The sequence below is a fragment of the Triturus cristatus genome, chromosome 4_1 (genome assembly GCF_964204655.1).
Source record: "Triturus cristatus chromosome 4_1, aTriCri1.1, whole genome shotgun sequence".
Taxonomy (NCBI): domain Eukaryota; kingdom Metazoa; phylum Chordata; class Amphibia; order Caudata; family Salamandridae; genus Triturus; species Triturus cristatus.
This window is the reverse complement of record NC_140585.1, coordinates 342,205,974-342,350,152: the sequence shown is the minus strand read 5'-3', so window position 1 is coordinate 342,350,152 and position 144,179 is coordinate 342,205,974. Positions and strand designations below refer to the sequence as shown.

At 44.4% G+C, this 144,179-nt stretch overlaps 1 protein-coding gene across 1 annotated transcript; it reads right to left on the bottom strand.

Annotated features, from left to right (window-relative positions):
* Positions 1 to 90,324: 90,324 nt before the first annotated feature.
* KLHL42 (kelch like family member 42) lies at positions 90,325 to 125,716 on the bottom strand. Its single transcript, XM_085652328.1, has 3 exons — positions 124,592 to 125,716; positions 107,811 to 108,004; positions 90,325 to 90,845 (listed from the first exon to the last, which is right to left on the bottom strand). Exons 1-3 carry the CDS (start codon positions 125,458 to 125,460, stop codon positions 90,400 to 90,402), a joined length of 1,509 nt encoding a protein of 502 aa, XP_085508454.1. The 5' UTR covers positions 125,461 to 125,716; the 3' UTR covers positions 90,325 to 90,399.
* Between the last annotated feature and the right edge of the window lie 18,463 nt (positions 125,717 to 144,179).

Below are 144,179 nucleotides of genomic sequence, written 5' to 3'. Positions count from 1 at the left end.
CCAAACCACATTCACTGGATGATGTCATCAGTGATGTCATCAGTGATGTCATTTGAGATGTCATCAGTGATGTCACTTTTTTTTTTTTTTTTCTTCTCTTCTCTCTCTCCATCTATCTATAACATCATATGATCTATAATCCTCAATTCAATTAGGTACTAGCAATGTAATTCATTAATTCGACCTCTACATACCAGGTCTTTATGTTCCATTTATTTATTTCTGTGGTTTGTCTATATCGTATCAAGTCTTTTTCAGTCAATCTATTCAAATTTCTTTGTTAAAATGTTATATGAATTCTCAATAAAATATTATAAAAAAAAAAAAAAAGACCATGTCATGAATGATGTAATATGTGACATCATCAGCAGTGGATTGCGGGCGCGCGAGATGTAGTTAGTACAACTAACTATATCGGAGGAATTTCAATGGTTTTGTTCGAGTGAAATATCCAGCTAACTATAACACCCCTAAAAGCTATTGTATTTTCAGTGAATTTCTAAGGTTTTTTAAATGCTAATTCCTAACTATGTCAGGTCTGAAACCTATGGTTTTTTCTGTGAATTTCAAAGGTTTTTTAAATGCTAATTCCTAACTATATCAGGCCTGAAACCTATGGTTTTTTTCAGTGAATTTCAAAGGCGTTGTAAATGGCAATTTTTAATGTATTAATTGTTATACTGATTTTTTTGATACTGATTTACTACATTTTTTAAACTGTTTATTTTTAGATATTTTATTTTTTTAATTACAATATACATTACAATACAACATATACTTTCTCAGAATGAATTACTTTAGTTTAAATACTTTGCAACTAGGCAATAGACTTTTAAGTACAGTAGTTACAGTTGTTGCAATGGGCAACACAATTTCAAACACAAAGCAACATTGAGCTCAATGTCAATTTCTAGTCAAATGCAATTAGTTACTTTTTGGATTACTTTTCTAACCACAGGACTGGATCCTAGATTCAGTCCTTGGACATCTCCTGTAAACAGTTGAGTAAAAGCATTTTGGTTACAGTAGTGATTTTTAAGGATTATTATTGTATTTTAAAAGTTGACACTTAGAAAAATTTTCACATAGAATCACCAATGTTATCCTATGGCAGAAAATTCACTTAGCAGGTAAGTAGTGTTATCGTTACTTTTTCTTACTCAGTGGTGGATACTGGATCCAGCACAGGTGAATCTCCTGTAAACAGTTGAAAGAATGTGTTTAAGTGATACAGACGATTTTTTAGGAATATTTTTAGTTTGTGAAAATAGACAGAAACTTTTCTGCTGAAAACCACACAATGGATTCCTATGGAAGGAAATACAAGTTACTGGTAAGTATGCTTAGAATTACTTTTCAGGGTCAGTGCTGGGCTAAAAGATGCAGCACTGGGTTCTCTCCTGATAACAGGTGAGTAAATCAGAATTCGTAGTTCAGCTGATTTTAGAGGAATATTTGTACAATGGTAAAGGAAGGGTGTGGGGCCTGAGGTGACGTGTGCAAACACGCCCTGTGGCGCGTTTTAAGTTGGGGAATTAACTCCTCTTCAATCCTGCGGTCCCCTGGGGGCCAACTAGCCCACCAGGTACCTCCAGTATGCGCCAGGGAGCTGCGTTGCAGAGAGGTGTTCAGAGGCCATGCCCCTTTTTAGAACACTCTGCAACGCAGCTCCGTGGCGCTTACTGGAGGATAAGCATTTGTGTTTTTCAAGTGTTTGCAGACAGATAACTGTGCTGTTTTGGTAGAATTAGAAACCAGTCATTGTTTATGAATTTGTGAAATAAGTTATGTTATTTTTCTATACTAAAATGTAGTACTTCTTCTAGATGAAGAAATGTGTTTTGGTATAGTGCAATGGATAGTGTTGTTTGTCTAGAATCACACAGTGAGTATGTGTGCATTTGGGAACCACTGTGAGAGAAGCATTTGGTAACATTGTGTATTTTCTGACAGATAACTTCTTTAAAACCTGTCATGTTGTCAAGTTTTAGAAGCATTAGAAGCCAGTCTTTGCTTATGCGTTGATTAAATGAGTTAGGCTTTGACACAAAAGTGCAGTCCTGAAATATGTAGATTGTGTGCAGTTCCCTTACCACTTCCACAGTAGTGAATGATTTTTGGTAAACTCCTAGGTATAGTGGTTGTTGTCTAGAATCACACTGTGAGTCTGTGTGCATTTGGGAACCACTGTGAGAGAAGCATTTGGTAACATCATGTATTTGCTGACAGATAACTCTTTTAAAACCGGTCATGTTGTCAAGTTTTAGTAGCATTAGAAGGCAGTCTTTGGTTATGCATTGATAAAATGATTCATGCTTTGACACTAAAGTGCAGTACTGAAATATGTAGTTTGTGTGCAGTCCCCTTACCCCTTCCACAGTAGTGAATGAGTTTTGGTAAGCTGCTAGGGATAGTGTTGCTTGTCTAGAATCACACTGTGAGTCTGTGTGCATTTGGGAACCACTGTGAGAGAAGCAATTGGTAACGTTGTGTATTTGCTGACAGATAATTGTTTTAAAACCTGTCATGTTGTCAAGTTTTAGTAGAATTTGAAGCCAGTTTTTGCTTATGCTTTTATTAAATGAGTCAGGCTTTGACACAAAAGTGCAGTCCTAAAATATGTAGATTGTGTGCAGTTCCCTTATCAGTTCCACAGTAGTGAATGATTTTTGGTATACTCCTAGGTATAGTGGTTGTTGTCTAGAAAAGCACTGTGAGTCTGTGTGCATTTGGGAACCACTGTGAGAGAAGCTTTTGGTAAAATCGTGTATTTTGTAGCAGATAACTCTTTTAAAACCTGTCATGTTGTCAAGTTTTAGTAGCATTAGAAGCCAGTCTTTGCTTGTGCTTTGATTAAATGAGTCATGCTTTGACACTAATGTGCAGTACTTAAATATGTAGATTGTGTGCAGTACCATTACCTCTTCTAGACTAGTGAATGCGTTTGGGTAAACTGCTAGGGATAGTGTTGCTTGTCTAAAATCACACTGTGAGTCTGTGTACTTTGGGTAAGGATTGTGAGAGAAGCATTTGGTAACATAGTGTATTTGATGACAGATAACTGTTTTAAAATCGGTCATGTTGTCAAGTTTTAGTAGCTTTAGAAGCTATTCTTTGCTTATGCATTGATAAAATGAGTCAGGGTTTGACACTAAAGTGCAATACCATGTACTATTCTCTTCACTGTGCCAGAACTGAAAATTTAAAAGTTTTACCCAGGCACTAACCTAGCAGTAGTCTGATGATTTATTCAGTTTCCAAGTACTCATGTTATGAACCATACATTACCACATAGATTGCTTCAAATGTCTATGCAGTATGCATGCAGTCTTCTAACATACTATACACTTGTCTTTCACATTTTCAATTACCTAGTCAGTATCCATACACTTCCAGGAAACACCCTGTAACTCCCTTTGTAGTCCTCTAGTGACCCATTCAGCACCATGTACTAATCCATTCACTGTGCCAAAACCCAAACACTTATAAATTCACCAATATACTATCTTTGCAGTACTCTAATCATTCAGCCAGTGCCTAAGTATTCATGCACTGAGCCAGGCCTTAGCACATGGACTGCTTCAAACCCCTATCCACTATGTATGCAGTCTTCTAACCACCTAGACACTTGTCTTTAACACTTTCAATTCCCTAGTCAGTATCCATACAGTGCAGAAAGCACCCGGTCACTCCCTTTGCACTCCTCTAGTGACCCATTCAGTACCCAAGTACTAATCCATTCCCTGTGCGAAAAGCCTACCACTTATAAATTCACCTAGGCACTCTCCTTGCTGTACTCTAATCATTCAGTCAGTACCCAAGTACTCATGCAGTGAGCCAGGCCTTACCACATGGACTGCTTTAAATGCCTATCCAGTATGGATGCAGTCCTCTAATCACCTACATAGTTGTCTTTCACACCTTCAATTCCCTAGTTAGTATTCATACACTTCTAGCAAACACCCTGTCACTCACCCAGTGTGTCTCCTTATAGTACTGTAATCATTTAGTCAGTTAGCATGTAGTCTTTTAGTGAGGTAGGCTTTAGGGCATGAACTGCTTCAAAGTAGTATGCACTATGCATGTAGTGTTTTAACGATCGTCACACTTGTGGTTCAGGGCTATAGTTTCTTAGTCAGTTTTTATATAAAATGTGTTTGTACAGTAATGGAATAGTATAAATTTGAAAGTTATTAATATACGTTTATTTGTGATTTCTTTTTACAGACACAGAACAAGAGTGTTTATCATCTGTTTGCACTCTTCTCGTGCAAGATTGTTTGGATGAAGGGTCCTTAGGTGTTTCATCATACTTGCCATGCCGCACGAGTATTTTTTGTTAGGATCCCCTCGTAACAGAACTCTTTTGCAAATCTTGCGTGTGACGAAGGTGGCATTGGTCTTTGTTTGCCCCTCGAGAAAAGTAGAACATTTCCACACCACTGAAGGAAAACGTTGTGGGCGTGGTGCATCCTCCAAAAATTCATCCTTAGATTCGGTGAATATTTTAAAGTGACAACATTTACAGTTTTTGTAAGTTAAACTTATAAAATTTTGTTAGCTGTATGCATTTTATATATCTGTGATTTGTATCTTGCTTTTTTTTTTGAGAATAGCATGTTGTTTTTTTTTTTTAACAATCTTTGAGATTATTTTTTTTTTGCCCGCTGTTAAGTGATGAGTACGATTGAAATCACTATTTTTAGTGAACTTTAATATATTCTGAGAACAGCAAAAAAGGCAAAAAAATTACTTTGTGGAAATTATGCTGTGTTGTAAAAAATGTATTATTACATGTTATAATTTTTTTTTCCTTTTCTTTCACAGATTCAAATTTTAAAATAAGCAATTTTTATGAATTTAGATTGGAATGAAAATGTGAAAAAATGTGTACCATTTTTTATTCCTATTACTGTGAAGGTAAGTTTAACTAAGTCTCAATAGGCAGAATGAGGAGGTCTGCAAGAAGCTACAAAGTTGAAACATGTTTCTAAAAACACTCTGTTTATACCTATGTAGTTTTGAAATCTGACCATAATCAGATATCATGTGACCTGCAAAAAAAGAGATTTGAGGGGTTCATAATATTTCCTAGTTTAGCTATTGAAGGACTGCAATTATTTCAATCATTTTTCTTTGAACATCTTTGCAGACACAACTCTGTGCTTACCTTCTATCATTCGCAAGGAATTTTAAAAACGGAAATATGTCACTTTTTGTAACATAGCTATTGCGCAAGACACTCTTTCATATTTACAAAGAGAGGAAAAGGCACTCTGTGCACTTTTTATACTCCATGTAAATACAACCTCATTATGCACACCACTTTGCGTTGAAAGGGTGTTCTATAAGTGTTGTTGTACATGATTGCACTGAATACTCATAGAACAAGACACATGTCTAGATTTATCAGAAATAATGAATCTCAATATGTGTGTGAATGCTGCACCATTCTAAAATTGGTGTAGGAAAGCACAACAAGGAGAATTGTTTTCATTTCTCCACATTTTTATATCTTCAATGCATGCTGAAATGTTCAGCATACATTGAAGGAGAAAAATGCATTTTCTCATTGTTTTTTTGCAGGAAGGTGTGTCTTCCTGCAGAAAAACAAACAGCACATGACACAGATTTCCTTGCACTATGGTGCAAGGGTGCCTGTGTCACCACATGGCTGCAGTTTAAGCAGCTGTGCAGAGAGAAGCATAGATTTGCAACATATTTATGTACATATGTTGCATCCCTGTGCTTCGGAAGTACTACAGCACACTGTAGTTAAAGAGGCTACTGTGTGATGCTGCAGCACTTCCTCATTGTTCTGCACCTATACATTCACCATACGCTACTAATGCATTCATTCAGTCAATTACATACTACACATACATTCATCTAAACTTTCACACACTAACAAAGAAATTTAGCTCTTTTTTTAAACCAGGAAAGTTAGTTCTTACAAGAACTTTTTTTTTTCTTCTTTTATATTTTTTTGGGGGGTTTTCTAACAATTTTGTGAGTTTTTTTGGTTTTTCTACAAAACAAGAGAAACCAAACAATGAACTTCAGGGAACAATAAAAAGAAGAAAAAAAAAACCTAGCAAATGTGACTTTCTTGCCGGCGGCAAATCAGATCGATCGACTGCTCATCATAGCACAAAGTCACATTGCACTTAGTGCAGAGCACTTTTAAAAATTGAAAATGAGGACGGATGTCCAAGGTTTCTCATCAGTCGGCACTCTTCTCGTGCAAGATTGTTTGGATGAAGGGTCCTCATGTGCTTCATCATACTTGCCGTGCCGCACGAGTATTTCTTGTTAGGATCCCCTCGCGACAGGACTCTTTTGCAAATCTTGCACGTGACCACACCACTGAAGAAAAACATTCTTTGGGTGGTGCCTCATCCAAAAATTCATCCTCAGAAATATGAGGCGATGCAGGTGATGCCTGCTGCCCTGAAGCCATTTTTGGTTGAAAAAAGTTAGAGCTAATTGTAAACTTAGTCTAAAAAATCTTCTTCTCTCCAAAGAGATGGTCCTCTAAAGAAGGTCAAAGAAGACTGATTGAAATGGGTGGGGTCTTTCAATAGTTAGAAGAGGAAGTGTAATGAACCAATCAAATCTCTTTTTTTGCAGGTCACATGGGATCCGCGCATAGTGCGCTTACGCAGCACGCACCCAGCGCGCATCCGCGAAATTGAATTTAAAAAAATTATAGGATTAGATGTAAAAATATATTACTTTTAAGACTAGTTTAGAGTTTGTCTTCAATTAATATTCACATGAAATACATAAATATGTTTTTTTAAATGTTAAATACTTCGTGGGATCCGCGCACCTACCGCGTCGCAGATGACGCATCGCGAAAGCTCGTAAACGTCGCGTTACGTACATCGAACGTGTCGCGTATAGGCTGGGAGTTGCGTACCAGTCGCATTGGAATCGCGCACTAACCACGTACCCAACGCATACCATGTGCGGATGCTATCGCGTAGGGATCGAGAACGGTGCGCATAGGGTGCGCGGATCCAAAAACATTGAAAAATATATATAAAATAAAGTTTTGAACATCTAGTTAAAAAAATATTTTGAAAAATATGTTTGAAAAATCCATTAAGTTCAAATAATATTTTTTAATTTTTAAAAGAATTAATTGAAAAAATAAGTTTAAAAAATGGTGATAAAAAAGTATTTAAAAAAAAATGTAATTAATGAAATTGACACACTAAATTTGAAAAATATACAAATCCAATCAAAATCATTAAACATGATATCTTCAGAGATAAGTTATAGATAGGAATTAGCATTTAAAAAACCTTAGAAATTCACTGAAAAAACCATAGGTTTCAGGGGTGTTATAGTTAGCTGGACATTTCCCTCGTACAAAACCCTAGAAATTCCCCTGTTATAGTTAGTTCAGCTAACTATAACTCGTGCCCCCGCAATGCACTGCTGATGACGTCACATATTACATCACTCATGACATGGTCAGTGACATCACTGATGTCATCACTGATGACATCTCAAATGACATCACTGATGACATCACTGATGACATCATCCAGGTGATAAATTTCTGCATCTTCTCACACCCTAATTTAACCGTTGATACACCAACTCAAAATTTCAGACGTACATTCTCAAAACCATAGCTACACCAATACCAATAACTACATACCCACTCATTAACTCTTAGGTCTACATACACCTCCACTCACTCACCTGTACAGTCACTCATACTTACAGTCACTCCATACAAGACTATCATATGCATTTATACACCTACATAGACACTCACACACCACCAATCATCCATAGAGGTACTCTCACACCTAGTCAGTCATGCAAATAATTAATCACACTCCCATTTACTCACCTATGCAGTTATATACACTCAAGTTCACTTACTCATAAAAATAGTACCAAATTCTTACGCTCTTATACAATCATTGATACAAGCACACACTCATCCATACAGCCACTCTCACAATCACACACATATACCCACTTATATACTCTAAGACGCATATATACTGCCTTTCACATATGCAGTTATTCACACATGTACCACTGAGATATACATTTAATCCCCAACACACCCATACATACACTCACTCAACCATACAGTTCATCACAGATGCACTCTTAAAACCATGCACCCATAAATTCACCCACTCACACATCTATGCACAGAGTCACACACACCCTACCCACACAAACACTCAGGCACCCATCCAGATACTCAGACAACCAATCAATAACCCATATAGACACTCATATAGCTATTCACAAAACCATGCAGCCACTTATACACCAACAGACAGACACATACAGACATTCACACAGTTTAGTCACTAGTCTGCAGTAAGATAAATTTAATGACTCACTTATAGAGTCAGTTACGCACCTAGAAAATCATCCATTCACACTTGTACAGCCACTCATTCTTCCACAGGCCTTTCACTATAAATATATAAAACATATTTAAACTTTACAGAAACACACAGTCACTGGATGATGTCATCAGTGATGTCATTTGAGATGTCATCAGTGATGTCATCAGTAATGTCACTGACCATGTCATGAGTCATGTAATATGTGATGTCATCAGCAGTGCATTGCGGGGGCGCGAGTTATAGTTAGCTGAACTAACTTATAACAGGGGAATTTCTATGGTTTTGTACGAGGGAAATGTCCAGCTAACTATAACACCCCTGAAACCTATGGTTTTTTCAGTGAATTTCTAAGGTTTTTTAAATGCCAATTCCTAACTATAACGCCCCTGAAACCTTTGTTTTTTTCAGTGAATATATATATATATATATATATGACGGGGATTTCGCCTGGAGAACTCCTGAACACTTGCAATCTCGAGGGAAAGCAGGAACAGACGAGAACCGACCCAAGTTGCAAGTGAGTAAATTATTTTATTTCGTTCACAGCAATGCCTGCATGACGCGTTTCAGCCTACCAGAGGCCTTGATCACATGACGCCATGGGAGTTGCGATCCCGCTTTTTAAAGTGCTTAGTGCTAATTAGAAGAATGACACAATTGGCTAGTTCAAACTTTGCACATTAGACATGGAAAAAATACTTAGTGGTGGTCACCAGCGGTAAAGGGCAACATTGTAATAGCACACACATTAGTTAGTTAAAATCCTAATAAAACAGATTTCATACATTAAAATGTGTATTAATTATAACCAGATGTAAAACAACACGGAAAGATTTTTTTCTCTTTAAAAAATACATTCACATTTTTCTAAAAAATTATTATTGCTTTCCTACGTGTGCAAAACAGGCATAAATTGTGCAAAATTAGCAGTTTAAAGATCTAACCCCAGTGGGTATAGTCTAACAATTTTAAGTTGGACCTACAATGCCACTGTTACGCATTTTTATGGGCTAAAGAATACTTTACGGCCTCAACTATTTACAGTATAAATACATTATGGAAGCCTATCCCAAAAAGAAGAATGGGTTGCAAAAGGTGCCTATAGATGTTGCCCAGCTGTATCTAGATTGTCAGTCCAAACTTGGACAACTACCTAGATATGTCTTAGTGCAAAGAACTCATACAATGTCATATGCATAGTGCAAAAAGTGTCAAGAATGTGTCATAAAAATTGTTAAAACCAATAGATGGTGAAGGAGGTGTGACCAACACACAATACAGATAAACATACGGGAAGTCATGTAATGAACCCAATTAAAGGCAAGTGTAAAACTCTTCGCTAGAATTAACGCCCTGTGGCGTCTTAGTATCTAATTCTAAGATGTATCTAGTTTCGAGTGCACGCAACAATGCTTCTCTATTGCCTCCACGTCTCAAAGGGAGTACTGCATCAATGACAAAGAACTTTAAAAGTTCGCTTTTGTTGTCATGTAGTTCTTTGAAATGGCGTGCAACCGGATAGGAAGCATCACTTCCATTGATTGCCCGTATGTGCTGGAGTATTCGTTTGTGGGCCTGCAACTTGGTGCTGCCAACATATTGCAGGCCACATGGACACTCCAGCACATACACAGCAAAATCGGTCTTGCAAGAAAGTAGTTTAGTAATAGGGCTAGAGATGTCACAGAACCGAATTGAAAACTGCGTTCTACTGACACCATGTCTACATGCTTTACAGCTAGAACATCTCTTAAAGCCCTTACTTGACTGTAACCATGTTTTATTGGAGCCTATCTCAGGGCTGGACTTGACCAAAGCGTCGCTCATCGAGCGAGCTTTCCTGAACGTGATTTCCAGACTCCCTGCCACTAGATCCCCAATGACAGGGTCATTGCAAACCAAGCTCCAATTTTTCCTTAAGATTTTTCTGTGTGCTTGGTGTTGACGATTATACGTCAAAATCAACCTGACTGGCTCTTTGGTTTGGACCGATGTAGCTGGTGATGCTTTGTTGATCAGAACCTCATCTCTAGACAAACAATTAGCCTTATGAATTGCACTATCAATTATAGAGGTAGAGTAACCCCTGGCTAAAAATCTCAATTTGGTCATTTCCTGTGCTCTGAGACAATCCAACTCCGTGCTACAAATGTGCCTGATGCGCAGCATCTCCCCGTAGGGAATGCTACGAATGAGGTGCACTGGATGATGGCTTGAGGCATGGAGCACGGTGTTGCCTGCAGTGGGTTTCCTAAAAAGGCGTGTCATGAGTTTGCCATAATCGACAAAGATTTCTACATCTAAAAAGAACACTTTGTCTTGACTTATATCAGAGGTGAAACTGAGATTTAATGTATTGAAATTAATCACCTCAATAAAGTCAAGGGCCTGTTGTTTTGTGCCTTGCCATATCATAAAAATATCGTCTATATAACGATACCAAGGAATTACATGTTTTGCAAATATGTCATGGTGCTGACCATAGAGGACCTGCTCCTCCCAGCGGCCCATGTGGAGACAGGCATAGCTGGGAGAAAAACAGGCCCCCATGGCAACACCTCTGACCTGCTGGAAATACTGATTGCCAAACATGAAAAAGTTGTTATGCAGGCAAAAGGAAATCATAGCTAGCAACATTTTGTTATGGTTGGACATATGAATAGGTCTGGTGCCCAGATAGTGTTTGACTGCTTTCACACCATCAGGATGGTGAATGCTGGTATAAAGAGATGTTACATCCAGCGTTATCAGCCAAAATGAAGGGTCCCAAGTCAACCCTGCTATTTTCCTTAGGAAATCACCTGTGTCGTGCACATAAGATGGCAAAGCCTTAACATGCTCCTGTAAAAAGGCATCAATATACACAGAAGTATTTTCACATAACCCACTGCGTGCCGATATGATTGGCCTACCTGGAGGCTTCTCAATGTTCTTATGGATTTTGGGAATAAAATAAATAACAGGAATTACTGGAAAGTCATTCTTGAGGAATTTCAGTTCATCTTGACTCAGTAATCCTGTACTCCTCCAGGCAACAAGATGGGAATACAATTCAGTCCGTGCTATTTTCACTGATGCTGCATCACAACGCCTATAGCATTGGGAATCATTAAGCTGGTTGTAGGCTTCCTCCATGTAAAGATCCCTGGGCCATAGCACTACGTTGCCGCCCTTGTCTGATTGGCGGACAATGATGTTATCGTTGGCCTGTAGTTTACTAACAAGTTGAAAGTAGCAGCTGTTCTGTGCTGTATGTTTGAAGTTCTCACGCAGGGTAGATGAATACAGTTTTTTAATCCCTGAGATAGACAGTACGTGAAAAATGTCAATGTTATCATGCAGCATTAAGGGAGTGAACGTAGATTTGGGTTAGAATTTGGTATAGCCGGGCATATTCAAAACTAGATGTTCTTCTGTGATATCAGAGCTGGAGCCTTCATTGTGCAGTTGCTGAAGGTCTTGCATTAAATCCAGATAATTGACAATCAATCCTTGTTGCATGCCCACAACAGGTGTGGGAATAGGTCTCAAAGCATTTTGATTGAGCAAAAAATATTTCTGCAGCTTCAATTTGCGGATAAATTTATACAAATCAATCCGTGTTTTAGAGTAGTTGAAATTGCTAGCAGGACTAAACGTGAGACCAAGATGTAAGATGTTAGTCTCTGCTGGACTTAACTGAATGCTGGTGAGATTTAAAACTGAAGAGGATCCAGTGGACTCAATGTCCTCATACAGTACATTGGTTACTTGTTCCATCTTTTGTTGCTTTTCCTTTTTGGCTTGGCGTTTGAGGCCTGCTTGTCGGCGTAATCTGCGCTTTTGATTGTGTCTTTTGCGTTGCTGGGATTTGGCCTCCGAGTCCTCGGTCTTAGGGTTTTGCGTCGATCTTGCCGCAAACAGTCCACCTCTTGTGCCAGAGAGAACCGGGTAAACCCCAATTGCGTCGCATTCCTGTTAAGCTCTGTATCAGAATCACTGTCAGGTAATGAACTGAGGTCCGATACTGAGGATGCTAATTGAGGTGTTTGTTTAGCATTAGGATTCATAACGGAGGGGAGCTGCGCTGCTGGTACTCTAGAAGCTTTGATGGCGTCAAATTTCCTTGCGAAAGTAAAGATACGACCCTGCTGGTAATCAATCTTATCCGGCTGAAATTTGAATGCCTTGCGCTTTTTTATGACTTCCTCCTCTTTACGCAAACGCATAATCATATCTTCCCTGAGTTTAGTGCAGTCGACCGAAGTTGCCAATGCCTGAATTTCTTTATTCACATCATCAATTCTGACCTGCAACGCTGCGCGATCACTTTCCGCATATTTCACTAAGATGGCTACCAACTTGCGTGACGATTCCAGGTTGCATTCAGCCCATTCATTGAGCATATTAGGGTCCGGTTGCTCGTAGCTGGGAGCCAGCATGATTCTAAGTCCACGGGGTATATGCCCCACCTCGAGATAGCGGCTCAGGGAGCGATGCTCCCACCATTTGGACTGCTCGGCTTTCATTAGCTTTTCCAAACTTTTAAAAAGGTCACGGGGGTTGGGCGTCCCGTTGGATGTAGTAACTGCTTGTGTGTTCGTCGATGATTCACCGGCCGGTGAATCATCAAACAGGTCAATAGCCGCCTCCTCCCTGCTCCTCATGGCATCAGCAGACATAGCGCTGTCTATATATATATATATATATATATATATATATATATATATATATATATATATATATCGTCCTTGGTATGATTTCCCCTGACTTTTTGCCTTCAAACCTCCTGTCTTTCCTAACTAGGTTTTTGCTGGCCTTAGGATTCAACACACTTAACCACTGCTAACCTGGGCTAAAGTGTTTGTGCTTTTTCCCTAAAAGTTTTAAACATTGGCTTGTCCACAGTTGACATATTTAATTTACTCATAAGTCCCTAGTAATGTGCACTACCTGTGCCCAGGGCCTGTCAATTAAATATTACTAGTGGGCCTGCAGCACTGATTATGCCAACTACTTAAGTAGCCCTATAAACATATCTCAGGCCTGCATGTAGTGCCCGTGTGTGCAGTTTTAAACTGTCATGTCAACCTGGCATGTTAAACCTCTTGCCAGGCCTAAACCTCCATTTTTAATACTTATGTCACCCCTAGGGTAGGCCCTGGACTGCCCATTGGGCAGAGTGCAGCATATTTAAAAAGCAGGACATGTACTTTTAAGTTTTACATGTCATCAGGAGATGTAGGCCTTGCAGAAGTGAAAAACGAATGTAAGAGTTTTTGCCCTCTGCAAAGCCTATATCTCTCGTATGATAACATTGGAGCTACATTATTACATTTTATAAGCATCCTAATTTGAAATCCTAGCTTATGAAGAAGTTGGATTTTAAATTGCAATTCTGAAAATGCCAGTTTTCGAAAGTTGGCATTTTCTTGCCTTAGCTCATTGGTGCTTACAGCCTGTCTCTAATCACATGACTAGGTGTAGCTGGTATTTGGGCTTTGTGTATTTCACCTTGACAGCCACACACAATGGGACCTTAAGTGTGACTGAGTGGGCTATCCGGAAAGGATGTGAAGAAGGAACTGGACCCAGCCTCACTACACCTGAATAGGCTGTGTCCTGTTCCAACACAAAGGGCTGCCTATACCTTGCAGTTAGTCTGGAGCTAGAGCTAGCAGGGCATCTGTGCACTTCAAAGGCTTGTCCTTGAAGTCTCCCCCCCCACTTTAAAGGCACTACTGGGTATAAATACTGTAGAGCAGACACCATCACTTCAGTACACTTCTGGACCTGTGGGCACTCAACTAGGAAAAAAGGACTGCAGTGCTACTGAAATGACTGCGACTCTGCTGAACTGCTACTCTGATGGACTCCTGCTTTGCTGTGCTGGCATGCTGACTGCTGACCTCTTGCCTGTGTGAGAAGGACTGGACCTGCATCACTTGAACCCAGAAACCAGAGTGACTCCAAGAGCTAGTTGGCTGGCCTCCTGATCTAAAGCCTCAGGGACATAACAGGTTTTCAACCATCGTGGACTCTGACATCTGTAAATCTACCTTACCAAGTGGTGCAACCCCAGTCCTGGACCCTTGGAAGTGGGCCTAAGGTGCTTACCAGCACAATCAACGCATCTTCTCTGCTATGTGACGCATTTTCTAGCTGAACTGACACATCTCCAATGTCCTGACTGGTGCATCCTTGAGCATAACCAACGCATCATTGCTGTTGCGTGGATTGGTCCTGGCGCAGAAGGTCTGCGCATTGCCCTTGCAGTCTTCGGAAATGATGCATGGCCAATGGAGCTGCGCATCTGCAACCCAGGTCGTCGCATCTCTCATCGACAGAAGCTCGACGAAGACTGCCTCTGCAACGCAGACTGGTGGCTCATTGGAACCAACGCATGGCATTGGCTGCCTGTTGCATTCTCAAAGCCTGAAATTCACATCACAAGCTCCATTGACGAGATCCTCGATGACGATGCAACATGACCTCTCCTCACAGCCTCGCTGCATCTCAGAACCGATGCATCGCTCCGGCTGCGCAACATTTCTTTACATCGGATCCAACCAACACTCGGCAACCAGGATTTTAGGTACTTTGTTCAGAAGGCTTAACCTGGTCCCTGTAGTCCGCCCATGTAGTCCGCCCACATTCCATTGCAGTCGGCCTGAACTTGTCCCGGTCCAGTGCAACCAGATATCCCTTGTTGGCACTTTGTGCTTTTTGGCTCAAGTGAATCCTAAAACTTTTGGTCTTGTTTTATTTATTCAACTATAATCTTGTTTTCTAAACCTAGTGTGGTGTTTTCACTGTCTTTACTGTTTGAAGTTTTGCGCAAATACTTTACACAGTGCCTTTAAGTTTAGCCAGAGGGTAGTCACACGTTTATTTAGGGTTTGCCTGCCTCTCATCCTGACTAGGATTGTGGTAGCTTCTTGACCAGGGTACATGCACCAGTCAACCAACAAAGACCTAGTAACCATAGTAAGATTGTTTTCTGGCTTGCTAATAAGTTTCGGGGTGAAAAAAAGGGAGGTACCAATGCACAATTTTCCCATGCAATTTTCCAAAACAAAATATTGAACTGCGATACAGCAAAAACAGTGGAACGGAATTCCACCTAATTAGGCAGCAAGCTAGATCTTTGTCCAGAAAGCGTGTTTTTTGTGATTTGATGTGAATTGGATCAGTAGTTTTTGAAAAAGTAAAGTTCAAAAACCTTGCATATCTGGACGGCTGGGCTCGCTAGAGTCTCGCAATCGCGCAACTTAAAAAAAATTATTCGATTGAACGAGGTGACTTTTTTTCTCTATCAACCACCTCACTTCTGCATGAGAGAAGGCTCCCGTGGGAGCTTGCACTCTGATTGGTTGGCTGCAACAAGAAAAGAAATGTTTTGGCGTCCATTTCAGGACTCGAAGACTTGGTTCCCTGTTCTGAATTTTTTGCCCCCTGGTCCTTGTGAGAGAAGGCTCCCAGAGGGATCTCTCCAGGGCAAAAATGTTTTTAATGTTTTTGTGTGATCCTGTAGGATCTCGGTAAAAAGAAACTAAAATTGGCCACCGTAATAGTTTTTAGGTCTCACCTACACAACGCGCATGCGCTGCATAGGAGACCGTTAGCCGTCGTTCTGCTCTTTTTCGAAGCACATACTCATGCTTGTGGCGGCATCCACCTTGCGGGAGTGAGCAGGAGCGCGCCACAAGCACGAGTATGTGCTTCGAAAAAGAGCACACTGCGCGCGCGCACGCACCACTCCCGGGCTCACGTTCTGCTCCCCCTGTCTCTCACACGCATTCTTTGGGTTTCTTTTTTTTAACTTTCAGCTCGTTTTCACACGCACATTCCTTGTTTTGTTTTTTACTTTCAGCGCGTTTTCACACCTTGATCTTTTTTTAACTGCACAACACTTTGTATAATTTCATCGTGTTTTTTCTTCCGTCCTATTTTAACTTTTTGCAAGTGCAACTGCTACAGCGGGAACGGAATGGGAAGTTTAAAACAACATTCTCGTCTCAGTTAGAAACTTCCCACCCTGTTGATTAAAGAACATCCATCAATATATACAAGTTGATGAAAGCCACATATACAGCTCCTACCAATGATAACGATCTTTACCAGGAGGCAACATTTCACTTTATTGTACCACTGCGGACTCCCATTCAAACACATCTACAAACTATTCAAACGTTTCACACCACTCCAGACTTCGTGGCGCTTCATTCGGTCTTCTTCCGAAAACAAGCTGTGAACACATTTCAAACATATTCAACTGAAAAGGTACCATATGCCACAGCAACGCTAACTATCTCAATTAGAAGGCTAACTTTCATGTATTGTAGGATAGCTGTTTCCTTTCACAGCAGATTCTTAAACCATTTAAAGCTGTTGGGCCACTCCAGACTTTGTGGCACACCCTTTTGTTTTTTGTTTTTTATATAATTCAATGCCCTTGCTATTCTTCATTTTACATTTTGCTTATACAAACATTTACAGGTAAAAATGCAAATGCAAAATGCCTATATCACTATTTTGCTTGCATAGCAAACATGTCCTCATCATGAAAAGCATGAACGGAAGTGTCTGTTATATTTACTTACAGTGCATGCGTTTTAGCCTTCACTACTCGAAATGTTATGATTTATTTTGGGAGGTTGCTGTATTGCACCACTAATAATATGCAGACAGGTTGTGTCGTGATTTAATATAGGTACAACTTTAGAATGTCGCTATATTTTACCGTTAGCATTAGGCAGTGAAAATGTAGCTAAAGGGTGACATCTGCTGACTGGTTCGAGGCTTGGATCGGCTTTACATCGTGTGGGTATATAGGCAAATTATTTAATCACCCTCTGCCTGCTAGCAGAATTTTTCTTTTATCTCTCTGTAACGTAACTCGTGCTCATTCATATAAACAGCTGCAGTGCGTTTGGGCACAGTTCGCGCTCTTTAAAACTCCCAAAAAATGTAACATTTCCTTTGGAAAATTGCTTACATTCACTATGGAAAAATGTTAATTAAATTAATGCGTACATAGGGAAATCACATACAAAACAGAATTATCCATATAGCAAATAGGCTTTTTGCTACTTTCCTTCACAGAATTATAGCTAAAACAGTTACTAATAGGAGTGTAAGGGGTCCCTTTAAGCATATCACCCATTGGGGCCTCCTCACATTTTCTGATGCTTCCTACTGTTGTCACATTACCAGCCCCTGTCCTACAGTAATACACATGCTAGCCCCACACGCTACTCTGCAGCATCAGACCAGTGAAAGCCGTACTGTGCTTCCTCGTATACATCATGCTAGGGTCATAGGCAAACTTCCCATTTTTAAGAGGCGACATTGGCTGCCATTAATACTAGGCACAGTACGGCAACCATGTGCTAGCACAAGCCATAATAGCCATACATTCAATCCAGACGTCACATGCATCTGAATAACCATCTTTCTATATTGTGCACATTCCTTATGTACCGAGCCTGACGCTTGCTTCAGCTTCAGTTTAGCCACTAAAAATATGTCATTCATCCTGTTCACTGCCATGGAGCAGCTTTGCATGTTTGGCTGCCCTTAGCTACTGACATGTTCCAATATTCCCTAGCCCATTTAGTGTAACAGTTAACTTTTTCTGTACCTCTATCTGTTTGATGCCTCTACTTTTCTGGTTTTCCACATTTTATTCATTCAATCCTCTGTCTCCTTCACGCACTTGGCTCAGTTGTCAGCCGAAGGCCTACACGCCTCAGCTCTTTCTGTTCTGCAAACCAGAAGGCAGACGAAACCCAAAAAAGAGTTAACATTTAGGGGCATATTATCAAGAAACGGCGTTACAATTATCGCCGCTTTAGCGGCAGAAAACTGCCGCTAAAGCGGCGATAATGGGCTTGATAATATGCCCTTGAGAATTCCAATAGAAGCCCATGTTTTGGTGTCAACATGGGCTTCTATTGGAATTCTCTGCGGCATATTATCACGCCCATTTTTCTGCCGCTAAAGCGGCGATAATGTTAACGCCGTACTTGATAATATGCCCCTTAATGCCTTATCAGCCAATTGGCTCAGTGCAACACCCACCACACCTCTAGCTGCCATAGTAGAGGGTTTAGGCATAGCCAATAGGTCTCGCCTTTGGGACCTTATAAGTGTTTAGTTATCCAGCACAATATCTTTGGTGCAACAACATCAACTGTTGCATGGCTAAACACTTATAAGGTCCCAAAGGCGAGACCTATTGGCTATGCCAATGCTTGTTTTAATTATCTCTAGGATGAACAAGGACCCAGGAGTCTGCACTTAGATTTTTGGGGGGGATGGAGTTGGCGGTGTGCATCCTCCATCCTCAAACCTTCCTTAGGCCATGAGAAACGAATACCACAGACCCACTTTATTTTATATTGGGAGGGTGGCATGCAGTCCCCCTTCCTGACTCTTATTAGGCCCTGGGGATCTCACCTCTGGGGCTGTTTAAAAAAAAATGGGTGGGGGAGCAAACGGCTCCTCTTCCTGAAACTTTGTTAGGCCCCAGGGACCCCATCCCAGAGGGTCAATAGATTAATTAAGGAGAAGGGAGCATGAGGCCCCCCTTGCAGAGCTTGCATAAGGCCCGGGGTCCCCACCCATGAGGCCAATGTATGTTTTTGGGGAGTGAGCATACGTGAAAATCCGCTCTGGGTATCCCATACCCCAGAGCTCGATCCCAGTGGCCCAGTGACCCCATTCGTGGGGGACACTGTGGGTCCCTGCACAAGAGAGTGCAGGCAGGGAATACAAATCAATTCTCTGCCTGCATTCTCCCAGGCAGAAAACCCACATTGCTCTTGTCCAGGCAGAAGCAGTAATAAATGCTGCACCTGACCGGGTGGGAGCAGAACTGGGGTGGCGGAGTGAGCTAAAGAATGATGATGGATTAAACCCAGATCAGTTGACTGGGGGTGAGTGCTTGCAATGTTCAACACTCCGTCCATCATCCCCTTTGGATTTGCTTTGTTCGCGCGAAGTTGGCAGGGTATGCCCAGACGTGGGTCCCTTGCTCACTTTGCCACTGGATTCAAGCTAGCCTGGCTGATGACGGCTGATTAGCCAGAAACCGGTCCCAGAATGCTAGTTTCCGGTCCAGGGAAGACATGGCTTGGAAGTTTGGGCTGGACTGGTCCCATGAGGCACAGGGTCAGACTGATTTGCATATGGCCATTTCGGAACTGGGGTGGCGGAGTGAGCTAAAGAATGATGATGGATTAAACCCAGATCAGTTGACTGGGGGTGAGTGCTTGCAATGTTCATCACTCCGTCCATCATCCCCTTTGGTTTTGCTTTAGCAAAATAATGAAGACAGCTCAGGCCAGCACACAGTAGGATGCTTGTTGGATCCCCAAACGAGGGGATGTTGTGGGTGCCCTGGGTGGGCACCGGAGTATATACACCTACATACACATTAAAATAGGAGTTTGTGGGTTTAACCTCCTCCAGAACAGAAAAAATATATATATATATTTTTTTTAAAGGGGGTAACATTTACCCCCGTTAAAACACAAAATTAAACAAATTATTAATGGCATCAATAAATGAAGTTATTTATATAAAAAAGGGGCTGGGGCTTTCTCCCAAAAGAAAAAAAACATTTTAAAAAGGGTGGTTGTGGAAGTTTAACCCCCATAAAAACATAACTCTACAATTTTAAAATTAAATTTAAATGTAAATAAATGTAAAGATTCAATTTAACTTTAATCTAAATATATTGATCAAAAAATAAAGCACTTACCTTTAAACTTGGCAAGTAAAATTACTCTCAATGTAAAAACTCCTGAAATAAAGGCACTCCCAATTTACTTATTGCAATGAAATGACTTCCGAAGTCAAGACCACCTATGTAACAAATGCTAATCCTTTTTACGGTTATGTTATTTGTGTGCCTTCAGATACACAATGAATAACTTAAAAGCCTTTTTACTTCTCCCGGTGAACTTTAATTTAATTTTAAGTAAAGCAAACACCAGTCACATTGTTGGACGCTTTTATTCAATTCAGTTTTCGACTTAAGGCTGCGAAATTATGTTTCAGAGTTACTTTTAGCCACACCCAGAATCTTTGGTTATTTCTAAATTGTTTGTAGGCTGTCTCTCAAAGTTCTTGTTTTTCTGAGCAAGACCACTGATTCATGTGGCCCTATACCCGCATGACTCGGCGGGTTGATGCTCGCAGCCAATATATGTAGTCATCTTAAAATCACAAAGTCGTTTCTTGGACAGCCAGACTCAGACCTCCATCCTTCTGAAATAGGTAAATTGAGAACAATTAAACTGGGCAACAATAACATATTTTATTCAAAGTTATTATACTGGGGGGCCACTTATCACACAGGTGCTGCATAGTCAATGAGACCTGAGAGAGCTGCAGCCATGGTGACCCTTCCTGCTGTTTTCTTCTTAGCCTGGGAGGCCACAGGCTCAGCAGCCCAGAAATGCTTTAGTTTGAACTGGGCAGTAAGTTTCTAGCAATAAACCAATTCTGCTTAATTTATTTACTCCAGTAGGTGATCACTCTGTATATTGGCTGAGTAATGCGTGCACCAGTTAGGCTGTCACCTGGTGTATTTATGTGTGTGTTGTACGCTCATTTGCATAGCACACACTGAGTTTCTATGTTAAATGCAGAGGGGACAGATAGAGAACAAACTGTACAAACTCATGGGTGGGGGATGGGGCGTTGGTCGAGCCAGTCAAATGGCAGGCACATTTGCACTGCAAGTTAGCGGGCCAGGGAATGGTTTGTTGCATGTCAGGTTCGCAGGTCCTCGGCAGAGGTAAGACACCAGGTCAATGTGGATGGGATAAAGTAAGTCAGGTGGCAGGGCCTGGTAAAGCCAGCTAAGTGCCGGGTCAGTGGGAATGAGGTAGAGGCACTCATATGGCAGACCAGAAGGATTGGGGCAGATCGAGTCGCAAACCAGATCTGGTGGGCTAGTGCAGTAAGTAGCATGGCAAGCCAGTGGGGCAGAGGATAAGTCAATTACATGTAAGGTTGGCAGAGATAGGGCTCAGACATGTCAAGCCCCGGTCAGTGGGGGTGAGGTACGACTACATAATGTATCCTTCCGTGTTAAAAATGACATTTTACTATACAGGCTATATTGACTATACCGACCACCTTTACCGACAGCTGTCATCAGGAGTTCACTGACTGTGTGCCAACACTTTGCTGCACACAGTGTGCAACCGGGTGGCCTCTTTGCCTCTGCAACCCCTGCACTGATAGTATAACAAGGGAGCAGAGGCAAAGAGTTTCCCTCATTTGCATGGGGCCACGCCCCTTGCAAAAGAAGGCACACCCTCTAAGGTAGCACTGTATGTAATTTGGCCCCTGGTGCACTGGGGGGCGTGGGGCTGCCTTCAGATCTGGATTCCAAAGCCAGGGAGAGTCGATAATGTTGCAGGGGCTGCTTTGGAGGAAAAATGCTCCTGGAAACTATGCCAAACAAGGACAGATTAAAAAATGTCATCAGTTTTTTCATCGATTTGCATGCAAAACCTATGACTTTTTCCAACATATTTGGTAAATGGTTCTACTAAATAAAGTATTGGGTTCAATTTAATTTAAAAGATTCTTTGTGGAGATCCCCAAGACACTTCTAAAGAGGCTTTCAAAGTGCAGTATGGGCTATCATACCACTCTTCAGTATTACTTGTGGCTCCCAGTCCAGCCCTGCATTATTTTTCCTTGTATGATAAGTATATATTATTATTGTTATATTCGGTAAATATTGCATTTTAGAACATCTTTCATTTGTTTTAAGTGTAAATTTATTTTTTTAAATTGAAAATACTTTGATAATGCGTCATGACTTAATATAGGTCCACTGAACTCAAAACAATACAACGCTCTTGAGTCAGCTCTCCATACTATGTGATGTGATTAACAGCAAGCAAAACCTAAATTTAAAAAACAGAAGCTGTTCTACCACGTAGATTCCACAAGAGGGCACCAGAGCACAAATAAACAGTATATTTAGCACTTGTGCTCAGAAGAAAGATAGGCTAAGAAAGACAGACTAACAAAGACAAAAGATGTGTTTAACTGGGAATTGCTGAAACCATTACACAAGCATTGACAGAACGAATGGGTCTGTTTTTTAATTTATGTTTGAAGAATTTCATATAAAGGTGTGGACGGAAAAGACAGCAACATACACAGATTGATATAAGTTGACATTGTAATAGAAGCAGCACAACATACGTTATGCAATGTTTTATTGTTATTTGCTATACTACATGATGGAGACACATTGTCAAAACCAATAGGCCTGTCTTTCATGTGCCAACGTTAAAACCTGATGTGCTGGCTTTAAAGACGTTGTTTTGGACGCCGGGATAGAATTGAGATATCTACAGTGGGTGAAGAGTGGGATGCACATGGCATGGAAACAGTTACACATCTACAAGCTGAATATGATATGCACCTATCCCAGCTCTACGTGCAGCAAAAACATATGCTGTCAACAAGCATCAGGCCTGACAAAAGCACTATGGTAGATTCTCGTCCAGAGAGGGTGCTGTGGTCCTCAGACATGCCTTGAAGGCAGTAGCTTTGATGGACGTCACCCTTACGGTTAACACCCAAGGTCACCTACTAGAGCTTAATTTCGGATGCTAGCAAGATATTGGTGCGGCCGAGGACAATATCTGGGTGGAAGCCCTTGGGGATCCTAGAAAGGCATCAGTGAAGCGAGCATCAGGTTGGCCCAACTTAAAACCCCCCAGAGAAGATGCTACCCCAGGGTACAACTGTGCAAACTTGGATTGGTGGGAGGTGAACTTTGCTTTGGGGGATGCGGACACAGAGGTTCCTTTCCACATACAGTGACTAAAAAGGTTGCTGGTAGGAAGTCTGCCATGAACTCGAAGCAACTGTAGGGCTGAAATGCCAGCTTTGACCATACCGTTTGGGACATGGGATGAAAGGGATTTGTCTAGTTACTAGAGGCTTTCTGTGAACCAAGGCTTAGAGTGGCCAAGAGGCAGTAGCGGCTGCTACTGATCAGAAGTGTTGGGGCGGGGGCAGAAGGGGCGGGGCTGGAAGGAAATAGGAAAAAAAACACTTACCTGGACTGGCCTGATGCCGCCACTCCTCAATCCTCTTCTTCCTGTCTCTGCTGACAGCAGGAAGCAGCAGGAAGCACCCGGGCTCCCAGGCTCCCCATAGCCAATCACAACGCTGCAATGAAGCGTTGTGATTGGTCTGAGCGCCATGGTTCAGCATAAGACGGGGATTGCGAGGCTTTGCATGTTCCTCACCAGGCTGTGTAAAGCAAGCCAAGTGGGAAAGATGCAAAGTACACAGGAGGGCCAGCCAAGCAGTCATGTGCACTTAAGGAGTGCAAACCACCCCTCTCCCTGCTCTGGCCTGCCGGTCCTGAGAGACACTGACCTCAATAGGAATAGGAAAATGATAATAACGATATGTTATTGTTCCTTTCGAGCAGTGGTGTGACTCTCCTCCGCCTTAGCAGAGGAGCCGCCAAGAGGGGCATCGGCAGGAAGGGATGGAGATCCATCTCACCCATCATGGCGAACGCGATATGGATTGGTGCATGGCTGTTAGGAAGGTGGTTACAAAGGACGAGGTTGCCTCAAAACATAATGAAGTGGTCAAAAGAAATTGGAATTGGCTAGAGCAGGCTTATCAAACGAGCAGCTCGTGAGCTACTGGCAGCTCTCCAGCTACGTGTACGTAGCTCTCCCGTGTGCAGCCCAGTCTACTGAATTCTGAATTAGAAGCTTTTGCTTGGTTGAACTAATATATGCAAAATAAAATTGAGAGTTTGTATTCAAGACGAAAATGTGGCTCGTTTCAGAACTCATAAGCTCATGTTTGGAGAAAAATGGCTACATTTCTAAAACATATTTAAAGCTGATATTTGAGCGCTAAATCATTTGGCACTGTCCAGCTATATTATTAATACCATAACCTTGGTGCCAGGACATTGGGTTATGCATTATCCATTTAAATGCATTTGGAAAAGACAAAAAAAAATTTTTTCACACTGCCTGTGGTCACTAATGTAATCTTGTCTGGTGCAACCACCAGTCCAACACTAATACTATTAGTGCCTCCTTATCGATCTTAGTTTAGTTTATTGTTCAGTTAAATAAAAAAAAACTTACAATATGTAACCTTTGCACACTTTTCATACATAATATCACAGTTGGACAGCTTTATAAAAGCACAATTAAAGTAAGAGAGCTTCCCGTGATAAAAAACACTTCATTCATCAAGTTAAAAAATGAAGCCAACTAGGAGACCTACTAGTGAAGCGCATTCACAAGTAAACATGATCCACCTACTATGTCCGCTTTGCCCAAAGTGCCTTATCATTTTATCAATGTATGGAAGGTGTGGGCAAGTACTCTGTCAACAATAAATTATTGTAGTCCAAAGAAATTATTTTCTGAAGTCCAAGAAATTTCTTCCAAAAAGATTCTTTTATTCTTTCAAATTATTTTCAAGTTGGTGCTCCAACACATTCTTAGAAGTCCAAACACAATCTTAGTTACATATAAACACAGCCAACGCGTTTCGTCCCCCTTGGGACCTCATCAGGGCTGCAAGAATAAAAAAGAAATTATCACTAATGAGTAAATCATAAGTCTCTATAACCCAATTCCTGCTTACAGTCAAATTAATGTTATCAAGTACATCTATAACCTATACATCCTGCCTATATGACAATCTTAAATTTGAAGAATTTACCTCTACATCCTGCCTAAATGACAATCTTATTTTTGAAGAATTTACCCCAAACCATAATCACATAATATTGACATGTTAATTTGTCATGCTGAGATTTAGATCACACAAAATGATGTGATAGAAGATTCAGAACACATCATTGAAATCATTGCTCATGTACTTTATTACAATTCTCTATCCAATTTTGATTATAATAATCTCTCATTGTCGTTTCAATATATTGTGTGAAGTTGGCACGTGGCATTAAGTGTATAAACAGTCTCTTGGAAGCAATAACACAGAAGAAAGCGATAACCGAGACTGCTGAAGGGAAGTCTTGTTATTTATATGATGATGATGATGGGAGGCAGATACTACTTGCTCGAAGTACTGCATTCTTGCTGGCATTCCACAGAGGAGGCTGATATCACAGACTTACTGCCATGTTAATGATCTCAAGTTTTACACAGAAAAAGCCAACAAAAAACTTCCAAAACGTATGGTATTTGTAGTAAATTATGTATGTACGAGTGCATGTGCATTTGTTAATTTAAAGTGTAACGAGTAGATGAGGTAGTGTGAGAAAAAAGATCCACCCCTCTTAATCCCCTGGGAGTTTTCCCTTTTTCTACTACGTTTTCATGGATTGATTCAGTGAGCGAGTATCACTACCTGAGCCTCACTCACGATAAACTATTCAGAAGGACTGAGAGTGGTAGCGGTCAGTGTCTGACATTTAAAACAAGGACCGTTTCTGCACGGCATGGACTGACTATACCTGCGCATGCGTGTGGGCTGAACTAAAGGGACTACCGTCCAGCTCTGCCCGATATCTGCGCATGGTTTGCCACGCAGAAGGGACCCTTCAGGGATTGGTGCTGACTTATGGACACCTTATAATGTGTTTGGGCACTAGCAGTGTGAGCATGTACATCTGCAGTGCTACACTGAAGTATGCAGCGTGCTCTGCAGGGGTATAATCCACATTCATTTCCACGTATCTGAACTCCTTGTGGCACTTCAACATTTGTCATCCTTCTCGGACTAGGCTCCTAATTAGATTCTGGCTTTTGGCTCATCCTACTAGGCAGTGCTTTAAATGGGTCGGTACTCACCGGTACGGAGTACCGGCACTTCTTATTTTTATCACCCTGAGTACCGTCACTTCTCTACGGCCGTGGAGAGTACCGGTACTCATGGAGGGTAGGTGCATTGGCCTCTAGTGTTGGTAGCGTGTCTCTTTGTTCAGCCAAATCACTTTTAACGCCCTGAGCTGAGCCCCCGCTGAACTATTCAGCGGGGGCTCATTTGCATGATATCCAGTGGTCGAAGTGGGCGGGAACAGAAGGGAACGGCGTGCCCCTACTTATTTAATTTAACAAAGTTAGTTCCCCTACTTCTTCATTTCAAAAATGCGTCCCAGGACGACAGGAATGCTCTGAGTTTTAAAAAAAACTACAGGATCATCCAGGCCGGTGTGCTGCATAGCGAAGAAGGCCTCTGCATTTGCCAGGACCCCCTCCCCCTTCCCCACTGTATCTGTGGGCAGGGACCTGCCCAGCAACACTGTAGGAGCCGTGGTGCACTAGAGGAGCAATCAATCGGCACAAAAACCCGGCTACCTCTGATGGGCCCGGCTGTGCAGTGATTTACACCTCATTTAGTGAGGAGGCCACCCACCTGCCCCCACTGTGACCAATACAATGGACACATTAGGACACATTGACGGGCCCGCCCTTGACCTCATCTGCCCTTTATTTTCCAGCTCACCCAGACTGACAATACCACACGGAAAGGAAGAGGACTTCATGTGGAATTAGTGGCAGACTGTGCTCAAACCTTGGCGCTTTTTAAAAATAAATGTGGAAAATGTTTAATGTCTTATCTGCTGTTTTCCGTATTATATTTTATAAAATGTGTACTGCTTCTCTGTCTATGTTCAGGGATGTGGTCTTTTTGAAAATACTGTTTACCCTTTTCTAAGGATATAACATAAAAGCAGCCCGAGGTGTCCATTTCTGTGACACCCGAGCATCAGAGCCCCTTGTGAAGCCCATCCAGGGTCTGACTGTGAAAACAAATAAGCCCTGGCTCCGAGGCCGGGCTGGTGTACTGGGCATCGGAAGGGAGGCTGGTTTTATTACTGGAGGCTGCAAAACCGACCCCCAGTAAGAAAACCCGCAGGACTGTCCAGCACAATGACTCACTTCTCACTCTCAAAAACGCAAAAATCACTGCAGGATTCCTTGTAAGCCCAGCAGATTTCAGGCAACAATAAAAGAGTCAAGATTGATATCTCTGGTGGTTGATCTTCCTGTTGGAGAGTATTGTCTATTGCCAGTTTTGACCCATCCATTGTAGCGCAGAGGGTTAAAATGCCTGCTGCAAAGAACCTGTACCATACAAATCACAGAACTGTATTTAATGGGTAAAGCTCAGTGGGTTACTGCTTTTGTCACAGAGAGCTGCATGCAAACTGCATGGTGAGGTTTTGGAAGTTATGTTTTTTCCCCAGTCATTCATTATCCTAATACTGCTAAAATTGTTTGTTTGGGAAGAAATACACTCTTATTAGAAAATCCAACTACTGTGTTACATTTTGAACCCTCGGGTTGTGTTCCAGATCTTAAAAAAATGCCAACCAGAATTGATGTAGCCCCTTTTGTCTTGTAAACATTTTGTAAACATTGAAATACACATGTATGATTAATTGTCTCTGTATGTGTGCATGATGTAAAGTGCTCCAAGTCCCTCACTGGTATGAGAGGCACTATAAAACAATTTAAATACATGTGAGAGAGGGGCAGTGGAGAGATGAGGGGCTCTGTTGGAGGGTGATAGTGAGGGAATCCTTGAAGGGCCCCAACAAGATTGTCGTATCCTGGTGCACCGTAAGGTCATCATTTACTGTTCTCTAAAAGCTAATACAATGGAATACATAATACAATGTGTTGTAGAATGCACCATTTATGTAATTTTATCCAACATTTTCTAGGGGAAGAGAACACCCTCTCCCCGTGTCCCTTTTGCAGTCATCAGGCTTGCTTGCTGCGTTCGCATGCATCACACTGTGCAGGGGATGGACACAAATTTGCCAGGGCTGCTTTGGGTTCCCAGTTTGGCCCTGTCTGGCAAAAGTGCCCCATTTAGCAAATGAGATATCTAAACAAGCATTGGCAAAGCCAATAGGTCTTGCCTTTGGGACCTCTTAGGTTTGTGATTTTGTTTTAGCAATGCATTACAGCCCAGCTAATGTACGATTGTGTCACCACAACAAATAAAGTTGGATGTATCCTTCACTTCCCGAATGAAAATATAATTTTGCCTTTTACTCTCAAGAGGTCTCTCAAGTTTTTTGTGGGTAGGAGAGTTAGCAAGCCAGACAGTTCAAAAGGTATCGTTAGCAGGACACTTGAATACATAATGTCGATGTTTGAGCAGCTAGCTGGCTTACATGAATGTGGAGGAGCCCTGTGGGTTTGTGTGAGTCAGATCAGATTTTCCTCAAGAATCCCTTAATCTTCTGAGCCCTGCTTATGCCCTTCCTTGCTGTCCACGAGTACACCAAAGGCACACCTGTGTACACTAAGAGCACAGTTTTCATGTCCTCAACGTTTGAGGCAAAAAACACTCATTGATTTCTAAACAAGGAGTGTATCCATGTCATTCCTGCTTATATTTCGCACGCTTTACATAATCTTCCTGTGCCTATGAGTGTTTGCTTTTTCCAGGATGTTGTTACTTTTTTCAGGCAGTGCGTAATTTGAATTGAGTCACAGCCAGGTGTTTATAATGGGGCAGAATTGGGTTGTAGCTGAAGGCAGTGCAAGTTTCTCTCAGTGGGACAGAAGGGTGCTCAGGGAGGATAGGATGTGGCACTACGGCCAGAGCTACAAAATCTGGAACTGGGGAATCGGGCTTCATGACCAGTCCACCAAGCCACTCTCCCGAGGGAGCACATTCCCCTACTAGACCTTAGAAGGCCATACTAGACCTGGTCTCTAAGCACCAGCAAGTGGACCCTACCGGTAGCCAGTATGGGTTAACCTTGAAGGCCTGTCCATCACAATCCATACTGAAGTTCACCTACAGTCTTGCGGGTAGGCCTACGAAGCAGCACACCCTAGAACAGCAGTGACTCTGTCACTGAGGTCACAGGACCCTTGAGGCCAGTCCACACATATGTGCCTCCATTGGCCTTGTTCCAGCAGTATTAATGCAACTCACCAGGGATTGGCAATGCAGGATTTGCATGCACACCAGACTAAGGGGCATGTTTACAAGGTCCTTGCGTCATGCTTGCACCACGGAACGTGGTAAATGCACGTCACAAATCTGCAAGTCATATTTATGAAGCCACGCAAAGCCACTTTGCATGGCTTTGAATGGTTTCATAAATATGGAGTAATGCAACACAGCGCAAATTGCTGCTTTGCCTTACTCTGCACAAGGGAGGCGTTGCAGTGGGTGTTCCCACTCAACTCTCACGTTTTTATGCATTCCCAGATTTACAAGAACTTGTAAACCTGGGACTGATTCAAAATCTTACGCCTCCCCAAGGGAGGCACAACAAGGAGAAAAATCTTTATTTCTCCCCGTTTTCCTCTTTCTAGATCTGCAGCACTCATACAAAGAGGAAAAAGCCTCTCAGGTTTGCTTTTGTGCACAAAAACAATGCTGCATGTAACGGAGGTACCCTTGCACCATAGTGCAAGGGTGCCTGCGTTGGCGCTAGGCTGACGGAACGGCACCAGCACACTTGGAAAGGGCAGGAATGCACCGTATTGGATAAAGACGGTGCATTTCTGCCCTTTCCCTGTGACGCAGGGCAGCACAGCAAAGTAACTTGATGCGTTGCACCAACATTCCCGTAAATATGTCCCTAAGTTCTCAAACTTCACGGTGTCTCTTTGCTTCAAGCAGCAAGCACTTTTAACATGTGCTGCCTGCTTTTGGGCCGCTGCAATTACGCAGTAATGAAGGGCAAAATTATGTTGCAGTGTTGACTAAATTATGCAGCAAAGAAAGACTGCAGCTTAATGTGGTACATTTTCTGACACTTTGTTATTTTGAAATTTTTACACATACAAACAGTCTCTGCAAAGCTTTCGCCTCATTAATAGCAGCCCTGAGAACGTGACTAGTCAACCTTTGTAAAGGGCCCTCCACTTCACAGCAACACAAGTCACGTTGTTTTGATCCATTTGAGATACAAACAAATTTTTAGGTAAAACCATCAGCTTATGAAGCAGATGGTGCTTTATATGGCAAACACGACAGTTATAATTATGTGGAAAACATTTGCAAACTAGGATATTTTGCCATTCATGTTTGAACTTCTCTCATGCAGTCTCTGGTGGGTGGTATTCCTAGACACCTACAGTGCTCATGGAGAGACAAAGGAGGAAGGTGCCTAGTAGTGATTGCAGAGGATAGTAGCCTGTAGGGGAGAAAATAACTGATTGAAATAATCTGAGGACCACTACCTATTTTTGACTCTACCAATGTTTGAGTCTCATAATTTCAGAATTGATGCATTTGCAATTCTGATTGCTATCTAACTACTCATAAAATAGTTGTATCTCATTCATCTGATACTGCTAAAAGCATCTGCAAAACCAACAGGTCTGGGTTGTTTTAGAGTGCTAGGTCTAGATACAATAACAGGAAACTAAGAGGCATCTAATGCTGGCTTCATGACATGTTGCGTGAAGCATGTAAAAACACATGAATACAAATTTGCATTGACCATGGGGCACAGAATGATGTCATCAACAGTGCTCCCCAACACATGGGGCTTCCTGTCATCGAATCTAAAGCCAAATGTTATATTCAGAAATGGTTAGAAAAAGGGAGGAGAAGTGCTAATGAAAGAAACTGCATGGCTCGGACACAAATGGCTTATGATTCCACCTATATGCGTATTTGGGACATTCTGTGATTGAATACGTATCCCACATTGTAAATGTATTTTAATGTCAATAACTCATCTATTAAACCTCAAATAAATGTGGATCTATTGGTTGCATTAAATAACATTATAAGCTGTAACTCGTCTGTGAAATGCCAAACATACTAAAAATTGGGATGTTTTGCTCATTCTAGCCACACCTCTGACTCCGCCCACTGACCCAATCCTCGGAATATTCCCGCCCCCTGATGCTCCGCCCACAGTTCCCCTACTTTTTTTTCCCCACTTCGACCACTGATGATATCCCAGTGTTCGCCGTCATGCTGTGTTGCAAGGAATCGAGGCAACCGAGTGACAGCAGAAAGAGAAAAGCCATGGGAGGTTAAAAGGGCTTTAGTCCCACCTGATTCTTTTGTGTGAGTGTCTGCTTCTGTGGGTCTGTTTGCCTGCTTGTGTGTGTGTGTTTTTGTGAGAAATATTACAAAATGAGGAAAGGTTAAAATATCAGTTTGAATTTCATTTTGTATAAGGAATTAACCTGATTTGTTTATAAAAAGACATTTCTGGGTGTGTGTATTGCAGCTAGTATATAAGCCGATAAACTTCGCAGGTCTGGCATTAAGCCCCGCCCCTAGCCCCGCCCACTCGCCACATTTAAATGAGTACCTACACTATATTTTCCCCATTTAAAGCACTGCTACTAGGCCAGGTTAATTACTCTGCCTCCGAGATAGAGAACCAAAGGCCTCCCTACAGAATAGGGCCCTTTGCCAGTAATTAGGTCTGCTCCAGGGTGAAGAAAGGATGGGGACGGAATCTGCATGTAAAAATTCCTTAACACACTACATGTGGCCTCGGAGGGCTCAACTCCACAGAAACAAAGGACAGTGGCCAGACCTCCGGAGCCAGACACAGGAGGAGCTGCACTTAGATGGTTTGTAGGGAAGGAACAACGGCAGCTGCAGAGGTTAGCATCAGGGCTTAGGCTCTCAAGAAGGTCTTTCAACTTAACACTTGATGGTGCCAACTTGGAAATTCCCAAAATGCTGTGCAGCGGAGTTGGGGTAAAGGTGAAGTGACGATGTGTCTCCATAGGATTGTACAGAGCTGCCTCTTTCTGGAGCATTCCACTCCCACTTACAAACAGCTGCACAAGGGGGAGACATTTGAGAATGGTTTGGACCTGAAGGAAGTGAGGCCGGAGGAAGAGATGCAGAGATGGACTCCAGGACTTTTGTCCAAGCAAGGGAGGTGAGGTGTCTTGTGTTGTACTTACACTTCCTGCTGCTCAGCCAGTATGCATGAGTATGTGTGTATGGAATGTTGGAATGCGTGATGACTGTGTAGAATGTTGGTGTGCCTGGTGGACTGGAGGAATGACAGTTGGAGGAGTAGGCTGAGTAGCAAAGATGCAGCTCCTGGTGGGATCTTGAGATCCTGAACTTGTAACTACCATCTCAAATGAACTTGTAACTTACCAATAAACTTCTACTTGAACTTACCTCGTGACTACAATCCATCCTTTCTACATTGGCGACGATCTGGAAGAAACCCTGCGTGACAAGACTACTGAAGGTGAAGATACTGATATTTTTATCGAACTGTATGGATTGAAGAAACTACTCGAAGAAAAGAAACTTAAAAATCAAGGAAAAGAACGCCCTCGTAAATCCCACCAGTGTCCTTCACCATCTGGACAGCCTACCCAGGGCGCTTTACATTCCTTATGGCTTTATACTTCAAAAGAAACGGATACATCGCTGATCAGTAGACATCAAGGTCTGGCATATTTTTATTGTTGGCTACATTATTGGACTTTCAGAATCATTTGGAGACAGTGGTAAAGAGCACAAGATGTATGGCAATGTTTTGATCAACTGTTTTTCAACAGAAGACACGGTTGTGAGGAGTATTTAAAGTGACGCTTTGGGTGAGGCGAGATCTGCACAGCGAGCACTTTGTTTAAGGCGTGATTAACGCGACGCTTTGGATGAGGCGAGATCCACACTGCGAGCACTTTGTGTAAGGAGTCTTTGGTGCGGTGCTTTGGGTGAGGCGACAACTGCACTGTATGGTATTATTTTGTTTTTATCTTTGTTTCCTGTACCGAAGGCATGAGGTTATGGACAGATGGAGGTAAGCCCAATTTTTGAATTTCATTGTGGGCCCCAGCCGTTTCCCCTACATGTGACAGTTCATCGACCAGTTTAAATCACTACATCGCGCGCTCGCCTTGTGTGGACACTGCGCGTGCAGCCTTACCGCGTTCCTGTGTCCACCGAAGTTGCGGTACTTCCTCTATGACGTGTGATAGTTGCCAGAGCTCCAATGCATTACGCACTGTAGCACGGAGGTGCCGGGAGCCATCCTGCACGGCGTCACCGGTGCGTGCCGCCATCTTTAGTTTGGCGTGCTTCATCCTGTCTAGAAAACTCCAGCACAAAGCGTGATACATGCCAACCACGTTTGCTCTTCTGAGCGTGTCAATAAAGTTATATATTGACTGTTGACTTCACTCGACACCGAGGAATCATCTTTGGGGATTGCTGTCAGCGTCATAGTCATGCTCCGCTGCTCCTCGTTTTCATTCAAGATTAGTACTTGTGTGCTGTGCTCTCGTTAGGCTGTCCACGTTCAATCCAGCATATTGACAGTCTTTGTGAACACTGATGTTTTGAAGTCAAGCCACGCTACTCACCGGAAATGTCTAGATGAGGCGAATTGGACTTAAATCAGCGTGGGACAGTTCGTGCCTTTTCGGGTGAGAGAGTTCGCTCACCGGCGTTTGTTCTTCCTTTCTTATAGATTGTCATCTGCCATGAGTTTTGAACTACGATTTAATATGCTTGTAATGGCTTATGTTTTGTTTTAATGACATTCTAAGGTGTTTGACAAGTGTGTGTAAGGGGAGGTGTACTTCAGTTTCATCTTATTTAGTACACCAGGTAATCTGTTATTTACACTGTGTTTTGTTCTATCTTTACTCATATTTTAATTGAGTTGTTGCATATGTGGTATGCATTTAGTGTGAGCTTTATTTGTTAATGTTTTGGCCGATCTAGTTATCTTCAGGGCACTATGCTTAGATGTTTCCTGTAGGGTAGTTGTGTATTAGAGCTGGTCTCTATATACTTGTTTTTATCTTTCGGTGTGGGTGGTGCGCACACCCTTTACACTGATTTCACCTTTTACAGCATGTGTGCCTAATTTTTGTGAAGATTGTTTGCCTAGTAGTGTGGGTCGTTTCCCCTTTTTACACTTGCATTACCCGTATAATTTCTAGCGGTGTGGGTTACTTTTCCTTTACACCTATATTTTTGTTTTGTTTTCCCTGCATACTTGTGCAGTTGGTGGTTTAGTCAAGTATTGTAACATGTAGTGCGCAATGGGCAGTGTACCCTTTTCTTAAATTTTTAATGCGCATTGGGCTGTGTTTCCCATACATTATATATTTTGGAGCGCAATGGGCAGTGTATCCTTTTCTAAAATTTATGGTGCACAATGGGCCGTGTTCCCTATATATATTTTGTCTGTTTTTTTGTTGCGCAATGGGCAGTGTACCCTATAATTGTTTATTTTGTATGCATTTAAGTAAATGCATTGAGTTTTCCATAGTGTTCCTTATATGGTTGTGGCGTGTAGAACAGTGTGATTGGTTTGGAATTTACACTCCGCGGGTGTCCTCCATTCTCCAAGTCCTACACTTTGTCCTCTTTAGTGCGTGGTGTGTTGAAATGGGTGACTAGTTTGGGTTATATTCTTTATTGGTATCAACTCTTCTCCCAACCCTGCACAGTATTTCCATGCTATAATTGTATTTAATACAGTTGTTTGGAGGATATAACCTTCCTCCTTTTCTTATTTTTTTTTTCCATCTGAAATTCTTATTTTCATGTGAATTGCTAATAGGTTTTCTCTCTTTATCTCATATTTATATTTGCAGTTTCTCGTTATTCCAACTTCTGAATTTTCTTCTTTATGTTTCCAAGGGAAGGGGATGTGCTATGTTATGTTCGTATTTTCTCATTTGCACTCTTTTCCTTGCTGTATACTTTCACTCACTCTTCCATTCTCTGTTCTTCTGCAATACGTACCTATTTTCTTGCAGCTTCAATGTTCTTCCTCATCTTGCATCCTTTCTTCACCTAAAATATTCTCTTGGATGCAATGTTTTAACAAGCCCTCTGCATATGGGTGCTACCCTCTTAAAAGCTTGTTCTATTTGTTTTAGTTCGTTGATTTCTCAAGGGAAGAGGATATGTTGTACTTACACTTCCTGCTGCTCAGCCAGTATGCATGAGTATGTGTGTATGGAATGTTGGAATGCGTGATGACTGTGTAGAATGTTGGTGTGCCTGGTGGACTGGAGGAATGACAGTTGGAGTAGGCTGAGCAGCAAAGATGCAGCTCCTGGTGGGATCTTGAGATCCTGAACTTGTAACTACCATCTCAAATGAACTTGTAACTTACCAATAAACTTCTACTTGAACTTACCTCGTGACTACAATCCATCCTTTCTACATCTTGCAGAGGAACAAACAGGAGACAGGAGTCGGTGCTGGGTCCCGAAGTTCTCAGGTCCACCACGATGTAGGAGAGGGTGGGGGTACCACAGAAGGTAACTCACTGTCAAGCGGGCCTCCGCCCCAAAGCCTGCATATTGGTCTGAGCAAGGTCGCTGGGGAGGAACAGTGAGTCATGGGTCACCCATGTATGGTGCTCAGCTAAATGCGTAGCAGCACCTGGAAGCGGCCCGAAGTCTAGTGGGCGCGGCCTTAGCTGTCAAGCAGGAAATCCATGGCAGGCCAGACGGGCCACGCTGGTCTCAACAAATGTTCTGTGTCACCAGGCCTCTGTAGGGGGACGATGATGCCACCTGGGCCCAGGCAGCACCTGGCAGAATTCAAACGAGTGAGAAATTTCAACCATGCCGACTCTGCACTGAAGGGCCTTGGCAATCTGTTGATAACTTCTCCCAGGTCCAATCGTCACGGGCATCAGAAGCCAGGGGATCTCGCACTTGCTTGCGAGAGTTTCCATGTGTGGCGCGGTACCCCCTCAGGCAGGGGAGACTGTACTGACCCCAAGTTTCGTCGATGGGAGTCTGGGGGAGCAGTGCTGGATGGGAGACTCGGGAGGGTGCGGCCATCTTGGTCAGCAACTAGTTCCACCTCCACCTCCACCTCACCCACCTTTCTACTGAATATCTACAGGAGAATGTGTCAAATGACGGACTCTTTCATGCCTCCCCCCCCCCCCTCAGGGGTGCAATAAAGTGGAGGGGACTCAACGGTGAAACAAAATATTTTTTGATAAATAATTATTCATCTTTTTCACCTAGTCTGGAATATATTTAAATATTGTAGGGTTTTTTTCTCTGTTACATACAAAAGCAGAAAGGCACATCCTCGAATCCATTAAATGCAACACTGCCACAAGTACTTAAAGACGGAGATAAATTCTCACCTTTTTTTTTATTTTTTATAAAGAAACCTTTATTATACAATAAAATACATACAAGGGCCTACAACCACTAAGGCCGGCCGCTACAGAGCCCGAAGGCCCGCAATGCAACGCCACACATTCAAATGAACCAGAGGCGAAGCTCCCGGCAGTCCGAGAGCACATGCAACAGGCCGTGGCTATAGGCCGAGAGCAATCAAAAAAAAAACCCAGTTTCATTTTTTGTTAAATACAAAACACACTCAAGGCAATGAGAGTCCGAAATAATAACGTGCGCTACCCAGGACATGGGACAACGGACAGTGTCTAAAGCAATTCTTGACAGGAAGTGGTAGCGGGGGGCAACGGGGAGACAAAGCATGGAACACACCTCACACAATCCCGCAGAATGTGTGGCTAGGGGGACAAAGCAATATCGACCTCTAACGGCAGAGGCGGGATGCAAATATGTCCACGATATAAATTCCATGGACCCCAAACCATAGTCCATTTCCCAGGCTTGCCTCTCACCACATACACCGTCTTTTCCCTAAACATACACCAGTCCATATTCTCCTTCCATACCGCGACCGTGGGCGGCCTCGGGGAACCCCACAGCTGTGCAATGTTACGCTTAGCCACCATGTACCCCAAAGTCACCCACTGCGTCTGTGCCACATTATAGTCATTCGGTTCCCAGACATTCAACAAACACCTCCTAGCCTCTGGCAACAGAGCAACGTGCGTGACCTCCTCCATTACAGCGTGAATACCGTTCCAAAATCGCACAACCTCCAAACATTCCCATAGGATATGAAGATAGGTACCCGACAGGCCACATCCACGCTTACACATTCCATCCATCGAGTAACCCATACGTAGCAAACCGGGCCCCGTGACATACACTCTGTGGAGGATCTTCAGCTGTACGAAACGTAAGCGGGCTGGGATCGCCACCTCTTTCGGGGAGGCCACCGCCGTTACCCAGTCCTCATCGTCCAGTTTCAAGCCGTCGCCCGTCCATGCCTCCCGCAGACGGATGAGCAAGTCCGCGCGATCATTAATAAGTTTTTTGTAGATCAGAGAAATAGTGCTGTCGGGCACATAGCCATCTAACACTCTATCCTCCAGCGGGGAATATTCGGGGATAGCAGCAACGTCCGGAAAGACCGAACACAGCGCATGGTATACTTGTGCATACCGGAAGTACTCTCTATCAGTTAATTTGTATTCAGTTTTAAGCATTTCAAACGTTTTAAAAGACCCCTTCGCCCAAAGGTCACCCACCTTACATATACCAATCATATCCCATTTCTCAAAGCCTTTCGTTTTCCACAAACAACCCAGCCGCTCGGAGGCATACAACGGCGTCGCCCGAGTCAAGCGACCCCTCCACCCCATCGCAGCACTCGCCGCATGCCACACACGCACCGCAACCTGCGTGGGTCCTGTCAACCGTGCATCCGGGGTCACTGAATACAGCGCCCTATTATAATCCCCACCCGGGAGTAGTAATTTATCCATCTCGAAGGCCGGATTCAAGGCGGGACCGTATATCCCGTGGTTCACCGCCGCCAATTGAGATGCCCAATAGTATCTTTTAATATCGGGAAGGGCGACCCCCCCATCATACCAAGGGAGTGTCAACTTGGCGAGAGCGATCCGCGGCCGCCCGTCCCAAAACAGTTGGCGCTGAAGACCCTCCACCTCACGGAAATAACGGGCTGGCACGACGTCGAGAGTATTTTGCAAAGCGTACAAGAAGCGAGATGGCGACATCATTTTAAACAATGCCGCCCGTCCGAGCGGCGAGAGCGGAAGTCGTCGCCACCTCGGGACGTCGGCCTTCAATCGCTGGAGGGGAGGGAGAAGGTTCCGCTCATAGCGGACTGCGGGATCCAGAGAGATAAAGATCCCCAAATAGTTGAACCCCAGTGTAGCAATCTGGATAGGGCAATCCCGCGTCAGAAGGGGGGCCTCCCCCGCGAGGACGTAAACACATGACTTGGCCCAATTGATAACCAGGCCAGAGTTGCGACCAAAGGAATTCAATACGTCCACCAATACAATTAGTGACTGTCGGGGAGAGGTAAGATACAGAAGGATATCATCCGCGTAAAGGGAGACACGGTCCTCAAACTCCGGCGTCCATCTAATGCCCCGCAGCGACGGCTCCCAACGCAACCAGGCGGCGAGAGGCTCCAAAGAAAGTACAAAGAGAAGGGGTGATAACGGACAACCCTGCCGCGTACCTCTCCCCAGTGCGAGGGGAGCCGACACCCTACCATTCACCACAACCTGAGCCAGTGGGTCAGCATATAGTAATTTTACCCAACCAATAAACTCAGGGCCGAACCCGAATTTCGCCAACACGGCCCAAATATACGGCCACTCCAAAGTGTCAAACGCCATAGTAGCGTCTAAAGATGCCAGGATGGCCGGCTCACGTATGAACTCCGCTCTAGCAAGCACGCCGTGCAACCGCCTCAAATTCAGGGCGGTATTCCGATGGGGTATAAAACCGGACTGATCCTGATGTATCAAGTCGCCCACGACCCGGGCCAGCCGATTAGCCAATACCTTGGCAAGAATTTTGGGTTCTGCATTCAACAGCGAAATGGGCCTAAAGGAGGCGCAGCGAACTCGCGGCTTCCCCTCTTTATTTATCACAACTATGGTGGCGAGACGTTGGTCAGGGGGGATGAAGCCCGTCGCACGTGCCGCGAAAAACATGTCCCGAAGATACGGCGCCATCTTATCGGGACGCAACTTATATAGTTCAATGGGAAGACCATTAGGACCCACAGCCTTACCAGACGCGATCGAGCGAGTGGCCAAAGCGATCTCATCTGACGACAACTTCGCCTCCATCAATATTGCATCAGCCTCCGATAGGGTTGGCAATGCAATGTCTCTAAGCAACAGCTGAGAATCCTCCTCCGAACGCACAGAAACCGGAGAGTATACCCCGCGGAAATAATCCGCGAAGCAGTCAACAATCTCCACAGGGTCAGTCACACGCACTCCATCCATTCTCTCCACGACGGGCACCACCCTGCTCGCTCTCTCCTTCTTATCCAACCAAGCAATCAACTTTCCGGCCTTATCCCCCACATCATACAATCGTCCTTGCTGCTCTCTACTCATCTCTTTAGCGGCATCCGTGACTAGCGCTCTATAATCTGATTGTTTGAGGCCGAGAACGTGCAATTTCTCATCAGTAACACCCCGCTCCAAGTCCTCCTCCATTTCAGCTATTTCAGTTTCCAGGCGAACCACCTCTGCTCTCCCGCACCTCTTAGCATGGGAGATAAGTGACAAGGCCTGCCCCCTGATCACCACCTTGTAACCCTCCCATAGGGACACAGCCGACGACACCGACCCCACATTATCATTGAAGTAGTGATCGGTGGACTTGACCAGTTCCGCGCGGATCTTAGGGTTACGTAAATACCAGGGGTTAATGGGCGCTACTCTCCCCTCTGCCCCGGGGACAACCTTCAGTTGCAACCATATAGGGGAATGGTCAGAAATACCTCGGGCCAAATGACGCACCTCCCCAATCATCCCAGCCTGGACCGCCGGCATAAGCATATATTCAAGTCTCGAGAGACTTCCATGGGCCCCCGAGTGAAAGGTGTATTGCGCCTGTCCCGGGTGCATCAACCTCCAGCAATCTACAAGTCCCAAAGTGTCCAGAAAGCCACCCAACCAGGCCTGGGCCCTAGGGAGATCCCTGGGGGGGGCGACGGTCCTCCAACCCGGATACAACAGCGTTAAAGTCACCCCCCAACACCAGAAGCCCCCCAGGGAGTCCCAGGACCACACGTCCCAAATCAGCAAATGTAGCCGTCTGTAACCCCGGAGGCACATAAACAGCAACGAGCGAAACAGTCCTACCCTCCCATCTCCCCACCAGTTCCACATAGCGCCCCCTATCATCGTGAAGCACCTCGTCCACCTCCAATGGGAGAGAGGTCCGAACCAAAATACCCACTCCCCTGGAGCCAGAAGTGAAACCAGAGTGAGCAGCAAGGCGATAGCCCCTCCTATTTAGGGCATGGAAGGAGTTCCCAATCAGATGTGTCTCCTGCAGGAAAACAATATCGGGCGAAATCCGTTTCAAAAACTGCAACACTACCCCGCGCTTGATCCTGTCCCCCAATCCATTCACATTCCACGAGAGGATTCCCAATCCCCTACCCCCCATCCCACTCCCGTGCATGATACCCACATCCCGGAGAGCACAACCCGGACAAGTCAGCAGAAAACTTCACATTGCCTTGCAAAACAAACGAACAGTCCCCAACACCCCCCCACCCCCAAAATCCCCCAACCACAACTCCCCCCTCCCTGCACCCCTGCATGAGCCCAAACAGCCCCCCCAACTCGCAGTGTGCCTGTCGCCCTAACATATACCACAAATAGAACCCCAGAAGGAGGAAAAGGCCCCAATAAGCTCCCCACAACCTCCAGCATTTGAAGGGCATAGTGTCTTAAACTAGAGTCCAGTTGAGCCAAGGTACAAGATGTCACCAGTCCAGTCCATCCCCAGGAAGCAAGTTCTAGTCCTGCTGCACCAAACCCTCTACGCTCTCCGCCATCTGACCGTCCCGATCCTGTCCCCGAGGCAGGGCAATTCTCACCTTTTTAATGCCTGAATATAGCAATCATCGTGTGAATGGGTATTTGGGGCATTCCTACTAATTTTTGATCCATTTGAGTTAGAAACATTTTTGGTTGAAACCAGAGCATATTGATTAGATGATGGATTATGTTGCAAATGTGACACATAATTAAATGCAATATTTATAACCGCTGATAAAAGCAATACATCAAATATCCCATGCTTGTAAAACTGAATTTAGTTCCAAGCAAACGCCAGGCAATAAAATGTAAGTTCTAACCATTTGTTACATGGCTACAAAAATGTTATGCTGTACATTTTGCCTTTCTCCCACTGATTCTGGATAGACTGGTGTTAGATTTCACCTTAAATGAAATTAATATTCTTAGGGTGTATTTCTCGCTGGAGTCATTCCTTATCTCGCTGTAGGCTATTTTCATTTCCTACTTCCTGACTGTGCTGTTGAATCCCAGATAAACACACACACCAGACTCTGATCGGAAGTAAAGTCGCAAAATATACATTTTTTTTCAAATCACTATTTCTATAAATTATAATTTTGCATAAAGGCAGCATGGTTAGTCTTGACGCCTTTTCTGTAGGCAGGTTCTTGGGACTGTAAAGTGTCCACTGTTTTTCAGGATGCTCTAAGTATGGGGGAAACACTGTTTTGGTTGAATACGTACAGGGGGAATCAACGTCTAAGGTCATTTCCTTACATAGATTTCTGAAAACGACAGCTTGCACAATGTGAAACCCTGTCCACAATTAAAACGATCTTTTAAACCTCTTTTTAACCATCTCTTTGCCGCTTTTAGTGTGTGACAATAGGAGCCTCCCTCCCCGCAGGATCAAGTAGATCTTTTCAATCTTGGTTAAATATAAGCCCGGTGTTCATTTTATGTCTTCATTATGTTATCTGTGTGAACATACATTTTATTTATTATTTTCTTTGCTTGCTCACCCGCTTTAAAAGTAATTGCGCCCCTTCTTTGACATACAGTACTCTACGTCCATTACTGTCTCGGAGTACGTGTCAGCAAGGTGCCAGCACCTTGCATTTAAGACACAAGTATAGACTCACAGGTTTTAATGCCATGCCAGCCCTGATGAATTAGCACTGGTGACCGGTATTGTTGTGCATACTTGTGACCATGCATGGTATTTTACCTAGGCTTAAACTATGTATGTTGCAAACTACCATCACGCATAGTACTGCATTTTTATGTTGTGTGTTCTCCTTTTCCAGATACCGAGTCAAGCAGTGGGTCGGTAGGTACTGTTTGCCCACAACATTCACAGCACACTTTAGGGTGTGTGCTGATAATTCACACACATAGCTACCTCCACATTTGTAACCACGTCACTGGTTTTGCACACCTTTTGCTCCTGATGAAAGCCTTACGACTGACATAAAAGTCTGAAACATGTTGACCAGTCCTTCAGGGATATAGAAGTACAATAAATTCTTCTGTATATCCCAAGTTTACTTTTAAATCATGTCCTAAGACCCTTACATTAAAGTCTCTTATTAGGGCATATCTTCGAGACATTTTGAATCTCACCACTTTCTGAGCATCCTCAGAGCACTTACATCACCACCAAAAAACCGCTCCGCTGTAACCAGGCGTCGTAGCACACCTGGGTTTCAATCGGCAACTCAGCTGGTACCCCAATGATAAAGCATGTCACCAACTAGGTTGGTGAGTGAGATGTCCTCTAAAAAATCCATCAGATTTTTGCTCTCTGCTACAAGTTAGGTGAGTCCACTTCAGTGGTACCGCTTTCTGCAGGTCCCTCCAAGTTGTTTTGCTTATTACTTTGGGGAAGAGGACGTACCCTCAGCAACCCCGAGTTCCTCGCTCTCCTATTGTTTTCTTATATATGTACACACATACAAAGTTATAAACAAAGGTAAATATTATAATAATACATAGAAATGTATCTATATTTATTCAAATTAAATACACAAAAAATATTATTATAAAATAGATATAGCAGTGCATACATTAAAAAAAAAAAATAATAATATAAATAACGTGCAACATATTTTTTTTTTTTACAAATACAAACTTGATCAAAGTAGTACATTTACATTTTTTCAAAACATTTTTACTGTGTTTTCCCACGCTTTTTCACCATGTTTTAGGAATAGATTTCCTCTTTGGGACTTTATGTAGGTGGTTTGTCTTCCTGATGCCATTATGTTTATGTATGAAAAAGATGAGAGAAAAAGAGTTTTTGTTTTCTATGTTTTTAATGCAATTTTAATCTGCAAGGAAAATAATATTATTTTGACTTTTTGGACTATGAACATTTTTAAAGACATGTTTTTAAGTGTAATCCAGTTTTCCTGTGCTTTTGCAGTTTGCTATTTTTTATTGATAATAACCTGTAGAAAAAAAGTGGTCACTTGTGATTTGGTTATCCATTTATTATTTAAAGAAATTGTTGTACAATAATTTGTTTGATTTTGTTTTTCCAGGCATGAGATTTTCTAGTAAGGTTTTTGTTGATTCCAGTGAAAAACAAAATAGGCATTTACAATAGTTACAGCAGTTTGGCTCACCTTAGTTAGGTTCCTTTGTTTGCTTCTATGTCGATTTGCTGGTGTTGATTTTCTCTTAAACTGTTTTCACTGCTTTAGGGTTCTTCTTTCTGTGTGATGTTGGATTGCTCTGAAAGGAAAAGTGGATTTTTAACAATTGTTTTTTTTTATTTTTGTTTTAAAATAACAAATCTTTCGGTTAGTTTTGGTTACAACATTTTGATTTTTAACCTGTTTACCTGTGAAAGGGTTTCTGGTTTTTGAAGAACTGGTTGTGTGGATGGTTTGCAGTCCAGTTGATGCCTTTGATTCTGTTGATTTTTAAATGTATTTAAATTAACATGTGTTAATATAGTATAAGGATTGAGAGTTTAACTTGGTATTGATTACATTTATTTGAACAAGAAGTCAGCAACACCTTTTCAAAGCTAACTACATTAGTAATTTTGTCATCCACCACTGATCAACACCTCCCCTGAGGCAAACACCCTGCGGCGTTAGAACAGTTATTTTGCCCCCGCACCCCCCAATCACTGACCAACCCCTTTCCTGAGGCAAGTACCCTGCAGAGCTACAATAGTAATTTTGCCCCCCCACCACTGACCAACACTTTCTCTGTGTCAAGCATCCTGCGGAGTTAGAATAGTAATTTTGTCACCCAACACTGACCAACACCTTCCCTGAGGCAAACATCCAGCTTAGAATAGCAATTTTGCCCCCCAACACTGACCAACACCTTCCTTGAGGCAAACACCCGGCGGAGTTAGAATAGTAATCCCCCCCCCCCTAACACTGACCAACACCTTCCCCGGCAAACTTGAGGCAAACGTCCTGTACAGTTAGACTAGTTATTTTGCCCTATAATACTTATTACCATCTTTCACAAGATATAATATTTATTTGCAAATCTACATTTTTTTTTGTTAAAAAAATACCATAGAGTACACTTACAGATGGATTTCTTCAGAGATGTAATTCAAAATGAATAGCTGTATGCCTCTGTTTAAAGTCTGTGAATGTATTAAACAAATAATATTGAAATGTTTGTTGGGGAGTTTTTGTTAAGCTTAATATTAAATTTGATTTATGTTAAACGTTCACTTACTTTTGACAGTAGATGAGATTGGTTTTGCTCTATCTGTATGTCGAAGATCTGTTAATTTAATATATTAGAAAATTTAATTTTATGTTTGCCAAACAATTGTTTTGGACGTAAATGTCTTTCGTTTAAAACTTAAACCTATACTTACTTCAGTCAATAGAGGGCAGTGTCGGACAATGAAGCTCTCACAATTCTTCTCCTACTCCAGATGCATATGGTTACCCCGGAGGTCAGTGTACCACTGACCACAAAATGGAGGTCAGCTAAATGTATACGTTTGGTGCCAACTAAAATTGAAAATAAAATATGTAATGGTATTCGTTGTATTAGTATGCGTTGTAATGGTTGGCGGTGTAATGGCACTTTTTATACTAACATGCGTTGTAATTGCTTACCATGTGAAAATATGACCTGTAATGGTAGTCGCGTTGTAAAATCCATGTTGTAAAAGTATGCGTTGTAAAAGTATGCGTTGTAATGGTATGTTTTGTAACGTCATATATTTGGTCAAGACTTATTTGCATATGGCTTTGTCCAAACTGAGGTGGCATGGTGACCATAAGAATGATGGGTTGGGATGCTACCCCGAGCAATCACCAGTGGTTAAACAAATTGCAAGCATTCCTCCCATCACCTTTTGTGTGTTTCAGATAAAACATTAATTACAAGCTTTGCTTTGCAGGACGTGGTCAGTGCAGCTGGGAGAATAGTACGGGTTGGCAGGGATGTGACCCTTCATTTTGCTGGTGTTCTCTTCACATTTGCTAGTAGCATTTCCACAATACTCTGGAGTTTATATTTTCATCAGATGTTTATTGATGCGTAGAATTTGCTGACCAAAAGGAAAACAGGTTTTAGTGGGGGGTGTTATTAACATAAAGAGAACAAGTTATTGCAAAGCATTGCAAATATTTTCGAAATAACCACCTTCCACCTCTTCCCCCCTCAAGTGACTGGAGTGGTATTGTAGATAGCTTTGTCAACTCAACTGAATTCCAAAGAATTCTTTACACCTACACCCTATGATTTGCTGTCTTATTTTGCATGGGCTAACATCAAAGATAGTCGAGACCTAAGTAAGAAGACCAGCATTACCAAAGCCAGTAGATCTTGTCTTTGAATGGCATTAGCAGACCTTTTGGCTTTGTGGATGCTGCGCCAAATCACCAAGAAGAAAAGAAAGCCAATTGCCGATCAACAACAAAAATAAAAGCCACTAGAATTAATGATGTATACATATGCATGTATCACCACCTGTGTACATGTATACGATATACTAATTTTATACAACTTTTAATGCAATATTCCAAGATGGACAATGGGTGCAGGGCCTGGATGGGCAAGATGGGAGATGCGACTTGATAGTGCTCCTGCTGATTCCCTAATAAACATCCTGAAACATCCATTAACCTAGACCTGCTGAATCCCCCCCCCCCCCCAACCTGACTGCCTGCGGTCCCTGGGAGTCCCCCTCTACTCCGAGAGGGGTGATGGGGCTTCACCACGGAGGGGCGGTTGGCAGTGAGGGCCCAGCAACTGGTTATAGGCTGGCACCTGTTTGTGGGTCTGCCACTGGCTGCTGGTTGCATTGCGTGTGGAGATGCCGTAGTGCTTGACACAGCCTGTGTGCCCCCGTGACTGTGAAACTGCAGGTGAGTGACTGAAGAAGTGAGAGGAGCATGGATAGCCCTGACTGAGTGGTCTTTCTGGACTTCTAATAGCTCTGGCCATGAGACAGCCTACTAGTGTGTGCCAGAGAGGAGGCTGGAGCGGCTGGTGAGAGGCATGGCCAGCTGTGGAGGAGAGATGCCTCCGCACGTGCTGGTGTACCAGAGCTGTAAGCCAGCCCGGGCCTGGTGAGGAGCCATCCGTGTGTGCCCCTGGGGCCTGGGAGATACTGAGTGGACCCTCAGTGGAAGACCCTGTGAGTGGAAGCGTGGAGATGGCATCTCTGCGGCAGTGGGTGCCAGTGAGTCCAGGTTCACAGGGGCCCTGGATCACAATGAGGGCCTGGGTGGAGTCTGCTGTGGGGTTTGTGCACCTGGAAGTGTGCTGCCCCACTGTGCTTGTGTCCCGAGGGCCCGACTAAGGCGGGGGGTCACTGTTTTCCACCTCACCCCTCCCACGCACACTACAGCACAGCAGACTGCTTGTGCAGTCTGATTCCTGGTGGCTGGCAGGTCCATAGGGGTTTCCCAGCCTCCATCTTCTTAGCAACTTGATCTTTGCTCACTGGGGGACATGTGGAGCGTACAAAAGCCATGGCCAAACAGGGGAGATTCTACAAGTTCACAAAGCCTATGCTGCACATCATTATTCCGCAGTACAAGGTGACTGTTGACGCTCCGGGAGTAGTCGGTGACACACCAGGCCAGATGGATGCCATGCTCCTGCCAATTGAAAACTCCAGGAAATCCTTTAAGACTCAAATAGGGGCAGTGGGATTGGAGGTCATTCTCCTCTGCCAAGATCTCCTAAATGTGGTTGAGAGCATCGTGAAAGAAGAGGACCACCTGAACACGCTGGAGACTTCAGTCAAAGACTTGAGTGGCAGGGTGCACAGGCTGAACTTTTTGAACCTGAAACTACGTCACCGAGCCGAGGACGCTTAGGGAAGATCACGGCAAAACTATCTTCGGTTAGTGGGCTTCCCAGATGGCGCAGCGGGCACAGATGCTGCCATCTTCCAGGAAAGTTGGATCAAGGAGACATTCAAGGATATAACTCTGTTCCCCCCCCCACATCCTGATCGAACCGGCGCTGGTCCCCCACCTGCTACCAGGTGAATTGCTCCACATATGATTGTATGCATCCTGAACTATAGGGACAGGGACCTAATTCTTTGCACAGCCCGAGTGGCCCTGGGGCTGCTCTATGCTTCCTCCAAAATGTTGATCTTCCCGGACTATACTAAACTGGAGCAGCACAGGACATTTGACTCCGTGAAGCAGAAACTGTGTGCAATGGTCATCAGCTTTATGTTACTTTTCCCGACAAAACTGAAAGTGCTCTTGAATAACACTTTCCTACTTCATTGAGAACTCGGAGCAGGCCTGGGCATGGGTTTGGGAGCGGCCTCTCCTGCCCTTTATTCATACAGATGTGTTGGGGTACCCTGGAGATGAGACTTACAGAACCCAAACCGCACTTGACGTAACAGGAGTCAGAGATGTCAAATGACAAGCCGAAGGGACCACGACCTCAGACTGCTGAGGGGGGAGTCGCACACTCATGAGGGCGGCTCGGACTTTGACATTACTATGGCGAGTGACTGTGCCCATGCAGGTAGTGTCCAAGGATATGAGATGCACAAGACGGCCGGTGGCAGAAGACATCTACGTGCCTATTACAGTACTGTTCTGATTTACTATTACTATTTCTTTCACTGATGTTTACTTTGCAGGTCCAGAGACCCTAATGGGGGTGAAGAAAGAGGCTATTAAACCTCTCGAGGCATCCATGTCTCCCTGGATATTTCTCACCAGTGTTTTTTGTAGTTTCCTTAGTCCCTATTTATAATTTGGTTATAATTTCTCCTAATGCTGTTTGGGCAGGTGACAGATGCCTCTTTGGGTGGTTAAGAATTGGGTTGTTGGACAACTGTTCTGGCCCTTGTTGTTGTTTGTTAATTGGTTTCCCATGTGTCGGGGTGGTGGTCTGAGGAGGGGGTCCCGCGGATCTCGGGTAACTAAATCAACATGGCTCCAGCCATGGACTCCGAATGCCTGTGGGGCTACAAAGTGATATCATGGAATGTCAATGGTGTTAATGACAAGATAAAGCAGGGGGCTGTGATGCTTTATATCAAGAGACTGCAGCCAATGATTGTGATGCTGCAGGAGCTTTATCTGTGGGGAACCAAATGCTCATTTCTGGGTAGGCATGGGTATACTACTATTCGCAAGGCTCTCACAGAATGGGTATACTCCTCAAGCACTCATTACTATTGGGGGTGCACAAAGTGGTAACTGATGTCCTCTGTCGTTTTAGTCAAGGGTTTATTGGGGAGCCACCACTGGAACCTGCTGAATGTCTATGCCCCGCCATCCCTGCTAGGCCCTTCCCTCTGCAACAACCCACTTCTACCTGACGCTCCGGCTGGCTTGATGGTGGTAGGGGGATTTTAACACAATCACGCAACCCCAACTCTATTCCAATTCTTTGTCGGTGGGGTGCAGGTCGACTCAGCTGGGCAACTGGATAGAGGCCATGGGATTTGTTTGACATGTGGCACAGGCTCCACCAAGACCAACAACAGTTCACCTACTCCCCCCGCAACCCACACACTGTACCTTGTCCAGTTTGGACTACTGTTTTGTCCCTACCACGGAGGCCACCAGAAGCCATCCTCGGGGAGGGAAGAGGGAACTTTGTAGCCTGAACTCCTGGCGGCTACAGGATAGCTAAAAGAAAAAATGATGGATGAAATGCTGAGCAAATCAAGCATTCACCTCCAGTCATAGATATGAGTTTAATCCTTCATGTTTTTTGCTCACTACGCCACCTCAGTTTGTACCCAGCCGTTTGCAAATCATTCTTGACCCTGCTCCCCATGGGAACAGGCCAGCCCGAACTGCCAGGCCAGGTCCAAACTGGACTGGAAACGAACATCCTGGGACCAGTTTCAGGGTATCACTTCTCATAAGCCAGGCTAGCTTGAATCCAGTGGCTCAGTTAGCACGGGACCCACATATGGGCATATTGTTCCCCCTTAGGGTGACAAAAGCAAAAAGAACAAATGATGGACAGAATGCTGAACAAATCAAACATTCATTGCCAGTCACAGATCTGGGTTTAATCCATCATGTTATTGCTCACCACAGGATAGCTTCTTTGAGGACCTCATGTCGACCAGTTTCTCATGTCTTCAAGGCAGTCGCGAGGGGCACTGCCCTGTCCCTCGTTAGCGGGCAATCTCAAGACAGAGATGTGGAAATATAGCAAATTGAGGGATCGGTGGCTGGCTGTAAACTGCCTATACTGCCAGCCCCATGGATGTGGTGTGGTGTCAACTAACCTAGGAGTGCCAGTACTCATCTCATCTCATTATTGTTTAACCTTACACTGTTCCTAGTACTTGGCACCCACACAATCTTTGAAAATGTTATATGAAGACATTACCAATTTAACGGATAACAAAGCCAACACCTTTGCGTATTCTGACAATGAGGCTCAAAGGATCTATTCGCTTATCACAGAAGTCGAATCAGCAGGCAGCAGCACTGGTAACATACAAAGCAATATCAAGCAACTACTATTCCGGACTAAACGAGAAATCAACCAGAGACTTCATGCCAGCACTCTCATAAAATATCACAGAACTCAACGAATACCTCGTGGTCTACGGATTGCTTTGAACCCATCACTGTGTAAAAACAACCCAAGATTGATTGAAAGATGGTATGCAATTTTAAATAAATGCTCTCTAGATCTTATCCTCCTTATAGTAGAGGAATTTGCGGGACTTATTGAAGATCTCAACAATGAAATTACCCAATTAAAACAAGAAATCTCAACTAAAATGACTACAGAAGAATGGTCTGATATCTTAAAGGACATACAAAATCAATTGGAAAAACACACAGAGGTAATCAATGCACGAAAACTCAGAAAATACAAAAGAGACAGACTATAAATTGGGAGAGGTCTACACGGAAGAGTATGCCAAAAGATGACAAAATAGACCTGCATACAAACAATGAATAAAGAAACCTCATCTTCAGATACTGACACCAGTGTGGACAGACAGAGAAGAATCCCACCAACAACCGTATCAATTCCATCCTCATCCACAACAACTAGAGGGCCGTTTTTAGGACAAGGCCCACTGCAAAGCGATATACCAGGAGGGGTAAGCATAGAAGAGGGACAGAGAAACAACCAGCCTATAGAAAAAAGAATAACCAGGAGTCAGAAACCATGAACTACGAACATCATGCCTTAAATGAGGAGGACCTAGTGATTAACATTTCCTCTCATCCGTTATCTCATATGGAACATGAAGTACTCAACAAGGGAACATCGTTTGTTCCGACATACCAAACCAACTCCTGTGAAACAGAAGTAAGCTTTAAGTTCATGCGAGTACTACGTCTGAAACACTTTTTTAACAATATTGCTACGAACCAACCGACAACAGAAGACACCCTTAAAGGTTTGAGACCACAAAGTTAATTTATGGCACCAATGAGTCAAAAAATTCTAGATTCCTTTGAATCACTTGTGCGACACCATCTTCCAGAAGTGATTAAACACAAAAGAAATCGAAATTTATCAATGAAAGAGAGTAACAATTTAACCAATCTAGCAAACAACCCAGACATTAAATGTATGACAGCAGATAAAGGTGGAGCTCTGGTGATTATGGATACACAATTTTATCGCGAGAGCGTCAAATTACACATCTATGATGACAACACCTATATGAAATTATCTTCCAACCCTACCAGAGAGATCACAAGAACACTAACCAACATTTTGGATACAGCTTTACAAAATAATAATATTATGGAAAAAGAGAAAATATACCTCCTTCAAAGCAATCCCAGATCACCCAAATTCTACATGACGCAAAATATTCATAAAAACTTGAGAAATCCTCCCTTTAGACCCATCGTGTCAACCAGAGGGTCTTTACATGAACCGATTGGTAGGTACCTAGATAAACATCTGCAAACAATAGTTCAAGTGATGACGACATACATAAAAGACACCACGGATTTCCTGATTAAACTCCACGGAATACAATGGGAAACATCGCAAGAAATCTGGCTTTGCACCATTGATGTCAAAGCTCTCTACACATCAATTCCACACAACCTGGGACTAGAAGCACTAGAAATCTTCATTGCCCAAACAGATTGGAGTAGGGATTTGAAGGTTTTTCTGTTGGAACATATGAGTTTCACAATATATCAGTTACTTCACCTGGGCAGCTGAATATTTTTTGCAACGCACGGGTACATCCATGGGCAACTGTGCAGCTCCTAGCTGTGCGAATCTGTTCATGTACAAATATGAAATAGAACACATACTAAACAACCATGCATGGAATATGTTTTACGCCCGGTACATTGATGATATTTTTCTACTGTGGAAAGGCACTGAATCAGAACTAAGAGTAGCTATTGATAATCTCAATTCAGTAGACCAACTAATACAGTTCACACACGAGATGAGCAGGAAATCAGTGAACTACTTGGATGTAAGAGTTTCCATTGAGGCAATAAAATCATCACAAACATCTTTAGGAAAAGTACTGATAGGAATAACCTATTACATTTCACTAGTTTCCATCAGCAACCTTTGAAGCGTTATATACCTTACTCCCAGCTATTACGATTAAAAAGGATTGTATCTCAACCGGATATGCTTAAAGAATACATGGCGATTATGATCATGATTAAAAGATTTGAGGACAGACAATATACCAAGATATACTCAGAGAAGCAGTACATAGAACAATATTAAAAAGGAGAAAGGAAATTCTTAACCAGAAAACCATTTCCAAGCAAAGTGACTGGATGGTGATGGTATCCAAATATTCGACCTCTAGTGCCGCCTTTAAGAAACTCATCTTGAGATTTTGGTCAATGCTTGAGTCTGAACCAGACTTTAATGGAATTTTCAACCAAAAACCTCTCTTTGCCTATGAAAGGAGCAAGAACATTAGAGACATTTTATCGACAACCTCTCCTGCTAAACAACATGAACAATATAAAGGAACCATACCGTGTCACAATTGTAATAACGGTCATAACATTATTCCGGGCAATACAGTTACACATCCCAGAAAAGGCCACAATATCAAACCACGCACATCAGCCACATGCAATAGTGTTAATATCATATATATGTTGAAATGCCCCTGTGGCTTGGTATATGTAGGCAAAACCCAACGTAAAGTGAAAATCCGGATAAATGAACACAAGTCGAACATACGCACATGCAATGAGAAATCATGTGTGGGTACACATTTTCAAGGAAATAACCACAGTGTTAGTCAACTTCGATTTTTGGTTCTGGAAAATGTTACACTCTGAGAAGCTAGTGATACGTCTAAGTTACTGTTACGAAGAGAATTATATTGGATGAAATTACTGGACTCGCTACAACCAAATGGTCTTAATGATTGTTTGGAATATAGTTGCTTTCTCTAGATGCCCCATCATATTGATGTATATATTTGTAACAATTGCATTATTTATTTTTCGAAGATACCTGACGCGTTCATAAATTTTATGCACCTCTCTGTATAATTGTTTAATCTTCCTTTGCACTTTCACCCTTTTAACATGGCCGACTTATCTGTAGGGCTTTTGAGTCCTTCTTCTAGGTTTATTTACTTATGCACCTACTTCCGGGAATGGTTGCTACTTTTACCATACGCCACAAGCGTTCGTGCACATCGCTCAAATAATGAACACGGAGTGTTGTTCGTTTATGAGTAAGGTATGGACACGATTGTATAAATATGTGCATGGTTATATCACTGTAGCATGGCTTCCCATCTCGGGGCTTTCAGAAAATATAACACCCATTTACCGTCACAGATTTGGATTGACATTGCGTTTTAGACAACATGCGATAGAAGTCAGCTGATTTATTGTTTTTAAGGCATGGACAGATTACCGATCACATTTTGTTGATTGCGCGCTGATTTTACAGTAGTCGGGTGGTAGTTTCTAGTTACACTTTATCTTATGGCACACTCCATCTATTGTCTTCACTTATAGCGCTGCGGTTCACGATAATGACAACGCCTCACAAAGGTATCTACGTGCTCATACGCACTTACTAACCGCCACTCCTATTCTAGATACGCTTATCTATCGCTATATCAGGTCTAGAGATCTCATATTATTGCTGTTGATCTGTTTGTTCGACTTTGTCTTACTTTTTCATTTTCAGTATTGAACCTACCCCTGATGAAGGGCTAAACTAGCCCAAAATGCATTGGGTTCTTGGAATATGAATTTGATTAGCATCTTCTACATTATGTTTTGGATAATGGAATGTTCATTTCAAATTGAAAAATTCCAGGATGATTGAATAAATCCTACGTTATTTTACTTCATTTGATTATCTGGTGGAGCACTCTGGGGAGGCAGGATGGCCGACTGACCTCGCGCTGTGCCGCTGCTGCCCTTCCCCTCCGCCACCCCACTGAAATGAAGAGATCTGTGTACTCACCTCATGGCGTGTCATGCGTCTGCTGAACTTCGGGATCCCGCCTAGTGAGAGATTGATCGTCGCAGCTCTATGGTGCCTGCTCCGGAGCACCTGCTGTTACACTGACGGGCCGCAGGAGCTCTCTCATCACTCGCGCCGGGTCATGGCTCCGAGACCTGACAAAGGATATAAGGCAATCAAAGGGGGGCCAAAGGACTCCGCTAATGTCATGGTCGGCTCTGGAGTGGCCCCCAATGTTAAAACGACGGTGAACGCTGGTATGGTTTCAGGACGGCGCGGAGGCCGGATGGGAAGAACGGATGGCGGTTTTAAAGATGTTGGTGCTACTGGAGGGGCTCGATCACGGACTGCAGCAACCAGCGCTCTGAGGCAACCGACAGTCACCGAGGCATTTTCATCACCCAGTGCTCCACCTGCCTTTGCCAAAAATATTAAATATATTAAAGAAACTTCCAACGACTTGATTCCAGCAGGAGCTGCGGAAACCGCCCTGCCTGTGTCAGCTCAGCTAAACCTGGCTACAGGGCTGGAAGCATCATCTGGACCGGAACAGCAGCAGGAACCCGGCTTGGATCAACTAAATGAAAGCCTACAGGTAGATTCTGGCCCTTGTAGGAAGGAAAGCAACTTATCTGAAACTATGATCCCTGTACTTAAAAGTAATAATGGTGGTTCAACAGATTTGGTGGAATCATATGGGATCCATGTGGGGCTCCAGGAGATGAGTAGAGCAGTGCCGTCAGGAATATGTCACAATAATAGTAAGAATAATACTGACACTGCTGACATTCAAGGAGGGCTTGCTAGTATAATGGGCGACGTTACTAATGCCTCTGATAGTGACTCCATCAAAATGATCCGACCCCTGGCTACAATATCGCTTGGCTCCCCCGAGGGGGATAAATTTTACTCGCTTAATGACGATTCTGATCCGGATTCACTAGTTTCCAACAAATCAAGCATTTCCAGCGGTACGGATTCTGGGAAATCACTCACAGTACAGAAAGGCTACTTTAATAAATCAGCCTCATTAAAGCGAAGAACTAGAACTAAAATAAGCCCTACTAAAAATACTTTAACCACAGTGAGAAATCTGGAGTGGGACTATTCCGCCAATGAGATTTAGTGAGCCGAGCTATTTTAAGCGAACCAAGTTTAAACTCTTCAGGCTGCGTTTAAAATCTGGTCTATTTTTTTAAAAAAAGGTTGGCTTAGGGAGGTTGAACTACTACACACAAATGAGTGGTAACCCAACGCTCCCAGAAATCTTCTCAGATCAAACTATGGCATTTTGGGTGGGATGTGGCCTCTCAAAAGTTGGAGATTTATTAGGCACTGATGGAATCTATCAGTTTAAGGATATTCAAGATAAATATGGAATTGGGGCAGGGAATTTTTTAAAATATCTCCAGCTCAGAAGTTACCTGAGTAAAAAGCTAGGTGGACCTAACGGGTTCGATAAGGTAAAAACTATGGAAGTTATAAAAAGTCTGGATGGTTGCACTATTAAAGGAATATATAGGGAACTTTTGGCACTTAAACAAGATGATCTAGAGAAACATGCTGGAAAATGGGAAGACAGCCTGGGCACTGATCCGGACAACTTCTTTCAGTCGCTGGAGCTGGGACAGACAGTATTATCCTCTGCGGGGCATCAGGCTCAACATTATAAAGCAGTATTTTCCCTGTACTACACTCCGGCAAAAATCTCACAGTGGGGGGGGGCAGCAGGGAACCACGTGTCCACGCTGCGATTCCCTACAGGCTGATCTAGATCACGTTTTCAACCTGCCCCCGATTAGATATGCTAAAAAATGCATCTCGAGTCCACCATGGGTCTTCGGGTTAAGTTAACTTCATCTTTAATTCTGCTGGGGGTCGATAACACCCAGGGACATACCATGTCTCTTCGCTTTCTCTTTATTGCTATGGCAATTTTACAAATCTGTGTTGCTTCAGCCGGGCTAGATCCAGTTACCCTACATTTAATTTATGGCTGGCCCGGCTTCTCTCTGTATTTAATCTTGAGAAGGGAATCTACGAGAAAAAAGGCAAGAAAGGGAAATCTCTCGGTAGATGTATCTGGGCACCTCTATATAGTTGGCGGGAGTCCTAGGTTAAAAATAGATTTCTGATTGTTCCAATGGAATGGAGCCCATATGCTGTCAATTCATATATATATATTTTTTTTTTGATTTTCCGCTACAAAAATATTTATCTCATATTCATTGTGGGCTCTCGGCATTATTTACTTAATTCCTCTCTCTTCTGCCAAATGAAATGCTGTTTGTTAAAATATGGTATTATGTTTCCTCAGATATAACTGTAATGAATTGTTAATTACTGTGCAAAATAATAGAAAAATAAAAAAATGATTATCTGGTGGATTTGAACTTTCTTTTACGGAGTATAAACCTTTGGTACCATCTATAAACCTGACAAGTCCAGCCCTTCTGGACATTCTAGCAGTGCGCTAAGGGGACGTCTCCCCGGCAGGGAGACGCTTTTTCAGTGTCAACTAAAACTGGCCAGTGTCACTCACAGGCAAAATCTCCTAGAACTGCTCACTTTAGTCGGTTCCATTCTCAGGGCAGAATATACAAACTGGTCGACTGGGTAGGGAAACTGATCCACTGGCTTCTCATGGTTAGTCTTTGAGATACGCACGCCCAAAGGGCACACCGTTGTGTTGGCATGTGACATTGCTAAATGGCTTGTCTCTTACTGTATGACGTGCTTTTAAATACGATGACCCCTGCCTTGTTGACTACAAGGCATAAATAGGGGTGACAATAGGGTGACCATCTTTAAAAGGCAGGTTTTACCTGTTAAAAGTGTTCATCTTGACAGGTCAAATTGCACTACAGTGAGGCTGCATATGGTAGGCCTGGAGTAATGTTTACATTGCCACTGTAGTGGATTGTACAATAGGTAGCAGCAGTCCACTAGTGACATTTAACTTCCAAGCAGTAGATATATCTTGCACCATATACTAGGGACTTATAGGTAAGTTAAATATACCAATTAGGAATATGCCAATTTGACCATGTTATAAAGGGGAACACAGGCACTTTACTGCTGGTTAGCAGGGGCAAAGTGCATAGCGTTCTAAAGCCAACAAAAATATAAGGTCGAGCAAAAGGTGAAAAATCTGGGGTGACAACAAAGAAAAGGTGGATTCAGCTAAACTGAGTAGCCACAAAAATATGCAACATTTAGATGGTAAAAACTTTGCAACACTCAAGTACGTTTGTGGAAGGGATAAACCAAAATAGATAGCAACATAAACAGAGTAGCCACTATGTGACTGGATGGCCAAATTGCCCTTAGGTAGTTTTTATCATATTTTAGGTTAACATTCCAAAAAAGTTACAAAGAAATGCTAAAAACACGTTTACTCATTGATTTTCAGCCCTTTGATGGACCAACCATATCAAAAGGACAATAGATGTTTCAGTAAGTGACTTAAGTTCAATTAACATATCAATCCAACCAACAGTTTAAGGTCATTTACCATGAGATGTAAAGCAGAGAGATGGTCTTGCAGATAACAGCCAATCCAATAATATACAGCATCCACATATGAATGCCTAATGTATATAGAACTACACCATTCATTTATCAATGACAAGTATATAGAAAAACACTGCTTGCTTTCAACTCCAGTTGTCGATTTTTAAGAGTCTTGTTTTGCACATAGAAGTGCAATGCATGCCCATTATTTTATGAATAACATCTTGCAGACTACTAACAGATCATCTTATTTGATCAATGATTTATTAAATTTGCACAGAGTAATGAAGCAGCTCCTTCTTGCCTGCATCTCTAATTTCTAATAGAGATAAATTGTAAAAGCAAGACAGAAAACATGGACCAAAGCCAGAGAAACCCATTCAAAGCTAATAAACCATATTGACGGCTAATAACTTTAGCATCCATCTGAAAACAAGCACTGGCAAAGCCAAAAGTTCTCAGCTTTTGGGCCCATTGGTTTCGGGGGCGCTCCTCCATTAGGGCGGAGGAGCATCGCCCCACTGCTTTCTCGCAGTGCGAGAAGCAGAAACATAAAATTATATTTTAAATACCATTTTATGTTTCTGCTTCTCGCGCTGCGAGAAAGCAAAACGGTATGTCTGGTTGGGGGCGCCCAAGTGAGTCGAGGAGGAGTGGCTTGCCCAATGCTGTGGGCACTGACTGTTTGGTCGGCCCTCTGGGGCCGACCAAACCAGTCATGCGCACTCTCCATCTAGGCTATATAGAGAAAATGGCCTCCCTACAGGTGCCTGGCTGGGTGCTGTCCGCCCCATTCACAAAGCTGCCATAGCAGCGTTGTGATTGGCCTAGGGGATGGGAGGGAGGATGCCTGCTTCCTGTTCTCCTGAAGCAGCAGGAAAGCGCAGGACCCGCTTGGATTCTCGGAGGTGTACGTGAGGGTGAAGACCACAAGAGAAAGAGTAACATGGAGCGCAGGGGAAAGGTGCTGCAGGGGTGAAGTACGGGTGGGAGAAAGCAACACAGTACGAGGAAGCACACGAGGGAGATAGCAAAACAGTGAACAGGCGGTTGTGGAGGGAAAGCACATGAGGAAGAGAACAACACAGAGTATGGGGCGAAGTGAATGTGTGTAGCGAGAGAAACATGAAGCACAGGGAGGATTAATGGGGGAGAAGCACGTGAGGGAGAGAGCAACACGGAGCGCATGGGTAAGCACACAAGGGAGAGACCCATATGGGTAGCCATATGGGGAGTGTGTGGGGACGTTTTGCAGGCGGAGAAGCACACTAGAGAAAGAGCAACACAGAGTGCTGGGATCTGTGGCTGCAGGGTAATGCACAAGAGGGAAGGAGTAACACAGAGCACAGGGGGTATGTCAGCGGGAAAGCACACATGGGAAAGAGTTTAAGAAAACATGGAGTGCTTAACCAAAAGGAAAAGGGTGGTTCCCTAAAAGAGACCAGTGAAAGGATACAAGTCATTCAAGCAAAAAGATGGTAAAGAAGATAGGATCCATGGAGGGACAAAAAGAAGGTGGACAACATGGGCAAAAAAAAGCCATTGAATGAAAACCAGAGTGTCGGTGACTAAAGTAGAGTGGAGCAGAGTAAAATGGCATGGAGTGGAGAAGAGTGACCTAGAGTAGTGTAGAGTAGAGTGGTGTAGAGTTGAGTAGATTGTCGTAGAGTGTAGTGGCATAGCATGTCATGGATTGACAGAATGGCATAGTGGAGTGTCAGAGTAGAGTGAAGTCAAGTGGTGTAGAGGGGGTTGTGTAAAGTGGAGTAAAAAGTCGCAGAATGGTATGGAGTGGAGCAGTGTTGTAGAGGGGAGTGATAGAGAGAAGTAGTGTTATGGAGTGGAGTGGCATAAAGTGTTGCAGAGTAGAGTGGAGTGCAGTGGAGTAAAGTGGAGTGCAGTGGCGTAGAGTGAAGTAGCGTCACAAAGTAGAGTGGAGTAGGGAGTTGTGTAATTCAGTGTCATAGTAGTGTGGAGGGGCATAGAGTGGAGTATGCCTAGAGTGGGGTATGCATGGTGTGGTAGTGCACTGCATTTATAGACAACACATTTTCAGTTGAAATGAACATTACATTTGTACAGTTTTAATGATAAATGTATACAGCGTACAAGCGATAATGTGTGGAAATGTCATTGTCCAGTGTATTGATCTGTTTTGATTGTATTAAGTTATGTTTCCAGCACACTTCAAAAATACAAAACAAATGTGCTTCATTTATGCTTTCCGAATTCTGATATATTCTGAAAGATGTGCACAGTTCATTAACAGACATTGAAAATGTTTTATGTGCTAGAAAAAAGCCTTTCCTATCACAGCAAGGTCACATAAATCTTCCCACTCTTACGTCAGAGAAAGAAAAGTAAACACCATGCTCCCTCAGAATACAGAGCCTGAAATTAGACCTCAGACTTTTAATGGAGAGCTAATGACAAGTAGGAGTAAGATTTTGAGGCTTGTTTACAGAAAGCAAGCACTTGTGGAAGAATATAGTAAATAGGCTATGCAACATGGGAGGGACTAACTCAAGCTGTACAATCTAAAACAAATAAAGCCCGTAAATAGAAAGCAAGCAAGCAAATGTGAGTTGCAAAACACAAAGCCAATGATAAGCAATGGGTAGAATGCATTCCGATGGATGCTTTCAAAATGCCCCAAGAAGTTGTAAGCAAACCAGACCGCTGTGAAGTCTGGTATGCTTCAAACTAAAAAAATATCATCAGCAGCAAAATCAGAACGCGTTGTGCTCATCGCCTCCCTGTTCCATCTGAAGTGAAAATAAAGACTTCAGAATTGTTATTAGCGTTTCAGGCTTGAAATTTCTAAATGGACCTGCTTTTATAACCATATTAAAGGGTACCTTATCAATTGTGAACTAAATGTCACTGTGACTAAATCACAAAACTGGCTGGATGGCTGTAGCAAACAATACATAAAAAAAATCAACAGGGAGAGGTGGGGAATGTTTTAAAAAAACACATGTAAAAAGAGAAAAACAGGCGACCAGGAGAGCGGGTGGATGACGTACATGAGAGATCAGCGTTGGAGGGATGAGTGGATGTTTTCCAGGGGATGGGGAGACAAGCACACCAGGGGTGAACAACATGGAGCGGGGGAAGAGCTGTGTGGCTGGAGGAAAAGCATACAAGGGAGAGAAATGGAAACACACGCACTCTCATGGAGAGCGTAACTAACAATAACAATGTTATTTCCTAAGTCTGAGCATTGGAAAGATACAAGTCAGCTAACCAACTGCTTGGTAACAAGGTTATGCTCCAAACAAAAGATGGATAAGGTAGGACAAGGAAAGCCATCAAATAAGAAGCAAGCAAACAAGAAGGACAATGTCAACTAATGGTAAGCAACGGTAAAATCTTGGTAAGTCCACAATATGACGTTCACAAAGAGACAGTTTGTGCTGTCTGGTTGGCTCGACCCAAAAAGGCATGGATTTAAAAATAAGGTATGTTAAGGCTATTCTCACATTTGGTATAAAATGTTCTTATAACTGTAATAAGTAAGAGAGCGAGTTACACGAAACCGCGACTCAAGAGTGTCTCCTAGTAGAATGTTCTTTCTAACTACATTCTACTAGGAGACACTCTTGAGCCGTGGTTCCAGACTTATCACGGTTGAAGCCCGTGATTGCCTATAAACATGGTCCTGTAAAATCTTGGTAAGCCCACAATATGTCTTTCACAAAGAGACAGTTTGGGCTGTCTGGTTGGCTTGACCCAAAAAGGCATGGATTTAAAAATAAGATATGTTAAGGCTATTCTCACATTTGGTATAATATTTTCTTATAACTGTAATAAGTAAGAGAGCGAGGTACGCGGAACCGCAGATCAACAGTGTCTCCTAGTAGACTGTTCTTTCTAACTACATTCTAATAGGAGACACTCTTGAGCTGCGGTTCCGGACTTATCACGGTTGAAGCCCGTGATTGCCCTATACACATGGTCCATCGTATTTTGGTGTGACAGTTTTAATAATCATATTTGGACTCATTCTGCCTCAGGCTATCTTTACCGATGTGAAGCGTACCTCGCTCTCTTATTTATTACAGTGGACGTATTTTGCCACTTTCCTTGTTGATCGTATCCATCACGGACACTCTGAAGTCACAGTGTAGGAGTGCCTTTTATTGCCCTGAAGAAGTCCATTTGTTTGGACGAAACGCGTCGGCTGTTCATTTCAACTTGGATCGGTTTTAATGTTTTGAATAAATGTACTTGAAGAAACATCCCTAGACATGGATTGGATATTTTTGATGTTTGGTTACTTACCTTTTAGTGGTGCTCCATTGCTCATCTTATTATATAAAAGCCTTCTATGGCAGCTCAGTATTCAATAGGTGGTAAGAGGTCCTGCTTTAGTGGACTCAAGCTTTATTTAATCTGCTCAGAGCACTGGTGTTTATTTGGTAAGAGGGCCTGCTTGAGTGGTCCAAAATGCTAAGTAAGTTCTGCATGAAGCACTGATGCTTTGGATTCATTAGTTTCAAACTGAAAGTGCTTGGGGTGAAAGTAACTATTTGGCCTCTGAGCAAGAGCACTGCCTGATCTTAAGATGGAGGGCAATTCACGTGACTTGGTTGCATAGCAATCAGATAAAGTGGGAACGGACTGCTCTGGTTAGTTTAGATCATATTTAAGTTTGAGAGGGAGCTGTATTGTGCTGGAAACCATTGTCATTTGTTTGAAGGTCTGCCTTCCGGTGGCAGCATGAAGAAGCACAAGAAATGTGCTGAGAAAAGACACCGCAAAGAGGACAAATAATAATTCTACCCTTAAAGAATAGGGAAATACAGTACAGGTTAAAACTATGTGTTGTAACTTCCCCTTTAATGGTTAGTTCCTTTGGGGAAAGTTGGGCGTGTCAGCTGCGGAACGTGTAGACCTCAGATGATGAGTGTCAGCTGTAGCGTCCACTGCTGGTGTGGACTGTCTGGTGGGTGTGCAATAAACTCATCCTGAAGTTACAAGAAGGTTTCCTCGCTTCATTACTGGCGACGACTAGCGAGCGAATACACACCCACTGAAGACCCCAGCGTGTTTCTCTGACAAGCGGTGTTTTGATTTACACAGACAAGGTTAGTCTTCCCCTTTTATCTTTTTGAGTGTCGGGGACTTGCTTATGCCACTTAGAACGACTTGCGGAGTCTTGGTGGCAAGGCTTCACGCTAAGCGATATTTAAAATTGCCAATTCTATTTACGGACTGCGCTGATGTCTCGCCTGCCGTTAAGCGCTCGAGCGGCAGGATCCAAAAAATAACTTACCGCAAGGCTGCCGGTATTGCTACGACGCGAATACAAGAGCGCCAGTGCCCCCAAGCCAGCACTGTGACGTACCGCATTGCTACGCCGCGAAGACAAGAGCGCGAGTGGTCCCGAGCCGGCACTGTGACGTACCTAGTCTGCTTGTTCTCAACATCACACGCACACGTTTGACGTGCCGACGTGAGCTGAAGACTAGTGCAACAACCCTGAATGCACAGTTTCCATAGTGATATCAACAGCAGTAATACCTTTTTTCCGCATTTCTGTGGGTTGAAGAGACAGCGCATTCACCATGTGGCATTTCTACCTGCGGAACCAAGACAAGTATGGTCTTATACTGATGACCACAAGAACTCTTAACACAGATAAGTTATTTGTTTTAATTTGTTGTGTTAATTATTGTTATTTTGCCAACCAACACCAGCAGCTATTTTTGGAAACTTGTTTTACCTATTGGATGCATATTTAAAAAAGAAAGGGAGTGAAGCATTTCAGTTAGTTGTTATTTTACCTTATTATAGTAGATTATTACTTTAAATTATTATATCAGTTTATTTTGTTAGTTTGTTAAGTTACCTTCTTTCAGAATGTCAACGTCCTGTGGCATGAGCCAACCACCTCAGTTCTTATATGAACGTGGCGAGCCAATTCTACCCTGGAAGAAATGGAAACCACTCTTCGACTCTTACCTCATAGCCATTGGTGGGGAAAGATTCTCTGCAGATAGAAAACAGGCAGTTTTGCTCCACAATCTCGGCATTGAAGGTAGAAACATCTATGATAGCTTGGAACACATGCCGATTGGCAGAGAAGCAGGTGACCCCAACGATGTTTATAAAATGAGTGTATTATTATTACAAACTCACTTTGGGCCTTCACTAAATGTTGTAAGGGAGCGGCACAAATTTTTTATGTGTACCCAGGCTAAGGGTGAGAGAGTCTGTAACTATATGGCGGCTTTGGAATCCTTGGCTCAAACCTGCGATTTTGAACAATTGGCAGATTCCCTTATCCGTGACCAATTATCACTAATGACCCCAAGATCCAGGAGAAACTACTATCCAAGAACCCTAATCTCAAAGAGGCGATTGCCATTGTGGAGAGTACTGAACACACTTCTCACTGGGTAAAGGAAATGCGCAACACTTATGTTGCCACTGATACAAGTACCAACTTAATAAGAAGTGATCTTGATAATTAATCTTTTAAGACTGCAATTGCCATCGTATCTAGGTCCAATGTACAATTGGAGAAAGGACTTACCAAGGTTGACAAACCGAAATTCAATCCCAATTGGAATAGGGATGGTAAGACAAGATGCCCGAGATGTGGAAGTTTGAACCATGGACCCAATTTTCCCTATTTTATTGCTAGGGTTTCCAGTTGCAAAAACTAAGGAAAAAGGAACATTATATCCCCATGTGCAGGAATGCGAAAGTGAACATGGTTGATGAAGAAGAAATAATTTAACAGCAAGCTATTCACTGTATCACAGATAGTAATGACAAGTCTGTACATGATGTTAAGGAAATTGATACTGGTAATGTTTCTATGCCAAAATGTGACATATTTGTAGGTAATGTAATGGCCCCTGTTCTTGCTGATTTTGGCTCGCCGTATACCTTGCTAAGTGACAAGTATTGGGATTCCACTCAAGGAAGTAAAACTCTTGCCACCTGACATCAACCCAGTGGGTTATGGTGGGCAGAATATTGACCTTGTTGGGTATTCCACCCAAACCATTGTGTTTAAAGGCAGAGAGACTGTTGGCAAGGTCTACGTTGCCAGGCGTGAAGACAACCTCTTAGGCTGGCGGCACCAAAAAGACCTTGGCATCATCTTGAACCCGAATGCTCCCGATCAAGTAATGCTGGTAACACCCCATGGTGACCATCAGGATTTTATAGGGAAATATCCTGGAGTTTTTAGTGAGAAACTAGGACTTTTTAATGGGTTCAAGCATAGAATAATCTGGAAGGATAGGGCAACACCAGTTGTACACAAAGTGAGGTAAGTTCCAAATCTCATGTTAAATCCCCTTCAAGAGGAACTCGATAGGCTGCTTGAGTTGGGCATCATAGAAGAAATTGAATCTTCAGAATGGTTGGCCCCCCATTGTTTTAGCCCCAAAGGACAAGGGCACTACAATTAGGATGTGTGCGGACTTGAGAAGCCTAAATAATTGTATCTGGGTTGACAGGCAGCCATTACCTAATATTAACAAAGCCTTGTCAAAATTGGGTGGTGCCTGCCTTTTCAGAGTCATGCACTTATCGTCGGCCTACCATCAGATCATGTTGCATGAAGATTCTAAGGCACTAACTTCCTATGTAACACCTTTGGATGACTATAGGTTTATTGGAAAGCCTATTGGATTAGCGAGTGCTGCTGCATGTTTCCAAAGAATCATGAAGGACGTGTTAACAGGGACTAACCAGTTCCTATTCTTCCAAGATGATATACTTGTGAATGGAGAGAATAGAGTCAATCATGATGAGATATTATTTAAGGTACTATCCTGATTAGAAGAATGTGGGCTCACCCTGAGAAGTGAGAAGTGTAAATTCAGAGTTAGTTCTGTATCATATCTTGGATACTCTATCTCAAGTGAAGGTATGAGCCCAAAATTGACCTTGTGGAAGCAATTTACAAGCTCCAGCTCCTTCACACAAAGAACAAGTAAAGTCCTTCCTTGGTTTAGCAGAGTATTACTCTAAGTTTATCTACAATTTTGCCTGTGTTGTGCAACCCTTACGGCTGCTACTAAAAAAGGGGGTCGATTTCAAATGGTCTGAAGACTGAAAATGCTTTGAAAAAGGTTAAAAGCTAAATTGTTCGCATGCCTACCCTTGGCCATTTTGATGTACTTAAGAAGACTATCCTCACCACTGATGCAAGTGTACGTGGTTTGGGTGCTGTTCTCTCCCAAATGGTTGATGGGAGCAAAAAGGTAATTGGTTTCGCCTCGTGCTCATTAAAGGGAGCAGAGGAGCACTACTCCGTAATTGAGTGAGAGGCATTGACCTGTTCGTGGGCCATCAACCATTTCAGGTTCTACTTGTGAGGTTTACCATTTTTGGTCCGAACTGATCACAAGCCCATTGTACACGTTTGCCTGCAGGTGAGAGCACTACTCCCAGAATCAAAAGATGGGATGAGGGACTTAGGGAATATAACTATACAGCGGAGTATCTGGCCGGCCTTAAAAACATCCCTGATGATTTCTTTTCTAGGAAGCCATTAGAGAAAAATGTATTGAACTCCCCTGACTGTGCTGTATCTTGGGTCAGAGAATGTGCACTTACTAAGGAAGAGTGGAGAACTTGTGCTGAATGTGACGAATCAAGGGGACCATTGATGGCGTTTGTTGTGAATGGGTGGTCTGCTCTTACTGATGTCCCTAGTACTGCTAAGGCGTTCCGGAATGTTCGTGACAAATTGAACATTGTGCAGGGAGAGCTTTTCCATGGGACAGACTGGTTCCTCCTCGTTCTTTGAGAGATACCATTATCAATTTAGCATATGAAGGGCATTTGGGGCGTAGCTAGACCAAAGCAAGGGTCAGGAAATCCTACTGGTGGCCAGAGGTTGACAGACATGTTGAGGAAGCGGTCAGGGATTGCACAATTTGTGCTAGTAATGACAAATCCAGGAAAATCAACAAGACACCGCTCTCTCCCGTAGCTCTACCTGAACGCCCTTGGTCCAAGCTTGCCATCAACATTGTTGGACCATTTGATATTCTAGCTCCCACAGAGAGGTTCGTAGTCGTCTTGGTTGACTATACTTCCAAATGGATCTCTGCATGTTGCATGAGCTTCGCTGTTACAAAAAACATCATTGAATTTCTAAAAGATGCATTCACTTGTGAGGGAGTACCTGACATTTTAGTTTCTGACAACGGGGTGCAATACACCTCTCAGGAGATGACAGATTTCCAGAAAGATCTTTCCATTACCCATCATCGTACGGCTCTCTACTCTCCGCAAGCCAATGGCCTAGTGGAGAGCACAGCTCGCAAGAGCCTGTGCCCAAACTGCTGTTGAAACAAGATCCCCTCTTAGGCATGTCCTATAGAGAAAAATAATGGGCAAACAGAAACACTCCCAACAGTGTTACAGGTTGCTCTCTGTTAAAAAAAACTTAGGGGCAGAGCAGCTGGTTCTAAACTTAACCCTGTGAGTGTTAAGGACAGTATCAATTCCGTGAAGAATTGGAGAGCCAGAAGGTATCAAGAGGGTTACAAACAAAGGTTTGATACCAAAATGAAAGCACGTAGGTGTTATTGGAAGGTGGGCGAATTTGTTTTCGCGAAGAAGGCGGTGTGGTCTACCAAAGGTAAGACCAAATTATTTGGTCCCAAGCGCATCATTAAAGTCATGAAAAATGTTGTCATGCTCTCTGGTGGTGATGTTTGGAGCATGTCCCGCCTTTCTAAATGTGGATGGTAGTGTGGGTTTTCAGTCTCAGACTGGACACTCTCAGAGTTGTGCTGAATATTTTCGGAGTCGTGATGGTAAAGCTCAATTTGACTCGCTTGGTCGCACCATCAGAGCTAGGAGGCCACCTTCGCTCATCCAAGATTATGTTCTTGAGTAATGATGTTACCTTTCACTGTGTTCCTATTTATGTTTTCCATTTTACTTCTTTTGTTCTCAAACACACTGTCCTTCCTTACTATTTATCTGCCTTCACCTTTTTCTTTTCATCCTTCTCTTTTCTTTTACATTGTAAAGGGAAGATGTGTTGTAACTTGCCCTTTAATAGTTAGTTCCTTTTGGGAATGTTAGGCATGTCAGGCATGTCAGCTGGTGAACGCGTAGACCTCAGATGAAGAGTGTCAGCTGTAGCGTCCGCTGCTGGAGTGGACTGTCTGGTGTGCAATAAACTCATCCTGAAGTTACAAAAAGGTTTCCTCGCTTCATTACTATGGCTAATATCTGGCGCATAACTAGGATGGCAGTGGAAGCAGCATTCAAAATACAGGGATAATCCTTTCTCACCGGAGAAAAGGTTCCCATACCTGCTGGATGTTGATGGGCAAGATAAAGAGGAGGAAGAAGTAAAGCAGAGGTTTATCCAGGGATCTGAATTAAAAGAAGTACTCCAACATATAAGAGAGAATATGGCATTAACTGAAGCTGAAATGGTGAGAAAGGGAGGTCTTTGTCAAGATCAGAAGAATGAACCAGTATTGCTTCCCCATAGTGTCATTAAGGTGATGGACACTGATTGGGAGGATATAGACAAATTCTCTTTTGAACGGATTCTGTCAAGAGGATATCCTATCCATAATTTTCTCAGACTAATTTCTGCAGTAGTTAAACTGGACTCCATTATGGCTGGCTAGGTTTCTCAAGGCATAACTATTTCAGAGGAGGAATCCCAGCTGATTTAGTGAACAAGCGGGTATCTCTCGCTGTGAAACACACCTATGCTGCATCAAATTTGCTTATTACAGCGACAGTTACACTATCCATTCCCTGAACAAGAATTGTCAGAAGCTATCAGAGATCCTGGACGAGGAGCTGAGTTGATAACAACTCTGACTATGATGGAGCAATAGTTTCCTTTCTAATCTCTTTTGCTATCTTGAGTGCCTCACCTGCAGCAGCAAGGTCATCAGTAGCGGCAAAGGTACTAGATTTGGCTGAGGTCAGGGAAGGCAGATGTTACCCAGAAGGACCTAAGCTGTTTGGGAACCAACTGGAGAATATGGTAAAGAACTCAGCTGGAGAAAGAAAGCTGGTGGCTCCCACCAATTAAACTACAGGAATGTTTTTGGGAATCACAGAGCTTTGGCCCGGCATATCTACCAAAGACCGCAAATTAGCCCTTTCCAGAGAAGGAGGGGGCAGAGCTTGGGGCTTCCTCCTGCAGATAAGACCCAGTGGCAGCAGCAGAGTGGAAATTCAGGACAGGGAAGGTTCAGGGTTGTTTTATTACCCAATGATGATCACCACTGGGTAGTTCTAGTTAGGACCACGTTTCCATAGGAAAATTAGTTTTTGGCTTGCTAATAACGTTGGCGCCGATAGACAAATCATTACAAAACTTTCCAAAACAAGGTCTCTTCCACCACAGCTCCTTCATGGAAAGGTTCGGGGTGATTCGTCAAGCGAGGGCTAAATAACAGAGGGGTCCCAAAGTGAGTTTCCTCCATGGGATTTCCTATAGGTGAATTAGACACAGCTACAGCCAAAATGGGTTAACAGAATTACAACAAATTTGACAGAAAGTTAAATCTTTACCCAGACAGAGTGCTTTTTGATTTGGTGAAAATCCATTCAGTAGATTTTTGAGCAATTAAGGTTTCAAAATGTATGTATGTATATAACACACTATGGAGGATCTGCGGATCCAAAAGTTTAAAAGATATGATCTGATTACCTGCCACCACATCAACAAAGACGTGGCAGCAGCCAATTAAGGACTGTAAAAAGAACAAATAAATAAAAATATGGGGGGGCAGGGTATGGATGCTCTGACCCCCCCAGGTCTGGTTGGGTCACCAAGAGGGGCCTCCCTGGGCCAAAAACATCTTTTTACGGCCCTGTTAAGGAAAAAGAAAACAAAACGTGGGCTCCCATCCTTTTAATATACAAGCCCTTCCCACCCCTACCCCCAGAGGCGGATCAGGGCCCGAGGGGTTGGCGGGATTCTTGGGGGTCGGGGTGGCAGGTGTGCTGCTTCCCTCCCCAAGTCTTCTGGAAGCCCCAGGGACCCCATCACCGGGATAGATGTGATAATTTTTAGGGAGAGGGAATGTTCCCCCACCTGCCGAGCATGTGTAAGGCTTCAGGAACCCCATCCCCCAGGGCTGAATCAGTAAATATAGGAGTGGGGCATGCGGGTCCCTAACAACGACTGAGAGACCCCAGGTACCCCATCCTAGTGGCCTTTTCCTTTTCTCTAAATGTGGAGAGGACGTTCACGGGACCCCCTCCCTGAGCCATAATGGGGGCAGGACCCCATCTCCCGGGGACCACATCCCAGGAGAAGGTGGGCAGGGATATAAACATTATTCCCTGTCTACACTCTCGCTGGCAGGAAACACAAATTTGCTCCTGCCCGTGGGCGCACAGTAATAAAATGCTCCCACTTGGGAAGGAACAAAGGAATGTTATGTTATGTTATGGAATGGAGCCAGCTCCTACAAAGAGGTGTGTGGGGCCTTATGGCTTCCCCCGCAACCCCCAACGATTCCTATGTTGTTGGTGGCCATGGGGGGGCACCCACTTTCAAATTATGGTTGGCTCTCTCAAAGGGTGCTGGCTGGCAAGGTGGTAGGGGTCACGAGGGCCTTGGGGCTAACCCACACCCCAAAGATTCCTATGTTGTAGGCGCCCTGGGTGGGCACAGGAGCACCCACTTTCTATTTCCCTCACCATGCCCTGCCAATTACCTCATATTACATCACCCAGTACATGTTCTTTGACATCACTGATAACATCATCACTGCTACATCTGAAATTATGTCATTAATGTCCACACTGTGCATGGCTGGGGCATGAGTTATAGTTACTTTAGGGCACAACTTATATTTACTTTAAGACAACTATAACTGGTGAATTTCAGTGGTTTTTCTTCTTTAAAAGGGTATGTATTACCTGGCATCTTCACTTAACTATAAAGTCCCTTTAACCTTTGTATTTTCCGTGAACATTTAAGTTTTTTTTTTTTTTAATGTAAAAGACATTATTACAATACCTAACTATAAGGTCACTTTAACTTTAGTTTCTTCTAGCGATAGATATTTTATATATATATATATATATATATATATACATAGAGAGAGAGAGAGCGAGAGAGCGAGCGAGAGAGAGAGAGAGAGAGAGAGAGCGCGCGCAAGCGAGAGCACAAGTGAGCGCGAGAGAGACCCGCAGTAGGAGCGCACAACAGCGGGTGCAAGTGCGATTCCTTTGTTAAAGAATAAATAATTACTTCTTGAACCCTGAGTGCAGCGCATATTTGCTCGGAAAAAAAATAAGAAAAAATTATATATATATATATATATATACACACACACACACACACACACACACACACACACACACACACACACATATATATATACATATACACACAGATGATTGTGCTTTGACAAAGACCTCGGTGGTCGAAACGCGTTAGCTTGCAATAAACGTGTGCTAAGAACCATTCCTGGAGTGTGGGAATTCCTTGCTGCCGCGGAGTGGCCATGTCGGCATTACTGTTATATATATCTGTTTATCCATCTCCATTAACAGGGGGCTGGGGGGGGGGGGAAGGGGGGCTTTGGAAAAAATCTATATGTCTCAGTTGTAACCATGAAAGATACATTTAAAGACCAACAATATAATACAATGCATTTTAAAGACCAACATTATAAAAGAATGTGCTGAAAAGGTCACCACGTATCACATGCTTGGTAAACACATGAATAGTAACAATTGATATCCCATCCAGTATCACAAAGGTACGTTCACTTTTTGTGACCAAGAAGAGCATTTTCAATTCCAGGTACATCCATTTGTTCATGCCATATCCCAGAGGGCATTTACAAAAGGTTTAGCATCGATAGTTGGGTTTGAACATGACAAGGGAATACAACTGTTTCTATACCTCAATGCCTAGCTTATTGTTGTTCTTTTCTTAAGGAACAACAGGATGCGGAAGAAGAATGATAGCTGGTCCAGTGTCACTACATTTTGTTGAACCATGACAAATCTCATCCCTCCCCAACCCAAAATCTGAAGTTAATTGTAGCCCAGTTCAACACAGACTTGGGATACGTTTTTCAAACTCTGAAAAGGAGGAAGAAATTGGCCAGAGAACTGGCTCGCAGAGCTCTGTTAGCAAGAGAGAGGTAAAAGATAAAGGGACTTATGATATTTATTCTGATGATATTGTCCTGGTCTAGGCTACGCACATATATTCCTGCTTAGTCATTTGCTGAGCCACTGAATGAATGGATGAAGAGATTTGTAGAGCGCAACTGTTGCTTCAGCAGAAGCGTCCTGGCGCTTAAAGTCAAGTAGGACCGAAAGTCATAGTTCACCCAACAGCACTGTTTTCAACTGTGCCTTGAACAGGCTTTCTCTGGAGATTACATGAAGGGAGGGTGGAGAGTATTACAGAAACCTGAAGACAGAACAGAGAAGAACGTTCCCCCAGATCTGGCTTTGCGGAATCTAGGTATGCACAATAGGTTGTGGTTGGAAGAGCTGAGTGCCTTAGCAAGAGAGAAGTGATTAAGCCTGTCTGGGATGCAGCTGGGAACCCTATGGTGGAGTGCACTGTGAGTGGTAATAAAAGTTTTGAATTTTATCCTAGAATTGATTGGAAGCCAGTGTAGTTGTCTGAGCCTTGACCAATAGACTGACGTTTGGCAATATTCAAGATGAGCCTAGCTGTGGCGTTTTGTACACGCAGTTATTCTGAAGCTTTCTCAGGGATTATAACAGAACGAATCAGGAAGCAGCGGTGGCCTTGCCGTGGGGTTTGAAGGAAAGTGCAGTGTCGATCAAGATTCCCAGATTCCTGACAATTGTGGAAGGGGTGGGAGCAGGCCCTAGGACAGATGGCCAGAGACGCAGTGCATCATGAGGGGAGGCAGAGCCAAACATAAAAAATTCTGTTTTGTCGGAATGGAGTTGTAAACAGCTGTTGGCCATCCATTGAGTAATGGACGCAAGACAGACCTAAAGGTCCCTATTTACAGTGTCAATAAGCTGATGGAAATATAGCATTAGTTGAGCATCATCCGTGTAAGAGAAAATATCCATACCCCAACTTGATGCAACAAAAGCTTTAGCTTTGGCCCCTTTAGGCCAAATAGATGCTCAAAAGGGTTGGGCTCAATGATGAACCAGGAGGAACACCACAGCCTATGGGTCTAGACTGGGAGATAAAGGGAGAGAGGAAGACCGCTGTTGTACTTCTGCTAGAAAGGAGCAGAACCATTCCAGAGTGCGTTCTGTATCTCCTGCCTGCTCCAGCCTTTGTAGAAAGATCCTGTGAGATGCAGTATCGAAGGCAGCAGACAGATTTAACAAGAGGACCACCGCCGTCTGCCCAGAGTCGAGGTTGTCCCTGCTGGATTCATGATCATACCTTTCTTTCTAAACAGCATTTAGATTTTTTACAATTTCATATTTTCTGTTGCAGGAGTCTCCAGTCCTTGTTCTGCTCCTCTCCAAGCTAATAACGACCGTGACTGTGTCCCTACTCTCAGACTAGAAGTTTACATCCAGCTCAGCCTTTTCTGGCTGTAGTCCCCATGATCAGGTAGTTCAGAAGGGATGGCCACTCCTTCTCCAATCTGGCTGCGAAAGCCTGGAATCAGCTTCCGCTTGAACTACGTTCTCTAAGTTCGGAGTAAATTTTCTGAAAAGAAACTTAAAACCTGGTTAGTTGCACTGGCTTAATTGTCCTCCTGCTGGTAGTAATTAGCGCCAGGGACTCCTAGAAGCATTTGTGTGCTTTATAAAATCTTTTCATTCGTTCATTCGTTTCATACCATCCCCGACTCCTTGAAAGGATCACTTCAGGCTTGTATAAAATGATTACCCTTCACCCAACTGAAAGAGAAACTAACTTTGTTTTTTAATTTCTCTTTGAGGCCTTGGGAGCATGCTGAACATAGAACACAGCAGCTGACTTTTAGATCCGATATTAAATTTATGTACAGCTCGCATGTGCTGAGGGACCCCTGTCAGGACTGGGGAGGCAAGGGCCACCATTGCACAGCAGGGAAGGCGGGGGTGTCCGTTACACCCCTGCAGACACTACAAAAACCTTTATTTCAGCCGCTGGATAAAGCAGAGCTGGAATGTTTGAATTTAAGGTGTTCTGTTTGGTGAACATTTCTTTTTATAAACAAATTAGGGAATTCGGTGCATTATTGTCTATAGAATCCTTCTCAAAGGTCTTTTCTGGATCCGCTCCTTGGTACTGCACTGTGGCGCAACTCAGCAAGCTGTGGCTACTTTAACATATTGCTTGAACTGCAAAATTGCCAAAAAATTGCCATAAAAACCTGCAAAAACCTCTAAAAACATCATAAAATGCTCTTAATACCTGTGGGCTTAAGACCATCAAGGCTGGTTATTGAAAAGCTCAGGAGGAAGGGGACTTGCATTTTGCTGGTTAAAAAGGCGCAATCCTCAAGCACAGGTATTGTGTTGTTGGGGCTGCTCTTAGCCTCGGCCACCATTGCAGCAGAAAGTTCCAGGGATTCCAGCTACCCCCAAAAGAGTGCCCCTTGACAGCCCAAGCAATTAGAACAAGTGAAACGCACAGCCCACAAACAAGTTGCATTAATTTCAGCAAAACTTGGTGATCTTAATCTCAAAAGGCCAGAAGGGCCTCATCACTCACTATTTCCGAGCACCAGGTAGTCCATCATCCCTGGACAAGTCCTTTGAAAGGGTTGATGAGATCACAGTACTCAACCGCCAAGCACAGGAGCCCAGCCAGGAGCACATCGAACCATCCCTTACCCCACCAGAAACTCCATTTTGGGCAAGGAACCTGGCTGTTTTCCAATGAGGGGGACCAGGAACACGACGAACGGGAACAGAAAGGACTGGTCCAGCCCCCTCTTAGCAGCCACAAAGTGGTAAATGAAGGGGAGATTAGAAAACTCTGCTCTGAAAGGATCGATGACACTGAGCACCGGGGGCACCCGCAGCACACAGAATCTGCAGAACTTGACAGGAAGCCAACTGGAGTGGCAAATAGCCTCTCATGGACTGAAGCCCTGATTCACTGGCATCAGGACATGGACATGGCCGAGGACAATGAGGGCAAAGAATCAGGGCGAACCCCCCACGATCAGATAAATCTACCTCACCCACTGGCCGCCGACAACCCAATTCACCTGAGACGGGAGACCTCACAGATTCCTTTCTAAAAAAATTAGAACCAACAATAGAAAGGACTTTGGCCCTCACCCCAAAATGTATTGGGAAAGGGGAAGTGGCAAAAGACCAAGTGGGGGGGAGGCTATTAATAGGCCAGGAAGACGAAGAAGATATCCCCCATTTGAAAACCATCAGTGAAGCACAAAAGTCAATAGCCAAGGCTCTGATTTGGCAATCAACAAAAATGGAGGTCCAAATTGATCTTTTACAATCAATAGCCCAATGCCTAGCAAACCAGGGCAATAAGCTGGCAAAATTGGAGGCAATAATTATTCACAATCAGGCCAGGATAGCCCGCACAAGCTCATGTGCCCATATAATAGAAAAGTGGGCAGAGATGCCGGAAATATTGGGGGACATAATAGCTCTAGCCAACAGCAAGGGAAATTCACTAAAGACACCTGAAACCCTTGAACTGATGGAAAGGGGCAAAAACTTAACTGCACTCAAAGGAGAACACAGCCTAGTTACGAGCCCTGAATCAAAAGTCCGCGAGAATGAGAGCAGGAGCGCAAAGATCATGGCATTCCCAACCAGAAGCTACACTAAGGAAATTACGGTAAGCCCAGATACAAAGGAAGCAGAAGAGCTGAAGGTGACCACCGAGGGGGTAGTAGGAGCAAGGTCAGAAGCCTGCTTATCAAGGAGGACAATGATAAAGCTGAAAAAACAGCTGAAGAGATCGAAATTGAAAAGAAGATCAATCTTGCCGGTAATGCTGAATAGTCACAGACCTGAGGGGAAAAGCAACTTAATGCCACTTTATCCAATCTTTAATTTTAAACAGCAGAATAGGACCCGGGGAATCCCGGAAGACAAAGACCATGCCGAAAAAAGAAATGGTCCAACGCAAGAAAAGTAGGGCTCAGGCGGCCCAACAACCAACAGGGCTAACATAAAACACGGGCCAGGCGGCAACATACAGGGACAGCCTAAGAAAGGAGGACGATTGCACACAAATAAGGCCTCACGATCCACTGACACCGGAGATTACAAAGGCCCAGAGGAGTATACCATACTTTCCTCGACGGAGCAGAAGCAAAAAGAAAGCTGGGCGGGTAGTAAAAATAGGATTGATAGTGAACAGCAGTGGCGAATTCCCAACAAGTCCTCCCCAAGCCTGGGATCAAGTAGCCAACGCACTAGGAGGACCACGCAAAAACGACACCCCAAGGAAACTCCCACAATATATGAGGCGGTGCTCACCCCCAGATATCATATGGAAGGTCCTTAGGACATCCTAAATAGAACTAACATCCGTCGACTTTTTGGACAGGTTACGTTCTTGTCCCAGATCACTTCAGAAAATATGGAGTGGGTAAAGTTCAAAAGGACACATGGAGATAGTCATGGCGACTCATCTTTCTTGGGATTTAGTGAACAATCTCTCCAACAGTTAGTCCTTGGCGAAGCCCAACAACTAGCAAGCTGGGGCATAGATGTAACAGAACACGTTCAACCAAAATATCCATCCATACTCATTCCTCACAAAAAGGGGCAGGGGGTCATATCAATTTTGAAGGGCACAAACCACTACAGAAAACGGGGGGGGAAATGCTTAAGAACGCCCAAGTACACCAATAAATATCTCCATCTCCCACAGAGATAATCTGTGAAGAGTGTTAGTGGGTCAAGCCAAGCAGGCTATAAGATTGGATCACTGGCAACAGTATCCCTAGCCAAAGACAAATTTCGGGCAGCGCAGGAAGGAAAATGGCAGGGCGAGAAGATCAACATCAGCAACCTAACATTGACTTCCATCAAGAACTAACTCATCTCATGGAATATTGCAGGGCTAAGTAAAAATGCAGGGAATAAGGAAGTACTGAATTACCTTGCAAAAGGGGATATTATATGCTGCCAAGAAACATGGACAATGACATCAACCCCCATAGCAGGCTTCCATGAACATCGGGTAAATGCCACAAAAAAATAATAAACGTCTGGACGTCCTTCTGGTGGCCTCTAGATCTTTATAAGCCATGCCCGTAAACGCAAGATCACAAAAATAAGAGTAAATGCTCCAGAACTGCAAGCTATGACAATTGCCGGGCTAAGGACAAGTCGCCATCCGTTTAGCCTGCTATTAATAAACTGTTATATCAATCCGGCACTGACACTAGCTAGCATGGAATCACTCATCAACACAATGGAAGAAATATTAATTAAATATGAGCACTATAATGTGATCATTGCCGGTGACTTCAACTTGAGAGGACTGGAAGGGGCCCCAGGCAAGCAAAATAAAGGGCACAAGGCAGGCCCATTGCTCTCTCTTCTTCAAAATTTCAAACTTCACTCAACTCATTACATGAAGAAACTATGCTCACCTACGTGGTGTACCAAACAGTCATTCAGGAACATATCCACCATTGACTATATTCTAACCAATGAGAAATTGGCTAATAAGTTGAATGATTACAGGGTAGACGGAAGAGGGGGAAAGTGATCATAGGCCTCTATGAGCAACATTCAACCTGGGAGTGGAATCTGCAGAACTCCAGAAAGTAATGGGCGAACTCACAAGAGACGAACACTGTAGAGCACTTAAAAGAATAAAATGGTCAACTAAACTCGCAATTAAAATTCAGGAGTGGGCATCAACGTGGCAAGCTTGCAGGTTGTGGGAGGCCCATCCGACGGTGATAGGTCATTGGGAAGTTCAGACAGATGATCTTTGGCAGAATCTGGGCAAAAATCACTGCAAAAAATGTTTTTGACAAGGTCTTCTCCCCTAAGAAGCCATGTGCACCGAAGTGCCTGAGTCAAAGTAAATGCGCTCTCATGAAGTCACTTAGAGCAAAAAAGAAAAGAGGAACATTGCCAGGAGAGGTTCCCATAGCCGCATTGAGATCAGCCCAGAGGAAAAAAGTAGGTGAGTTTAAAAGAAAGGAAATGTAACAGAAATGGCTCACAGTATTTGCCCTGATAAAGGAAAAGAACAATGTCAAACTATGGAGATACATCAATCGCTTGAACTCCCAGTCTAGGAGCAAGGAGAAAAACATTGCAAGTAACGAGTAGGAAGCATATGTAAAAGGACTATACACCAGTGGCCTACCGGCTGCCCAGTATACCCTTCCCAAGAAGTTCTTGGAAACAAGTAATTACATGGAACCCCTTTCCAAGAGCAAACAGGAGGCAGGATTAAAGACGATTGAAGGAAACGGCTTCTCAGAAGCCGAGACAAGAAGGGTGATCCGGATAATGTGAAACGATGGGGCTCCAGGACCCAATGGCATTCCAGCCCTGGTATTTAAATCAGCTCAAGCATTTTTTGCCTCAACTCTTACCCCTCTATACAACCATGCTTACTCAACAGCAATAATACCACAATCATGGAAAGGATCTGTTCTTTTTCCCCATCCATAAAAAAAGGTGATCACTCCAACCCTGCCAAATATAGGCTAGTAGCCCTGCTTGATGTACAAGCCAAAGCCTATGCGAAATTACTACTGAAAGAGCAGGAGGCTTGGGCAACTAACAACGAAATGTTGCCATTCTATCAGACCGGCTTCAGAGCAAACAGCTCAACAATGGACAACATCATGGCCCTGGCCTACCTCTCCAAACAAGCTGTCAAAGACTACCATCCACCGCTGTTTTGAGGTTTTATAGACTATAGCACAGCCTTTGACAGAGTTGATAGGGGCAGACTTTGGTCAAAATTGACAGCCTGGGGGATTCCATCAAAGCTTTTGAAAGAAATCATAGCTCTTTATGAGGGGACCTGGGTTCAAGTCAAGATAAGCCCCACAGACTTATCATCAAGACTTGATACCAACAATGGCCTGAAGCAGGGTTGCGTCCTGGCCCCACTAATATTTAATCTTTATACAGCAGACATGGGGAGTGCCCTGAAAGAGGCCAGTCTAGTTACCCGAGGCAAGGTGAGACTGGCAATCTTCCAGTACGCTGACAACACAGTAGTGTTGAATCACACCAGGGTGGGTCTTCAAAGAGCTTTAAAGGAGCTGGGAATGTACAACAAGGAAAATTGCCTGACAGTCAACCAGAGCAAAACAAAGATAATGATATTTGGTCGATATCCCCACAAAAAACAAGCTACTTGGAATCTGGGAGACCACCAAATTGGAACAACATCAGCTTATAATTATCTTGGGGTTTGGCTATTCGAAAGGGCTACTCCGGCAAGACATACAAAACATCTAATTGCCAAAACCAACAGCGTAATCCTAACACTGAGACGCCTAAGCCAATGCCTGTCCAGCCCGACAGCAGATCCTATGCGGCGGGTGGCTAAAGGCAAAATTTATACCGGCTATTAACTATGGCCACCTGGCATTCCCGGTAGCTTTAGACAAATTAATAGCAGCCGCTTAGGTCAAAGCCCACAGGTCTGTGTTACAAGCACCTAGGCATGCAAGGAATACCAGGCTACGATTGGAACTAGGGCTCTGCAGACCTGAATTGGCCCTTGAGGGAGACCCAATTAAGTACTACATCAGGGTCCTCAAAGCCTCGAATAACACTCTGAAATATCACCTGGCAACAATCTTTAGAGAAGAGGACTCCCCCTGACATATCAAGTCGGGCAAAGCACTAGGGACCCTAAATATTGATGCTGATAGTTTGTCTCTACGTGATATCTCGCAAAAGGCCTGGTCAAATACCATAAAACAGCAAGTCCGCTCCATTTCGTTCGAAAAGGATCGAGCTGCATTCCGCCATAATACCATCACAATGGCACTGGACAAATCCTATACTTTGGGGAAAGCTCAACAGTATCTACGGGAAGCATTAGGGGTCCAAGCTCACAGGAAAATCCTTTTTATGAGGCTCATGGCCCTTAGAATTTTAGATTTTAACCCAGTATGAGCACGAGAAGATGGTGCAGTCTCCTGTCGGCTATGTAACTATCACAGGGAATCCTGGTTTCACCTTTTATGTTGCTGTACTAAACTGATGAGTGAATGACAAAGGCTGCTTTGTCCTATATTAAGGGACTCTGGCATCAGATCGCATAAGGATGCGTCAGACTGGTGTCTTTCAGAAACAAAAACATATATTCTTGCAAGAGTGGCAAAGTTTATCCATTTAATTAGACAGGCCTTATAAGCGAATTTATAAATGCACTATCCTCAACACTTGAAACTCAGAGACTGTTTATCGGACAATAAGGGAACGGCAATAACATCAATGGGCAAAGAAGGGACAGATAGTGATTTTTAATGGGCTTTATTGTAATATTGGTGTAACATGAAACCAACCCCCGGTCTAAAGGCAAAAAGGATCTCGTATCAAGAAGGGGAAGGCATGGGGGGTGGGCATTGATTGATTTTGGCTGGTTTTACTGTAAAAAATGTAAATAATCGAACAGTTAATAAAAAATACTTGAATGTATATTATTCCTTTGTTGAAGTTGCTAATTTTAAATGATTGGTATGTTGGAATATTATGTTGCCAATATTTTTTATGAAGTCAATAACTGCTTGGGTATCAGCTCACTGGTAATGACTGTGGACAGGAACAGGGACGAGGAGGTAAATGCTGCGGTTACTTATCGGTAATCTTCATTACTTCGAGTCCCAGTCTTCCTCATTATCGTCAGTTCGTCCCGTGGAGTTTCAGTTTCAATTTTGTGGTAACTTTACTAAGACAAGAGATGACATAGGTGGACTTCCCTTTGATGCAAATAAAATGAGAAGGGGTTGACCATATTGGAGAGATGGGAAACAATATGTCCTTTGCTTGCTTGGGACTATTTCTGTGACGTGGAAGACGTGGACATGGAGTAATGAGGATTACTGGTGAGTAACCAGGACATTTGGTCTGGTCCACAGGCTCCTTGGTTTAACCTTGCTCTACTTCCTCAAACAGCAAATACTGATTAGGGCCAGGCAAACTATCCACAAATTTTCCAACAAATATGTGCTAGGACTCCCCGACAAATGCTAACTCTGCAAATGAATTCTACCCTTTTTTCTTTTCTTAAAAACCATATGAGAGATTGCAGTTCCCAGCAAGTCACTGCAGGGCGCTTTTAAAAATATATAGGCCCTGCGAGGGTTAAAATGGAAGGCCACAGCAGAGCTCTGAGATATTTTTCCTCCCCTGCCTATAGAAACAAGCATTGGCATAGCCAATAGGTCTCGCCTTTGGGACCTTATAAGTATTTAATTATGAAGCACAATATCCTTGGTGCAACATGAACTGTTGCATGGCTAAACACTTATAATGTCCCAAAGGTGAGACCTATTGGCTATGCCAATGCTTGTTTTATTTTGAAGTCCATTTATCATATTTTTAACATGACATTTTTGCTCGATGTATCTGCCTCCTATGCTGAGGGCTCGGCTCGTGTTATGGTTGGTGGAGGCAAGCTAGATCCTTGTCTCGGCTCTGCCTGTTAATTCACTGTCTCGCCCAACTAGAACGTGCATAATTATGCAAATGGTGGCATCTGTATACGAATGAAGAGAGATTTCTATAGCAGTTTTATATAGCGCGAACTCGACCAGAAGGTATCGAAGCGCTTTACAGGAGCACCAGTTACGTTACACAAGGACACATTCATTTTTTGGTAGGCACGGGGAGATTAAGTGATTTGCCCCGAATCGCAGGATGTTCAGCCGACGTCGAGGCTCGAAACTGGTTCCCAAGTTCTAAGGTTGGCAGCTCTGGCTGTTAGGCCACATCCTCTCTTTGTCAGACTGAGGGGTTCACTAGACTTGACTTCACTGCCTTCCTGGGGGTGGGGGTGTTTTCTATAGCAGGGCCCTACCGTCAGAAAGCAGTGATTTACACAGAACCAATTCCCAGAAGCCAGCACTGAATGCGCAATGCGCAGCTTCTTTATTGCCCATCTTTTGATAAATGGTGGATTTATTTAAACCTTGGATTACTTATTGAAGAAGAGTTCAGGACAGAAGGGCAGGGGAGGTCTTTTAAATGTTCACTCTGGAAGCAATAAATAAACGTAAACATCTAGTTGAAACACTATCCTGGGAAATGGCATGTGCCCTTTTTCTTAATTTTAAATAAGAGAGAGAGAGGGAGAGAGTGTGTGTGTGTTTTTGTTAATGCATAGTTTCGTAGCAGGGGCATCTTAAAGATAAGGGCGTGCAGTATGTAGAAGAGAAATGATATGCAGGACCAGGTTAAACCGGATTACTAAAACTATGATGTGTTGGAGGGGGAGAGGGGGGCGTGACCTGGGCTCTTTGCAATACACCAAATTGCACAGCTGGTTCACACAATTTTTACTGTTTCAAGCACATCGAGATGAAGTGATCTGCCCAGAATCACACGATGTACCACAATCACACGATGTACCACGCGAAGCGGCAAAGACACGATTGAACCGCAGATATCCAGGTTGCCAACTCGGGCTCAAGATCCTAGTCCGCGTTTCCCATTTAAAGCAACTCTGACATTTAACAAACCTCGGGCGATCCGGTGACTGCATAGAATTAACAAGTTATCTTCCAATACGAGACACCTCCTCTGATGGCCAGGAATGTTTATGTTCTGTGAAAGTTAAGTCCCATCGCAAGAACAATCCTGACTACTGTTTCTGATTCCATTTCTCTCGTGGCGCTCTAGCGCACATGTGTACTTTTTGTTCTATATTTAAAGCGCTTTGCCATTTTCGCATACCTTCTGAAAGAAACAGAACACACACGTAGAGTTTTGTCTCAATGCATACACGTTTTCTTTGAGTTTCTGGGCCCGAATTGCATGCGCTGCCTGGGTGGTATTATTTTTTTAATGAGGCGTTATTTTACATTGGCGCCATATTACACAGGTGTGCTATATAAAAAGAACGCACAAGGTAACATTAGTAAAGACTGGATAACATAATGCATAACGTCGCACTAACATTCTTGGATTGCTTAATTTGTACACGTTCGAGTGCTACAATATTTAGGTAGATGCAAATGTTCATTGTAACTTGACAACCGGTGCAGATTTCGGTGCAAATGGCAAAGAGACACGTTTTGCTCCACTTTTTCTTTCTACGTCGGTACTTTTTTGCGCAGTAGGGCTTACTATGTGTATTACGCCCATGTTGCCACACATGCGCAATGATTTTGACATTGCAAAACAGCATTGCGTGCCAAAAATTGTGTTAACAGCACACACGTACAAAAAAATACTGTGGTGCTAAACAGCACATTTGTGCAAATTACCACCTCTCCGGCTGTTATGCAATTTACAGTTGGACAGTTGGTCATGGACCCGGAAATGCAATGTTCCCAAAAGGATACCGTAGGAGAGGAGATCCCATATGCACGTTTATATCGCTTTAAAATATTTCTATTTGGAGTGTTTTATTGCTTATACATTTAATGTGGTTCTATTTTCCTGTCAATATTTCATTGTTCATTTTGCAATCACACGTTTCTCTCTTTCGTCACAGCAAATTCAGTCACTGTTCTATATGTCAAGTAGTTGTCTGTGACATCATATAATTTTCGGAACACTGAGTTCCATCTGGACACTTCAGGTCTGCACTCGGCCATAATTGGTCCTGTAAACGTATTTGGTCTTAAAATGCTTATTTCCGTTTTTCTATCTGACAACAGCAGCCCCATCGCTTTAAAAAAAAAAATGGGAGCGATTTATTAAAATGTGTGTGTTTAAAATATTCTGAACGCTCGTCGACAGTATAAAAAAAAAATAATAATAATAATAAACAAAATCCAACGAAATGCACGCGCATTATTGACTTTGGACCCTATTCCTATTCCGGATCAATGTAAAACAGAAATAAAGTTTCCCTGTGATATCAAAGACCGCCACGGCGCTTCATTGGCCCTTCCGTCCAGTAGAGGTGATGCGAACAAAAGATAATTATTTACAAAAGGGTCAATTAAAGCTTTCCTCATCAGGTGCGACGCGCGCACAATAGCCTCCTAGGGGAGTGAAAAGCGGCCACAGGATCTCGAGGATGCCCGAAACAGCACAGGCGGGAGAGCTTTTCACAGCAGATTAAAAAAATATACGCTAACAATTGTCATGTAGTTACATCATTTTGCATTTCTTTAACAGAGGGTTCATTGTTTGTTTAAAACTTACAGGTTTCGCCCAATGTCTCCCTTCCTATAACTTTAGAACCCTTTACATCACAAATGGGAACATTTACATACCCGAAGGCTTAAATAGAAGGTACAAGAGCCGAATGTGTTCATCCTTCGAGCTAGAAGTCACTCCGTGGGACTTGATAAGAGATATTTTTGGGGCAGCGAGAAGTAACATCAAAAACACGTGATTATGGCAAGAGATTGCCAGTCATGGATCAAACTCCTGGCAGAACTGGACGAGTAAAGCATGTACTGCGTAAGTAAGCAACAAAGTGGTAAATCAGTGCAAGATTAAACTGGGCCGGCAGGCCCGTGCCTGACATTTTATCCTATCGCTAAATGTGTGCAGTTTTTGTTCTCTCCTAGAGCCAAATCTGTTCTGCTTCCCTGATATTTAATCTGGGGTACGTTATAAAGTCACCTGCGTAATTGAGCTGGGTGACACAGTGACAGAACCTTTCGTTTTTAGGTCTCGCCTGACCCAGCGCATGCGCTGGTCTGGCGAGACTTATTGAGAGGGCTCCAAAAAGTGCTACCAGGCCAGCCTAGAGCTACAGTGCATGTGGGCGAGCGCGTCTTTACCGCGATTACTTTCACTAGGTCTCGCTTTTGGGACCTTATAAGCATTTGGTTATGCAACTGTTGCATGCCTGAACACTTATAAGGTCCCAAAGGCGAGACCTATTGGCTATGCCAATGCTTGTTTGTTTTTTAATGCGGGGGGGGGAGGAGGAGGGGGAGTGGCCTTTTCACGTGACATCGCTTTCGGTTTTCTGTAAATGTTGCCCTCATTTCTACAGTTACCGGGACCGGGACCAGATCTATCCCTCATACCAGTCAGAATCGATTTTGGTGAAGCACAGAGCATGTGCATTGTATTCAGTGCTCCCTGAGCAAAATGGATCGTTTTTTGTGATTTTTAATTAATTTTAAAACTGTGTGATTTTCATGTTGTAAATGCACTCAGCATACCTCTGATACACTTGCACGCATTTTCGCCCATCTATCACGGCGCTAGCTGCCGTTAGAGCTTCAAACCGGGCTCAGGCTTCTCTGCACTCGGCGGCCATCTTGAGTGGGGGCTAGAGTGGTGGGAGCGCTCTAGTGTACCACATATTAGGAAACAGTGTTCTACCGCGCTAGCGGTCGCGTTTGCGGGGGCGCCGTCGCTGCGCCGGAGTCTCGCCTGAGTCAGCCCGTCTGCGCCCGTCAGCGTCCCGGAAGCGCTCGGGAACGTTCTCTGGTGGGTTCCTTTTAGCTCTTGGCTCGATGTACACTAGAGATGATCTTCTGTCTCACAATGTACACACTGCTCCATGTCAGCGAGCTATCCCCTACTCTGCTGGGGATATTACTAAGTGCCCCACGTGTGGGTGGATGCCGGACCCCACAATTCCCTGTCCTGGCAAGCTCCCTCTTTTAGGTACTAACTGCGCCTTGTTAAATACTAGGTCTCTTCCTCAGCACGCTCTGGACATATATAATCTCTTAACACAAGATGACATAGATTGTCTCTTTCTCACAGAAACATGGCTCGGTGAGGGCTCGGAACCTGATCTGGCTATTGCCATCCCTCCCTCATATGCTATTTTCCGTCGAGACAGATGCAAGGGAAGGGGAGGCGGAGTGGCACTTATCATTAAAAGGCACATTCCTTGTACCATCTTGTCGACGGATGATTTACCTGACTGTGAAATCCTTGCCTTCTCCCTGGCCCTATCCCCCCATCAATCCTGCCTGGGGCTTTTGCTTTATAGACCACCTGGCCCTCTTGGCTCCTTTACTGAGGATTTGCTATCGATCATTTCCACACTGAGTCTTAGAACAAAACACTGCCTAATACTTGGGGACTTTAACATCCACATGGATAAGGGCGAGGATCCTGAAGTGCAAAAATTTCTGGATATGACATCGTCGGTGGGACTTCATATGTACCTACAGTCCCCTACACATGAGAAGGGGCATATTTTAGATCAAATTTTTTCGACCGTTCCGGTGGTCCTTTCCTCCCTTGCCCCAGTTCTTTGGTCGGATCATTTCCTAGCGGATTTCACGCTAGTACATCAGCCTGTGGCCGCCCGCATTTCGCAGCGGCTCGCTGCTCGTAGTTCTAGAGCCTTCCACAAAGTCACCCCGGCCATGATCACCCAGGCTTTAGATACCCATCCTTGTGTTCTTACGGGCAGTCTGGAGGATGATGTGGTGTGCTTTCAGAATTGGCTCACTGCACGTTTGGAAGCCTTGGCACCATCTTGCCAGGTTAGATCTGAACTGGCACGAGCATCAGCCCCGTGGTTCTCTGCTGCCTTGGCGGCCAAGAGAAGGCACTGCAAGAGGCTGGAGAGAATTTGGAGGAGGCACTATGATACATCGGCTAAGCAGTCTTACAGAGCAGCAGTGAAAGAATATCACAGGGAGCTCGTTGCAGAGAAAAAATCCTTTTTGGCCAGAAGGATCGAGGAGGCAGATAGCTCCTGCAAAGAGATCTTTAAGATTGTTAAAGAATTCACCTCTCCCTCCTGCTGCACTTCTGCATCTGCTTTCTCGGAACCTTGGATCATGGAGCTTGCAGTATTTTTCACTAATAAAATACGTACTATCCAGTCAGCGTTGCAAGGAACCCAGATCATTTTGAGCACAGGTTCAGAGGTCGATGGCCTTTCCAACCCCTGGTTATGCCCACCAGCTATGCATATGGATTCTGTGGGCCCTACCCTGCATTGTTTTCCCTCTTTAGAGCCTCAGGCCTCGCTTGACCTTTTGTCTAGCCTGAAATCTGGCTCTCCTCTGGACCCTTGTCCCGCCAAGTGTCTTGCGACCCTGGCACCTGCCCTTAATCCGATCATCAACCCTCTCATTAATGCATCTTTGAAGTCGGGCAAAGTCCCCTCCTCCTGGAAACAGGCCTTAGTTCTTCCCCTTATTAAAAAACCAAATGCAGATGCTAAACTGCATTCTAATTATAGGCCAATCTCGCTGCTTCCTGCCCTGGCCAAGATCACTGAAAAGTGTGTTCATACCACCCTTACCAACTTTGTAGAGGGTAACTCCCTTTTACATCAGTCACAGTCTGGATTTAGATCTAACCTGAGCACTGAGACCGCTCTTCTTGAGGTTACTGAGATTGTGAAGGAGACCCTCGATAGGGGTGGAAAGGCCCTGCTTATCATGCTTGATTTGTCGGCGGCCTTTGACACCGTCCCCCACGACCTCCTCCTAATTAGACTCTGGGAGATTGGGCTGCGGGGTACGGTGTTCGCATGGTTTCAGTCTTCTTTGGCCGATCGGACACAAACGATCTGGGCTCCCCCTTTCTCCGCCCGGATGCCGCAGCTTAAGGTAGGGGTCCCGCAGGGCTCCATACTGAGTCCCTCCCTCTTTAATATCTTCCTTACACCTCTTGCGGCACGGGTGGAGGAGCTAGGGGCCCAGATCATATCCTATGCGGATGACACACAGCTCCTGTTCACTTGTGACAGGGGCTGTGACTTCGATGGAGCAGCCATTCGGAAGTGTTTGGAGTTTGTGTTTGACTGGTTTGGGAAAAATGGCCTCAAATGCAACTCCGACAAATCCGAGATATTGCTCTTTGGCTGTCCTGCAGACCCACGTTGGAAGTTATGGTGGCCTTCGGCCATGTCTCCCCCTGCCAGCGATTCGGTCACAGCGATGAACCTGGGTATGATGGTCGATAACACTCTTTCCTTTAAAACCCAGGTTGCTGGCTTGACTGGGAAGTGCTTTGCCATCTTAAGGATGTTGCGCAAGTTTCTGCCCTATTTATCTTTGGAGCATAAGAAAATTACGGTGCAAGCATTAATTGGCTCGCGCCTAGACTACGCCAACATCCTTTACTTAGGTCTTCCTGAGTATCTGCTGACTCGTCTGCAGATAGTTCAAAATTCTGCAGCCAGGGCAATCTTTGGTTTAACTAGAAGATCTAGGGCCAGCAATCTCCTTGTCTCTCTGCATTGGTTGCCGATTCGTAAGCGTATCTTCTTCAAGACCCTAACTACAGCTTTTAGGGCGCTTCACAATTTCGGCGCTGAATATCTGCAGAGAAGGGTCAATTTCTATCTTCCATCTAGACCTCTGAGATCTGCTGCCCAGGCCAAGGCTATCGTTCCAACAGTGAAGCGTGCTCGCTGTGGAGGTCGCTCCTTTAGTTACCTTGCACCCCGCCTCTGGAACACATTGCCCTTGACGTTGCGGGTGTGCACCAATCTCTCGGTTTTTAGGAAAGGACTTAAAACCTATCTGTTTGCTTTGTAATGCTGTTATGGTTAATTCTGGTTATGTTTTCTGTTATGGCTGTTTGTTTGCTGCTGGTATTTGGTGTGATGATCTTAAGCGCCGGGACGCTCTTTGGAGCAGCTGAGCGCTCTACAAAACAAACAGTAACATAACATAACATAACTTCTTTAGGTTACATTGCGCCGTAAACCGCACCAGGCCAGCTCTAGACGCGAACCCCCTGTCCTGTCACATGCTCAAGCCAGTGTTTTGGAACATAACACGCCTCGCAGAAACATATCAGTACCACGGATCAATTAAGCGAAAAGCGCACTGGGAAGCGCCAGTTCGAAGGGTGTTGTTTAAAAATAATAATCGGTATCACGAAAAGTAATAAGATTATGTCTGTGTACAGTAAATATTTCGGAGGCTTTCAAACGAAGACATGCCCGCCAGGAACGAGGCAGTGTAGCGCGAAGCACGTTCTGCTTTCACTTTCCTCCTTTGTGAAAGGTTTGTTATGTTTATGGGGCCATGTGTTTGAAACACATGGCCCCATAAAGATAACAAAGCTTTTGCGACGACAGTAAGTCAAGTGAGCCAGTCCAAGTGGGACGGCTCAAATAGAGAAAACTGTACGTCAGCAAGTGCTCTTTCCCAATGGCTGGTCGCCGTTTAGCATAAACGGTGACAACAGCCAATGGGAAAGAGGGGCGGGGCTTAAAGCCTGAAACTGACACTGACCCTAAATCATGAAATCTTGCCAGCGAGTCTGCGCATGTGCGCAGTCTTACGCTAGGCTCGACCTAAAAACAGTCTGTTTTCAAGGCCACAAATGGGTAAGATTTTTCTTAAAGCTATACATACTATTTTAAAATAGTGTTAGTCTTACTATAGGCATAATAGTCGTTCTAATATGTCTATGATGGAAAGAGAGCGAGGATAGCTGACAATAACAGCGGACAAAAAAAAACTATTATTAATTTATAGCAAAACTAAACATAACAGTATGTTCTTCTCTTAGGTCTATGGTGGGAAGATGACTGGGACATCAAGTAGACGAAACCACTGCTATAGATGCAATGTTGTTATTGATAACAAGAAAAAAACAATAATACTGCTACTAATACCACAAATAATAATACGGTTTATAATCCTAGGTCCATGAAAGAGAGCAACCTCAACCGATGGCTGTGGTGCGAGCTTTTCCCTTCATAAACATAATGGGCACAGAGGACGTTATGTCCATAGTGTGGTACAGCCACAAATTAAATAGTCTGTATATAAAATCGAATAAATTAGAGGATTGGTGCAGCTGTTCCAGGCATCCAATGCTACCAAAATAATATATACTTCGCATTATGTGTAGGACAGTAGTCGCACTACAAGTATACGTTTAGTACTTCAGTGGTGTAATGAGATCTGAGACAACAGACAGCATTCTTCAACCAATTCTCACCATAGACGTAAAAGAAATACTAATAATCATGTTTTCACTAGGAGAATAATAGACAGACTAATCTCTCAAATGATGGGTGAGAGATGGATGGGACACAAACCCGCTGAGTAAATTTTTTCACTGCAGGACTTTTAAGAAAAACAAAAGTACTGGCTTTTGTATACACTGCCTTCCAATGGCTATACACCAGCTAAAAGCAAAGTTTGGAAGTATCGAAACACTTGAACCAGGTGATTCAGGGTTCAGAAGAACAAGTGCACAGAGGACTAGAACCGATCAATTGTATCCATCATCAGCTGGAAATATCCGAGATAATGGAAATCAATGCAGAAGGTCCAATCAATGATGACCAGCCTCTGAAACCAATTGCAATAAGGGAACTGGGATAGTTGAAGCCTACTGGACTAGATTCGGAGTGCTAGGCTCAAATAATTAATATAGATGAACGTTTTTTCACTAAAATGAATGTGCAACAAACACTATATACATAAGGGCATAAAGGTATCATTACAAAATGGAGCTGGGCAATAGTACAGCATAGTGAGGCTTTGGCTTGATGGGTTCCTGGAGGCAACGACCATAGAAGGACATTGGATTTAAATATATATATATATTTCCACATAAAACCATTGTTCTAGCTTAATTAAATGCAGTGGCTAACACACAGCCAAATTTGATGGTTTGAAACCACAGTATTTCTAAAACTACCCATATCTGATACAGAAAGTAGGCATTCAAGAACCCCTTTTCATTAAAACTTAAGCTCTAACAACCTACTTCACCAGCCCGGTGGGAGATTGGATAGGATTGCAAGAAGTAGGCAAAGCATCGATGCGGTACTTGCAATAGAACTGTCAAAATCACAAGCTCAGCTTTCATCGACTTCCTATAGATAAGCTGTTCTCTATATACGGAGTTCATGAACTAATCTAAATATATCTTATATTTAAAAAAAGATACCTGTTCTTTATAAAGAATGGGATTTATTTTCAGAGTCAATAGCGCATTGCAGTCAGCACATTGAAGAAATACGTCATTCATTCACACACTTTTAGGTATATACAAAGAACAGAGCAGCATGTTCTGGCCAGTGGCTGGAAACCTTCTAAAGGGTTCCCAACTGTCATCAAAGAGATTATATTTTAGAAAAACCCGGTGCTCCTGTCTGGTGGAGAGTGTGACATCTCTGCTCATGATGTAAATCCCGTCATTGTGAAGAGAACAAGTCAAATTGAGGCCAGATTTGGAGGTGTTTCCCTTGAGGTAGAGCCATTCGCGTGTGGAGATGTTGTACGATTGAACGGTTAGCATGTCCTCGCTTTGGCAGGTTTTCTTGCTGTAATCCAGCTCGTGGATGCATCCACCAACAAGGTAGATCATGTCCTCCACCGACAACATCTGCTGCTTGCGAACATGGAGAGTGCAGTGTTCAAACACAGTCCAAGAGTCCGAAGTGGGACAATACTGCAAAATATTCAGATTCCGGTCTGTGGAAGAGAGAAACATAAGTTCAGTTTTACTTGTTCTAGTAAGACCTGCTGATACTGTATGTCAGTCCACTAACTTTCACTTTGTTACACTCTAGTAGGCCTATCTACTTTAATGTTAGATCTGGGCTGGGCTGTGGTTTTGATGTTGGTTTGAATGAATGCTGGATCACAAATGCAAGTCCATGCTTGTCCCAAAAGTTACAAAAATGATCCAACTGGCCTTAATGTGTATGCTTTTAAATCTTGCATTATGAACAAAAGCTCGGTTTCTAAAGTTCAGAAGAGTATTTTAGAAGGCTGGCTATGTGACTGACTTCATACATGCTGGATATTGCTTCACCTTGAGCAGGACTACCCATACAATAAGGTTGTTAGGTTTCAGTTCAGGAGGCCGCTGTTTACTAGCACTAAGATGTGACAGGTTACCAATTAGAGGATTAGACCTTCTGCTACCCGAAAGAGTGTACTTGTAGTTAGGAAGCTTAATCCCACTCCAAATGACTTAGGAGGTACCATGGAGTACTAAGACGTTGGCAAACTCGTGCCTCACTAGAATGTTGAGGAGAACACATAGTAGGTAGGAAACCTACAACGTCTGAACATCTCAAAAGAATTTAATATTATGTCATAATTTTCCAAGCTACAAAAGCTATGAAACTTACAAAAACTGTATCTCACATGGGTGGCATCATGCATTCAGAAGAAATGTATATCTCTGCTCGGAGACGATCAGAGTAGTGATTTATTGCGTAGCCTTAAAAAGGGCTATATGCAGTAAGAAGTCTACAAAACATTAACCACCACATCATTCTGACTGTGACTGATGCTAAAGTTCAAAAAATCAAAACCTTAATAGGAGAAGCTTCACTCAAACACAATAAAACAGTTAAATCACACAGTTTGTTCCAGTACACACTATGAGGACAACCCCTTGTTAAAATGCTATTACAAGGAAATTAACAACATAAATTAAAATACAGTAAGTTTCATTGAGGATCCGTTGAAACTGAAACTCACTGAGCACTTGCGAGGTCTTCCAGACTGCAGAGATTTAGCCGCCCTAACACACACAAGGATAGTTCCCTACTGAAGGCAGAACGCCCATGCAGGTTTGCCAGAATAAATATTGGTCCTATTAAAGAAAAGGGTGCAACATTTTCCTTCTTAGATCAGGCTGGAACTAGGCAGATTGATGGCATAAGCAAAACAGCTCCCATGGCCCGTGACATAGATGGCTGAGCTGCTTTACATCACTTTCCAGCTAGTCTGGCGTGCACGATATACATGTACAATTTATAAACTTGAGTCGTAGAAAGGTGGGGACCAGTGAGCTAACCAGGTACCTTAGGAGTGGCATGTATTGGTAGGAATCTATAGACAGTTAACCTGTTTTGCTCTTAAAGGCCACGTCCATGTTGGCATGAAGTACCTGTTAAAAGGCTTGTGTCCTTATATTCCACTTTGGCACTCTAAATATTTAGATCACCTCATTTCAGGGGGTGTCCCTGATCAAGTGCAAGGATTCACTTGAGAGTGCTACTTTGGCTGGGGTAGGCCTAAACACGTTCACATCACATGCACTTGGAAACAGAAAGTGAAGGTTACCGCAATATTCCCATTATCTAGGCGGGAAAGCCAGGTGAACACATACTTTCACGACAATGGCGTCAAAACAGATTATTCTTTGTAAAGCGGATGCAAAGGCGAGCCAAGAAAAAGTGTGGATAGTTCCCCAATACTGCAGTTTTAACACCGCACAACTGCAGCTTCTGAAACGAGCAAAATAAGGTGCAATTGAGCCATTTAAGAAAAGAGAAGAATTGCCAAAATGTCACAAACCATAACAATATCTGAATCGGTAATTAGTTGCCAACTATTTTTATTTAAGGCTACCGGAGCTGCGGGGTACTTATTATAGGTACAAAACCACGATTTAATATTACTCCTAAAAAACAAATATACTGGCCTTGACTTTTCTGCTTGTTTTGCAGGGAGTCCCTGTCAATACTGAATTACCCGTCCAATATTTAAAAATGGTTGCTTGCTTTGCATGTAAACAACAGGAATAGAAGCCAACAGTATATGAAAATGCAATTAGAGGGGACGTTTAAGTAGGACTCAAACACGCACGGTATCTCAGCCCTTTACGACCTAGCAGCCAGTACATTTTTTAAATGATACATCAAATACACATATATTGCTGTCCCTAGTTGGGTCTACACAGGCCCAGAAAATCCCAACGTAATTTGTATCCTGCAAATTAAAATTAGAGCCTTGCGAGCAGGAAAGGTCAGATGTCAGTAGGTCATGCCGATAAAATTCTGCTCGCTCCGCAGGGGTTTCACAAAGCGGCCCTGTCTCGCCAGTGACCCTCCTGCCAGGGAGTCTTGAGAGGAAGTGCGAGAGCTCTCGCCTCCTCCATTTTTAAAGGGGTGGAACAAACGTCAAGATGAACATACATGCCTCTCCCAGTTCACCGTAATCATCCAAGTGAGGCACCCGCAGTACCGCTGCTTAGCAACAAAAATGTTTCCATGGTGTGCCCTTGTAAACCTCTAGGTTTGTAGAGTCCTTGAAGGATGAAGCGTGGACTATAACAGGCAATAAATACATTTTAAAAAGTCTCTGTCTATTTCAAATAGGAGTTGGGACAATACACTCATTTAGACAGTGGTCGAAGTGGGGGGAAAAAGTAGGGGAACTGTGGGTGGAGAATCAGAGGGCGGGAATAACCTGAGAAATGGATCAGTGGGCGGAGTTGGAGGTGTGGCCAGATTGTGCAAAACATCCCACAGTATTTGTTTGGCATTTCACTGACCAGTTACAGCTAACAATGATATTTAATTAAATCAATGGATACACATAATTATTTAAGGTTTAATATGAGTTACTGACATTAAAATACAATCACGAAGTGGGATATGTTTCCAATCAAAGACTGTCCCAAGTATGCTTAAAAGTGGAAGCACAAGCCATTTGTCTCGGATCCATGGAGTTTCTGTCTTCAGCACTTCTCCCATTTTCCACAAGAGCAGTTCAAACATGAATGGCAAAATATCCTAGTTTGCAAAAGTTTTCTAAATAATTATGGCTCTGACATATTTGCCACATAATAGAACATCTGCTATATAATCTGATAATTTTAACTAAAAAATTGTTTGCAGCTCAAACGGATCAAAAGTTACAAAAAAATTGACATGCGCTGCTGTGAAGTGGACGGCCCTTTGCAAAGGTTGCCTAGTCACCTTTCTCACTGCTGCATGTGTATGTTACACTGGTACTAATAAGGTAAAATCTTTCCAGAGACTGTTAGCATGTGTAAAAATGTCAAAATAATAAAGTGCTAGAAAATATACTGCATTACGTTGCAGCTTTTTTTTGCTGCATAATTTAGTCATCACTTTGGCGTAATTTTGTCTTCTTTTGCTGCATAATTCCAGTGGCCCCAAAGCAGGCAGCACGTCTTAAAAGTGCTTGTGCATGAAGCAGAGAGAATGAGAAGTTTGCAAACTTAGTTTCGTGTGCGTGCAAATCCTGCTTTGCCAATCCCTGGTGAGTTGCAGCTACTAATGCTGAAACAAGGCTAATGGAGGTACTAATGGGTGAGGCGCACTGTCCTCAAGAGCAGGGCCGAATTTAGCGCTGGTGGCGCCCTGTGCAACAATGTTTGTTGGTGCCCCCCAATGACCTCGTCCGCCACGCATTCCCCGGATTCCCTCAATTCCACCCTTTAACAGTGCCCCTCAAGTCTCCATAACCACACTCTCTCTGAGATGCATTGAATTTGAATTACAGTGCCACTCATACCAGTGTAGGGTTTTAGAGCACTTTACATCACACACACTACATAGAGACAATCAATTATACGTGTGTAAATCACTGTATAGGAATGTTACATAAGACAAAGGACTAACAGGTGTAGAAGTCACATGACAGCTATACTAGTGGGCAGTATAATTTAATAGTGATTGGTCTGGACAAACACAAACTCAGAATTTAAAATGTAATACCATGGTTGGGGGTTCTCTTTAATAATCAGAATTGATTTATATTCAAATGAACACTTTTTGCAACATTAGGATAATCAAAGACTGGGGGAAAAAACGATAACGCTCTCATTTATACCTTGCAGTTTACATGCAGCTCTTAGATGACAATAGCTCACTGTTCTATGTTAGGATTTTAACTTCTAAACTGCAAGTAACCAAAGATCTGTCCAACAAAAGCAGTAACCCACTGACCTATTTACATTATGTGCACTTTGTGATCTGCATGGTACATGTTCTTTGCAGCAGGCACATTTAACCCCCTGCGTAACCTTTCCATGAATCAAAACTTCCACTAGACAAAACTTTGATCTCTCTCTAGGAAGAACATTAATCAACGGAGTTATCATAACATTTTTATAGTTGCCAAAAATTGCTGGAGGCCAGGAGGGAGGCAGCAAGCACTTTTAAAACCATAATATACTTGCCACCCTAAGTCAGCAACCAGTGTGAACACACCGGTCACACCGCCCTAGAGCTGGCACTTCAAGGGTCCTGTGACCTCAGTGACAGAGTCACTGTTTCTATACTGTGTACTGCTTCATAAGCCTACCCGCAAGACTAGAGGTGAACTTCAGTATGGGTTGTGGTGGACAGGCCTCCAAGGTTAACCCACACTTGCCCCCACTAGGGCAAACCTGCTGGTGCTAAGACAACAGGGCTTCTATGGTCTTGCGGGGCCTTCTTAGGCCTAGCATGGGAATGTGCTCCCTCAGGAGAGAGGACTGGTCAGGAAGGTTGAACCTGGTTCCCCAGTTCCAAATTCGGCAGCTCTGACCATAGTGCCACATCCGCTCCCCCAAAGAACACCATACTGCCCCACTGAGAGAAACTCGCACGGCCTTCAACTACAACCCAATTGTGCCCTGCTATACATACCTGGATGCGACTCAGTTCAAATTACGCACTAGACAAGAGCAATACGCTGCCTAAAAAAAACGTAACAAATCTTCAAAAAAGCAAACCCTCATAGGGAATGCAATATTAAGTTAAGCATATGAAATGTAAGCAGGAACACCATGGTTATCTCAACACTTTTACACTCACTATTCAGAAATCAGTGAGTGCTTGTGCCGGAAAAGTGAAGGACATGACTAGAGGGACCAGGAGGGACCCACTACAATGTCCATTGCTTATATCCTTACAAAACGCAAGCAGTATGGTTTAAAAAAAACACATCCATGAACACCAAGTCGTGGTACGCATTTTGTTTTTCAATCCACCCATCAATCCGGCATTGCGGTATCTCCAGGAATGGTGCACTTACTCATTCAGGGAAATCAATGCTGTTCAAAGAAAAGATAAAACAAAAGTAGCGCTTCACTGGCAAACTCTGTATAGTGGCGCTAATGTGTTTGGGAGTGAATAAAATCAATCTGGCTGCTTTGTGAACACTGTCTTGCTTTATTTTTCATAGTTGAACCTTTTATTTCTGTCCGTCCCAGAGGCTGTACTTTGGAATAGAATAATGTCAGAAAAAGACAACATTTGCAGCAAAAGTATTTTTCTTTTTTGGATCCATTTCACAAGGGAACAAACGAAAGGAGGAAAGAGAGGATGAGAACCGGTTTTCAGTGAGGAGGAGCGAGACAGAAAGAGGGAGTAAGAGGAAGAAAGGGAGGGGAATCAGCTACCAGCGGTAGAGCAGAAGTGGACACTGTACTGGTCTTCTCTGGCAAGAAGGAAAGGACAGAGTCCTTTTCCTTCCCTGCCCACTGCCCGCCCCGAACGGCCAGGAACGCCGAGCCTTCTCTGCAGGCCATGGCTATTTCTGCCGTCCTGGGACACATTATTAAAATGCAAAAAGTAGGGGCACAGGATCTATTGATTTACAGAAGTAGGGGCACGCCGTGCCCTCCCGATCCCGCCCACTTCGACCACTGCATTTAGAACATGTACATGGATTACAACGCGTCAAATGACAAGGGCAGCAGAAGTGTTTGGACTCAAAGACATCATGGGGTTGACATCTTGTCATGCCCTTAATCCTTCAAAAAGCCATATATCTACTGCTAATTGTCCAGGGTAGAAACTGGTTCTTAGAGCCTTTTATGTTTAGGGAACAGACAGCTTTAGCACAATGCAAGCTTCTATACTTTCAACACCAGAAGCTAGAAATGCCTTCCTCCATGGCTTACCAGACACTACATTGTCCCTTCACAGGTGGTCCAGAACACGGCACCAAGGATGCTGCTTAAAATACCCAAGTATCAATCTGTATCTGGTTCACTGGCCGGTCTGCATTGGCCCCCAGTCAAACAAAACATTAACCTCAAGTTCCTTTGTATTGTTCATAGAGCATATCATACAAAAGGCCTTCAAATACTTCCTTCCACGATGCGACCCTATACGCCTAGGAGATCACTGAGATCACTCTCAATAACCTTAGCCGACATGCCAAGAGTGTGAAAATTAAGATGTAAAGGTAGAGATTTCTAGGGCCGTATTACAATAAGTGCCCAGGGGGCGCAACGGGCGTTTGCGCCCGCTTTGCGCACCCCCGGGGCACTTTGGTATTATAGAAGAGGGCGCAGATGCTTGTGCGTCCCCTTCACTAATACCGATAGCGCTGGCGCACTTAAAGCGACAGCGCTGTAGGAAAGTATCTGCTTCTTATAGTTACACCCACTTTTTGTTGATGTCACACTGTTTTTGGACTAGTCTGACTTAAATTGATATGCATGTACTTTAGGTACACTCCAGATTGGATTCTGGGGTACCCTTATCAGTCCCTAGTATATGGTACACCATGTACCCAGGGCATAAGTACCCCAGAGGCCTCCCAGGGACTGAAGCATGTATTATGCCACCCCAGAGGGGCCTTCTAAATTGATATGACCAGCCTGCTACAGACTGTGTAAGCTGGTGCTTGCACCACTTACTTAAGATATAGGTTCACTATATCTATTTAAATCACTACACTTAAATACTTATCAGGCACCCCTATGGCAGGCCTTAACAATCCTGAAGGCAGGGTGCTGGGTTTTTCGTGAGAGGGTGCCCCTGCATGAGCAGAGCCCCTCTGCAGCCTTCGGAAACCATTCTCCGGGGTGGTCTGTGATGCAGCCACACATATATGTTTAAGTGCATTATAACCTCGCGGTAAATGCCAACTTTAAAACGGCTTCTTAGAAACATGTCATGTTTGGTGTCAAACACCTTGGAATCATACCTCCACACCAGTAATTGGTGTGCAAGGTACGATTCCACCCTTCCAAAAGGGACATATGTGGGTCACCAGTCTACCCGGTACCAGCTTTCTCGACCTGGGCAGCACAAAATGGATGCTGCCAGCCACAGACATGATTCTGCTCTCCTGCTGCGGAGCCAAGTTCGGGCAGAGGAAGTCATGACAATAGGCATCCTGTCACAGGGAGGTGTAACAACCTCCCAGGCAGGATTTAGCGTATTGGGGCAGGGTGGGTGCACTCAGAGTGCCAGAAAGTCTGCACTGGGGGCACATTTGGTGTCCCTGTGCATAGTCCAGCTCGAACCAGTTCTAAGGGTCATTGGCTCCTGCTCTGGCGCAAAACTGGACATGAGCGTAGACACCCCTCTGTACTGCCTTTCCCCTAGGAGGGTCCACATAATCTTTCCAACCCCTTCCCATGGGTATAAAGTGGGATACCAGACTACAGGACTTTAGATTTTACCTGGACAAGATTCTGCTAAGAAGAAACCAAGTACTTCGACTGCCTGCACGATGCTGGACGACTGAAGAATCTCCCTTGGAGTAAAGTAGTTACTCCTCCGCAAAACCGGTTTGCTTCTCCAGAGCTTCCTAAGACTTCAGCAACACAGGAGGTGGGTTCCTGAAGGTCCCTGAGGTCGACCTGCCCTCTCGGCGATTCTGAGACCAGTATACCTCGTTGGGACCGTGCGATCTGAATCCCTGTGCACCGCATACATTTGCAGTTGCATATGCTTAGTGACGATTCCAGAGCATGTGCATTGGGCATGGAGAGTCCCCTGGACCTTGCTGGTCCACACCGTAACCTGTTTCCTCTGACCGCGTGGGTTGCATTTGTCAAGGCTTGTTGGTGCTCCAGCCAGACATTGACCCCTCAGCACTCGACATCCTTCATGGGACATCTCACCTCTGGATCCCGGTTGTCCTTGATGCCTCCTGCTCCCCATGGCTGCAGAGTCAAGCAACCCTTCTTCACTCCTGAAGTATCCGACATCGGTGGGCATTCGACAACCAAGCCCCTGGTCACCTGAAGTTACTCAGAATCTGTCCCCTATGCTTTCAGGTTCTTCTCACCTCGAATCCAGGCTTGGATTCCACCGGACATTCTTTGCTCTCCTGGCAGCAGGACTTTTTTGCAGCTCGCCATTGAAAAAGATGTAGGTTTTCGACACCACTTGACCTCTATGCACCCGGCTCCTCTGGGATAGGTAACACGGGTACTTTGGTACTTACTGGTGGGTTGGCCTTAGAACCTCCTAACATCCAAAGGGTTTGCTCGAAGTCCTCTTAGAAGTGTCCTTAACTTGTAATTTTCCAACCGCAACTTTCCCATAGAGTTGTACGGAGCACGCGTCTGTGGTTCCTCACTGCACCCGTCCTCCGTGGGCTCCCTGTGTCACTCCTCTGGGTGGTTCCTTGGGGTCCCAGCCATTCTACGTGCCCTAGGCACTGTGTCTAGTGAAGTCATTGTTGTTATACCATTTTTTAAGTATATGGTTCGGTCTCCCCCTGGAGCCCGCTGTGTATTGTGCTATTTACAAATGTTCTATTGATTCAGTATTGTGTGCTGTGTGCCCTAGTCTCACATAGAGACTAGTAGAGAGTGTTATATTAATAAATACATATTTTTATATAAACACTATGTGGTTCTCCTTTCATTTAGTCATTTTAGGAGGTGATATTCTGGTAAAACAAGCTGCTTTACATTCCTTCAAGATTAAGCCTGAAGGCTGCTCTCCATAGATACCACTAGGATAGCTTTTAAAAAGGTTATCTTTGACCTCATACATCATAAGGGTTGTGTGGACTGGTATAGGGTGCCCACTTTAATTAGTGGACAGCATATACCAGGCCACCGTCTCACAAGTGCTAACTTCAGAGAGTGTGCCCTCATTTGCATAGGGGTGTGGCCTACGCAAATGAGGGAATTCCTTTGACTCTGCGCCAGCGCCATAGTACAGGCACAGGGGCAAAGAAGTCCTCAGGAGGCACACTGTCAGTGCGCCTCCTGAAAGCAGCCTACTGCAGGAGTTAAAGGGGGTCCCATGGACCCCACAGACATCCCCTTGCAGGCGTGTGCAGTAACTGACTGGATCCGCCTGCAAGGGGATCTCCATTCTCCTGTAAAAGTGCAGGCGGGTGCCGCCTGCACTGTGAAAACACAGAGCAGCTGCTCTGTGTTTTCACATGAATGCGCTGTCCTGAGGGCAGCGAGACTCCGCGGCTGCCCTGGGGGCATCGCATACATCCTAATAGGGCGCATTGTCATTGTTTGCAACTGCCACAACATTTGAAAAGTGCGCTGGGTGCAAAGAATGACAACAATACATAATAAAGCCCCTAGTGGCAAAACTGTGGAATGACATGGCCATTAGGTTAAGGAATATGGAGGACGAAATTTGTTTTAGGAAATTATTAAAAACTTCACAGTTTTGTTAATTCGGATTTAAAAAGCATGAGTTGGGCTTCAGTGCTAGCCCTTGGAGGGCAGCCATGTGCTATATAAGCATGAATGAACTGAATATGCCATCCTACGCCTCCACAAGGGATTGAAGATATTTCGCCTCAACAAGGAATTGAAGATATTTCACCACACCACCACTACCCTGATGGAACTCCATTCGCTTGCCCCTTGCATGAGCACATCACCTTGCAGTCCAGCTGCATCATCCCAAAGACAAGCCCCGTCAAGCTGACAAGCTACCTGTTAAATTTCTGAATATTTATCCAAATCTTTCAAAATCTCATACAGAATTCCTCAAGACTTCCTGTTTATTTGTAATCTATCTTGACCCGGCAGACGATATACATCTATATGTAATAATATAGACATACAGTTATAGATATATAAGGAGATAGAAACAGATATGAATTCTTACTTAACCTCAAGGTCTTCACCTCCTCCCTAGGAAGTTCAAAAGTGTATGATAAATACAAACAAGCATTGGCATAGCCAATAGGTCTCACCTTTGGGACCTTATAAGTTTAGCCATGCAGCAGATTATCCCCTATTAGCATAGCGACGGTGACTAGGCGGAGGGGTACTGCGACTGCCCATGACAATCCTGAAGAAAAGGCAGGCTTGGGGCAATGAAAGTTTGTGCCCAGCACCTAGCACCCTCTCAATAGGCCCACAGAGCAACAAGAGCACCTCCCTGACGCAAATTTACATGACATAGAATAGAGGGGCATATCAGTGAGTTCAATGGGCCTTGGACTGATTGTGCATGGGCCTTGGGCCAACGCTGTCCCACTGTTGTGCCCTTGGCGAGGTGAAATGGATCTCAGAGAGAAGTGAGTAACAGGTGGTGATGCTTGCTATCTTGTCCTCCTCCTACATGGTGTCCAGGAGGCTGATGGGACACTTTGGAGATACAAGACAATTACTCTGCAGCCCTAGCTACATCCTGCCAGTGGCTGTGAGCCCCATGGACCTCCTTCAGAGATGAAGGCTGCACTGCTTGATACTGACCGGTTACCTGCCCTTGCCAGGGATTCTGGGGCGAAAGGTACATCTGCCTGGTTGAATGCTCAAGTAAGAAGGCAAAGAGTTGGTTATGTATTTTAGGCACTGTATTTTAGGTACCGTATTTTAGGTGCACAGGGGTGAATGAGCCAGGGAGGACCAGAGTGGTGGGGGAGATCAAGGGAAGGTAGTTAACAGGTCAGTCACGTTAATAAGGGACGACATACGACTATTTATTTGCCTTGAACACTGGTGATGTTAAATGGCTGTCAAAAGAAGGAGGGTGCAGCCTATCTTATGGGACATGTGTGCATCCAAAGAGCATTTTTTCACCCATCAATTTCTATTGATGGAGAGGCAATTCCAGGCGGGAGACAGCCAAAATCAAGCCATTGTTTGCTTTACAAATTCGGTAAACTGGGTCTGCTGGCATGTAGGACATGTCATAATCACTGGAGTGAGCCTCATTGGCGTTCTCTGAAAAGGGGGGGCAGGGGGGGGGGGGGAATCTCGCTTGTCGCCCCATGATTTTTCACTTGCCCTTTACATAAAAAAAATTTAAAAAAAAGATGGGCTGGGTAGCACACGAGTCTCCGGCAGAACCTGCAGGCTTAGACTTCCCAAGCAGCCTTCACCGACTCCTCACAGAAAGGTGAGAGGGCACTGACAGAACTCACCTTGGCTATATATACTCCATAAAATGCTTCCAGGGTCAGCGAGAGGCCACTCGTGTTCTACATGACTAAATCCTATCATGCGCACATCAGACAATACCGGTGGCGAAGCGTACTGACCCTATAATCACAACTGCATCACAGATGTTATTGGATTACGAAATAAACGCTTTCAAGCAAATCAGATTTAGATAGAACGCAGATAAAGGATCAACAAACAAAAGAGCTTTTTCTATGACGCCGATTCAAATGTTGTTCGCCAATAGATATGTCTGCTAAACTAATAAATAGATTTTTTTTTTTTAAACGTACAGATGACAAAACAACATTTTACCTTGCTTCAGGGCCCTCAGCGGAATGATTCTCTGAGCAGTAACTGCTGAGCTGTTGTTCTCCACAACAGCAAACCGGAGGAATGCGAGGTCTTCAAAGTATACCCGAAAGAGGAACTGCTCGTTCCAAATGGGGTTTAGCGTGTTGCGGTGGATGGGCTTGGGGCGGAAGTGGCAGATGTCCAGGAGCATTCCGAGGGCATCGATTTCAATGCACGGGCTCCCCGTGCTGTTGCTCGGGCACACGTTTTGCCCTGAAACGACCTGAAACAAACAAGCAGCCGCAAAAGTGAAGCGACCGCCATTGAAAAGGGGAAAAAAAGCCTGGGCTAGCGCGAGCGCCATCTGTTTCCAATTAACGAATTGGAAACAGATGGCGCTGCTGTTCGCTCCAGAGCACCCTAGGCCAGGGGAGAGAGAAGGCGGGACATGCACCCGCCTTGGACCAATTGCGGGCTGTCTTTCTTTGAAAGACGCATGCACAGGCCAATTGCGGGTTAATAAAAATAAATAAAAAAAACACACGCACGAGCGTATGTTCAGAGTTCATAAGCCCTTACTAAATGCCTCACAAAGCAGCGCATGCACGCTGGCTCAGGCGAAACCTAAAAATAGCTGAACACACAGAAAAGTCTCCGGCTAACAAATACCACAAATTACTCACAGATTGGGAAAAACAGATTACTTTAATTGGTTTTCACCAAAAATAATCACCCCAGCTAAACCCCTCAAGATTTCACATGGCAGGCTCGTATTTGTCTCCGAGCACGTTTAGATTTCTTGTTCATAAAATACTTAGTTTTCATTCGTAGATCGTGGTAATTTGAAAGTATTCTATGCAAAACATTTTATGCATCCCTAAACCCTATCTATGCACCAATCTATTCACCCACAGTCCTCGGTCCATTCAGATTCTTCTCGCTCATCTATTTATCCTTCCATCCACAGACACCCATCACATAACATTTACCCACACCAATACATCCATCAGCCCATTACTATGCACCCATCATCCACCATCACCCAAACACATATCCACGCCTATGCGTTTATCTGTCCACCAACAATCAAATATTAAATCGATCAATCCAGACTTGCACCCATCCATCTACCCTCCCATCTCTGATGCAGTCACATCCAACCTGTCATCTAATCATCTCTAGCCAACATCTATCTATTTGTGTCTGCATGTGCCAGTATATGTGTTATTTGACTGAATACGCGTTTATAAATGTATTGTCTGTGTATATGTGCATCGGGTGTGTTTTGTGTGCAAGTGGGTTTTCGATCTGTGGATCCCAACACATGGCCGTAACAACAAAGAACATGTAGACATAAAACAGGTCGAACCAACAGGCTTTGCCAAACCTTGTTACTTTTATTCCTCCTGCTGACTTCATGACTCCTGAGAACAGAGGTAGCAAAGGTCAGGAAGATGAAATGGCGAAGTGGGATAGCAGTTGCAACCTATAACGAACATTCATAAGAACAAGTTACTTACATCTCTCTTTAAAAGGGATGATCTACCTAACCAGCGATTACCCACCCTTTAATTCCCCCAGGCATTAGATTCGATGCTGAAACTTGTTTTTTTAGTATTGTTCCTCCATGCCGATTGGTAGTGCCATTGAACTCTAGAAATGATGGCACAGATACATATAAAGAAATCAGCAGTGAGCGCTGACATCAGTTTACAACAAAGCATGGCACACTCAAACACAGAGCGTCAGAACACTGTGCAGAATTTTAAATGGAACCTCACTAACACACAGATTTTCACTCGACAGAAAGGAGAGGTAGGGGGCACCTAGCAATCTGTGGTTAGACAGGTTATCCACCAGAAAAAGCATTAATTATCAAAAAAGTAACTTGTTCTTGTGGTGGATACATCCAACCTATTTAATAGATACCAAAGCAGTTTGTTGATTATTCAAAACATATTTGTTTTAGTCGGGGAAACATTTTCAAAAAGGCATTCAAGTTGGACCAATTAGCCTTCTATCCCCTGTTTAAAGCAAGTTAGAATTGCATTCTTTCAGATAAGAAAGACAGTTTGGAACTAAAAGGTACCCGAGGATGCACACCTTCATTAACTGCACAAAGCAAGACCCCATGAAGGATAGATAGCCGACATTACAGCTGATGGTACCACACGACAGCAGCATAATCTCAACTCTCGTGTTAATGGACAGAGCTTGCTCTGGTGCATCCAGTCCTGCAAATGGGTCAGGCAGACAAAATCCTGTAGTAGATGAAAGATCTCTCTTGGGTATGGTGGAGGGTCTGGGTTTTGGTAGCTCAGATGTGAAGATAGAAGTGACCAGTACACAAGGACTATTAACATCAATGGAAAGTTGGAAATGTATATAGAATAAAGAAAGTTGGCAAGTGCGGGTAGACGCGACTCCACAGGTGGCATCTGTGCTCAAAAGGCAGATCAATCATTTTATGTAGTGGGCTTACCAATTCTAATTCAAACACTGAAAACGTACCTTAGGAGAGCAGTTTGTAGGTTTTCCCTTTACCTGTGATAGCAGTGGTTTCCAGTCACATTCCAGAGTCAGAGATCAAATGGCTGACCATATTTAACCTGAGTATTTGATTAAATTGAAATAATTTGATAAATCGAGAAGTATTGATGGAGCTAAAAGATCCAGCAAGAGTTTACTAAGGAGCTAGGTTCAAGGAATAGCCAGAGCCTTCACACCATAAGGCTTTGTATTTGGCACAAATCATCTAGCATTTAGCCCTGTATTCTGCTGGAAGCCAAGACACGATATCCTTTTCATAGACCAGCACATTGAACCTATACAGAGCTCTCTCAGTGGTCCTGAGGAATACTGTACTTTGGACAAATGCGTTCTTACAATAATTTCTATATGCCAACTGGATCTTCCTATTCACAACCTGTTTCCTTCCGACAACAAGGGTCTCAAGCAGGATAGAGGTCCGGTGATAATCACGGATTATTAGATACCCCTGGTCAGAGAAGAATCAAAAGAAGGCAAGATCTCCAACGAGTACAGCATGAGCAGGTCTCTCATGTCCCATCTTGGGTTCCCTGAAGATAACTGAGCTATTGTCGCTCAGAGCATATCTCCCACATCGATCTTCTTGCCTGGCACATCCTGGCTGCACTCAGATTTATGTTGGTACACACATATTTCATTTGTTTCTGCACTTTCATGCATGTCTGGAAAAGTCTCATGAGTTTGGCAGTGCTCAGAATGATCCACGCAATCTGAGATGGCTTCCATGGACTTAACCATTCCTGGAAGACACAACCACTAGGCATCTGTTACAACGAAGCTTAATAGAAACAGGTTACTGGCTGCTGGAGCAACCCTGCTACAAGGAACAAGACGTTTATCCTAAGCCAGTGCTTTCCTCCTGCAGGATCTCAGAGGGGGGTGGTTAACAGAAAGTTGGTGTTTGATAATCCTGGTGTGACACTGCTGGTAATGTCCCTCTATGTTTCAGGCACTGGTACCACTCCGACGGAAGCATGGATACTGCTAAGGAGGTACCCCAATGTCTCCAAGAAAATGGACGGAGATCAGTCACAATCTCCAAATTTCATCCCAGAGAACTTAACTACTCCTTGATTCTCAAGAGGAGTGTCCTCCGGCAGAAGAAGATAGAGCATATTTGAATAGCATAACCCTGGATATAATGAAATACTGTACGTGTTCTTCTTCAGTCATCAAGGAAACAGAAGCTAGACACTCTAAAACGCTCAATTAAGATGTGGGACTTAGCTACATATTTAAATCACAGAGCAATTCCGTAACACCAAAGCAGTGGGTGGCAGCTATGGGCATTACACCTACAAATAGGATAGTGGCCAGCCAAAACTGGTGTTGCACCTATACCTCTTCTCTTTCCTATGAGACATACACTACGTCAGAACAGAAAGTCTCTTCATGCCTGTTACAGTTCTATTTAAATGTTATCCACATTATACTTCTTTCACTGAGAGTTTGACTCCCTCAAGTATAAAACACAGTTGTGAATAAAGTTTGAGCTGAAAACAACCACCTTAAAATGTATCTGCTGCAGTGGTGTAGAATCACTAAATAACAGCATAAAGCAGCAACCCTGATGGCATCCCATGCTGAACTCCAGCAGGCAAGAAAATGCCTCTGATCAATTCTTGCACACTAGACACACTGTCTAATGAAAGTCAAATCTGATCCCCAAGGAACAAGGATTTTAAGGTTTACAGTAGTAAGGGTTCATGTATCAACACGGTTTAACCCCATGAGATCTTGACTTGTGAAAGGGCCCCACTAACTTGGACGCAGAATTTGTCATGCTCCTGTAAAATGTAAAACTAGAGCAGTCAGCATCGAACCTCATACTGTTTATACAACTGGAGTGAGATATTTCCTGCTGACACAAGTAAGGCTGAATAGAGTGAAATAAAAATACCAAACAAAGATAATTAGGAAGAGAAGCAAGGGATAAAGGGCCACATGTACGAAGTTTAGTGTTTGCGATAACCAAATAGCCAATTGTTGCAATTCGTTATTTGGTCATTGCAAACGCTAATGTACGAAAGGGTGTTTTACACTTTGTGATTCCCTGTGGGTTGCAAATAGACCTACCTCATGAATATTAATGAGGTAGGTCTCCGTTTGTGACCCACTGAGAATCGCAATAATCCAGGGATGGTGGCCTGCTGGGGTTAGCAGACCACTATGTCCACGATTGTTTTCAAATAAAGCATTTTTTTAATCTATTTAAACCACATCCCGTTTCCCTAAAGGAAAATGGGATGCGTTTAAAAAGAAAAAAGTGAAACGTTTAAGTTTTATTTTTTTTAAGAACAGGCAGTTGTCCGTGGGACCACTGCCTGCTCTTAAAAACTATTTTTTTCATTCTCAAACGGGAATGGGTACAAAGGGGATCCCTTCCCTTTTGCAAATGGCTTACCACCAACTTTAAGTTGGTGGTAAAGTGCAAACGTTTTGTGACCACATTTCGGTCGCAAAACATTTGTACATACCGATGCGAATCAGTATTTGGAAGGGATACCCTAAAACACCCCTTCCAAATACCGATTCGCAAACCCAAATTGTAATTTGGTTAATAGGTGACCGAATCACAATTTGGGCTCTGTACGTTTCAAAATGCCTTTTTGCATTTGCAAACGGCGACTACAAAAAGGCTTTGTACATGTGGCCCATAGTTTCCTCCTCTTTCCTTGCCCAAACAAAGTATCACGCCTTAAACAGGCCCATTTTTCACTTACCTTTGCTAGTGTAACCTCCAATGACATAAATCTTGCCCTTACACTCACAAGCTGAGAATTCTGCCAAAGGGCTCGGCAGGGAGGAAACAAAACTCCACCAGTCATGTTCTGGGCTGTAGCATTCAACATTTGAAAGGGCCTGACCCCCTATGGCATATAGTTTCCCGTTGACAGCCAACAGCTTAAAATTTGACCTGAAAGTTAAAAACAACAGTCGTTAGATACAGACAACTTGCAAATATATTGAAGATAGACATGGCAAAACACGAGGTTTTTGATAACTGAAAATAAGGAACATGTATATGCCCAATACCTGTGGTGACTTCTGCAATATTATATTAGGGCCAGGCAAGGGCTCAGCTAGACTGTCGTTTCCAGAACCATAAGTAAGTCACTATCATTTTGCAGGTTTCAAACACCCTCAAACATTCTAGATGAACTTAGCAGTCAGACAAGTCCAACCCCAGAAACATCACCACATACAATCATACGAGGCATTTTAGTTCATGCGCATTAATGCACATTTTGTGATGTCATACCGCAGATACTGTCATTATTTTATTTATTTATACACAGAGTAGGTGCAATCTTCATCATTAAAACATGCCTCGCCTTTCACTCTCTAACGTTCTACACATGTTCTTCCCCTTATGATCACACATTCACTGATCTCGCATGGAAGCCCACAGGAACCACAAGTGTTCCTGGCCCTGCAAATTGCAGAAAACCCACAATTCTCAAAATATTGGAGCTTCTCAACCTGCCAGTTCCTCATCTACAACTCCAAAGAGGCTACCTTCCACCGTATCTAAACACTATCTGAAAGTTATAAAGTCTCTGGACATTTACTCACCAAGAAAAATCCCTTTTGACTTCGGAAAAACTTCAAACAACAAATCACGGAGCTCACCCACTCCATATGACACACCCTAAACCTGGAATTCAGCTCCATGCTGTACCTCGAATACCACTGCTCCGCACGACTGGACATACCACTTGTCTACACCAATTACTTTCCACAGTTCTATATGAATTCGATGAAAATGACCAAGAGGAAGCATGTTGTCGTAAAACATTTGATCGCACCGGACTCCTCAAATGCTTAAGTTTGAACGACATTCGCAGCGCTGTCGAAGATTTCAACAAGGTAAATGCCGTTTAACACTAATCTCCTTCACAGTTTTCTTTTCTAACAGGGGGAGAACCCAGAATAATCTCTGTTCTTCCCAGGCCACTTCACGATATCACTTCTCCCCTCATTCTTTTCTTTCCTTCTTTTATCTGAAACAGATGAGGGGAGGGTCATCTATTCTCCTACCACTTTGTACTCACTACAGGGACCTCTTGCTTATTCCAATATCTCGTCCACTCAACATCTCCTCTTTTTTTTTTTACTTTTACATATTTTTACCTCATACATTTCTACCATTCCTCCCTTCTTACTTTGGTCCTCTTACCTTTTTCTTCTGTCTGATTTTAGTTCCTCTTACCGGTCAGGGATTTCTTAGAATTAAAGAAAAACACCAGCTTTTAAAAAGACTATTCTTTTCCGTTTTATTTTTCTTAGAACTCCCTTAAACCTAGAATTTCCATTTTTGTCCTAAATTAGCATATCCACTCATTCATCACATACCAATTGCTCATTCAATGCAATCCAAGTTCACCAAGCCACTGCTTCTAAAAGGCCTTCCACATTGATACCGTATCCTACCTCAGGTGTGGCATTCCGATCATCCACCAACCAGAGATACATTGTTTGGGGTCAAGGACAGCAAGTCATCAGGTTTATCTTGTTCACAGGACAAGAAGGCTCAACCTCTGTGGCGCAAACACTTTTGATTTCAGTTTACAGTACCAAAGTATCGCTGTGGAAAATAGTATCATTTGACGCTGAGGCAAGATATGCATGCTCATGTACAGTACATTCGGAATAGGCTGTATGGTCCAGTAATGTAAGACCTTTACTGTTACTGTGAGCGCTCTAAGGAAATAGTGAACTGTACGCTCGGCATGCATTAATACCAGAGGTTCACATGTAAAAAGGCGTGCAGTCTGTAAAACGTAACAATTTGTGGCCATTTATTATACTGTCAGAATGCTCCTAAGTTCAATGCAAATACACGCGAAGAATGAAAGCAAGATTGGTGATTTTAAGTCAATACGTCCCGCCTATGCAAAAGCTATTGGCTTTGCCAATGTGTTTTGACTACGTTGTATACCAGCGTCGCTGCTATTCAGCATGGCTAAAGGTTTGTGGCGTACAGTGGCGGAGAGTGGAAGGTTGCAGAGTGGCATACAGTGTAGTAGAGTGCTGTGCAATGGTGTAGCAGAGTGGAATGCAGTAGATTGTCGCGGAGGAGACTGGCATAGCTTAGCATAGAGTGCAGTAAAGTATCAGAGTGGAGCCAGCTTGTCCTCTCGCTCTCAGCTGACTCCACCTCGATGAAGACCAAAATACACAACTGTATGAAGAACGTCTCAGCCTGGATGAAGAACAACTGCCTGAATCTCAACATGGACAAAATAGAAGTTCTGATCTTCCACAGACACTCTGCCCTCTGGAATGACTCCTTGTGGCCAGCGGAACTCGGCCCCACTCTGAAAGACCACGCCCGCAACCTTAGCATCACCCTGAACTGAAAATTCTTAATGAAACGTGTTCAAGTGGCTTCCCGTCAGAACCAAGAAAACTGTGATTCATGCCCTCTTCACCAGCCGCCTGGACTAGGGTAACACTATATGCAGGCACCACCACTGAACTCATGAAAAGACCCCATACAATTCAGAATGCTGCTGCCAGACTGGGCTTCAACCAGCCCAAGAAGACTCACATCACCTAACACCTTAACCCTTTCCATGCGCCCGGCCAACGGCCGTCGCGAATACTACCTCCGTAGTGCTGCGCACGTCCGTTGCCCGACGTGGCCCCGTCCGCGCAAGAATTTACCCGCAACGTGGCGGATTTTACGCCGCGGTCAACGGGTTAAGGACCTCCACTGACTGCTTGTCCAGAAGAGATGGCATTTCAAGTTTCCGACCCATGCCTACAAAGTCCTCCACGACCAAGTACCCGCCTACATGAACCGCTGCCTGCATTTCCGCCGACCTCCCAGGAACCTCTGCTCTGCACACCTCACCCACGCACATATACCACACATCCACCGCGGCCGCTCCTCCCACCTCACAGTCTAATTCTGTAAAGCCCACCACCTCCACACCTCACCCTCGCTGACCCACTTCAGGAAGAGACTCAAGACCTGGCTGTTCAACTGAAACCTGCAGCACAGTGCCTGGATACCCACTCTGGTGATAAGCCGCACTTTACAAGTACAACTTGATTGATTGATATTTACTGAATGTGTGAGTTTGGCGGTTTTACCACCAAACTCATAATCTGTGCATAAGTAGTAAACTGCTGTGATTTGTCAGTTTTCATTGTGGCCAACTAGTTCGCATACACTTTCCGAATTTTATGATACCACCACCAATTATACTCCAACAGCTTTCGTCTATGCATACATGCAACTTCAGATGCAGTCTGTGCATATATAATTACTTTAGTGTAGGATGGATGAGACAATTACACATCTTCAACTTTTTGGCAAGAGTCCTGTTCATGTGACAGAAACAGCTTGCAACTAGAACTGAACGGTGATCCTGACACAACTGTGCCATCCTGATATATTAAGAGCATGTAAGTGCCTACCATGGTCATGAGCGCCATGGGCTAATCCTGGCCATCCTTGATCTCCTGGACACATTTTGGGCATAACTGTGGCTATCACTGATGCCCTGGCATAGCTGCACCCTCTGCCTTAACCTCTAGTGGCGACTCTGGAATGACGAGGCCCACCTTGAAATACTATCGGCACACCTGACATACCCTCATGGCAAACCCATGCATAATGGTGACCATGCCATAACCATGCCCAACCTTGATATACTTGGAAGTTTGAGTTGTAACTGTGGATATCCATGGTATAATGCCCTACCAAAATGTTCATGTGATATATTGTGGCCTTGATAACTAAATTGTAGCTATTTTTGGCACAATGGTACAGAAATTCACTGACAAGTGACGAGCCTTCCTAGTATTTGATGATAAATGGGTATTAAAGTCAGAATCTGCCCGTGTTTGTCAGCAGCACATTAGAGAAATTAGTGAAAATTACAAGCTGAAGTTTAGCGACCAAGCCTTTAGTTAATAAAAGTTATAAAAAGTGGTATTTCTGGATAGAAATAATATTTTATTCAAGAAAATGATGAGCTTGTTTGATGAACAGGATCTTATTTATCCAAAATAGAAAATATGAGTTAATAGAAAAATATGTGCATTTAGAGAAACAGAGAAGCTGGTGTGTGGGGAACAATTTTAAGTTCTGTAATATATTTAAAGCTCACGTTTGAGTTATAAGCTATTGTGATTTTGGAAGACCTATTGCTGATCTTTGTTACAGAGGGCACTTGCTAGTGTGAATGTTCCTTTTTGGCTAGTACATATTGATAAATTGTTTTATGATTTTATCAGTAATGCTGTTGAGGTCTCAGCAAGTGAGATTGCTGTAGCCAGTCTGCTTTATGATCACATGTGGTCTATGTAAATCAAGAGGAATCTGATGGAAGGATACAGTGTAGAATCCAAGGAAGACCAGAGGTAGCCGTGAGGTAAACCAAAGTAGAGGTTTATTAACTTAGTTTCAGGTTAGTCCCAGGATGGAAGATACAGGATGGTTGTTCATCAGTTCAGCTGTTAAGAGGCCCCACCAGGTGCAGCATCTTTGCCGCTCAGCCCACTCTTTCTAACTGTCATTCACCCCAGTCCACCAGGCACACCAACATTCTACTCAGTCATCAGGCATTCCAACATTCCACACACACACTCCTGCATACTGGCTGAGCAGCAGGAAATCTAGGTACAACACATCCTCTTCCCTTGAGAAAACAATGAACGAAAAATAGTTACAACATTGCGTGAAGGTAAACACAACTATGCAGAAAGACTATTACTACATTGAAAACTGGTAAATATAACTTTGTTGAGGAAAGTTACGCAGATTCCAGAAGAACAGAGGATGGAAGACTGATTGAAGATGGATAAGGAAAAGGGTGCATAATAGAAAATCAGGATATAGCACATCCACTTTCCTTGGGAAAATAATGAAGAAAATTCAGAAATTGAAAGGTGCAAGAGGGAACAGAGGTGCGCAGAAAGTAAAAATGAGTAGGAGGAGGAACTCCGAATGTGAGACATAGAAAAAAATATATGCAAGCAATATACATGGTAAATGTGGATAGTAGGGTTATCAACAATTTTAAATTCAAGTACAGCATGGTAATAATGTGCAGGGTTGGGAGAAAAGTGGACACCAAGAAGGTGTAAAACCCAAACTACTCACCCATTGCTACACATCACGCACTAATGAGGGAATTGTGCAGGACTGGGAGAAAGGAGGACACCCGCGAAGTGTAAATTCCAAGCCATTCACACCGTTCTGCACACCTCAACTTTGTAAGGTGCACTGGGGAACCCTTAGTACACATAAAAATGATACGCACATTAAAATCAAGTATAGGGTACACTGCCCATTGCGCACTAAAAAAAATGTATGTATAGAGAACACTGCCCATTGCACACTAAAAAAAAATAAAAATTATATATATATATATATATATATATATTCACTGAAAAAAAACATAGGTTTCAGGGGCGTTATAGTTAGCTGGAATTTTCACTCGTACAATACCATTGAAATTCCCCGTTATAGTTAGTTCAGCTAACTATAACTCGCGCACCCGCAATGCACTGCTGATGACGTCACATATTACATCACTCATGACATGGTCAGTGACATCACTGATGACATTATCCAGTGAATGTGTGTTTTTCTGAAAATTACATATGTTTTATATATGTATATCTCAAGGTCGATGGAAGAATAAATGGGTATATAAGTGTCTAAATGGATGATTTGTTTTTGAAAAATTGATTGTATAACTGACTGATTAAGTGTATCTTAGTGAATACATGGCTTAGTGAGTAATGTTTAAATATGTAAATATCTGTATCAGTCTCTCACTTTGTATATAAGTGGCTTCATGGGTTGGTGAGTAACTACATGAGTGTCTATATAGGTTATTAGTTGGTTTTTTGAGTATCAGTATGAGTGTCTGTATGGTTCGGTGGGGGGCATTACGTAGTGCATAAGTGCATGAATGAGTGACTCACTGTTTGTATGTGTTGAAGACAGCATGTGTGCAGGACTGTATGGGTGGATGAGTGTGTGCATGGGTGTGTTAGTGAGTGAATGACTGTCTCAACAGTGTCTTTATGAGTAACTACATACGTTTTAAACTAGTTTATGTGACTATTGGTGTATATAAGTGAGTATATGTGAGAGTGAGAGATTGAAAGAGTTCCTGTATGAATAAGTATGTGTTTCTATAAGTGATTGTTTAAAAGACTAAGTATGTGTAAGTTTCTGTAGAAGTAAGTGTGGTGGTGTGTGTATAACTGTATATGCAAGTAAATGGATTTTTGATTCTTTATTAGCATGAGTGACTGTGTGTGTGAGTAACTCTATGGATGAGTGGCGTTGTGTAACAGGATGTATAGGTGTATGAGTACATATGATGAGTGAGTACATGTATGAGTGACTGTATAGGACTGTTGGTGAATGAGTGGATGTGTATGTGGATCTTAGAATTACTGAATAGGTTGTTGTAACTGATATTGGTATGTCCATTGTTTTGAAAATTTTAGTTTTCTATTTTTGAATGTGTGTATCAAAGGTTATATTAGGGTGAGAGGAGGTCTGCCACTCTATCACAAGGATGAGGTCATGAGTGATGTAATATGTGACATCATCAGCAGTGTATTGCGGGCGCGCGAGTTATAGTTAGCTGAACTAACTACAACGGGGGTATTTGAATGGTTTTGTACGAGTGAAAAGTCCAGCTTACTATAACGCCCCTGAAACCTATGGTTTTTTCAGTGAATTTCTAAGGTTTTTTAAATGCTAATTTCTAACTATGCCTACAGAGATAGGACATGTAAAGAAAGAAGAAAAAACGCACAGAAAGAAAAAAAAGAAATGCAGAAAGAAACAACAGAAGTCCTCAAAGACGAAGAAAAGTGCAGGAAGAAGGATAATGTGCAGAAAGAACAAACAGAAGAGCAGAAAGAAGCCTTGTTGCAAAATCATCCTGTACCCTCAACTTTTTCAGACGGATACTGGTGGTAACTGAGTCTGACTAACGAGTCCTAGAGCCAGTGCTATGTTAAAAGTTACTCAGAATACAGTAAAAACACCTACATACACTAGGGAACACTATGTGTTGGGGTCCCCCTTTGATCAGCATGACCTCCACTGTAAGCCCCTAGTATACAATAGGGCAGGGGATTAAAACTACCTCCTAAAACGCGCCACAGGGCGTGTTTGCACAAGTCACCTGAGGCCCCGTCCCCTCACTTCCCCACTGTGTAAACACGTCCTGTGGCCGTTTTAAGTTGGGAGATTAAGTCCCCTTGAATCCTGAGGGTACCTAGGGTCCAACTAGTCCACTAGGTACCTCCAGTAAGCGCCACAGAGCTGCGTTGCAGAGAGATGTAAAAAGTGGCACGGCCTGGACCACCTCTCTGCAACGCAGCTCAGTGGTGCTTTCTGGAAGCACCTGGTGGGCTAGTTAGCCCCAGGGGTCCTCAGGATTGAAGGGGAATTATTTCCCCAACTTAAAACGCGCCATAGAGCGTGTTTGACTACGTCACCTCAGGCCCCGTCCCCTCCCTTCCCCACTGTGTAAACACGCCCTGTGGCCGTTTAAGTTGGGAGATTAAGTCCCCTTGAATCCTGAGGATCCCTAGGGTCTAAATAGCCCACTAGGTACATCCAGTAAGCGCCATTGCAGAGAGGTGTAAAAAGGGGCACGGCCTGCACCACCTCTCTGCAACGCAGAGCAGTGGCGCTTACTGGAAGCACCTGGTGGGCTAGTTGGCCCCCAGGGTCCCTCAGGATTGAAAGGGAATTATTTCCCCAACTTAAAACGCGCCACAGGGTGTGTTTGCACACGTCACCTCAGGCCCCGTCCCCTCCCTTCACCACTGTGTAAACGCGCCCAGTGGCCGTTCTAAGTTGAGAGATTAAGTCCCCTTGAATCCTAAGGGTCCCTAGGGTCAAACTAGGGTCAAACTAGCCCACTAGATACCTCCAGTAAGAGCCACAGAGCTGCGTTGCATAGAGGTGTTAAAAGGGGCGTGGCCTCAGAACACCTGTCTGCAACGCAGCTCCCTGGCGCATACTGGAGATACCTGTTGGGCTAGTTGGCCCTCAGGGACCCTCACTATTGAAGGTGAATTAATTCCCCAACTTACAACTGGCCAGGGGGCGCGTTTGCAGAGTTCTGCAAGGAGGGGGCGTGGCCTCCTGCGCGATGCCGGTCTTTTATTTATTTATTTATTTTTAAGAAGTTGGGCTGTGTGGCCCCCCTTCTTTTTCTAATTTACTGGCCCTGGGGACCCCATCCCCCAGGGCCTGCACCCTAATTTTTTTTGTTGAAAAAAATTAATTTGGCCCTCCCAAGGCCTTAATCGGCCCCGGGGACCCCAACCCCCGGGTCATGGCCTTTTTAAAAAAAATTCTTTAGGAGTGGGCTGCGTTGCCCCCCTCCTCAGGCCACTTATGGCCCGGGTACCCCATCCCCCGGGGCCGGCCTTTGTTTTTTATTAATTTTTTTAAAAATATATTTATAGAAACACCTAGGACATGCTGGATAAACTGTATGTACCTATCACCATGACGATTTACGTGATATTCATTAAAAGGCGACTATGCATAGAATGAATCCACATGGAATGTATTTACACCGCTAGTGAAGCTCTGACGTGTCTGACGCCCTACCGTGCCTAATCCCGGCGCCCCCGCCGGTGGGTACTCTCCAAGTAGACACCCTTGTCGTTTATTTATACAAACATGGGTAGCTATTGATGGGCACATTTAATATACACGCACACCAAGCCATTCAAACGGGATTCGACAATAATTCGACCAAACTATGCAAGAAACCCCCCTCACGGTTAATAAAACACACATCCACCGCCGGATGTGTAATACTTTTTATTTTACTCTCTGGAAAGGAGACAAACCTCACTTGAGAGTGACAGCGTGCTCCTGGCTGAGCCCAATGCTGTGTTACACTCTCCAGTGCCCGCCGAGTGCCTCACACCTCTGTGTTGTATTCCACCAGCTAGTGCGTATGCTATGACACTCTCTAGCCCATGTGCACTGTAACACCACCCCGTGAATATGTCATGCCACACTTGCCTTCGCACGGGTTATATTGCCCCATCTAACGTGCCTTCCTCGATGCCTATGTTATAACGCACAGCGCTATGCCACACATATTACAATCTGGGATCCATATCTTTGTCACAGTGCATATGCAACGTTACACTCCCCAGCACATATTTTATATTACAACTTTAGAGACTAGTTAGGTTACACAACACTGCCCTGTGCATATTACACTCCAAGGCGCATATCGCATTGCATGCGCTAGTGCCTGTGCTATCTCACGCTCTCCAATGAATCTGTCATTGCGCACAATGTACTGCATATTATATTTCACGCCCCGGTTCATCTTATATCACACATTTTGGTGCATAGTTTATACCATATACTATATCTAGTTTTCATTTTCAATCGTGCTCTCAGGACTACACTGCGTCCACCTACCCTATTCACGGGCATTACATTTTGCGATGGGGGGTGGAGGGTCAGGGGGTGCTTCTGCCAAGTGAGCCCGGAGTCACAGTCACAAACATCCTCTTCTTCCTGAATAAAAGTGAAATTATGCTGCATACTTGTTCATATTTTAAGTAGTTCGCACAGACACACATTTTAAAAACAATAAAGTTCCTAATACCCACCTTCTCTGAACAGTTGGCTTGCTGACCCATCCACCTCCTCCCTATCCTCTGTTGTCTGAATCCATGGACTAGCCTCCTCCCTCCTGCCATGCATGGTCTGATGTGCTGCCACTGCCCTCCATTTAGCATGATGTACCAGTCCACTCCTCCTGCCCTCCATTGCCCAATTCTATAGCCCATCATTGACCTCCTGCTAAGCCTCTGTGCTTAGCTTGCTGCCCCTATTCTCCTTCCCCCAGCCCTCCGATGTCTTTGCGCATGCCCCTGCTCCATCCTTTTTGCCCACCATGTTCCATGGACCTGCCACTCCTATCTACTCTGAGTGTTCTGTTGAGCTGCCACTCCCCTCCCACCTGCCTAGCATTGTCAGATGACTGTAACCTGTCCCTGCCACCTCCACCCTGCCTGTCCACATGCCATGCCCCTATCCCCTTCCTCCTGTCCTCCATGGTCCATTTTACTGCCACACCCTTCTGCCCTCCCTTGTCTGTTGTGCTGCAACTGCTCCTCCTGCCTGCCCCGCGCAGGTCTGTTGTGAGGGCCCTTCCCCTGAACTCTCTTGTCTGTGCCTCGGTCTTGACCCTCCCTTCTATCTTTCATGGTCCTTTGTGCATGCCCCTACACCCTCCTTCTTGCCCATCATAGCCATTGTGCTGCCACTAACCCTCCCGCTTGCCATGCATGGTCTTCTGTGCTGCCATGGCCCCTCCCACCTTCCCTGTGTGGTCAGCTAGCTGCCCCTGACCCCCTCCCACCTTTCCTCCATGGTCTGTGTTTATGCCATCATAGTCTCATTGTTGCTCTCCATGGTGTGTCTTGTTTCTAGTGCCCATCCTGCCTGACCTCCATTGTCATCTTGCTGCTTCTGACCTGCCCCCTTGCCCCCAGCCCTCTGTTTCCATGTGCAGACCCCTATTCCCTCCCTCCTGGCTGGTCTGTTCCATTGTAATGCCCCTGATCCGTCCCTCCTGCCCTTTATGGTCTGGTATGCTGCAGCTTTCTCTCCTGTCTGTCCATTATGGTCAGCTAGCTACCATTGCCTCTTTCCCCTCTGTTCTCTGTTGTCCATGTGCATGGTCCTGTCCCTCCCTATTGCTTTCGATGGATTGTTGTGCTGCACTCCCGTCCCGCATGCGCTGTGTGGTGTATGGTGCTGCTGCAAACCCTGATGCCTGCCCTGTAGGGTCAGTTTGGTGCACCTCTCCATGTCACTCCTGTCCTCTGTTATCCCAGTCCATGTCCCTACCCCAAATCCTCCTGCCTACCATGATCCAATGTACCATACTTGCGAACATTTTGAACTTGGTAAGAGGGAGATTTTGGAAAAAAACTGGGGTATTGATTTTCCCCTTTGAGTTACATTGAAAAAGAGGAGATTGTAGACAGGAGACAGATCAAATAAAGCCCATTTGAGCTTAAAAACATTGGACGTTTCCTGGCTGAAACGGGTCAGTTGGCATGTATGGTTGTACTACCACTGCCTCTTCCTTCTGCCCACAATGGACTATTATATTGCCACAGCCTCTCTTGCCAGTCCTGTATTGTTGGTTTGTTGCCCCTGCCCCCATTTCCACTGCCCTCCATAGTCTGTTGTGCTGCCACTGCCCTTCCTGCCTGCCCAGTGTGGTCAAATTGTTGCATCTGCACTCTCCTACCTGCCTTCAATTTTCAGAATCCGTGCCCCTGGCCTCTGCCTCTCAACAGTATCCCAATGAACAACTAGATTGCTAACATTCTATATTTATTACAAAAGTGTGGAACGCCTGACGTCATCTTGATGTAATCAAAACTGTAATACCTAGAGTATTTCCTTTAGAAATTACATATATGAGAGGGTCTTATTTGCATCAAAATTATGGTTAGTGCTCTAAAAAACTAAAATGAGGACATATTTTCTGAGTTTTCAAATAGCGACAAAGAACTTTTAAATTATTTGTAATCTTTATGTTTTTTTATCCAGTTGACCACTTGATTAAATGTTGCACCTAGGGGAGAGGATGTGGTGTTACTTCCAGAGCTGCAGACTTTGCAACTGGGGAACCAGGTTGGAGTTTCTACTTCAGCTCAACATTCTGTGATTCTGGTCAAATCACTCAATCTCCCCATGTCTACAACCAAAATGAATTTGATCTTGTGTGATGTAACCAATGCTCATGTAAAGCACTCCAATACCTGACTAGTCTGCACTATATAAAACTGCAAATACACAAAAAATAAGTGTTTTGCACACTTCTGTCATTGGGCTACATGTGGGCTACATCTGGGTGATATTTGTGCTGCATTTGGGTTCTTTTGTCTCTGGTGGCCATCTTGGGAGATTTATTTGTTATGAAGTTTCCTAATTTCCTCATTTACTGCAGTCTCCTCAGTAGGAAATGCTTTCAGTTTTTAACTTTGATTCCATCAAGAAGGTATTCAGATATGTCACACATTTGCCATAAATTCTGAATGTTAGCACTCTAGTTGCTCATTAGATCACTGTAGTAAAGCTACTGCTCACCACGGAAGTCTGCTGCTGGTATTAAAAGTGCATGTTTCAGTCTGCATATCAGAATTTTTTTATGAAATAGAAGAGGATTTGAGAAGTCACTCAAAATGTGCCCTAATTTTTCTTTCTTCAGCACTAATCATAATTTCTATGGCAAAATTAACCCCCTCATTGTGTTCCTTTTTAAATTAAATGTTTTAAGTGTTACCACTTTATTCCAATCAAGATGGCTTCAGGTGTGCCATACTTTTGTCATAAGTAAGACTGTTAGCGCTCTAGTTGTTCGTTAGAACACTCTGGGACATTCTGTCATTGGGCTATACTTGGGCTACATCTGGGTGATATTTGGGCAACATTTGGGCTCTTTTGTCTCTGGTGGCCATTTTGGGAGACTTATTTGTTATGATGTTTCCTAATTTCCTCATTTACTACAGTCTCCTCAGTAGGAAATACTTTCAGTTTTTTACTTTGGTTCCATCAAGAAGGCATTCAGATGTGTCCCACATTTGCCATAAATTCAGAATGTTAGCACTCTAGTTGCTCATTAGATCACTGTAGTAAAGCTACTGCTCACCAGGGAAGTCTGCTGCTGGTATTGAAAGTGCATGTTTCAGTCTGCAAGTCAGATTTTTTTAATGAAATAGAAGAGGATTTGAGAAGTCACTCAAAATGTGCCCTCATTTTCTTTCTGCAGCACTAATCATACTTTCTATGGCAAAATGAACCCCCTCATTGTGTTCCTTTTTAAATTAAATGTTTTAAGTGTTACCACTTTATTCCAATCAAGATGGCTTCAGGTGTGCCATACTTTTATCATAAGTAGGACTGTTAGCGCTCTAGTTGTTCTTTAGAACACTCTGGGAAGCTGCAGTAGAACACAAAGGAATCAATTGACAGTCTCTGCCCTCGTTGGATGTACATGTTCTACTGAGAATGTCAGACTTTATTCTCACATGACTGAGAAAGATAATGTGAATTTACAGAAAATATGCTCTCAGTTTAGCTTATAAATCACCTTCCAAACTTCTGTGGGAAAAGCATGAGAAAATAGTTCTCTCAAACATGATTCATGATATCCCAGCAGAAGGCTTTTTCACATGGTAAAATCACCTTAGAACACACCACAATTCCTAAAATGAGTATGGTACCATCAACAAATGATTTATAATGTAACAAGTCTTAAAACCTTCTATTAACTGCTATGCTTTTTAATGAGGTGCCATCATGTATATTGGTCCCAAGATGGCTGCCAACACTTCTTGGATGAAGTGCTGACAGCCAATCAGACCTCACGATGAGATGTGTGGTTAGGCTCCGCCCAGATATATATGGGATTTTACTTTTGATTTTCTCAGGAACTACTGAACGGATTTACACCATTTAAGCAAAAGGCACGAGTCTGAACTGAGGACTACCTCTTTGCCAAATTTGGTGTAATTCCGTTCAGCACTTCGGGCTGTAGCTGCGTCAATAGGTCCTATGGGAAAATGCATGGTGAAAACGCGTTTTGGGACCTCCCTTTTTTCTCGGCCCCCGCTTGATGAATCACCGTGAAATTTTCAGGATAGGAGCGGACCGGAGCTGGCCAAAAGTTTGGAAAATTTCGCAAAGATTCATCAATCGACGCCAACGTTATTCCAAATAGAATGTTGCGGATTTCCTATGGAAAATAGGTCCTAACTATAACTACCTACTGGCGACTGCCAGTAGGTAATATATATATGGTACACTGCCCATTGCACACTAAACATTTTAAGAATAGGGTACACTGCCCATTGCGCATGTATAAATAAATAAGTGTAAAGGGAAGAAAAAAAAAACACTGCTAGGTAAAACTAATATGCGGGTAATACAAGCGTCACCCAGGTTTTACATTTAGGTAGCGAAATCATAGTAAATAACACATTTGAATTTTAAATGGGTAGTATGGTAATAAATGCTCTGAAAAAGGGGCACAAGGCATAAATGGCAAGAAATGAGCACTGCATAAATAACAAGATTTAAAAAATGTAACATGACATAAATGCATGTCAACACAGGACAAATACATCGCAAGTTAAAAATGTACAAGGAACATGTTCCGAAAAAGGAAACTCGTTTCTAAGGTGTAGTTCCTCAACGGAGAAATTGGAATAACTGTGGTACCATCACTGGAAATAAAAGCAACAACGCACACAGTATTTATGTAGTGTTGACATACGTGGTGATGGCGAGTAAAGTGACATCCAGGCGCATATCGAGTCATGCCGCTCACTCAGCTAGTGAGTTCTTGGAAGTGTGTAATGAAGCGTTGAAACCTGTAGAAACCGTTATGAACACCAAAGCTTGAACTGAAGAAAAATGACAACGCCGACGATGATGTACAGCTTCCGCCAATTAATCACTTGAGGAGTGAGGCGAAAGTCATGCTGGAAGCTGCACATAAATTGATGAAAAGTGTCAAACACAAGATGGCGGCACGCTTCTTGACGCCGCGCCGTGTGGTTCACTATCAGCGCGTCCTCAAGATGAAGGTAAGTGCGTGCTAGGGGGCTCGTGCCACATTTTTTTTTTATTTGAAAGTGGAGGATGGCAACATGTGCAGGCAACATGTCTCAGCGTAGACCAAACGTGGAAGCAAAAACAAAAAAAACATGTCTCACCTGACTTTGCCTAGCACCGGAACCAAGCACAACACAGCCAGACACAACCAGGGAAACACACATAGTAAATAAACTCTGCAGTCCCCTTTTGCGCAGGACCAACGCGGGAAGGTCTCTGCACATCACAGTAGATGCATTCTCCACGTTACACTTTCCATATTGTGCCCACATGTGGAAATAGGCAGCTCACTGTGATCTGTTCAGGTGTGAACACACACCTCAGGGGCACTCACCGATGCGAATAAGGGGTCCCAAATAGCCTTCAGTGCACAAAATAAAGTTAATAGTGCCGATTGATGGTGTAACTGGCTCCGTTAAAGCACTACCTAAATACAGAGAAAGTTGGTGCCCGCTGCAGTATAAACATTGATAGACTATGTTGAGGCGAATTACAGCTCCAGATAGATCGGTAGTTTGCCAGTCTTTATTGTAGTTGTCAATGCTGAGTTTGCACCAGGAGGGTGTTTGAATGTACACAGCAAGCTGGTTAGCATAAATTTATAGAAGGAACTTGAAGTGCCCAGGGCAGGCTGTCCAGTTGGTGGAGGACACTGGTGGGGATAGGATGGGCGATCATGTAGATTAGTAGCTAGTCACGGAGGGTCTTTTCTTCCAGATCGTCGCCAATGATGTAAGGATACAGTGTAGAATCCAAGGAAGACCAGAGGTAGCCGTGAGGTAAACCAAAGTAGAGGTTTATTAACTTAGTTTCAGGTTAGTCCCAGGATGGAAGATACAGGATGGTTGTTCATCAGTTCAGCTGTTAAGAGGCCCCACCAGGAGCAGCATCTTTGCCGCTCAGCCCACTCTCTAAATGTCATTCACCCCAGTCCACCAGGCACACCAACATTCTACTCAGTCATCAGGCATTCCAACATTCCACACACACTCATGCATACTGGCTGAGCAGCAGGAAATCTAGGTACAACACAATCATTGCTGTATACACCTGGAAGATTTGTCTAGCGCTGCTGTCTATGGTCGGTGACAGTGGTATTTGTCTAAGTTTTGATTATTCCACCATGCTCCTTCCAGGCAGATAATTATGAATCTACCTGGAAGAAGCAGGGAGACAAAACTGAAGAATTTTTAATTTATAATAGGAGAAAATTCTACCTAGTTTTAAAAAATATAAACCCTGTGAAACTGCATATCCAGTATTTTTTTTAACTGCTAGTTGGAAATGCCTATAAGTTCTCTTTGGAGGGTGAGCACTAAACACCCTTTTGAAGCATAGAACTTGGCTGACACACCAACAAAGTACTGGAATACTTTATTAGTGCATCTTTTTTGTGACTGGATTTTAGTAATGTTATGTATAATTTGAAAGGCAATCTGCACCATTAAGACCTTTAAAAAAAAAAAAAAACGCTGGAGAAAGCCTCCCCAACCTAACTCCGCAAGAGGAACCCAAACTATCATACAGGAAGTTTGACTTATTTGCTGTACCCATTACAACAGAAGTTATTTATGCTAAACTCTTTCAAAACCTACCATTCTACCATGAAGAAAATCAAATAATGCAAGGGTTCAGTGATAGGGAAAACACTGAATTGAACCAGGCAGCAGGAGTGCATTTTATTCTGGAGTCAAATCAATGCCTTGAGTGTTAGTGTGTGATTTGAGAGGTAGAATATTATGCAAGGAAAGCTTTGTTTTCATTTTCTTTCAAAATACCAAAACATGTACAAAATAAACAGGATTTGTTAATAGTTGAACAGGTAGTTACCTCTTCTGATTCATTGAAGCTATCTGCGACCATTCATTCTTGCAAGGATTATAGCAATGGGCCGCAGAGATTTCTTGGCTGGTCATCCTAAAGCCTCCCACTATGAAGAGGTAATTGTCCATTACAGCTGAGCCGTATCCTCTCACATGCACCATGCTGGGTGGCAGGTTGCTAGCCATGGGCAGCCATCTCTGGGCAGCCTCATCAAACCTCATCACGGACCAGGGTCCCTCCTGTTGGAGACCTGTCAACGTGGAGCCAAAGAAGTCCCCCAGGGCTATGAGACTGGCGTCCCCTTTCATCCTCAGCTCCCTAACCTGCTGCCGAAAAGCAGTAGGGAAGAGATGAAACTCTGGCCGTTGGAGCAGCTGGTGGTAGTTGCAGGCCATGAACTCCAAGCAGGCGTCCCTAAGGTCATGCGTGCCATAGATTTCCGCCAGATTGCAGAGCTCCACGCAGTTGTCCAGTTGGATCCGGGTCAGCAGGAGCTCCAGCATGGGGGTGACCTGCAGGAAGGAGGCGCTCTCCACCAGATCCTCGAGCGTCTCCTGCTCCAGGGTCACCTGGGAGGTGTTGATGAACTCGATGACCAGCTCCAGCCCTGGGATGCTCAGCCCCTGCAGCTGCACCGACTGCCCCGGCTTGGACTCCCTCATGCCCGAGCTGTACAGCGCTCGGAAGTAGTCGCTCCGCTCGATCAGCTTGCTCTTGCACACCTCGTAGGACTTATCCCCCAGCAGGATCTTGATAGTCTCCTCGGAGGACATATTAGCGAGTGGCTGAACTTCTCCAGGCTCCGCTCTGCAGCGCAGCGGAGCTCCGCGTTCACACGGCGTCGCAGTCCTGCTCTGCACAGCATCACGCTCCATTCACGCCAAAAAAGGCAATGTTTAGCATCCCATGCCTTTTCCCAATTAGCAACAAACGCTCCGGCAAGTACATGCCCCTAGCGTAGAGTGGGTCCAGATGGGCAGAGACTCTCCCTCGACTTGTACTTACAGAGCCCGGGGAGAGCCCTCCGCACATCCTCACTATTTTAATTGGCCTTTAACGGTACTTCCTCCCTTACAAGCTCGGTGCCCTGTTGTTTTCAGGGTGCACGCAGAAAATGCAAGTTCCTGGAGTAGATACGGCCGTGCGTCACTTCTTCTTCCTGCTTTTTGAACCAATCCCTATCGGCTGACCGCGGGCTGTCTCCGCCCATGCCGGAAAAGAAAAGAAAAGTAAACAGATCACGGAGAGTGCACCTGCTTACGATGGCCAAATTCATTGTGGGACCAATGTTCTTTTATTTATTTATTTATTTATTTAATGCGTTTTTATATAGCGCGATCTTTACCCGAAGGTGTCAGAGCGCTTCACAATAGCAGCAGTAATGATACATAAGGAGCAAAAATACAAGTGAGCATGTTACAAAATCAAACGGTACGTTACATGAGGCATTAGTGACAATTGTGCAAGATTCAAGGGCAAGCAAAATACAAGAGGTAGCAAACGATACGTTACAAACGGAAAAAGTGATGTGTGCAGGTTACAAGAGCATACAAAGTACACCTAGAGGTAAAAAGTAAAAAAAAAAAAAAAAAATTGCAATAAATGGCCGACACTCAGAACACTAAAACAGAAGTTACGTTACATGAGGCAGTGGTGGCCATAGTGCATGTAACAAAAGCAAACAAGATACAAGAGGTAGCATACGATACGTTACAAAAGGAGAAAGTGACATGTGTGCATGTTACAAAAGCGATCAAAATACAAGTAAAAGTATAATACTGCAATATATGGCAGACACTCAAAACACAAAACACACTGGGAAGGCACTTCTATAGGCATGGAGAACAGAATTTCCTATAATGGAAGGACTTCCTTCAGAAAATATAGGGCGTGAATTAAATTTGGAAGTGTCTTTGAAGGAGGAGAGATTTGAGGTCAGTTTTGAAGGCCTGGGAAGAGGTGGTGGTCCGGAGCTGAGGCGGAAGTGAGTTCCAAATTCTCACCGCGTTGCCTGAAAAGGATTGGGCCATCGATCTTTCCTTCTTGAAAGTGGGAGGTTCAAGCAATACATTTTCTGCATTCCGTGATGGTCTGGAGCCACCAGAGAGTTTCAGTTTATCCGCCAGGTAGCGAGGGGAGGATGAGTGCAAGGCTTTGTGGGTGATACAGGCAGTCTTGTAGATAGATCTTGCCTCTATGGGAAGCCAACGGAGGGTGGATAAAATGGGTGTGATGTGGTCGCTTCTTTTGGCCCCATGTATGAAGCGAGCTGCTGAATGGAGAACAGACTTCAGGGGGGACAGGTGGGACTTGGGGAGGCCAGTAAGAAGAGAATTGCAGTAGTCCAATCTGGAGAGAACCAGCGGTTGGACCAGGGTTTTAAGGTCGTGCTCCGGGAAGAAGCGACGAATCCCCCAAAGAAGGCGCAGTTGGTATCGAGCAGACTTTGCAATGGAATCGATGTGGGAGAGTAGATTGAGTTTTTTGTCGAGTATGACGCCAAGGGATTTTGCGCTCTCTGACATGATGTGTGCTGAAGGGCAGTGCAACTCGGAAACATCGGTTTCGGTTAGCGCCACGTTACGAGACTATTGCCAACTAGTCCTGGCTATTTTTAAATCCTCGGAAAAATGAGATTTTCTTATCCATACTTACAATGGTTATCGTGAAACTGCCATTCCCAGCATCTTTAGTTCTGTTGACTGAGAAAAAACAAGCAATGGCAATGCAATCGGTCTCGTCTTTGTGAAAGTGAGAGCTCTTGGCGTTGAAAATGGCAATGTTTTTTAATTTAGTTTTTTTGTATGCAGTGGAGTGATGATATTTGCATAGCGATTTGGCCATTCCTATGACTTCTCAGCACTGGAAAACCAGAAAATAGGAACTTTGTGATGAAGTTGGCCATTTCATTGGGCTAAATTGGTGTGTGGGTCCAGGCTTTTTCCCAGAGTAAAAGGGTGGAAGGTGGATGCCAAGACTCAAGCAGGCGATGGATCGACAGCAACTTAAACAAGCATTTGCAATGCATTAGGTCTCGCATTTTCGAGAGTTTAAGCTATTGGCATTGTAACTGACAATGCCTTTTATTCATCTGTTTAGAAATGTTGCACATAAATAAAAGGCATTGTTATTTACAATGGCAATAGCTTTAACTCTCAATCTCGGAGAGGTAGTGGGGGCGGGCAAGTTGGAGGGGTGAGAGGGTGTTGGGCACGGCATTCAGTACTCAATAAAAATAAAGAAAGAAAGATGGCAGCTGGTATAGTTAAAGCGGACCTCCATGTCAAAGGAAAGGAGCGCGGCCGCTATATATTGCAGGAAGAACTGTACTAAGAGATTTGAGGACATAGTCATCTTGGAATCAGGACAAGATTAATTCAAAAGGGGCTTGCATCACAAAGCACCCATGTACTCAATGAGTGTTGGCTCACAGAAGATTAAAAGAAAAAGTGTCCTACTGAATACATCTAAAATCTAAAAGGTCCTCCCAAGCTGTCACTATAACTTACAGTCTACCAGATTCCACCTTCATAAAATCCAGATAAAACACCCTCCCACTCTGGGATTTGAAACTCATGGTTGAAGCCATTGTAATTTCAACCTTTCTTAGTGGCCGCCCCCCAAAAAACTCATCCCCATTAACATGTGTTCTTCATGCTGCTTCTCTTTCAATGTACGGAACATAGGTGCATACTGCCTACATCCAACCTCAAAACTTCACTAGTGCTACAAAAATAATTAGCAAAAAAAACACAAATATATTGAAAACAAAATAAAACTTAATGGACGTTCTTTTCAGGTCGGTGAGAAATATAATTGATATCACATTTTTGGGGGAGTGCAGTGAAAACGTTACACTTCGACCAACTTCCAGAGATTGCTGGAGAATGACAAGCTTGGAGGTACAGAGGTATATGTACAATGTGAAACTCAAATCTCTGTACACGTTGGTGAGAGTAAAACAAATCGCACAAAGAACATAGAAAATATAGCGAAGCAAGATGGAGATCCCAAAACGATGCTGCTAGCCACTGATAGCCCCACTAGTTTAAGGCTCACATGTATGCTGAATGTGTTTCCTGTAATTAACCCCCCAGAGTGCTGGCAGTGAGGAGCAGTAAAATGACCAGGAGGCTGTAATGAAAACACATGTTCGGGCTACAGGTCGCCCCTCCCAAAACAGCAGCACCCCTAGAGACTAGAGCACGTTATTGTGGGCAAAAAAGTTGGGCCAGTCCCATTCACTAGCCGGGCATTTCAATTGAACAGCAATTACTACAGACAGCCGGTAATGAAATATGTGTAGGTCCTGCAAGCTGGTATAGACCATGTACACAGTGCACGAGTGAACCCCGTACAGCTCTGCATCCTTTACCCTCCTGAAGTACGTGGGGGGAGGGGGCGTGAGAGTGGGGTCACACTGCCGCTAAGACTGGTATGTTTTCTTTAGGCTGAAGGTTTTAAACGCCCCAAAGCTGCTCTGCACGACTAGGTGATGCAGTTCACCGTCTGCTGAGCCCTGCCCGCTGTCGGGGCCGGAGGCGACAACACGGACACCTACAAGCCTCCGCCAGGCTCGGGCTAAAAGGAATCGACGCCCGCTTAGTAGCAAGCAATGAAGTCCAAGTAGACAGTAGCGCTTTTGAAAAGCACAGCGCGCTTGAAAAATGTAAACCAAAGTTAAAGTACACAATACAAAAACGCAAGCCTACTAATGCAACCTTTTAAAAATTCGCCACACAACCTACGTGCCTCGAAATGCATACAAAAAATGTAAACGAAAGTTAACGTGAACAATACAAAAATGCATGAAATAGTAAAAGAGTTAACTTGAACAATAGAAAGACGCATGCAATAGTAAAAGAAACAAGCAGGAAGTGGGATAAGGGAGGGGGTAGGGCACGTCGCGCCCTCTAAGGGGAGAGAGGCACGCAGGCTGGCAAATGGTGTGCACTTTCGCGGCCGCTTTGATGTCCTCAGTGGCCGCGCGGCTCACTGAGGACATCAAAGCGGCCGCAAAAGTGATCAGGCAGACTGACAAATGGTGCGCGTGCCCGGCGCACATGCACTGTATTTGGAGGCCTGAAAAGCACTAGTTTGCACTTCCAGATCCCCCGTTTACAAAAGCTCTCGCGAGTGCAGCGCTAAAGCGCTGGCTCAGACGAGACCTAAAAAGGCACTTCATACAGCCAGGAGTTAGCCGTGCCACAAAAACTATCCAAGGGGTCCCCACTCAGGAAAATATATGTTGTATACTGTAAGGGTGACTGTAAGGGTGTTGACACCAGTAACTAGTAATAAAAGTAAATGTGATTTTGCACAGAAAGAAACATACACAGTAAATCTACACGATGTGAACAAGTTTGAAAGAGGATGGGAATGGATAGTTGTTCTCTGTACTCACATGGAGCCACTTGTTTCCAGAACAGAAATGATACCCACCCGAACTTTGACATCCACTCCTTTTCTCACCACAGCCTGTGTGTGACTTTCCACGTATGTGGTATTTTGACAGTGCTGCAATTACCAGTGTTTTTACATTATTCCTCTGTTATAGCGAGGATAAATCCACCGGTCTACCTTACCGTGCATCCCTTAAGGAAAGTTCTGAACTCTGCAGGGAGCCACAAACTTCCTTCCACCCAGCATTCCTATAAGTCTTCTGATAAGAATGGTGCCTCACTTGTATGGGTAGACCTAATGTCCGTAATAGGAAATGGCCCAAAAGGCAACATGGATACATCACATTTTTCCACTCAAAACAGGCCCATTTTTTGAAAAGTGGGTAGCTGTGGATTTTGGGCCCTAACTCAAGGGAGTACCTAGGGAAATCTTGCAAACCTGCACTTAAAAAAAAACTAGACACCTGGGGCAATCCGTGTTAGGTGAATTGTGTGGCTCTCACCAGGTATTTTTACCCAGAATCCCTTGCAAACCTCAAACTTTGACTAAAAAACACAAATGTTCCTCACATTATTGTGATGGGAAGCTCTGGAATCTGCTGCGAGCCAAAAACGTCCTTCCACCCAGCAGTCCCTAAGTCTTCTTATAAAAATGGTACCTCCCTTGTGTGGGTAGGCCTACTGCCCGTGACAGGAAACAGCCCAAAATGCAACATGGATACATCACCTTTTTTCACCGAAAGCTGACCTGTTTTTTTATGTAAGGTGGGTATCTGTGGATTTTGGGCCCTAAACCAGGCAGCACCTAGGGAAACCTAGCAAACCTGCACTTTTTTAAAAACTAGACAGCCAGGAGAGTCCAGGATGGTGTGCTTTGTGTGGATCCCATGAGGTTCTTTTTACCCACAATGCCATGCAAACCTCAAACTTTTTTATTGACCTCGTTTTGATCCGTTCCTGTTGTAGGCACTAGGCCCAAACACACAAGTGGCACAGCGTTTTCATCAGCACCAGTGGAGCAATGCTGGTTGTTAGGAGTTTTGTGGATTGCTGCAGATTCCGTGAATTTCCGTCACAGAAATGTAAGGATAATGTGTGATTACAGCAAAGTTTGAGTTTTGCATGACATTGTGGGTAAGAAAAACTTGAGGGATTCACACAAGGCACATCACCCTGCAATCCTGTTTGTCTACTTAAAAAAAAAATGTCTGTGGTTGATAGGTTTACATGGGTGGTGGCCGGGTACGGCCCCTAATCCCAGAGCTACCCCTATTGCTGATCTCTCCACTGGGCACTTTTGCGCCTTTTGTGTCAAAGTCTCTTGGCCCACCCTCACAAGTGAAGTACTATTTTTATCGGGAGACTTGGGAGACTGCTGTGTGGTAGGAAATGTGTAGCTTCCAGCAGATTCCATAAGTTTTCCTCACAGAAGTGTGAGGAAAATATGTGTTATTCAACATTTGAGATTTGAAGAGCATTGTAGAGTTTAAAATGGTGTTGGATGCCTGCGAAGCACACCACCTTCGACTTCCTCAGATGTCTAGTTTTCGTAACTGTCTGGGTCTGGTAGATTTTCCAGGTGGCAGCCTACCCAAGCCGAAAAAGTGCAGCTATTCACCATTGCTAGTAGGATGATATTGGGAGTTAGCCATACTCTCCTGGCCCATATGTAAAAATAACACCCAAAAGAATCAAACGTTCTCTCGCTTACCATCGGGATGGGATGCTTTAGTCCGCATGGAAGCAGAAAGACTGTTGAGGTTTCAGGGGTGAGGGTGAGGCCTGATGTTAGAATGGGAAAGACAGACCCCATTATTTTATAAATAATATGTATTGTTGCCATACAGTGAGCTTCCCCTCCCTGGGGGGTAATGCCTGCATCTGCCTCTCGGAGTGGCAGAAAAACTGTTGACACATTTAATTGGAGGGGGGCATGACCATGCCCATGCTGGGCAGCCCAGACCCTGTATTAAAAAAAAATCCCTGGCATCTAGTGGGCTTTCGGGCAGATCAGGGGAAATTACTCCAATCTGTCCCTAAGAGGGCAGAAACACTATTGGCTGATATAATTGGGGTGGGGGCACAGCTATGCCCATGGTGGACAGCCCACTCCCCTATATTTAAAAAAAAAAACTTTCCCTGGTGTCTATTGGGCTTTCTGCCCTTGCTGGGGGGCGAATCAGGGGCAATCACCCCCACCTGGCATCCAGAGGGGGAGAAAGGCTGTTGCCCCATTTACTTGGGGTGGAAGCATGGCCGTGCCCATGCTGGGCACCCCCCAACCCTATATATTATTTTAAACAATTCCTTGGGCGCTTGTGGGCTTTCTGCCCCAGTGAGTGGCGTAACAGGGGTAAATACTCATCTACCCCCCCGGGGAGCAGAAAGATTGTTGCCCTTTTTACTGGGGGCATGGCAATGCCCATGCTCGGCAGCCACCACTCCTATATTAAAAAAACAAAAACGATTACCTGGTTATAGTGGGCTTTCTGCCCCCCTGATGGGCAGATCAGGGGAAATTAATCCCATCCAACCCCCGGAGGACAGAAAGACTATCTCTCTTTTTGGGCGGGGGCATGGCTATGCACATGATAGGGAGCCCCACCCCTGTATTAAAACAAATTCCTGGTGTCTAGTGGGCTTTCTGCCACTCCTGGGGAGGGAGCAGATTGGAGGTAGTAATCGCCCTCATATAGCCTCCAGGGAGAGGCAGAAAGACTATCACAATAGTTTTTGGGGGTGGGTGTATGGTCATGCCCATAATGGGCAGCCCCCACCCCCTACAATTATTTTTAAAATATATCCCTGTTTCTAGTGGGCTTTCTGCCCCCCCCCCCCCGGTGAAGGATAGATCAAAGTAATCAACCCCATTTGCCCACCAGGGGGGAGCAGGAAGACTGACCAGGTATGGGGGCTGGGGGAGCATAAGCCCTTGCCCAAGCAGCCAATCCCCTAGAAGAACCCTGGTCTAGTGGGTGGATCCCTGCTTTCAGAACTGTCTGGGTCTGGTAGGTATTTCCAGGTGGCATCCTACCCAAGCCGAAAAAGTACAGCCCTTCACCATTGCAAGTGGGATGATATTGGGAGTTAGCCACACTCTCCTCGTCCATATATAAAAACAACACCCAAAAGAATCAATTGTCCTCTCGCTTACAATTGGGATGGGATGTTTTAGTTCGCAGGGGGGGCAGAGAGACTATTGAGGTTTTAGGGGTGAGGTTGGGGCCTGATGTTAGGATGGAAAAGACCCACCTAATTATTTTATTAAAAATAGATATTGTTGCTATACAGTGGGCTTTCTCCCTCCCCATGGGGTTAGATAGTTCGTAATTACCCCATCTGTCCTAGGGGTGGGGGGCAGAGCAGAAAAACCCTTTCTCCATGTAAATGGGGGTGGGGGTATGGCCATGCCATGCCATGCCAGCGAGCCCAATGCCTATATTAGAAAAAATATTCCTTGGCATCTAGTGGGCTTTCTGGCCTCGCCCCCGGGGAAGCCCAGGGGATATTACTTTAATCTCCCCAATGGGGGCAGAAAGACTGTTGCCTCATATAGTTGGGGTGGGGGTAAAGCTCACCCTGGCATCTAGTAGGCTTGCTGCCCTCCCTGGGGGGCAAATCAGGGGTAATTACCCCCATCTGGCCCCCATAGGGGCAGAAAGACTGTTAACCCATTTGCTTGGGGTGGGGGCATAGCTATGCCCATGCTGGACAGCACCTAACTCTATATTCAAAAATAAACAAAAATCCCTGGTATCTAGTGGGCTTTCTGCCCCCCGCCCCCTGTGAGGGACATATTGGGCGTCATTAATAGCCATCTGACCCACAGGGGGTTAGAAAGACTGTTTCCCCATGTACATGAGGTGGGGCAATAGCCATGCACATGCTGGCCAGCCCCCACCCCTATATAAAAAAGGAGAAAATATTCCCTGGCTTCTATTGGCTTTTCTTACCTCCGGAGGGGCGGATCAGGGGTAATTACTCCCATCTACCCCCAGAGGACAGAAAGACTATTTCTCTTGTTGTGGTGGGGTCATGGCTAAGCAAATGGTGGGGAGCCCCACTGCAATATAACAACAACAAAACACATTTCCTGGTGTCTAGTGGCTTTCTGCCACACCTGGGGGGCAGATTAGAGGTAGTAATCACCCCCCATACCCTCCAGGGGGGAGGCAGAAAGACTATCATAGTTTTTGGGGGTGGGTGCATGGTCATGCCCATAATGGGCAGCCCCGCAGCCCCAATAATAATTTTAAAAATCTACCCCTTTCTGATTTTCTGCCCACCTCCGGTGGATGGCAGATCAGGGTAATCACCCCCATTTGCCCTCCAGGGGGAAGAAAGACTGATCAGGTAGGGGGGTGGGTGAAGCACAGGCCACTCCCCCATAAAATCCTTGATGTCTAGTGGGTGAATCCATGCTTGGGGATCGCTTTCTAATGGCAATCCTCATTTAGGAATCCACTGGAGTGAGATATAATTCTAAAGGGGAGACTCTACTCTTTCCAATGGTATCTCTCCCGCCCCAATCAGTGCTGGGGGGACAGAGATATGCCCCTGAGGACTGAGTCCATTGACTCATTTCACTTTCACTTTAGTGTAATAACGTCAGCGCGCCCTGCACACTGATCAACATCACACTAAAAAAAAAAAAGACTCGGGCTGCTCAGGAAGCTCTTCCTGACCATCCTGAGTTAATAAAATAATAAAGGAATCCCTCTGGTGCTTGGGGCCTTTAAGTGCCTCCCCAGTGTCGGCCAGTGGCCAACACCCCTACTGGGGAGGCAGTGCGGCCAACAGGCATACTTGAAAAATGATTAGGCCCCCCTAAGTAATAAACAGCTGCTCTGTTGAACAAAGAACCACAACGCAGTTCAGGACTTTTGAATATGAAGAGCGAAGTGAACCAAAGTAACCAGTGGCATTGTGTGGTTACATAATGCTTATACTGTTTGAAAAAAAAAAAAAAAAGAAATACAGAAGTACTTCATTATCAGCTATGCAGTGCAAAACAAAATGGATATAAACAGGCCAAAATACTTTACTGAGGCTTTACAGGTAAAAGGCTTTAACGTAACGAGAAAGACAAAATCCCACATGCTGGTTCATGACGATAATGCAAGCAAATGCTGTGTCTAGGAGCCAGAGGTCGTCCTATAGGGCACTCTCATTCGATACTGGGGTTTTTGAGCCTCTTAGAATTCAATCACTACTCATAAACTCTTTTAGTGTGTCAAATGGAAACCCACCGCTTTCACCGCTTGTTAAGGACCCAACACCCATTGATTACTTACCATTCGTTGGCATCATTATCACTTTTATTTGCTGCCTTCTAATTTGGCAAAAGGAACCAATGATGGACGGAATGCTGAACAGTGCAAACATTCACCCCCAGTCACAAAGATCTGGGTTCAATCATTAGCGTTTTTGCTCACCACGCCACCCCAGTTTGGACCCAGCTATATGCAAACCAGTCTTGACCCTGTGCCTCATGGGAACAGTCCAGCCTCAATTGCCAAGCCCGGTCCTGCATCACCCCTCTTCAGCCAGGCTAGCTTGAATCTAGTGGCGCAGTGAGCACGGGACCCATGTCTGGGCCTACCCTTCCTACTTAGGGCAACAGAAGAGGAGAGGAGTTGGCCTAAAGGCTAGGGCGCTCGACCTCGGACCTGGGGAACTGGGTTCAAGTCTCGGTAATGACGCTAAACATCCTGTGATTCTGGGCAAATCACTTAATCTCCCTGTGCCTAACAAAAAATGAATGTGTGTCCTCATATAACGTAAGCGCTCTGATACCTGATTGGATTCGGGTCAAGTTTGTGCTATATAAAACTCTGCAAAAAAATAAAAAAGCATAAGGAACAAATGTTGGACGGAATGCTGAACAATGCAAACATTCACCCCCAGTCACAAAGATCAGGGTTTAATCCATCGTTCTTTTGCTCACCACGCCACCCCAGTGTGGACCCAGCTATATGCAAATCAGTCTTGACCCTGTGCCACATGGGAACAGTGCAGCCCATATTGCCAAGCCAGGTCCTGCCTCGACCGGAAACAAGCATCCTTTCTAATTTGGCAGCTCACATGACACGTCCCTTCCTGCATCACTTCCTGTTATTTGTGTGGCGCACGGACCAAGTACAGATTGATTTAGTATTAATTGAGGTTTGTCCGCTGCTGGCGCTCTGATAGAGGTACTATTCTTTTTTTGGGGCATTTATATATTACAAACGCGACTCGACCCAAAAGCATGATTTCATGTCTTCACGTACCCCTCAAGCTTACATGGCATCACTGGACCGCTCGTTCACAGATGTGCCCTGGCATTTTTTATGGGGCATATATTTGCTTTCAACTTGGCATTCTGGCACTATTTTAACAGAGAGAACTATCACAGAAAATGACTTTCTATGGAATGGTGACTATGGAAGATCTTGATGTGTAACAGATGGGAGCACTCCTACAAATATAACTCCGGAGACATTCACTTTTATTGCAGATGGTGTTTATTTTCACACAGGCATGTGTAAACGCTGCAAAATGCTACTTTACATTTTTACGGTGTTGAGTATGATAAGAATGTTTGGAAAGGACTAGAAGCTAGATGATATTGCTGCCTTTAAACAAATTAAAAAATATGGGCGGAAGAGTAAGATTTTCTTACTATCCAATCAATCAATCAATCAATCAATGACACTTGTAAAGCGCGCTACATACCCGTAGGGTCTCAAGGCGCTGGGGGGGGGGGGGGGGGGAGCCGCTACTGCTCGAACAGCCAGGTCTTCAGCTTCTTCCTGAAGGAGAGGTGGTCTTGGGTCAGGCGCAGGTCGGTCGGGAGGGAGTTCCAGGTCTTGGCGGCCAGGTAGGAGAAGGACCTTCCTCCTGTAGTCGCTTTTCGGATGCGGGGGACGGCGGCGAGGGCGTGGTTGGCTGATCGGAGGTGGCGTTTGGGAGCGTAGAAGTTGACTCGGCTGTTGAGGTAGCTCGGGCCTTGGTCGTGTAGGGCTTTGTGTGCGTGGGTGAGGAGGCGGAAGGTGATTCTTTTGTTGACGGGGAGCCAGTGAAGGTCTCTCAGATGTCCGGAGATGTGGCTGGTTCGTGGGATGTCGAGGATGAGTCTGGCTGAGGCGTTCTGGATCCGCTGGAGTCTTTTCTGGAGCTTGGCGGTGGTACCGGCATAGAGGGCGTTGCCGTAGTCCAGTCGGCTGGTGACGAGGGCCTGGGTGACGGTCTTCCTGGTCTCGGTGGGGATCCACCAGAAGATCTTCCGTAGCATGCGTAGGATGTTGAAGCATGCCGAGGAGACGTTGTTGACTTGCCTGGTCATGGAGAGGGAGGAGTCCAGGATGAAGCCCAGGTTGCGTGCATGGTCTGTCGGTTTGGGTGCGGTGCCCAGGGCGGGGGGCCACCAGGAGTCGTCCCAGGCGGAGGGAGAGGAGCCCAGGATGAGGACCTCCGTCTTGTCCGAGTTCAGTTTCAGGCGGCTGGTCGTCATCCACTCGGCTACCTCTTTCATCCCTTCGTGCAGGTTGGCTCTGGCGGCGGCGGGGTCGTTGGTCAGGGAGAGGATCAGCTGGGTGTCGTCGGCGTAGGAGATAATGCGGAGGTTGTGTTTGCGTACGATGGCCGCGAGGGGGCTCATGTAGACGTTGAAGAGGGTGGGGCTCAGAGATGATCCTTGGGGGACGCCGCAGATGACTCCGGAGGCCTCTGACTTGTATGGTGGTAGGCGGACTCTCTGTGTTCTTCCGTCGAGGAAGGAGATGATCCATTCCAGCGCCTTGTCCTGGATTCCGATGTTGCTGAGGCGCCGTACTAGGGTTCGGTGGCAGACCGTGTCGAATGCCGCGGAGAGGTCTAGGAGGATGAGGGCCGCTGTTTCTCCATTGTCCATCAGGGCTCGGATGTCATCGGTGGCGGCGATGAGGGCGGTCTCGGTGCTGTGGTTGGCTCGGAAGCCGGACTGTGAGGGGTCGAGGGATCCGTTCGTCTCGAGGAAAGCGGCCATCTGCTTGTTGACGGTCTTCTCGATGACTTTGGCTGGAAACGGGAGGAGCGAGATGGGGCGGTAATTCTTGAGGTCGGTGGGGTCCGCTGTTGGTTTCTTGAGTAGAGCGCTGAGTTCGGCCTGTTTCCAGCTCTCAGGGAAGATGGTGGTGTCGAAGGATGTGTTGATGATGTTTCGCAGGTGGGGTGCGATGACAGCGTCGGCCTTGTTGAAGACGTGGTGGGGGCAGGGGTCGGTCGGCGATCCGGAGTGGATGGAGTTCATCGTGCGGATGGTGTCTTCGGTGCTGATCGGGGTCCAGGCGTGGAGGGTGGTGGTGGGGGGTGGTTGCTCGGTCATGGTGTGCGTCGGTTGGTTGTTGAAGCTGTTGTGTATGTCCGCGATCTTGTTGTGGAAGTATGAAGCGAGGGAGTTGCAGAGGTCTTGCGATGGGGTGATGTCGTTGTTTCCTGCGCTGGGGTTGGAGAGCTCTTTCACGATGTTGAAGAGTTCCTTGCAGTTGTGTGCGTTGTTGTCCAACCGGTCCTTGAATGCTGTTTTCTTGGCGGCGCGGATCAGCTGGTGGTGTTTCCGGGTGGCAAGTTTGAAGGAGGTCCTGTTGTCCAGTGTCGGTTCCCTTCTCCAGACTTTCTCGAGGGCTCGGCAGTTCTTCTTGGAGCTCTTGAGTTCGTCGGTGAACCATGGGGCTTTCTTGCTGCCGGGTCTGCTGGGCGGGGTCCTCAGTGGGGCGAGTTCGTCCGCGCAGTTGCTGATCCACTTCGTGAGGTTGTCGGCGGCCTGGCTGGGGTTCGCTGAGCTGGCAGGGGGGTGCTGGCTCAGGGAGGTGGCGAGCTGGTCTGCTGTGATCTTGTTCCAGCTTCTGCGGGCGGCTTGTTGCTGGTGTTGGTGGGTCGTCGCTTTCTTGAAGGTGAAGTGGACGCAGCTGTGGTCCGTCCATTGAAGCTCTGTGGCGTGGCTGAAGTCGATGTCCTTGCTGGATGAGAAGACAGCGTCGAGTGTGTGTCCGGCGAGGTGGGTGGGGGTGGACACCAGCTGCTTGAGTCCCAGGTTGGCGAGGTTGTCGAGCAGGGTGCTGGTGTTGCGATCGTTGTTATTTTCCAGATGGAAGTTGAGGTCTCCCAGGAGGATGTAGTCAGCGGAGGGGAGGGCATGCGGGCTGACGAAGTCGGCGATGTCCTCGCTGAATTGTGTGCGTGGTCCAGGGGGTCGGTAGATCAGGGTGCCTCTGAGGGTGGTGTTCGGGTTGGTGTGGATCTGGAAATGCAGGTGTTCGGCGCTGGTCAGGGTGTTGTCGGTGCTGGTCGTGAGACGGATGGTGCTCCTGTGGATGATGGCGATGCCTCCTCCCATCTGGTTGGCGTTGCGGTCCCTCCAGATGATCTTGTAGCCCTCTGGGATGGCGGTGGCGATGTCGGGAGCTGAAGAGGCGTTCATCCAGGTCTCCGTGAGGAAGGCAACGTCTGGAGCTGTGGTGTCGAGGAGGTTCCAAAGTTCGATGGCGTGTCTGTGGACGGAGCGGGTGTTGAGCAGGATGCACTTGAGGTGGGTGCTGCTGGTGTTCGGCTTGGTGGGTGTTGGTGCGAGGCAGGTCCGGATGCAAGTGAACTTGCAGGCGTGGCAGCTGAAGGGTCCGTGGGTACGTCGTGGAGTGGCTTGATGGCATTCTGGGAGTCGGCCGGTGTTGAGAGCGGTGAGGGTGGCGGCGGAGTACGTCAGGCGGGTCGGTCGGGGTCCTCGTGGGCCAGGGGTCCTGGCACTGGGCGCGGTCCAGGCGTGGACGGGCGCAGACGGGCTTACCTTTGGCGCACTTTCGGCGCGCAGTCGGCGCGCCCGCTGCGCGTGGCCGCTGCGCGTTCGCACGGTCGCCATTTAAGGCGAAGTGCGCGGGTGGGCGGAGCAGCTGGGAGGCGGGAGCGGGGAGGGTACAGAATCGAAAAAGGGGCGGGGAAGAGCGGCGGTGGCGGGAAGGGAGGGCAGAGGGGTAGGCGGGCAGCACGGAAGGAAACCACAACACGGGGAAAATAGTAATTAAACAGAACAGGCACAAATTCACAACAAAGCAAGGAGAAAAAGAAAGTTATACAAAACAGGCACAAGTTCGTGACAAAACAAGGAAGAAAAGAAAGTTATACAAAACAGGCACAAATTCGTGACAAAACAAGGAAGAAAAGAAAGTTATACAAAACAGGCACAAATTCGTGACAAAACAAGGGCAAAAACAGCCGCAGCGGCGGCAGCCGGCAACCGGCGAACGGGGCAGCAGTGAGGCAGAGGGCAGGCAAGGGGCACACGCAGCAGCTGGTGGCCGTGCGGCGTGGGGGTGTCCCACAAGTGGGTCACACTCACCTGCGTCGCACGGTCGCCATTTAAGGCCAAGTGCGCGGGTGGGCGGAGCAGCTGGGAGGCGGGAGCGGGGAGGGTACAGAATCGAAAAAGGGGCGGGGAAGAGCGGCGGTGGCGGGAAGGGAGGGCGGAGGGGTAGGCGGGCAGCACGGAAGGAAACCACAACACGGGGAAAATAGTAATTAAACAGAACAGGCACAAATTCACAACAAAGCAAGGAGAAAAAGAAAGTTATACAAAACAGGCACAAGTTCGTGACAAAACAAGGAAGAAAAGAAAGTTATACAAAACAGGCACAAATTCGTGACAAAACAAGGAAGAAAAGAAAGTTATACAAAACAGGCACAAATTCGTGACAAAACAAGGGCAAAAACAGCCGCAGCGGCGGCAGCCGGCAACCGGCGAACGAGGCAGCAGTGAGGCAGAGGGCAGGCAAGGGGCACACGCAGCAGCTGGTGGCCGTGCGGCGCGGGGGTGTCCCACAAGTGGGTCACACTCACCTGCGTCGCACGGTCGCCATTTAAGGCGAAGTGCGCGGGTGGGCGGAGCAGCTGGGAGGCGGGAGCGGGGAGGGTACAGAATCGAAAAAGGGGCGGGGAAGAGCGGCGGTGGCGGGAAGGGAGGGCGGAGGGGTAGGCGGGCAGCACGGAAGGAAACCACAACACGGGGAAAATAGTAATTAAACAGAACAGGCACAAATTCACAACAAAGCAAGGAGAAAAAGAAAGTTATACAAAACAGGCACAAGTTCGTGACAAAACAAGGAAGAAAAGAAAGTTATACAAAACAGGCACAAATTCGTGACAAAACAAGGAAGAAAAGAAAGTTATACAAAACAGGCACAAATTCGTGACAAAACAAGGGCAAAAACAGCCGCAGCGGCGGCAGCCGGCAACCGGCGAACGGGGCAGCAGTGAGGCAGAGGGCAGGCAAGGGGCACACGCAGCAGCTGGTGGCCGTGCGGCGCGGGGGTGTCCCACAATGCTTCGTTTAACAGGAACTCCAGCATAGGCGTGCATAGACCTGCTTTCACATTCATTTGAAGTCTTCAACACTACATTGCTAGTCATCATCGCATACAACCATTCAAATAGGAGAGTCATTGGAAAATTGAGGCCTTTGACTTGAATGATCTCCAATTAAAGCGAGGGCTTTCTAAACGTTCCTCTTTCTGATAGTTATAGTCTTCCGTACATAATTGTATAAAAACACAGGCTATGGAAGTCTCAATAGGCCTACCTCAGTGCCATTTTGTTTGTGGGGTGGCTCTGGTTGTATGTCCATTATTGGGTCACAGATGTTCTTCATCTGTTTCAATGATTTTCAGCATTTGAGTTATTACAAGCTTGTATTTCTTAGAAATGCAGATCTTTGCAGTGACCCTGAGTACATATGCCCTTGATAAGAGAAGGCACTGAGATGCTGATTCTGTGTGTGAGCGGTTCTTGAGCCAACAGGCCCATTCGCAAAAAGCCCAAAAGCTTGATTTCAGGGGCCCAAAAAATACTTCCAAGGGCCCAGTATCTGCGAGGCGCCTCTTGGGGGTCAGGAGCTCATTGAAAATGAGCCCAGGAGCTGTGGGGAGCCTGTTATGTCTATGAGGCTCAGATCAGGAGGCCACTAGACTAGCCTAGGAGTCACTTTGGGTTCCTGAGTTCAAGATGGGTACTGGGAGCAGTTCATCCTCTCCAGGAATGAGGTCAGCACAGCAAAGCAGCAGTTCTTACAGAACAGCAGTCCAACAGATTGCCAGCCCTTCAACAGCACAGCAGTCCTTCTTCTTGGCAGAATATCCACAGGTCCAGAAGTGGAGTGAGTTGGTAATGTCTGAAGTCCAGTTCCTATACCCAGTGGGTGGTGCCTTTGAAGTGGGGGGACTTCAAAGAAGGGCTTTGTAGTGCGTACAGGATTTCCCTTCCTGCCCTGCTTCCAGACTTACTACAGGAAGGAATGTAGCCTTTTGTGTGCGGACAGGACACAGCCTATTCAGGTGTAAGTGTGAGGCTGTGCCCAGCTCCTCCCTCTCATCCTGCCAGTATAACCCATCAAGTCACACCTAAGCTCCTTTTTGTTGGTTGTCCCGAAGGAATACGCAGCTCAGCTGTCACCCATCCCAGACATGCAATCAGAGACAGGCTGCAGGTACACAGGGCTAAGAGCAAAAAAATGCCAACTTTCTAAAAGTAAACAAGAGGAGATGATGGACAGAGCGCTGAAACTTTTCAGACACTCACCCCCAGTCACAGGTCTGGGTTGAATCCATCATCGTTCTTTAGCTCACTTTGCCACCCCAGTTCAGACAAAGCTATATGCAAATCAGTCTCATGGGAGCAGTCCAGCCCGAACTGCCAAAACAACACACTGGGACCTGGTTTCGGCGTAACACACCTCATCAGCCTGGCTAGCTTGAATCGAGTAGCAAAGTGAGCAAGGGGCCTAGGATGCTTGTTTCCAGTCCAGGGAGGACCTTGTCTGGCAGTTCGGGCTGGGCTGTTCCCGTTGGGCATAGGGTCAAGACTGATTTGCATATGGTTGGGTTCAAACTGGAAAGGCATGGGGAGCAAAAAAAGATGGATTTAGGCCCAGATCTCTGTACTGGGGTAAATGTATGACATTGTTCTGCATTCTGTCCATCAATTGTTCTTTTTGCAACTTTCTAAAAGTGTCATTCTAAAAATTGTAATGATATATTCGATTATACCATTAAAGAGGATTCATCATTAAAATCCCAAAGGTACTAAACATGACAGATTTACCTCCTTCCAGTTGGGAATTAAAGCTTATTGATGTAACAAAGAATCCCCAATGCTAATCTATGGGATGGCTAGGCCTCACGGTAGTGAAAAATGAATTTGGGAGTTTTTAACTAACAAGACGTGTAAAACTTGAAACATTTTCTACCTTTTAATTACACAGTACCTTGTCCTATGGGTTACCTAGGGCATAACTTAGGGGTGATTTATGTGTAATAAAAGGAGAGTTTAAGGCATAACACTGCATTCAGGCTGCAATGGCAGGCCTGGGACATGTTTCAGGCTGCTACCTAAGTGGGTGGCAGAATAAGTGCTCCAGGCCTACTGGTAGCATTTAATTTACAGGCCCTGGGTATATGATATACCAGTCTACAAGGGATTTACAAGTAAATTAAATATGCCAGACAGGTGTATGCCAATCATACAGTGTTTTAGGAAGAAAGACCAGCACTTTAGCACTAGTTAGTAGTGGTAAAGTACACAGAGTCCTAAAGCCAACAAAAACAAATTCAGCAAAATGGGAAGGAGGAAGGCAAAGTGGTTGGGGTGTGACACTACAGAAAGGGCCACTTCTAACAACCCCCCAGCCAAAGTCAGGGTAGACTAATCAATACCTTGATGGACTTAACTATTTAGGAGATAGAATGTGGACAATGGCCCTGTACTGCAGGTGCAGTGCACTTGCTGGTTGTACGTCTCTCTGAACTCAGTTGGATCCCTCTGTCTATGGTCTCCGGAGCCACTGAACTGACCCACGGGGAACCCTTCTCACCTCTGAACCCCATCTATGCAGCAACTAACTTTCATTTGCTTACAGATGAATCCCAGTAGGCCGACCTTACTCACATGGCCAACAAAGTGGCGCATTCTACATCTTGGGTCTGACTTCTGTCCCCAACCCAGTGAAAATTCTGTCTACAAGTACAACAACCAGCAGAGGCCACTGACAGCTGTCAGTATCCAGAGAATGGCTGAATACCATATAAGGCTCTCCAACCTCTGAGGTCTCTGAGAGTGGTGGGCAGTAGCCGCAGATGCCTTGCACCCTTTCTCCACTCTTCTTCCCACCAGTTATGGGATGGTATCCT

Excerpts from the sequence above, each read along its gene's own strand:
- KLHL42 (XM_085652328.1), bottom strand. The coding sequence starts at position 125,460 with ATGGAGCGTGATGCTGTGCAGAGCAGGACTGCGACGCCGTGTGAACGC. Across the intron at positions 108,005-124,591 it reads GCTTCAATGAATCAGAAGAG|GTCAAATTTTAAGCTGTTGG; the intron begins GTAACTACCTGT and ends TTTAACTTTCAG. Across the intron at positions 90,846-107,810 it reads TGGAGGTTACACTAGCAAAG|ACCGGAATCTGAATATTTTG; the intron begins GTAAGTGAAAAA and ends TCTCTTCCACAG.